Genomic DNA, 144179 nt, shown 5'->3' on the forward strand with positions numbered 1-144179 from the left:
ATCCGATGTCAGACGATACATCATCAGGTTCGAGTTAAGAGGTGGTGGACGTTGGGGACGAGTATGAGCGTGCCCCGACTATGGTGATAATGCCTGAGGGGAGCGTTCCGGTCAGCGTGCCGACTGCAGTTAGTGTTGCTGCTGCAGGGTCAAGTGGAGCTGGGCCGAGTGGCTCGGGTCGGTATGGTAGAAGTGGGGAAGACTCCGGAGGGGCTGGCAGTCCCTCTTCATCCGGTAGTAGCTCTGAGGAAGGGCCGAGCCAACAGGGCAGTGGGATTCTGACCAGAGATTATCCGCCCGTGCTGAGGGATAGTGACGTCTGGCGTATCCGTACACTGTATCATATCCTTGGTTCTGTCAAAGTCCGGACCCCGCGGTCATACGAGCGGGTTGATTGGGAGGCTGAAGGTTGGGTCTGCATGTACGAGAAATGGTTTCATGATGGGCTGAGGTTGCCTGTGCCTCGCCTCGTCTGGGAGGTGCTGAATCACTTCATTATCGCCCATTCCCAACTTATGCCGAACGCCTGGAGACTGTTGATGGCTTTGGAGGATCTGTGTGTTCGGCATCAAATTGTGTTTGGGTTGCACGAGCTACTGTACTCGTACTTCCTGAAGGAGAACGATAAGGAGAAGGGCTGATATCTGCTAAACTTGAGGCATGACCGGTCTCATCTGGTGACCGACCTGCGGTCTAGTGATAAAAACTAGAAGGACTGCTACTTTTTCTTGAAGGGTCAGGCCGTTTTTGGAGACAGGGTCACAGGCGAGATTCCGATCAGCTGGCGAGCTACTGGTGAGAACTTCATTGTTTCTTTTGTACTTTTGATTACTAAATCTTGATTATGTTTTTTGTTTGCAGAGCTCGATTTCAATCGCGCTGGGCAGAGCGGGGACGGCTTGGACGTAGCTACCCAGAGGGTGTTAGCCATCCCATTGGAGCAGAGGGATTGGCGAGTGGTGCTGGTAGAGTCTAATCTGAGGAGCAGTATTCTTTGGGCCGGAGTAGAGGCTATTCAGAGAGGTACTCCCTTCCCCTCGCTAAAGCAGACTTGGGATGTGCTCCTGAGTCGATACTGCAACCACATCATTTTTGGTGAGTTCGGGCTGAACCCACTAACCGTTGGAGAGTTTGCACTTGCAGAGTCCCTAATGAAGAAATTGACTGTCCCGAGCACGAGCGAATCCATCGCCAGGCGTCAAGAGAAGAGGAAGAGGGAGTTGTTGGTAAGGGCGGATGCGAGGGTTGAGAATGTATTGGCGACGCCACCCAGTCGACAGCCGTCGAGTCAGCAGCCTTCGGCGGGAGTCGGGTCGTCCCAGGCTACCGTTGTGGATGAGGAAGCCGGGACTATTACCATTACGCTTCCGGCTATTGCGTCGACTTACTCGGATGCGACCTCTATGAGTAAGCTGGCTGACTCTTTCTTGTTCCTAGCGGACGAGGCGCGTCTGAACCAGATGGGTGCGGTTGCTGCCGCTAACTGGGGTGTATCTCACGCCGTTCAGGTATGGCAGTACTTGTTTATTTTTCTTGTTTGATTCTGTTCTCATTACTCAGTTTTGTTGTGCAGGTACTCACTAGCAGTCTCCATCTAAGGAGGTCTGTCGTGGCACAGGAGAAGCGGATACAGGATGTATCCAAGGCCAACGCCGGTTTGCGGCAGAAGGAGGCAGCATCCCGGAAGGCTGAACAGGAGAGTCAGCAGCGTCTCGGGGATAGTGAGGCTGAGGTCGAGAGACTACGGCGCGAGTTAGCCGAGAGGACCACAGAGGTCAAGTCCCTCAGGGAGCAGTGCATCTCCATTGCTGATGACGCCATCATAAGGCCCGAGGCGAGCTCATGCTGGAGTTTAAAGAAGGGCGGACTTCTCATTGGGATCCAGATGAAGACATTCTGCTCATGCAAGAGTTGTTGGAAGAGGAAACTGGTTATCCGGTGGGACAGGGCGAGGAGCAGGCACCTGAGCTTAGTCAGCCGGGTGTTGGTGACGTGAGCGACCTGGTTCCGGGGCCGAGCACTAGTGGTGCTTGCGTGGCGACTGATTTGATGGAGGATGAGACTCGTGCCGAGGATGCTTAGTGTTCACACTTTTTTTTTTGTATTTTGGGGCCTGCGATGCTCTTTTGTCTGACGTCTGTGTCGTTTTTTGTATTCTGAACTTGGGCGTTTGGTGCCATATATATTACTTTTGATTGTTCGGGTTTCTCGTGTTGTCTCCTTGGATGAATGAACTGTTCTTTTGTTTCTCTTCCTTATTTTCGTGCGTGTTACCTCAGCGTGGCCTGATGGCTAAGGCATGTAGGCCTTATGTCAGGCTGAGTTGGTGCTTTGGTTAACGGTATAGGACTAGTTCGTTCGGTCGGGTTGACCGAGTGTGTAGTCCCCTAGATGAGTGGCAGTGCATCTTGAGTTCAGTTTTTGGGTTGGATGGGGCCGGTCCCAAGGTGCCAAGTCTTGGATCGGGCAGGGCCGATCTTAAGGTGTTCTCGAGAGTCGAGTAGGGTGGATTCGATCGTGAGTAATTCGTCGTCCAGGTCAACTTGAGGGTGTCCGTACGTATATCCGGCATGGCCGATTTGAAGGTGTCCGTACGCTCATCGGGCGTGGCCGATTTGAAGGTGTTCGTATGTTCATCAGGCGTGGCCGATTTGAAGGTGTTCGTATGTATATCGGGCGTAGCTGATTTGAAGGTGTTCGTATGTATATCGGGCAGGGCCGATTTGAAGGTGTCCGTGCATTCATCGGGCATGGCCGATTTGAAGGTGTTCGTATGTTCATCGGGCATGGTCGATTTGAAGGTGTACGTTCGTTCATCGGGCATGGCCGATTTGAAGGTGTTCGTATGTTCATCCGGCATGGCCGATTTGAAGGTGTAAGTAACTTGATTCGAAGATGATAATTACTGAATAATACTTCATTAAATATCTGGCCATGAGGCCGACTGTCTAAGAGGAGGTGGATAGGCCCACTCATCCTTTTTATTAACAATGAAAAGAAATGAGAAAAGAAAAACAAAATTCCCGTCAAGGACAGGGTTCACCTATGAGTAGTAACGTTTGAGGTGAACCGCATTCCAACTGTTGTTGATGTCTTTGCCCTCGGGGGTCTGGAGTTTGTAGGCGCCCTTCCCTGCTTCTTTGATTATCTTGTAGGGGCCTTCCCAGGTGGGTCCGAGTTTGCCAGAGTTAATCTCCTTGGTATTTTGGAAAACCTTACGAAGGACCCAATCACCTATCCTGAAAGTGCGGATCCTCACGCTACGGTTATAGTGTCGGGCGGCCTGTTGCTGGTAGACTGCGTTGTTGATGCTCGCTTGTTCCCGTAGCTCGTCCACAGTGTCTAGGTTCTGGCAAATGTTTTGGCTATTTGATTTCTCGTCCGCCCACTGGAGCCTGGTGGACGGAACTGATATTTCGGCTAGAATGACTGCTTCTGAACCATATGTCAGGGAGAAAGGTGTTTCACCAGTTGATGATCAAGCCGTGGTTCGGTATGACCAGAGGACTCCGGGTAGCTCGTCCGCCCATGCGCCCTTAGCTTTATGTAATCGCTTCTTCAGTGTCTACATGATTGTTTTGTTTGACGACTCGGCCTAGCCGTTAGACTGGGGGTTGCGGGGTGTTGAGAAGCTTAACTTTATTCCCCACATGTCACAGAAATCCGTGAAGCCTGAGCTAATGAACTGGGACCCATTATCGGTGACAATCTCCTTTGGTATTCTTAACCTATAGATCACGTTCTTCCAGATGAAAGCTTTGACTTCTCGGTCTCTGACTTGAGCGAAGGCTTCGGCTTCGATCCACTTGGTGAAGTAGTCTGTCACTGCCAACATGAAGACTCGTTGCCCCGGTGTAGTAGGTAGCTTTCCCACGATGTCCATTCCCCATTTCATGAATGGCCACGGTGTCAGGATGGAATGGAGTCGTTCTGGTGGGAGGTGCGAAACGTGAGCAAACCTCTGACAGCTGTCGCATCTCTTTGCGTAAGCGATTGAGTCGGTGCGGATAGTCTGCCAGTAGTAACCTACGGTGATCACCCGGTGAGCAAGACTACGCCCCCCTGCATGGTTGCCACATTTGCCTTCATGGAGTTCGGCTAGAACACTTTGGGCCTCTTCTAGGCTTATGCATTTGAGGTAGGGGCCTGAGAACGACTTTCTGAGGAGTTGCCCCTCATGTAGGGTGAATCTGGCAGCTTTTGCTTTCAATCGGCGTGCTTCGTTCTTGCCAGCCGGGAGCTCATCGTCTTCCAGGTACTTCACTATCGAGGTCATCCAACAGTCGGCTTGCTCAATGCCCATGGCTTCTATAGGAGACTTGTTAGGTGGCGGTTCTTTCCAGTTGGCTGGCCACTGCATGAATAGGAGGGGGATGGATGACTGAGAGGAACATGGGAGTGCTGAGCCAAGGTTGGCGAGGGCGTCGGCATGGTTGTTCTTAGCTCTGGGGATCTGTACTATCGAGAACTCTTCGAATTCGGCCTGCAACTCTTTGACCATGCTTAGATATGATGTCATTTTTGAGTCACGTGCTTGGTACGTACCTTGTAGTTGGTTGACCACGAGTTGGGAGTCCGACTTCACTTCTAGTCTCTTGGCGCCAATTTCTCTGGCCAAGGTAAGTCCAGCTAGGAGGGCTTCGTATTCGGCCTCGTTATTCATGCACTTGAACCCACAGCGGACTGCTCGCTGGATGATGTCTCCCTCTGGTGCGATCAGTACTATTCCGAGTCCGCTTCCATTGACATTACTCGATCCGTCTACTAGGAGAGTCCACTTTGAAGGTGGTGCGCCGTTCATGCATAGTAATTCTTTTTCGGCCTGGGCGGTTTCGCTTGGTGTGAAGTCGGCAATGAAATCTGCTAGTGCCTGGGACTTGACGGCGGTGCGTGGTTGGTATGATACGTCGTACTCGCTGAGTTCTACTGTCCATTGCATGAGTCGGCCTGATAGCTCTGGTTTGTGCAATATTTTCTTGAGCGGGAATGAGGTGATCACAACTATAGGATGGCACTGGAAATACGGTCTGAGCTTCCTGGATGCATGGATGAGGGCAAGGGCAAGCTTTTCCAGTTGGCTGTATCGAGTTTCTGCGTCGAGGAGCGACTTGCTAATGTAGTAGACCGGTGACTGCTTTGTTTCTTCTTCTCGAACTAGCACCGCTGATATGGCCGTCTCTGAGACCGCTAGGTAAGTGTAGAGCTTCTCCCCGTCCATGGGTTTGGACAGCAGCGGGGGGGTAGTCAAATACCTCTTCAGCTGTTGTAGGGCTTCTTCGCATGAGGGGGTCCAATCGAACTTGTTGGATTTTTTGAGGGCGTGGAAGAAGAGGTGGCACTTGTCAGCGGACCTGGAGATGAAGCGGCTCAGGGCGGCCACTCGTCCTGCAAGACGCTGGACATCTCTGACGCAAGTCGGGGATGGTATGCTGAGGACCGCTCTGATCTGGTCGGGGTTTGCTTCTATTCCTCGCTGAGTAACCATATAGCCTAAGAATTTACCTGATGAGACGCCGAATGAGCACTTTTCTGGGTTCAGTTTCATGTTGTACTTCCGGAGAATGGCGAATGCCTGGCTAAGGTGGTCGAGGTGTTGTTCGGCAATCAGGGATTTGACAAGCATGTCGTCGATGTAAACTTCCATGGTCTTCCCTAAGTGGTCAGAGAACATTTTGTTGACCAGACGTTGGTAGGTGGCTCCGGCGTTTTTCAGTCCAAACGACATTACTTTATAACAATAGGTTCCCCTCTCTGTGATAAAAGCTGTCTTCTCCTGGTCGTCCGCATGCATCAGAATCTGATTGTATCCCGAGAAGGCGTCCATGAAACTGAGGAGTTCGTGCCCTACGGTCGCGTCTACCATCATGTCGATATGTGGGAGGGGGAAAGAATCCTTGGGGCAGGCTTTGTTTAAGTCAGTGAAGTCGATGCAGACTCTCCACTTCCCGTTCTTTTTCTTTACAACTACAACGTTTGCCAGCCATTCGGGGTAGTGGACCTCTCTGATCATGCCGTTGTTTAGGAGCTTTTCAATCTCTTCATTGATGATCTTGTTTCGCTCAGGTGCGAATTTCCTCCTCTTCTGCTTGACTGGCGGGTGGTCTGGATCTGCCTTGAGCTGATGGACCATTGCGTCTGGATTGATTCCGGTCATGTCAGTATGGGACCAGGCGAAACAGTCTTTGTTCTGTTTTAGAAATTCTATCAGCTTCTCTCTTGTCTTGGGGTCGAGGCGGGAGCCTATGTGTGTCTTCCTCTCCGGGTCATTCGGATGTATTTGCACTTCATCCAACTCCTCAATGGTCGGTTGGTCAGGCTCTGTTCGAGGGATTGGACGAGACTGTAATTGCTATGAAGAGTTTCCCTTGCCTTTGAAGGCGTTTTTGTAGCAGTCCCTGGAAGCTTTAGGGTCACCCTTGATCTCCCGTACTCCCCACTTGGTCGAAAACCTGATTGTCTGATGGAAAGTAGGTGGGACTGCCCGCATGTCGTGGATCCAGGGGCGGCCTAAAATGGCGTTGTAGGGGGATGGGCAGTCGATCACCAGGAAGACTGTCTGTTTGTTTACTCCGCCGGCATAGATAGGAAGGGTGATCTCCCCGATAGTGTATTTCTGCTCCGAGCTGAATCCTACTAGCAGTGTCAGTTGCCTGTTGATATTTGCTTCTTCTAGCCCCATTGCTTTGACTGCTTCGAGGAATAGGATATTCGCTGATGAACCCCCATCTACGAACACTCTTTTCACTAGGATGTTGGCTATTTGCAGGGAGAGGACTAAAGCGTCGTGGTGAGGAGCGGCTAAGGTGATCGGTTCGTCATCCTCGAATTGAATTACCTGATGGGAGTATGTCCTCGAGACCAGGTGGACGGATTGGACTTCATGATGGTTAGTTCTAGCATGCCGTTTCGCTGATGAGTAGCTTACCCCACTGATTTCTGATCCTCCGGAGATTAGCGAGCAGAAACCCTTCGGTGTGGGTTCTCGCGGAGGGGGGGACTGTTGTTTGGAGCTTTTCTGGCTAATGGTGTTCTTTCCCTTGTCAGTGAGTAGATCACGGAGATCCCAAATGCCTGTTATCACTTCTCAAGGGTCGGCGGTCATATGGTCTCCTGGCTCTGCCCAGATTCCGTGCGGGGGGTTGGTATCGGTGTTCTACCGGTCTAGGCTCTGGCTTCCTGTCGTTCCGCCTTGGTTCGTATTTGGAATGGGTGGCTCGGTTCATCTCATCTTCCTCCCACCTTATCTGGATAACGGCTCGGGCCAAAGCGTCTTCCATGGTGGTGCAGCCCAGCTTTGTAAGCTCTTTGTATAGTTCTCCATCTGGGAGGAGGCCTTTTCTGAAAGCGTCCACAGCAGTCTCGGGGTTACAGGAAGGAATAGAGATCTTCTCTTTGTTGAATCTGCTAACATACTCTCTCAATGGTTCCCCCCTTCATTGGTATACTCGGTACAAGTCGGCCGACAACTTCTCTAGCTTCTTGCTACTGGCAAACTGTTCCACAAAGGTGTCAATAAGCTGAGCGAATGAATTGATGGATCCGTTCGGGAGGTTCGTGTACCATTGGAGCGCTGGGCCGGACAAACTAGAACCGAAACTTTTGCACATGCAGGCTTCTCTAAGTGGTTGGGGTATGGAAACAGTGAACATCCGCTGCTTGTACGAGGCTATGTGGTCGTCCGGGTCAGTGGTACCGTCATATGGTTTCATGTTGGGGATAGTGAATTTCTGGGTCATGTCAGCCAGGGCGATCTCGTCCGCAAAAGGTGAATCGGCGTAACAATTCGGTCTGCTCTTCTTGGTTGGGATTGGCATTCCTGGGATACGCCTCATTACCGCCTCAACGTCGGCCAGTCTCTTGGCCAATAATTGTTCCACAGGGGAAGGGGATACTATCGGGTCATCCCGTCTTATCGAGTCTGGTATGTCTCGTGGGGTCATCCCTCGGGGGGTAGACTGATATATTAGTCCGTCGTGCGCTCCTTGGTAGCATGTGTCTTCATTCATCCCTTCTGGTTGGATGACTCCCATTGTCACTGTTCTGTTGTTCTTCCCTACATGAACGGTCAGGGGAGTTGTCTGGTAGTCGTTCGGTCTTTCGGGATGGACGGGCTCAAGAGCTGGAGTTGGTTTGGTTTGGCCGTTCACCCCGCGAGGGTGAGCCAGGCAGGAGGGGGTTTGTGTTTGGGTTGACTGGAGGGGAAGTGGTATGGTGGAGATGGGTTGATCCTTCGGGTTCTCTATTGTTGGATCGTTTTGATCACGAGGCTGTTGTATCTTTATCTCCGTTAGTCAGAACAGAGTAGTCGAGCGCCAATGCGTTAAGCGGTCGCGGCCCTTTACCAGAATCCGAGGGTTGATGCTCTGGTGTGGAGAGGGGTTGCATGGATGGGATAATGGTGCGGAAACGATTGGGGGGTGCTTGGTCGGGCATAAACTCGAGTTCATAGAATCGACTTACTTTCTCTTTTAGCGACTGGTTCTCGAGCCTGATGGATGTGTTTTCGGCTTCCAGTGCGGCCACCTTGTCTAAGTTTTGTTGCATGAGAGCAATCAAAGCCTCCAGTCTGGTCTCGAGGCCTGAGTTAACGTCGTCTGGATTGTCAGCCATGGAATATTCCTCCACGTAGCAAGGTTCATCACGCCGAATGATTGCTAGAGGCCCCACGGTGGGTGCCAAACTGTAGAAGTAAAAATCTACCTGTACGGAAAGAGGGGTCTGATCCCGTGAGGTTGAGGCCACTAGCGATCTGTTGTACCTGCACACGTAGAGAAACACACGCGTGAAGCGAACGGGAAACACCAGGATGGTGTTTGCCGTAGGCACTCCGATGCTCAAGTCAGCAAGGCTGAGAGGCTAATATAGTGAGGCTAGGGAATGAGAGATTACCGGAAATCTAGTCGGGGACTGTGACTACGGCGAATAAGCAAGACTCTCAAGTAAAGAGCCTTGGGTGTGAAGGTGTAATGTCGATGTGCCTTGTGAGAGGACTGGCCTCTGCTTATATAGTGGTCGTCTGGTCTTCCAATCATGGTGGGAGCAGGAGTCCTAGTGTGACTGTGAAGCCAACCCTAGAAGAATCAGGGCCGTAATCAGCTGTCCTTATCAGTGTCTAAATAGGAAGTTAATTCCATTTAGGAGAATGACCCTTAAGTGGGAAAGTCGCCAGGAAAGAGGAAGATGACCTTGAATAGGGGATTGATCAAGAATGGGAAAATGTTGAAGGGGCTATGGGCTCTGGGCTCACTCATAGGCCTAGATATTAGACAGGGCTTAAGAGGCTCGCGCCCATGTAGTTCGGGCCGGTTATACTTCGTATCAGATAGGGCTAATCCGAATTGGGCCTCTGCAAGATTGGGCCTGGTCATTCTTCACAAGTGATCTTATTTCCCTATTTGGGCCGAAGACGATTTTTGACCCTAACATCAATTTAACAGTTCATGACGTCATGATATGTAATAGAGTGGTCTATGTACCAGTCCATTAATACAATTTACCTGCCATGATATGCCGCCCAATTAAGTGCAGTGTATCCATAACATCACGAAAATTGATATTTACAATTAATACAATTTATGTACAAAAAAAAAAAAAAAAAACGTTAACAAGTAATTTTAAGATATTATTATATATTAAAAAATGGGAAGATTAAACAAGAAGACAATTTAGCGATTGAAGAAAACCGCGCTAATGGAGGGAACCATAGAGTTTCTAAGGTGTTTATTGGGTTGAAAAACATTGGGCCAAGCCTTAAATTTTTTTATGAGGTCAAAAAACTGTAATAAAGTAGAGTTAAAATACGTTTAAAATGATTTTTATAGAAAAATTTACATGTATACCGTTTAATAAAATATTATCTTGAAAAGTGTATTCTGAACCCTAAGGGGTTAACCTAACGGTCAAGGATATTTGTTTTCTTTCTTGAATTTTTTTGTTCAAACCTTGATACTATATGCCATAATAACATTGTGACTTATCTAGATTAGTTCCGAAGATTAATTAAAATACGTGCAAGCTAAATAGTGTTTGTATTGCTTTTCCTCCAATAATTTCTCACGCATCACCGAAATGAAACAAAAAACTTTCTTGGTAGAAAAATGTCCCCCACATAATTCAACAATTGGGTTTCCTATCTAATTTGGAATGAATGGGGCTCTTAGCCAACAATCATATATAAAAATGTATGCACGTCAAGGCCCTTGGATTGTAAATTACAAAGAAATTAAAGACTATAATACTCTCTTAATTTGAGATTTTACTTTTGTTAATGTTGTTTCTTCTGGATTCGTTTCTCTAATACTACCGATATTTATATAAGAATAATACCACATATACAAACTAATTATTCAAATTCTTATATACTAAGCGACATAACATAATCTTTTGACTGAAATATCATTCATTTATTAACATTATTATATACACTCATCAAACACTTAGAGATCATAGAAATCTTTGCAAATTTTCTGACAGCTGAAAATAAAATTCAGTTTAGATTTAAACCCTTCATCCATAATCGAATTTCTTCAACAGCCATGGATGAACTCTACATTCAAATGAACAAACTGCTATATGAAGAAATCAAATAATAGACATGTCTTGAGCGTAGGCAAGAATTCTCTTGAGCTCCCTGTTATAGAGGCATAGTCGCTCCAGATTAACAACGTGACCTGCCTTCTCTATTGCCTTCAAAGGTTGCATTCTGTCCGACTTGTCGATGAATTAATTAATTAAATAAATTATATATCGTCATAAATTATTTGGTCGATGTTGATTCTTTTTCAGTAGAATAATTGTAGCGAAAAAACACAGGTAAATAAAGAAATAAATGTACATCAATTAAGATGAAGTGATACTCTTTCAAGTTCCAGGCAGTTTCCATATCGAAAATCAAATCATTTTCACCCCACAAGATATACACCTTCTGCAAAAATTAATAATTTTACATATTACATGAATGTTCATAATTAAACAATTAAGAGAACTTTATTAATTGATGAGTAATTAAGGACATACTAACCAAGACAATTGTCTAATTAGTATTTATGGCTAATGCATACTGAAGTAGTGCTACAATCGAGCCAAGTCGAACCAAACTAAGTATTGAAAAGCTCGTGCTCGTCTCAACTGGAATAGTCGAGTGTGCCGTCTACAAAAACTACACCATTATAACAAAATAATTACGTACCTGTTGGTAACGAGGGATAGTAAATTGCTCATCACCTATCACCAAAGCTTTTAGAAGTTCAGTTCCCATCATAGACCCACTTCATCGTCAGCATACCCACTTCAAATAAGTACATGTTATTAATATATTTTTTTAAGCAAAAAGCTAAAGAATTTAGGGATTCGCGGTAAAGCCGACTTCTACCTTAAAGCAAAATATGCGTCTACAGTAAACAATACTTTCGAAGTCAGAATTTAGCAGTCATGACATCACGAAAATTGATATTTATTTGGAGGCCAAACAATTTACGTATACTCAAGATTTATCAAAACCATAAGTTAATATCTAAAAAGGTTTGAAACGATAAATAGGTACCTTCTGTCATGTTCGGTTAGTAATTTTTATTTGATAATAGTGAAAAGACTAAAATGCCCTTAAAAGTTTGATATTTTAGTTTTTATAAATTTAAAAATTTCTAAAAAACCTCATAAGTTTGCTAATTTAACTAAACATCCCCATATATAAAAAGTTTGTTAAATGACAAAAATACCCCCACCACCGGCAGTGCCAGATTCCGGCCACCATCTCCAGAATCCGGCCTGAAAATTGCGTTACGACACAGACTCGTCGGATCTGTGTCGTAACATGTCGATCTGGCCTTTTCCAGCCAGATCCACCACGGATCTGGCCTGAAAAGGCCAGATCTACGGCTAGATCTAGCTGTCGAGGCTGCAAAACTCCATTGCAGTGTCGACGGCCAGATCTGGCCTTTTCCGGCTAGATCAGCCATGGATCTGGCCAGAAAATGCCAGATTGACGCGTTACGACACAGATCCGATGAGTCTGTGTGGCCGAAATCTGGCACTACAGGTGGCGGGGTAATTTTGTTATTTTACAAAATTTTTATATATTGGGGTACTTAGTTCAATTAGTAAACCTAGGGAGTTTTTTAGAAATTTTTAAATTTATAAAAAACTAAAATATCAAACTTTCAAGGGCATTCTAGTCTTTTCACTATTATCAAACGAAAATCACTAACAGAACATGATGGAAGATACCTATTTGTTGTTTCCAAACCTTTTAGGTACCAACTTATTGTTTCGATAAACCTTGGGTTTCTCCTATCTTTCGAATGAATGGGCCTCTGAGTGAATGGACTTTTTTGTTTAAGGCAACTTCTAGCTCATTTCCGAGATCCCAAATGCCTGTTATCACTTCTCAAGGGTCGGCGGTCATATGGTCTCCTGCTCTGCCCAGATTCCGTGCGGGGGGTTGGTATCGGTGTTCTACCGGTCTAGGCTCTGGCTTCCTGTCGTTCCGCCTTGGTTCTTATCTGGAATGGGCGGCTCGGTTCATCTCATCTTCCTCCCACCTATCTGGATAACGGCTCGGCCAAAGCGTCTTCCATGGGGTGCAGCCAGCTTTGTAAGCTCTTTGTATAGTTCTCCATCTGGGAGGAGGCCTTTTCTGAACGTCCACAGCAGTCTCGGGTTACAGGAAGGAATAGGATCTTCTCTTTGTTGAATCTGCTAACATACTCCTCAATGGTTCCCCCCTTCATTGTATACTCGGTACAAGTCGGCCGACAACTCTCTAGCTCTTGCTACTGGCAAACTGTTCCACAAGGTGTCAATAAGCTGAGCGAATGATTTTGGATCCGTTCGGGAGGTTCGTGTACCATTGGAGCGCTGGGCCGGACAAACTAGAACCGAAACTTTTGCACATGCAGGCTTCTCTAAGTGGTTGGGGTATGGAAACAGTGAACATCCGCTGCTTGTACGAGGCTATGTGTCGTCCGGGTCAGTGGTACCGTCTATGGTTTCATGTTGGGGATAGTGAATTTCTGGGACATGTCAGCCAGGGCGATCTCGTCCGCAAAAGGTGAATCGGCGTACAATTCGGTCTGCTCTTCTTGGTTGGGATTGCATTCCTGGGATACCCTCATTACCGCCTCAACGTCGGCCAGTCTCTTGGCCAATAATTGTTCCACAGGGGAAGGGGATACTATCGGGTCATCCCGTCTTATCGGTCTGGTATGTCTCGTGGGGTCATCCCTCGGGGGTAAACTGATATATTAGTCCGTCGTGCGCTCCTTGGTAGCATGTGTCTTCATTCATCCTTCTGGTTGGTGACTCCCATTGTCACTGTTCTGTTGTTCTTCCCTACATGAACGGTCAGGGAGTTGTTCGTGTCGTCTCGTCTTTCGGGATGGACGGGCTCAAGAGCTGGAGTTGGTTTGGTTTGGCCGTTCACCCCGCGAGGGTGAGCCAGGCAGGGGGGGTTTGTGTTTGGGTTGACTGGAGGGGAAGTGTATGGTGGAGATGGGTTGATCCTTCGGGTTCTCTATTGTTGGATCGTTTTGATCACGAGGCTGTTGTATCTTTATCTCCGTTAGTCAGAACAGAGTAGTCGAGCGCCAATGCGTTAACGGTCGCGGCCCTTTACAGAATCCAGGGTTGTTGCTCTGGTGTGGAGAGGGGTTGCATGATGGATAATGGTGCGGAAACGAGTGGGGGTGCTTGGTCGGGCATAAACTCGAGTTCTAGAATCGACTTACTTTCTCTTTTAGCGACTGGTTCTCGAGCCTGATGGATGTGTTTTCGGCTTCCAGCGGCCACCTGGTCTAAGTTTTGTTGCATGAGAGCAATAAAAGCCTCCAGTCTGGTCTCGAGGCCTGAGTTAACGTCGTCTGGATTGTCAGCCATGGAATATTCCTCCACGGACAAGTTCATCACGCCGAATGTTGCTGACCCCACGGTGGGTGCCAAACTGTAGAAGTAAAAATCTACCTGTACGGAAGAGGGGTCTGATCCCGTGAGGTTGAGGCCACTAGCGACTGTTGTACCTGCACCGTAGAGAAACACACGCGTGAACGAACGGGAAACACCAGGATGGTGTTTGCCGTAGGCACTCCAATGCTCAAGTCACAAGGCTGAGAGGCTAATATAGTGAGGCTAGGGAATGAGAGATTACCGAAATCTAGTCGGGCCGTGACTACGGCGAATAAGCAAGACTCTCAAGTAAAGAGCCTTGGTGTGAAGGTTAATTCGATGTGCCTTGTGAGAGGACTGGCCTCTGCTATATGTGTCGTCTGTCTTCCAATCATGGTGGAGCAGGAGTCCTAGTGTGACTGTGAAGCCAACCCTAAAGAATCAGGCCGTAATCAGCTGTCCTTATCAGTGTCTAAATAGGAGTTAATTCCATTTGGGAGATGACCCTTAAGTGGGAAAGTCGCCAGAAAGAGGAGATGACCTTGAATAGGGGATTGATCAAGAATGGGAAAATGTTAAGGGCTATGGGCTCTGGCCACTCATAGGCCTAGATTTAGACAGGGCTTAGAGGCTCGCCCCATGTATTTCGGGCCGGTTATACTTCGTATCAGATAGGGCTAATCCGAATTGGGCCTCTCAGATTGGGCCTGTCATCCTTCACAAGTGTCTTATTTCCCTATTTGGGCCGAAGACGATTTTTGACCCTACACATCAATTTAACAGTTCATGACGTCATGATAGTATAGAGTGTCTATGTACCTTCCTTTATACAATTTACCTGCCTATATGCCGCCCAATTAAGTGCAGTGTATCCATAACATCACGATTGATATTTACAATTAATACAATTTATGTACAAGAAAAAAAAAAAAAAACGTTAACAGTAATTTTAAGATATTATTTATTTAAAAAATGGGAAGATTAAACAGAAGACAATTTAGCGATTGAAGAAACCCGCGCTAATGGAGGGAACCATAGAGTTTCTAAGGTGTTTATTGGGTTGAAACATTGGGCCAAGCCTTAAATTTTTTATGAGGTCAAAACTGTAATAAGTAGAGTTAAAATACGTTTAATTGATTTTTATAGAAAATTTACATGTATAACCGTTTAATAAAATATTACTTGAAAGTGATTCTCATTGCTTTGACCGCTTCGAGGAAGAGGATATTTGCTGACGAACCCCCATCTACGAACACTCTTTTCACTAGGATGTTGGCTATTTGCAAGGAGAGGACTAAAGCGTCATGGTGAGGAGCGGCTAGGGTGATTGGTTCGTCATCCTCGAACTGAATTACCTGATGGGAGTATGACTTCGAGACCGGTTGGATGGACTGGACTTCATGATGGCTAGTTCTAGCATGTCGTTTTGCTGATGAGTAAATTATCCCACTGATTGCTGATCCTCCGGAGATTAGTGAGCAGAAACCCTTCGGTGTGGGTTCACGCGGAGGGGGCGACTGTTGTTTGGAGCTTTTCTGGCTAATGGTGTTCTTCCCCTTGTCAGTGAGTAGATCACGGAGGTGTCCTCTCTTTAGAAGTGCGGCAACCTCGAGCCGCAAGGCGATGCAGTCCGCGGTGTTATGCCCATGATCGTTGTGGAACTCGCACCACTTGGTTGTGTCTCTCCTTGCCTTGGGATTGAGCTTACCAGGCCACTTGACAGCGGATCCCATTCCTTTCATTATCTCTACGACCTGGGTTGGTTCGATGCTGAGACTGTATTCTGGTATTTTGAACTGGTTCGATCCCGAATGCCTGTTATTACTTCTCAAGGGTTGGCGGTCATATGGTCTCCTTGCTCTGCCCATATTCCGTGCGGGGGGTTGGTAGCGGTGCTCTGCCGGTCTAGGCTCTGGTTTCCTGTCGTTCCGCCTTGGTTCGTATCTGGAATGGGCGGCTCGGTTCATCTCATCTTCCTCCCACCTTATCTGGATAACGGCTCGGGCCAGAGCGTCTTCCATGGTGGTACAACCCAGCTTTGTAAGCTCCTTGTATAGTTCTCCATCTGGGAGGAGGCCTTTCCTGAAAGCGTCCACAGCGGTCTCGGGGTTACAGGAATGAATAGAGATCTTCTCTTTGTTGAATCCGCTAACGTACTCTCTCAATGGTTCCCCTCTCCGTTGGTATACTCGGTACAAGTCGGCCGACAACTTCTCTAGCTTCTTGCTGCTGGCGAACTGTTCCACAAAGGTGTCAGTAAGCTGAGCGAATGAATCGATGGATCCGTTCGGGAGATTCGTGTACCATTGGAGCGCCGGACCAGACAAACTAGAACCGAAACTTTTGCACATNGGGCGCCAAACTGTAGATGTAAAAATCTACCTGTACGGAAAAGGGGGTCTGATCCCGCGAGGTTGAGGCCACTAGCGATCTGCTGTACCTGCACACGTAGAGAAACACACGCGTGAAGCGAACGGGAAACACCACGGTGGGCGCCAAACTGTAGATGTAAAAATCTACCTGTACGGAAAGGGGGGTCTGATCCCGCGAGGTTGAGGCCACTAGCGATCTGCTGTACCTGCACACGTAGAGAAACACACGCGTGAAGCGAACGGGAAACACCACGGTGGGCGCCAAACTGTAGATGTAAAAATCTACCTGTACGGAAAGGGGGGTCTGATCCCGCGAGGTTGAGGCCACTAGCGATCTGCTGTACCTGCACACGTAGAGAAACACACGCGTGAAGCGAACGGGAAACACCAGGGTAGTGTTTGCCGTAGGCACTCCGACACTCAAGTCAGCAAGGCTGAGAGGCTAATATAGTGAGGGCTAGGGAATGAGAGATTACCGGAAGTCCAGTTGGGGACTGGGACTACGGCGAATAAGCGAGACTCAAGTGAATAGCCTCGGGTGAAGGTGTAGTCGATCCCCTTTGTCAGAGGGCTGGCCTCTACTTATATAGTGGTCGTCTGGTCTCCCAATCCTGGTGGGAGCAGGAGTCCTAGTGTGACTGTGATGCCAACCCTAGAAGAATCAGGGCCGTAATCAACTGTCGTTATCAGTGTCTAAATAGGAAGTTAATTCCATTTAGGAGAATGACTCCCAAGTAAGAAAGTCGCCAGGAAAGAGGAAGACGACCTTGAATAGGGGATTGATCAAGAATGGGAAAATGTTGAAGGGGCTATGGGCTCTGGGCTCACCCATAGGCCTAGCCACTGGACAGAGCCTATTAGGTTCGTGCCCATGTGGTTTGGGCCGGTTATGCTTCGTGAGAGATAGGGCTAATCCTGATTGGGCCTCTGCAAGATTGGACCTGGTCATTTTTCACCAGTGATCTTGTTTTCCTATTTGGGCCGAGGACGATTTTTGGCCCTAACAAAAACAAAAAGTTATTATGCCTGTTGGGTCATGCCAAATCTCTCCTGGATATGCAGAAACCGGTGAGTTTTAGTTCAATTTTTTTACTGAATTTTAATCTATTTAATTAGTGTTTTAATTACCTACTATAATTATCTAGTTATTAGATTGCTACCTGAAAGGTTTAGTTTGGTTACCTAACATGGAAGAAAAAAATTTGTTGCCATATATAGATACAATTGTCCTAGGGTTTGAATTGTATGATCTGAGTACTTGTTCTAACTTCTAATTTAATTTAGAGTAAACGATATTCCCACCCAAGGTTTGCCTTAATGACATTTTCTCACCCAAAAAGTTTTAAAATACCACTTTCCACCCAAAGTTAATATTCAGTTACTACCTAAAGCCGATTCCGACAAAGAAAATTCTCTCTGTAACCACCATTTGAACCTCCAATCTCCTCTCGACAAAAACCCTCTTACTTTGACACCTAATATCTGATAGATTGTCGGCCACTACAAGATTAAGGTTTCCTATTCTTAGTTAATTTTCGGCCGCAAATATTCAATCGATCACCACCATTCTATCCATCGGCCTCCACTCCACAAATTTTTTTTTACCTCAACTCCTGGTAACTTGCCGAACGCTGACTAAGAAAGTGAAGTGTATTTTGAAAATTAATGGAATATAAACGTTAGGTGAGAAAGTGGTATTTTGAAACTTTTTAGGTGGGAAAGTGTCGTTAAGGCAAACCTTGGGTGGGAAAAAGTCATTGACTCTTTCATTTAAATTAATAAGTAGTAACTTACCAGTAAATATGGTCTTTTAAGTTTTAATTAAAACCTTGTTTAATAACAATTAAGTTTTTCTTAATTTTTGCATTAATTAGTTCCGAATTTTAGTAAGTTTTGTTTTCCATTTAGCTTTAATAAATGTTATGCAATTTCTCCAATCTATGCTTTCAATTTTGATTCTTAAAATGGATTATATATTTGTATAATAAGTTTGGTGAATTAATGCAAAATATCTGTATATATCATTCATGAATCAGCATCTTATCTCCAAATTTGTCAAGCAATTTATTAATAAATTAATATATAACTTAAGTTGGTTGCCATCATATATAATTAAGTCAGAATTGATTCGGTACGTAACCTCCATATTAGAGACAAGAATATTCATTATTTGTCTGATTAAAGACAAGAATACTCCGAAATTATCTAATAGTCTGTTTGATTCTGCTTTAACTACTGGTCAATAAAAATTATTTAAAGCCATGAACGCTCTAATTAATCTCGTCATCTTTACGTTGGAAGGTGATGCTTTTCCATACGTTTTCAGTTTGATTTTACTGTTGTTTCTTCGAGTTGCAGGAAAAGAGGAATGGAGATATTTCTTGCAAACAAAATTGAATTACACCGCACATTATGAAAGAGAAGCCTATGTAACAGTTCTTCATTCCTCAGAAGGTTACGTTTGTGGGGCAATCGCTTTGGCGCAAAGCATAATCCAAAGCAACACTAAAAGAGACCTTGTTCTTCTTCATGATAAATCTTTAAGTGACAAATCTATACGTGGACTTCGAGCTGCCGGATGGAAGACGAAGCTAATTTCGCGTATTCGCAGCCCGTTTTCCGTAAAAGACTCATACAATGAATGGAATTACAGCAAGCTTCGCGTATGGCAACTCATTGAATATGAGAAAGTAATTTTTATCGACGCCGAATCTTCTTGTCTTAGCGTAACATCGATAAGTTCATTCTTTACCAGTCATTATCAGCCACTGAGGAAACGTAGGGTCGGTGTTCAATCACGGTACTAATGCGTGAGCGATGCCATCTTTGGCATGTTCGAAAGTTTAATGGTGAAGAGCTTCAAAGTGTTCCAATCATAAATGAGGGACGGTATCAGGTTTTCTCAATGAAACTTTTTCTACATGGTGGCATACAGATTGCCTTCGAAGATAATCATCTCAAGGTGTTATCTCTACTTCTAGATAATAAGGATGGAACAACATAACACATCGAATCCACGGAAAAATCATTTATGTCGATTCAGTTATGTGGGATGGAAGCCATGTTATGTTACAAGATATATTGTAACTGGGATAATGGGGATCAACCATATATTGCGAGTGAGTTCAGCTCACAAGAATGGTTGGGAAGAGTTTTGAGGCCATGAACGACAGAAGTTTGCAGAAATTCTGTGGGTTACAAGCACAGGAATTCGAGGATTAAAAGTGGAGAGAGGATGCTATGAGAATTCAAGTTTTGTGCATGGACATTGGAAATTAGAGTAAGAGATCACTGGAAATACCTATCTTGTTCTCAATAAGTGAAGCAACTACATAATTAAATTTCTATGGTGCTACGATGCTAATTTGAGTTAAAATTGAAGATTTAATTCGAGTAGAATCATTAACAAATAGTTCGTCCCATAATTGCTTTTTTTTTTTTAAATATTTTTATTTATTAATAGCTATATTATATATATTGATATGTCATATGCTTATAAAACTATATCGACCACGAACCAAAACCTCTTGGATTAGGATCTATTAAACTAGAGATTGTAGTTTAAACTATGGGAGAACGACTTATACATACCTAATTTGCCGAAACGATAGTTGGTACCCACAAAGTTTGAAACGACAAATGGGTACCTTCCGTTCTTTCTGTTAGTGATTTTCGTTTGATAATAGGTGAAAAGACTAAATGCCCTTGAAAGTTTTATTTTTAGTTTTTTATAAATTTAAAAATTTCTAAAAAACCCCCTAAGTTTGCTAATTTGACTAATGACCCAATATATAAAACTTTTTAAAATCCAAAAACACCCCGCCACCCACAGTGCCAGATTCCGGCCACCACCGCCTAAAATCCCCGGTAGTGCGCCCGGAATATTGTGTTACGACACAGAACGTCGGATCTGTGTCGTACAAACCTACGATCTGTCCTTTCCGGCCCGATCCAGCCACATCTGCCGAAAAGTCCCAATCAAGTCTGGCCTTTTCTGGGGCCTCGACGGCCAGATCTGTGCCTTTTTGGTTTCCGTCGCCAGATCTCCTTCCACGGATCTGGCCGGAAAATGCCAGATCGAGTGTTAGCTACCAGATCCGAATGGGTCTGTGTCGTAACACAATTTCGGCAGTTCCCGGTTCATGACGGCCGTTAGATCTGGCCTTTTTCGGCACGATCAGCACGGATATTGCCGGAAAATGAAGATCTTACGCAGTTTCGACACAGATCCGATGGGTTGCTGTGTCGTAACGCAATTTTTCCGGCCAGGTGTCCGGCGGCGGTGGCCGGAATTGGCACTGGGGTGGCGGGGGTGTTTTTGTTATTTTATAACTTTCTTATATAGTGGGGTATGTAGTCAAATTAGCAAACCTGGGGTTTTTTAGATATTTTTAAATTTATAAAAACTAAAATATCTTAAGGAAACAATAATTTAGCAAATTTTAGTCTTTTCACTATTATCAAATGAAAATCACTACAGAAATGACGGAAGGTATCTGTTTGTCTTTTCATCAACCTTTTAGGTACCAACTTGTTCGTTTCGACAAACCTTGGTATCATAAGTCGTTCGCCTCTAAACTATTAGGATAAACCTTGATTCTAATAGATACTTAAACCAGTAAAGATAGTATGGTAATTCAATTATATACGTAAGGACAAAACGAGAATTTACTCCAAATTCAATCTTCTTGTGTAGAAACTATTTGTTAATCAAAAATTAAAATAGATTAATAGTTATTAGTTTGAGGGGGGGGGGGGGGGGGGGGTGGCATGGGGGTATTTGTTACAATGTTGAAAATGATCAGGACTCCGATTTCGTTGTATTCTATGAATGCAGTGACTCAGGGCGAATTAATTTTCTCTCTCATCAAATTAATCCAGGAAGTGATAATTACAAGAATTGGTGCTTAATGATAAGGTATCTTGTTTTGGCAAGTGGCCACTTGTCATCACTTCATAGGTTTGGGTCCAACTCTCATTAGACAAATTTCTCGGGCTTGGGCTTGGGCTGTTAATGATCCAGTTATGATTATTTGACCCATTAGATGTGGATACTTGCCAGCCTTTCATGGCCCGTGGGCCTATTTTCCGTTTGTGAGGAATCTCGAGTCTAGGTTGTCTCAACTCTCAAGTCCAATTTCTTGCCATCTGAGCAAAACCCAAAATGACTTGATGATTTTATTAAAGGTTGATGTTAAATTGGGTCTTTATTTAATCCTTCAATTAGCATTTGTTAAATAGGTGTTTGGTACACAGTCTTTGAAAATTATTTAGTAAGCTCCGGTTAATTAATTTACACTTAGTCTTTTCTTGGTCGGTCAACTTGTGTTTTTTTAAATAGGAAATATGCGAATAAGCCAAAGAAGCAGGTGACAACTTGTGTGTATACTTTATAGGTCTGCTGGTTCACAAAGATCTCAATACCCATTCTTTCTTCTTTTTTTAATTTGCTTTTTCTTTTTTTTTTTTTTTTTCTTAAAATGAAAGAGGTTTCAAGTACAATCTAAATAAAAGCAGCCTGCAGGCTGATGCAGTAGGTATGATGTAATAAATGTTGAAATTAAATATTATCATCGGTGGTTTTCTATGTGAAAGAGATAAGGTTGATGGCCCCGCGTATCCATAAAATGTGGAAATAAGTTAATGTGATCCATTTCATGCTTATAGACCACACATATCAGTTATCAATATCATCTGCCTGCAGGTTGCTTTTATTTAGGGACATTTGTAAACTTATCAATAGCTATTGACTTCCAGATCTTTCTTTACATTTTCAGATAACTAAGAAAATTATCTTGAGGAGAAGGGCAAGAACCTTAACAAAAAATACTTTTTTAGGTTTGCTAATTTATTAACCACTCCAATATATAAAAATTTTATAAAATATCCTCATCTACAGTTGTCAGATTTCGACTACCACTGTCAAAATCTAGTGTTAGAGTGCACAACCGACATGATTTAATCATTTGTGTATCGATATGGCCTTTTTTATCATGGATCTAGTTGAAAAAAGTTAGATCTACGACTAGATATAACCGTCTTTGACGATCAGCTACGGCAAAAAATCTGACAGTTAACGACCAGATCTTTGACTGTATATCTGATCAAAAAATGATAGATTGATATACTATTAGTTAGATCTAATTGGTAATATACTATTATACTAGATTCTGATCACCTTCTGACAGTGGTAGCCAGAATTTAATAAATGTGGGTGAATGAGGTTTTTTTGTTAATTTTTAAATTTTTTTTTTTAAAGATGTTTAGTTAAACTAATAAAATTAAGAGATTTAAAAATAATTAAAGAAAATATAATCATTTAAGGATAATAAAATAAACAGATATTTTAAAAATAGAGTTGGAAATAGGATATAAAATATCGAAACAAACGGACTATATCTAAATCAGAGACTCTAATCATATATTCGTATTCTTTCTTTTTATCTTTTTGGTAAGACAAAAATAAATCCTAGGCTCCGTTTGGTTCACAATTTTGTGTTTTGGGGAAAAGTTTTTTGAAAAAAGTTAAAAAAAAAAGTTGAATTGGGCGGGTATTACGATGTAGAATTAACAAATTATAAAATATCCCCTATGTTTGTTTTTTACAAAACACCCTTTATAATAAAATATTAAAAGTTAACAAAAACACCCCCAATCTACCCTCAAATACGGACAGCCGACCACCACCGCCGGAGGATGGCCGGAGTCGTCGTAACAAAAACATTAAAAATATTTAGGGGTATTTAATTGAATTAATAAATTTAGGGGGTTTAAAAAATATTAAATAAAATTGAATAATATTACGAGTTTTTAGGTATTTCACTGTTTAACTTTTTTGAAAATACTAAAAATAATATTCCCAAAATCTAACCAAACGTAAGCCCTAATTATTCATGTTTGGTTTAAAAATGCGATAAAAATTAATGAAATGACTTCAATGGAATCATCTCAGCATAGAAATTAGAATTAATGGTCCAATCACTCATTAAAAACTGAAAAGCAACCCACGTGAAGTCTGAGTCTGAAACCTGAAGTAGCCAAGTACAATAATTAAGCGAAAGCAGAAAGCCTTGCAAAAGAAGCCACACATATATCACAAGCTTAACAGTAAAAAAGATTCTCTATATTGCTTATAAATTTTCATAGGAAAATAAAATCAGTTTAAAGAGAAATTAATTTAATTTCTCTTGAAATCTTTTCTTCTTAAATTAAAACTTTTAAACAGAAAAAAGAAAAGAAATAAAGTCAGCTTCCATTGTTCATTCTCTAACCAAGTTTAAACACGCGGATGCAAAGTGTATTAAGGGTGGGCCATGGCCCACTCTCAATTTTTAAAAAACAAAAATTAAATATATTATTCCATTTAATTTGACTTTGACCCACCCTTAATTTTTATTATCAAATATTAAAAAATTATGGCCTACTTTCAATTTTAGAACTAAAAATTTTTGTTTGACCCACCCTAATAAAGATTTTTGGATCCGCCCTGCAATAGGGGCAGATCCAAAGTGTATTAAGGGTGGGCCATAGCCTACTCTCAATTTTTTAAAAACAAAAATTAAATATATTATTTCATTTAGTTTGACTTTAGCTCACCCTTAATTTTTATTATCAAATATTAAAAAATTATGGCCCACTCTCAATTTTAGAACTAAAAATTTTTGTTTGGCCCACCCTAATAAAGATTTCTGGATCCGCCCTGCATGGAACATAATCTTAATTTGAATCCAAAATTTTGTTCTTTTTTATTGTGCATTTGACATTTTTCCTTTTGAGTTTTAATATTTATGGATTCAGATTATAAAATTAGAGCATATGCAATGTTTATATGAATTCTATCGCATAAACTTGGGTTTGGTTAATCTTTCAGAGCTTGATTTCTTTTAAAATTTTATAAATTATCAGAAATACAATTCAACTTATTAAAATAAGATGAATGATTATGTAATATAATTTCTTAAATTTAGAATTTATTTTACCATATTAGATCCAAAGTGGGGCAATAAATCAAAATTTGCTTTAATCATATTGTTATATTAATTTTTTTTTAACTATGTCTAATAGTCTATAAATTACATTGACTTGTTTAATCATATTGTTATGTTCATGATGTTGAGTTGTTGCACTATTACATATATTACCTAATGGAGTTTCTCTTCTAAGTAAATTGTCTAAACGTTCGAGAACATTTTAGGAGAATTATACGAAATCAATATTTTAAAAAAAGTTTAAAATAATTCTTATAACAGTATAGCACCATTCATGGAGAAATTAAATACTATCACTTGGTGCTTTTCTATGTGAAAGAGATTAAGGTGACGGCTCCACTTATCCATAAAGTTTGGAAATAAGTACATGTGATTCATACTTATCCCCACACTTTGGCTAATGGCTCCACTTAATTTGTCTTGAGGAGGTGTTTCGCTTGCTGTTTTCTGCAATAGAGATATGCGGCAAGGCAACTTTTTTTTAACAAACATTAGATCATCTCCATTCTCCAACCCATTACACAAATTTGGTACAAAATTGTATAAAATTGATACAAATTTTGATGCAAAACACAATTCTATCTCCAACCCACAACACCAAATATTACATCAAAAAGAATATTCTGTAGAATATTTTTTTCTTTTATTATAATAATCAACAATTAATCTATTTCACTCATTATTTTTGTATATATTAATTAAATATTAGGAATAATATTTTTATTAAATAATAATTATTTTGAAAATTATACTAATTTAATAAAATTAAACATTTATTTAATCAAATAAATATTACATTTAATATAGAAAAACATTACATCTAATATAAAATGATAAAAAAAAAAAAAAAACAACAACAACACAAAGGTAAAATTCCATATTGATAGTAATTTAATTTTCCGAATTAGTATGTTCTTCCCACATATGATCAATTAATGCATTTCAAAGAGCATGGTGAACCTCTGTATCTTTGATTTGTTTATATCGAGTTAGAAAATTTCAAAATCGGACATTCTCAAATTTGGTGTTAATTTTTATTTTAAGTTATTGTAGTTTAATATTTACATTGAATAAAGTTTTATTTTTATTTTTTCATCATTTTTTGAATTATATCATTATTATGAATTTATTATTATAAATAATAATCAAATTAAATTAAATACAAATAATCAAATTTGGAGTGATTTTTGGTATAAAATTTAATACTCAAATTAACTTAACAAAACTAAAAAATACAAAATTAAAAAAAAATTATTGTGTGCTACAGTATCACGTCATTTTGGTGTGGTGCAATACTGTAACGCCACACCAAAATGGCATGGCGCTTTGGCATAGGTTGGAGCACCAACCCACGCCATTTTGGTGTATTTTTACACCATTTTGGCGTAGGTCAGAGATGCCTTTAGACGGTGTCAGTGAACACGATCAATTATCAATATGATTATGTAATATTATAGATTGTTTGTGACGTAAGAAATATATAAGCCATGTGTTTCAACTTCCAAATGAAGGGGAGTGTAATAAAAATCTTTAAAAAAATTATTGATGGCATGTTGTTTTTCTTGTTTTGACCAATGGCTCCACTTATTGATTTGAGGAGGTGCACAGTGTACGTGTTTGGATTTTTCTTGCTAATTAGCCCCACTCTCACCAACATCACCATGTAAATGCTTCTACTTTAAAGACAAACAACGAAATTATTGAAAAGAAAAGAAGTTGCCTGGGTTGAGTAAGTGGTACAAATGATTACTAAGAAAAGAGGGTGACTACTGTTAAACATAATGAAACAAAACAAAAGATAACATAGGCGTTAGTTGGAATTCTCCCGCCCATTGTTTTGTCTTCCCGGCAAAAGAAACTACTATGCAAAGTAATGACTCTTTGAACACTAGAGCAGAGATCTGACGAATGAAATTGTTTAATTTTATGTTTCTTTGGGTAGAAATAAACGGTTTGGATAATTTCATTCGTCAAAATTGACCATTTGTAGCTCGAATGAAATTGTTTAATTTTATGTTTCTTTGTATAGAAATAAACGGTTTGGATAATTTCATTCGTCAAAATTGACCATTTGTAGCTCGAATGAAATTGTTTAATTTTATGTTTCTTTGGGTAGAAATGAATGACTGAGATAAGTAATCACATGGATTACCACTCGTAGTTATAAAAAGGAATTGCTCTAATAAAATCAGTAAGTATTAAAAATTCTAAAAAAATTCTGCCTCGTATTCTTTTCTTTTCCTCTCAATATATTCAATGTTTTCTTTGTGTTCGTAGTTGCTTGTCAAATCGTGTTAATATACGACGTCTTCTTGCTTATCAGCCCACACTTTCAATATCATCTAATGAAATATGTGTTTTATTTTGAAAATGAACAGAATTGAAGATGGAGTATCTATAATATAAATTGAACTTTTTCTAGAATAATGTTTTTAATTTAAAATTTTAGAAAGAAATTTCTGGAAAGATGAGGAAATGTGTTGTATGATGGTTTGTAATAATAAAACAATAAACCTCTTTGGTCTGACAAACCCTTTAACTATTACGATTAGCTATATTTAAGTGGTCTTGAATTCTAGTCGTATGAGAGGTATCTATCAATAATTTGTAAAATTATCTTAGTTCATTAGGTTTGTAGAATGTTTTATGTTCTTAAAAATTATACAGACTTTAATGTGAACTTAAATGCCTCAATTATTTAAAAATAATAATAATAAAATAAATATGTGTCAATATGATTTTTTTTTTTTATATAATACCTTCAAAAATAAAGATTCACACACACACACACACACACACATACACACACACACACACACACACATATATATATATATACACAAATTGCAAATCTCCCATTGAAGCAAACCTTTACGTTAACAAGTTAAAAATAAAAAGAATAATTAAAAAAAACCTAAGGGTGTGTTTGGTTGGAGATAATGTTGAAATACTGAGATAATATCATCTTATATTACTTGATTATCATATTTGGTTATCAAGTAATATAAGATTCTAGTAATCTTAAAAAACTAATAGTAGTTACCAGTGGTAATATTAGAGATAATTTTATTACCTTCATTTTCTTAGGTATTGTAAGATTACATGGTAATTTTATTTTTGTTACAATTTTACCCATTATTAATAAAATTTTTGTATAATAATGCCTTTGTTTTAAAATCAATTAACATTAATCTATCATTACAATTTTGCCTTTGTCTAATTAAGTTTTTAGACAAATATGTCCTTATATTTAAAACAAATTGCAGACCACCACCGCTACCTAGCCACCACCATTGGCAGCTGGCCAATGACCATATCGGCAGCTCTCGATAATTTCTAGTGACTTTCTACGATTCCTAGTGGCAGAAGGCAGTGATCAATGGTGGTGACTGGCGACCGGTAGTGGTTTGGTGGGGGTGATTTTGTTATAAATTAAAATTTTATATAAATTATAGTATTTTAGATAAATATGAAATGTTGGGGGTTTAAAAAAAGCTATTGAAAAATTAATAATAAAAATAATATCATATTAATATTTAAAGATGACAGCAATTTAGTAATTTAAATAACATAATTATTAATTTATTTCTCATAATCAAACATATTAATGTAACATACCCACCAATTTATTCCAACTAACCAAACATATTTCCTTGAACATTTTGGTAATTTAATTTTCTATTAATATAATATTTTTAATAATCTAATATTTTCTAACCAAATCGTACTCTAAAAGTTTTTAACCTTAGGATATATGTTGAATGAGAGGGCTTTGTTTGTTTTGTTTTTTTTTTTTTTTTTTTTTTTTAACTAATATGTAAAAGGCTTCCGTTTTTTTGACTGTGGAGGTGTTTCACTGTTTCTTGACTTGAGGTCATTCTTCATGTATAAGTATCATAGCCCTCTTTTCTTATTTCAGCTTAAGTTCCCTTACAACTTTCTTTCCAAACTTTCATTTTCGGGTATTGCATCCCAACCTCAGGTACCCAAAGAGGTAACTCTTTCAACCTGGTTTTTTTTTTTTTTTTTTCCTTTTTTTCCTCCCTCTCTGGTTGGGTTTTATTTTCACATTATTTTCAGATAATTTCTCTTTCTGTCTCTTTTTTGAGTGTATATGACTTGTCGGTAGGGATGTCGAATAATGAAGTGAGGATTGACGTCGTACCTGAGATTGAGTTACATGCCAAGAACGATGAGCTTGTGACATCTCCTCCGCAAGAGCAGGCTGGTACGATTCAATAGTACCTTACAAACACATGTTATAGTATTTTATACTTATAAATAATCCATTGTTTGAGCATTATCTAATTCATTTCATTAAACTTTTAAAATAATTGCTTTGGTAATTTGATTTGTTTCTTTAGTTATTTATTATAAGCACAGAAGAAATATCACAAAATGTTAATTAATGAAAAAGTGAGGGAAGCAGCAACTGCAGGAAATGGTTCTACTCAAGCAAAAGATAACAATGGGAAGTCATCTCCTCCTCAAGAACTGGCTAGTAAGTTTTGATATCACCTTGATATTATTTTATTTTATACTTTTACAGATGCATTGTTTTGAGCAGCTTTTCATTTCNAGTGAAGAGTCTCGGGTGTGAGGGTGTAATGTCGATGTCCCTTGTGAGAGGGCTGGCCTCTGTTTATATAGTGGTCGTCTGGTCTCCCAATCTTGGTAGAAGTAGGAGTCCTAGTACGACTCTGATGCAAACCCTAGAAGAATTAGGGTTGTGGTAAGCTGTCTTACCAGTTTCTTTATAGGAAGGTGATTCTGATTAGAAGAGTAACTCCGAGTAGGAAAGTGATCAGGAATAGGAAAGTGACCTTGAATGGGAGATTGATCAGGAGTAGGAAAGTATTCTGAGGGGGTTGTAGGCTCTGGATTTGTCCACGGAACTAGGACATGGGCCAGGTTTGAGAAGCTTGTGCCCACGTGGTTTGGGCCGGCTATACCTCATGTCGAAATAGGACTAATCTAGCTTGGGCCTCTGTAGCACTGGGCCTGGTCTTTCTTCACTAGTGGTCCTGTTTCCCTATTTGGGCCAAGGACGATTTTTTGCCCTAACATTATATTAATGGAAATATAAATTACTTTAAAGATTACTAGAATGTTTAGGGAAATGTGTTTAGTTAGATTGGAATAAATTGGTGGGTATGTTATATTGATATGTTTGGTTAGGAGGAATAAATTAGTAAGAATGTTATATAGATTAATAAGTTGCTCTCATTTTTAAATATTAATATAATATTATATTATTTTTTTAATAATTTCTTTTAACCCCCTACCTTTGAGATTTTGCTAAAACACCCCAGCCATATAAAACTTTAATTTGTAACAAAATCACCCCCACCCACCCCAAGCCACTGCCCGTCGCCGGCAGTTGTCGTAATGGTGCATGACCGACTAGCTTTGACTGGTCGTGCGCTGATCTAGCCGTGACCATGGATCTGACTGTTTCCAGCCATGAATCTAGCTGTTTTCGACCAGATCTATTGATCTGGCCAAGATAGGCCAGAATAGATCTGGCTAGATCTACAGCCATCAATCTAGCCGAAAACGGCCAAATCGACGTACAGCTGGCCAGATCTAGTCGGTCATGCACCGTTTTGACCACTGCCGACAGCCGATGGTGGTTGGCCAGCGGCTGACGGTGGTGGCTGATAAGCGGCAGTGGTCCTGGGTGGCCTGCAATTTGTTTTAAATATAAGGGCAAAATTGTAATGGCAGGTTCATGTAAATTAATTTCAAAATAAGGGTATTATTGTCCAAAAATTTTAATTGTAAAGGGTAAAATTGTAACAAAATTAATATTATCACGTAATCATAAAATACCTAAGAAAAATGAGGTATTCAGATTACCACCTATATAACAAACAATAATTACTATTGGTTTTGTAAGATTACGAGAATTTTGTATTACTTGACAACCAAACGTGGTAATCTAAGTAATATAAGATGATATTACCTCAGTAATAAAAGATTATCCCAGACCAAACGCACCCTTAATATATAAGATTATCCCAAACTAAACGCATCCTTAATATATAGGATAACATCCACATGAGCCCACTCTCTTAGCTAGCGGAATATGGTATCTACAACTTCCATGAGAAATTGAGAATTGAAAACTATATGTACTTTCCATTAAGCATATCTCTTGGCAACAGATAAATGTAGAAATAATTATTTTTCCTCTTTTTCTTGTGTAGATTTCATTTTTTTTTTAATCAAGAAAACAAAGATAAAAAACTCAAACAAAATATATATATATTTTTTTTTTTAAATTGGGCCTGTTTGATAGGTTTTTCGAAAAAAATGTTCTTTTGAAAAACTATCTAAATAGGATAAGGTAGGATTACATAGAATAAGATATGATTCTGACAATGTGTTTGGTATAATATTTGAAAATTATATCAGAGTTGAATAAAATGCTGAATAATTGTTTGGTACATTTTTTGAAAGCATTTTTTGAAAATATTTAGATTGTTTTTTAACCTCCTACATTTGTTAATTTAGCTAACATCCGTCCAAAACAAAACTTTAAAAATTAACAAAAACACCCCCCCAAAAATGAAGCCGTGAATGACGATCAAAATCTGGCCATCGTCAATGGCAATCTGGACGTCAACGATGGCCAATCTTGACGGCCAAAGATCTGGCCAGAAACGGCAAGATCGGCGTACGACCAACCAGATCCGGCAAGTTGTGCATCGTTGCGGCACCGGCGTTGGCCAGCGGTGGTTGCTGGCATTCGGGAGTGGCTTGGGTGGGTGGAGGTGTTTTTGTTAATTTATAAACTTTTTATTGTGAAATGTAATTGTTTTTAGTTGAATATAGTTGGAAAAATGTTAGAATTGGATAATAAAAAACAAGTTCCACCCACTTTTCATTTTCAATAGAAAAAATCTTATTTGAATAATGATCCTAATAAGTAAACAAACACATATGTTATTTTTTAATCCACATAGGATAACAGAAAAATGATTTCAAAGAGTGAAACAAACACGAAGATTACTTTTTCATGATTATTGTTCTTCCCGATTGAATACATTGCTCATTCATCCATTAGCGATTTCATGCTTGTAATCTATCTTTCATTTTAATTATAAGCTTGGGCTTGTCATGCCTTAATTCTCGTGCTATGGTTCATCTCATTGCTTGATTGAATAAAATGCATTATTGAAAGGGGAATCTCAATAAAGTTTTAAATACGTGGTACCCGAATTTTCTTAGGGGCAAAATAATACTCCCTCCGTTTTTTTTAAGTGACGTTTTAGGTGTGGGCACAGGTTTTAATAAAAAAAAATTTCTCTCTCCCACCAACTTTTTTTCCAGATTTTGCAGGTGGGGGAGACTTTGAAAGTGGGAAACTCTCCCGCTTATTTAAATAACATTTTTAACAATTTTGTCTTATTGCATTTGTTTCTCCCACCAACTTCATCTGTTTCTTTTCTTTCATGCTGCTCCAGTTCTTTAATTTTTTCGTCCCTCACTCGTTTCTATTCTTTTTGATTTTGTTCGGTCAATCACCATGGCCGAACAATGTAATAGTAGAGGTGTACTTGGGGAAATTGATTTAAATGTTCTTCCAACATTAGAAGCTACGGATGAAGTTAATGACATAACCGAGAAAGTTAATACACATGTGAGTCGAAAAAACCTTACAAATGAACAAAGACAAGCAATTTTTGAATCTCTATTGAAGCGAAGTGTTAATGGACAATTGAAGAAAAACACTACATCTGAGGTGGCTCAATTATTTTCAATTAGTATGTGTACAGTCCAATGCATTTGGCAACGGGGAAAAGAAAATGAAGTTTTGGATTCTAACACTAATGTATCTAGCAGAAAGGCACTCAATTGTGGGCGCAAGCGTCTTGAAATTGACGTCAGTCAATTTTGAAATATTCCATTGCGAAGAAGGATGTCACTGAGGTCTTTATCTGCTGTCACAAATTTTTCAGTGACAACATTGTTTAGGCGATTAAAAGAGGGCTCCATACGTCGTCATTCAAATGCTATAAAACCTTTATTAAATGTGGAAAACATGAAAGCTAGAATACGCTTTTGTTTATCGATGATTGAACATGGCAACAACCCCAGTTGTTTGAGGTTTGTAACCATGGAAAATATTATTCATGTTGATGAGAAGTGGTTCTACATGACAAAGCAGTCAGAGAAGTATTATCTCCTGCCTGACGAAGACGAGCCTTTACGCACATGTAAGAGTAAGACTTTTATTACTAAATTCATGTTTCTGGCTGTAGTGACACGCCCAAGGTTTGATGAATCAGGGAATGAATTATTTTCTGGAAAAATCGGGATATTTCCTTTCATAAATAAAGAACCTACAAGGAGGAGTAGTAAAAATCATTCTGCTGGAACCATGGAGACTAAAACAATCAATTCTATCAATAAGGAAATTTATCGATCTTACATAGTTGAGAAACTCTTGCCGGCTATCCGGGATAAGTGGCCAAGAATTGATGCAAGAAGTCCAATAGTTATCCAATAGGACAATGCGAAACCTCATATTGGTTTGGATGATGAGTATTTTCAAAGTAATGCTACTAAGGATGGTTTCGACATACGTTTGATCTATTAACCACTGAATTCTCCAGATATGAATGTTCTAGACCTTGGTTTTTTTAATGCGATACAGGGACTACAATACCAACAGGCACCCAACTTTATAGATGTGCTCATAGAGGCTGTTCAGAAGTCATTTGATGAATACTTGCCAACAAAATTGAATCATACGTTTTTAACTTTACAGTCATGTGTGATTTCAATTTTGAAAGCTAGAGGTTAGAACAAATATAAGGTTCCGCACATGAAAAAACATAGTTTGGAGAGACAAAATTGCCTTCCTAGGCAGTTAGATGTTGACCCCGCGTTAATTGGAGAAGCAATTGCTCAATGTCAATAAGTGTTACAATTGACCTATCTAGTATTGAAGACTATTTTTGTTTTGTCCATGATGTTCATATGGGTTCTGATAAGATATTGTCTTTTAGGAGTAGTTTGTGTTTCATTTTGATTTTTGTTTTTTTTTTTTGCTGTAAAGAAATTCTACTCCAACATACAAGAAAAGAACTTGTTCTATTTTATGATATAAGCTTTTATTATGGTAATATATAACAAGGTGCCAAAGCTGTACACTACACTTTCTTGTGTCACTCTGCCTACCAAAAGATGCACATATAGAAAATCAGCTTTACCTTAAACTGAGACCGATGATATTTAGATAATGAAGTAAACAACCATATACAAATCTAATCTTTTCTGCAGGTCCTATGATGAACAACCTGCCAAGAAGAAACCTAAGAAGAGAAAATCAATGGAGTAGGGACTAGAAGGTGGGAATGATGGTGATTTAATGCCCAAATCAGAAAATACAGGGAGAGGATGATGGTTTTGGATGAATTTTAAAATTTATATCTTGAAATTGAAATCTGACATACTTTATATATTTCAAAATGTTTCAGGTCTTTTGAGTAGATTGTATAAATCTAATGTGGAATCTTCCCTTTGAATGATCGATTTTATTTTTGGCATGACCTATTGCATCATCATATGGCATTACAGTCTGAAGTTCTTAATAAAAGTTGTTCAAGTTTATAACATTGGAAAATAGTTTCTTTTCTACTAGGCGTTAGGTATTAAAAAAAAAAACATTTTATTTATCTTTATGCATTAATCTCAATCTAGAATTACTTATTTCACAATCATATTATTGTATGGTATGTTGGCATTTCTGTAAACTGTCAAATGTTCAGTTTCAGTCTTATGCACAATCCCTAGTACAATGGGACGTGATTGGCTGCTTTGAGTGCACTTAGACATTGATCTGTTGATTTGTTTTTAAATTTTGGAGTCTAAAATGCAGAGCTATTTAGGAATTATCTGAAGCAGATAAGAGAGGAAACAAGTGGGAGACTGTAGAGTGTTACATATAGACCCAATGGCACTCCAAATAAATGGTGGTTGGCATTTGCTAAGAGGAAATTCATGAACATCATTGTTCCTTGAATATATTGTTGTATATCCAATCAACTGGTATCTGCCTGACGAATTCTTCTTATGGTAAGCTGTAAAAATTCTGTTGCAGATCATTTGTAATGATAAGCTGTGAAAAATCTTTTTGTTTGTTTGTGGGTGCATTGAAACTTCTAGATCAAATATGCATTTCTATATTATTCAAATACATTGAATGAATTTGCTGAACCTTCATAATGGATAAGTAAAGAGGGATAAAAGCCAATGAATTTTCATTATATAGTCTATACATGGACAAAAAAAAGGCCGGCAATAAAAAAAGCAAGCCATCTAGGCACAAATCAAACTACACAGTCTGTACATAAAGGTTTGCAGCCAAAAAGTGTCAAAACTCCAGCCACCTTAAGGAAATCCAACAAAAGTTTCAATCCCCAACTAGCAGAAAAACCAAGACTCACCACAGCAAAACTCCTGCAAAACACACACCCTTGGGTCAGCCACATGCCCTTTTTAACACCAAAGGCCACGCAGCATAGGCTAAAACAAAACATAGGCAAAAGTCGCAAAAATTGAGCCAAAACCGAAATAAAAAGTAGAAACCGACTGAGAAAAACTGAAACACCCAACAATCACTCTCACTAAGGAGTACAAGGCTCGATTATCTCCTAGCGGCCATGCGAGCCATAACATCAGCGAACATATCCACACTAACAGGCACTTTATAGACTTCTATATATGTAAAGGAATCAAGCAAATCACCCAATACACATTTTTGTTCATCATTCCTATTAAGGCTGTCAATTAGTTCTTGAGAGTAGGACAAACATTGGACTTCTTTAACGCCATTTTCACGAGCAACACACAGTCCATGATATAAGGCAAGATATTTTGCATGTAGTGTGTTAGAAGCTGACACATACTGTTCTAGTAAAGTCAAATTTCCACAGCGTGTATCATGCATTACAATGCCCACTACTGATTTTTCTTGGTTATTCCAAACTCCAGAAATTTCAATTTTGACAATCTATCTTGATGCACCTTCTACATTGTTTTTTACAACATGTATTGTATAAGAGAAAATATTGTAACTAATTAACTGAATTGATAAAAGCAAAAAAAAGTGTATTGACATCAATCAAAGAAAAAATCAAATAAAACCTCCACTATTGATATCCACCATTCCAGATTGATTTGCAATGCTTGTACTGCCTTCAGTGTCAATTAATTTGGCCTCATTGTTGATGCTATGATTCTCTTCAAAACCTAATCATTCATAAATTAAAGAGTCAAATGAGTCATGCAACAATGTACCATTATCACTTTTAAGAATAAATTACCGTAAGAAAACACAAAAAAGCCACTTACATGATAAAGGCACCCATATCCTCATTTGTTCTAATTCTTCATTCGAAACTTTACGACTCATAATCTCCACTACGTTTACAGCCTAATTATTTACAAAACCTCAATTTGCGGAACACAATAATGCAACACACATCACAAATTTGACAATAATGCAACACATCACAAATTGATTTTGACAATGATTTTGATAAGAAAAAAAACATCACAAATTTCTAAACTCAAATCTACTATGCAACTGCCACAAATGCCCATTTTCTCCATTTCTCCATGGACACCACTCAACCAGACTAGTCCACTCTCCTCGCACTTCTACTCAACGCCATCACTAAACGCCTTGCCACACGCATAGACATCCTCTCTTTCCCGCCGTCTGTAACTCATTCAAGACTTTCCTTTCCCATCATCGGTATCGTCCACTTCCTCTCAACTCCCTCAGAAAACTTCAGCTTTTGTTAACACCCGTGTGGACTGGAAGGAAACCCCAAAAGTTCACGAGTTCAAGGCTGATCTTCTAGGGCTCAAGAAGAGAAGTGAAGGTGGAAATTGAAGACGACAGGGTGCTTCAAATAAGTGGAGAGAGGAACATAAAAGGAAGACAAGAAAGAGAGAAAGATGGAAGCAGAGACAGATTAGAGAAAGAAGAAGTGGCGATGAAAATAAGGAAAGAGGAGAAAGGGAAGAGATAAGTTAAGATAAAAGATTAAAGAGAGACAGAAGCAAAAGTAGAGAAATGACAAGATGAAATGGAAAGAGAGGGGCTGATAAAAAGTGGAGAAGGCATGATGAAAGGTGCAGAAAAGACAAGGCAGAACGACTTTAATTTTGAAAATTTTAAAAACTCTTAAACGTCACTTAAAAAAAAAAAACGAGGAGTAATTCCCTATTTGATGTTACTTGCTCACCAAGTAAAAGGAAATAGAATTACAATTAAATAGAGAACTCAAAGGCTAAGGAAATAGAATTACAATTAAGAAGGGAATGTGGAGGAAAAAGATCTTGCATTCTCCTAAAACTCCAAAATCTTTCTATCTTGCAACGACAAGAACCACCTCTCTAAAACTTTATTCTATTTCACTATATAAAAAGGGGCAAGGAATGATAATCTCAACATTCATAGGGAAAAGGTTCATACTTAGCATTCCAATGAAGCCTCTATCCCTGTTCTAACCCTGCGATCTTGCATGAAGCCTTTGCTGTTTTCTTCCAGGGACAAAGATTGGCGCTGCTGTCAACAAGCGTTTTAGAAGTCAAGAGTCAACGAATTAAGGGCAAGATCGTAAAGGCACTGTGTTCCAAAGGGCAAGATTGTAACTTCCAGTTTGGTGCAAAATATTAGCCCCTCCCTGAAGAAATTCCTCATAATCAACTCAAGCTGAAGGGTAAAGGCCTACAAACAAGGTAACAAGCATTCTCACAAGCTTAGGTTTTGAAGCTTTAGTTTATGATTGATAATTTTAATCTTAAAAATAAAATTTAAAATTCTGAACATAATTTAGAATAAAACAAAAAAAAAAAGGTAAAGTTTTAAGAAAGAAATAGCTTTCTAATATTTTGGGTCTTCTAAAAGATCAAATGACCATTTTGGTAATTGACTTTTTTTTTTAAAATATATATTTTTTTAAGAGTGATGCTATCGGCACCCCACTAATGGACTACAGAAGTCCCATTTCTTGAGACACCCCATTTCAAAGTTTAAAATTACATTTCTTTTCTTATGGAACTCCACAATTTCATAAATGCTCTTCAATTCATTTTTTTTTTTTTTTTTATTTTAAATAGTTAACATTTCATTCCCTTCACCTAGGCTATATATTCCCACTATTGTTCTTGTTCTTCATAAATAAAATTTTAGACATTTAAATTGAAAGTTCTTAAAAATTAAATCTAAAAAAAAAAATTCTACAAGTAATCCCAAGAATATATTATAGTTTAACACAACTAAAAAAAAAATGTAGATTAAATAGCTACCATACTATAAAAAAAAAAAAAAAAAAAAAAAAAAAAAAAAAAATTATATGTGAAACAATTAAAAACTTACAATTTTGTATTGCACGTAACTTGTATGCCCTATTGCGAATCTTCTTCCTCCATTAAATTATCTTTTTATTCTTTATAGCATTAAAAAAAAAAAAATTAGAGTTTATGAGATAATAGTGGGGTGTTAAAAGTATTTGTAAAAAAATAGGAAGTTAAAGTTAATTTTAATTATTTAATATGTGATTAAATTTGTCATTTTAAATATATACAATCAATATATTTAAAGTATTTTAGTATTATATATATATATAACCCAAAAAATGGCTTAACGACATTTCCCACCTCAGACTTCTAAAATATCACTTTACTACCCACCATTAGCAATTTTCGTTGTGAGGAAGGACAGGATGGTCAAAAGTCAATTATAAGTGAGGATAGGATTGTATTTTGGCTTCAACAATCACACCTAAAACATCAAGTGTCTTTAGCAGTTTCTCAATCTTTTTCTGACCGCTCTCTTCATCAGAAATCATCCCGCCATTCGACTCACCGTTGTGCCCTCATCAAAACCCCCAAGTTTCCCGACCCGATTGCTTCCCAAACACTGCCTATTGAAGCCTCCTTTCCTAGGGTTTTGTTGCAATTTCCTAGCCTTTTTTTGGCCACCCTCGACAAATGGTGAGTGAGCAGTTTTTGTAGTAGAGACATTGGTGAGTCTTTTGGCGGTAGTAGATTGAATTTTGGTGGTCAGAGCTAGCTAGAATTGGATTTGAAAGTGGTGATTAAGAGAAGAAAAAAATGCAAAACCGGTGAAAAAGAGTCGGTGTGAGTTTTGTAAAGGAGGTTGTGAGGAGTTGTAGGTAGTCTCGGAAGTGATTTTGGACACCAGAATCGGCTTAAAAAAGACAAAAACCGTCTGCTGCGATGTTGCTAACGTGCGCCGCCTCTTGCTAACATGCGCCTCTCTCTCTTCAAGCCAGATTTCGGGCGATTTCGACAGCCAAAATCGCACCTATCACCACCCACAGACTCACCGATCCTTCTCCTACAAAACCCCCTAGTTTCCAAACCTCGATTGCTTTCCTAACACCATTGATTTCCGGTGCCGAAATTTGGTTGAGGTGTGTTGTGATCATCAACAATTGAGGGTTAATCTTTAATGGGGTTATTTTTGTACTCACAATGAATTTAATGGAAATTTTTGGAAATTTTTAAAAGAATATATTTTTTAAGTGGTAAAATGGTATTTTAAAAACTGTGTCATTAAACCAATAACCTTACAAGCTTTGGTCTGATGTCAAGTTTAGTGTCGGGACTATTGACTTTATTTTGTTAGCTGATTGGTGTAGAGTTTGTATCTAGTCAATAAAGGGTATCAGTAGTTTGTTAAGCTGCTTGCTATTACGCCAAGCTTTTGGACAGTACGTATAGCAGCAGATACTTATAAACAAAGTCGATGTTTCTAGAAGTTTATAAACTTTTTTTTTTGTATCAGAGCCAGGAAGAAATTTCCTGGCAATTCTCCGTTACCAAACACGAACATTTTCTCGGAAAATCTTCAAAATTCTGTGCAACAACAAGATGAAGTTCTTAGATTAACATCGCAAGCTCTTACTGCTTCAGGTTACATCGTTCTCTTCTCTTACTGCTTCCAGTTTGGCTCCAATTACACTAAAACTTGCTCAGAAAAACTATACCTACTGGTGTCCACAAGTAATTTCTGCTGTCCGCGCATTTGATCTTGAGCAGTTTCTTACCGCGTCTAAACCCACGTGAATTTGTTTCAATAACTACTAGTAATGGTTCTGTTGTTACCAGACTGAATCCAGCATTTGCTGCTTGGTGTAGAATGGATCAATTGTTATTGAATTGGCTGATTTCTTCTATGTCTGAACCTATGATATCTGGATTACTTTGGAAAAACTAAACATCAATCAAGCCAAGTCACAAGTAATGCATCTAAGGCATCTTCTTCAAACCACTACTAAAGGATCACTATCTGTTCAAGAATATGTCCAAAAGATGAAGGATTTTGTAGACATGTTGTCTGCTTCAAGCACTGAGATCTCAGATTCAGAGCTTATTTTGCATATTTTAGGTGGTTTGGGGCCCGAATTTTATGTCGTCGTTAATTTGACCTTTTTGGCTTCTCGTTGTGAATCGTTTACCTTAGAAGAGGCTCAACTCCAAGCGTATGAGAATTGATAGGCTGGACAACAGTCTCTTTACTCTTCTGATATACGTGGCAGCTTAGCTCTTTATGCCGCCAGAAAGCTTCCTCCTTCTCCTCAGTTTACCCAATCTGCTTCTCAATTTTCTTCACGAGGAGGTCGCCGTCGTGGCAGATTTGGTGGTGGCGGTTTGTCAACTCTACAGCAAACCTGGTCATGTTGTTCTGCATTGCTATCATAGATTCGACATCTGTTTTCAGGGCCCTACGGCAGTCACTCAAGCAGATACTCATCAATCGTTAAGTTTTTCATTTTACTGAACGGTTGAAGTTTTCTGGAAGTTCATAAATTTCTTTAGGGACAACCGGACAAGTCTATTTGGGCTTTTTATTTTTTAACATATAATAGCTCAAATTTAGTTTAAATTTTAATAATTTACAAAAGCTAACAAAAAAAAAAAAAAAAAAGATTGTGAATACAATAAAAGTCTTATAAAACTTATTAATTCATATAAAAAAGATACATAAATTAAAAATTATGACACCTTTTTTTACGTAGGAAACAAAAAAAACATAAACCAAAGTTTTGAACTCTATCCAATCTTCATCTTCAACTCTTACTTGATCTTCAAAAGATCTCCTATTGACAGCAAATTACACAAAAGAACTGATATTAGTATAACAAATACACTTATAAATAAAATATGGTAAATGGTAACCAAATATAGGAATGAGAAGCAAGTCGAGCAGTTCGCGAGCCACGCGAGCTCGGCTCGTAAAAAACTCGAACTCAATTCAAAGTCAATCGAGTTGAGCTCGAATGGCTCATTTAAGGGGTCAAGCCGAGTTCAATCTAGATGAAGCTTGGCTTGATAGGCTCGCGAGCCTTATCGCGCTCGGAGGGCCAAATTACAAGTTTTGTAACTTTTTTAATTCCAAGTTTTTACAATGACAAACAACTCCCTTCTCACAATAAAATCAAAGTTCGTGCTTGAGTACCCACCCATACCCGCGAGCTCGAGCTCGAGCTTAAGTATTCAAGCTCGAACGAGCTTGGCTCGAACTCAAACTCAACAATGTTCGTCACTAACCGAGCTCGAGTATCCAGATACTTGGCTCAGCTCGTATACCCTAACCAAATATAACTAAAAAGAAAAATTAAAATTTAAGTATTTAGAATGTTTAGAAATTATGTAAGAAAGAGGAGAGAAAGAAGTAATAAAGAAAATAAATTTTTAGAATGTTAGAGAGAACCGTTGTTTTTTGCGACATAGTGAAATGTGTGTCCCTTTACTTTCTTTCGGAAAAAAATATGGGAAAAATCTCGTATATATTTCAAAATAATAAAGGTTGGCTTACAACTCAACTTTATAAACTTTCTCTCACAACCTTGACATGATAATTCACAATTGGTTAGTTTGCAATTGAGTAACAAGACTCATAGTGAGCAAGCGAGACTCATTTTTGAACTAATCAATTGCTAGCTACCATGTCAAGATTGTGAGAGAAAATTTATGAGATTAAATTGTAAGTATAGTATTATATTATACATTTCAAAATTCTTTAGCTAAGTGAAATTTCAAACTTGTGTTACTATACGCACAAATTAATTGAGTTAGGTGCAAAATTTTTCCTTATCATCCCAAAAGCTTAATTTTCTTGTAATTATTGTATATTTATTTTTATTTTAAAATAAAAATATATTTTAAATGATAAAATTTATTATGTTAAATAATTTTTTTTTTATCAGTACACTTTCCTTATATGATCAATATTATATTATTTTTGTATCTACGCTTAAAAAAGGTTCTTTTGACCCTCTCGAAAAGAATTCCTGGTTTCCCAAGCCTCAAATTGGGACCTTGGCCTTGGACATGAGGGACATCCGACAGTATACATGCTCGCTCTAATTTGAGCCATTCAAAGCTATTACTCCACAGTTGACTTGTGAAATTCTCGTTTTACCCTTGTAACATAAACTTAATTACTTTAAAAGGGATTGATTTACCACTTCAACATTGTTCGGAAAAAAAGTGACACTTGATTTTATTCTTATTCCCTTTTGATTTCAGATATTGATCTTTAGTATAAATCAAGTGTTGCGAATTTCTCTACCAATTCTAATTTATTCTTGTCTTGCTTTTCCTTTTTTCTCTTTAATTATCATGTAATTTGTTCTTACAGTTATTCTTTAACATAAAATAAAATGTTTTATCACAGAGGACAAGTGTAAAATAGATTTCACTATGACTTCTAAAATAACTAAAAAAACACTTTTAATTTCTTTCCTATAGTTTTTTAATCATATGGTTGTAATTCGAAATCATTAGTTAAATAATGGAAGGTTGAATAATTTGACTTCAATTTCACTTATCCAATCAAATAGTGCCCAACTATGGGTAGTATAATAGGACACAATAAATGCAATACAATTTTATATAAAACTCATAGCAACAAATTAATAAAAATAAGCTCCTGATTTTAGCAAATATGTAGTATAATATAAAATGATACCAAGCATCTTATATAATTATGATTTAAGATCAAAATCCTGATCTGAGATTACTTGGGTTTTTAAGTATCTCAAGACATTTATCTTTTTTTATTTATTTGTGGTTTAGAGTTTTTTGTCTGAGATATTCATATTTTGTAACTGCCAATTTTATATAAAACTCGCAACAAAAAGTTAATAAAAATATCTATTTTTATTTGATTTTATATTGTATGAGCTAAAAATCGTCTTAAGCCTTATTAGACCCAAACAGACAACTTCTACTATGTAAGCCCAAGGCTGTGACCCAATTCTGGTTAGGCCTACAACATAATTCGTGTCATGGGCCAAACCCACGGCTTGAAACCAACCTTTCTCCAAGTTGGACATCACCATTAGCCCACCTAGAGATAGGCCCATTGGTCCTCTAAAGGGACAAAATCCCACTAAATCCCTATTACACTAGCTTCCTATTTGGGTTTTATCCTAATTCACTTAAGATCTTGTATCTTATGTGAGTTAGGACTCTTGATTCTATTAAGGTAAGTAAATCAAAGTCTTTCCTATTTAGTAGTACTTTGTCATTACAGATTCAAAGTCTTACTAGGATTCGAAAATCTTATTACCACTATATAAGGAGGGGTCCTGCCTCTCATTAAGCATTCAATCTCAATACCACATATTTGCTCCTAAGAGTTATACACCTACGCCATAGTAGTGTCGCAGTGCTTACGACAGACACTACACTAGTGTTTTACATAAGCTATGCGCTTGTGTTTTTTGTGTGCAGGCTCAGCAGATTGTGACACAAATTCTCAAGGATACAATCTTGCATATTAACATCAAATCCCAAAAGGAAGACATGGTATCAACAGAATTCGTGACACAAATACTTGAAATGTGTCCATCACTACTACTGCAAGTCAATGCGAAAACTGAAGAGGAAGAGATAGATTTAGAGAGTGGGCTAAAACCTGAGTGGGAGACGCTGCAGATGACCAATTATGAGAATAACACTGCATTACATGAGGCTGTGCGACATAAACGCTTCCATGTGGTAAAAATATTAACAGAGAAAGGAGACCCTGATTTTCATTATTCGGCTCATAATTTGGGGGAAACTCCACTCTATCTTGCTGCCGCCAGAGGATATAAGGATGACAGTATGGTGATACAAATATTAGAAAGATGCACGTCAGCAGCCCATGAAGGACCCAATGGAAAGACGGCTCTGCATGCGGCAGCCATCGCCTGTAGTTCAAGTAAGTTGATTTAAGTAGAAAATTTTCAAATTTTTATCCCAATAATTATTATTTTAATTAAAATTAAAAAGATTATTAAATAAGACATAAAAGCTAACTGGTACAGTGTAGTTAATTTATTGTTTTGTTGATTTAGGTACAGTAGAAAAGATAATAGAGAAAAAGAAGAGCTTGATAAAAGTCACCGATCAACATGGATGGACTCCACTTCATTATGCTGCATATTATGGTAACGATGTGGTAGAGTTGTTATTAAAAGGTGATAGATCTACTGCCTACATTGGTGACAAAGATCGGAGGATGACACCACTTCATATGGCAGCTGGCCGAGGGAATCTAAAAGCAATGAAAACAATTATTTCCAATTGTCCAGAATGTTACGAATTGGAGGATAATAGAGGTTGGAATGTTCTTCACTTTGCCATGCTGGGTTTAGATGAAGAGGATTTGAAACATCTTCTGAGAGAGAGTTCATTAATAAGGAGTCTTACAAATAAGAAAGATGCAAAAGGTAACACTCCGTTTCATATCTTGGCTGCTACCCATCCTAATTATTATATCGATTATTCCTGGGGCGACATGGAGGCTGTCAACAACCAAAATGTCAGTGTGTTAGACATAATAATTTACGGCTACTCTGAGCTGGAGGTAAGTTTAATTTAGTATTCATAAATTGGTTTATCTCAAAAACAGGAACAGACTAAACTTTTCGCATAAACATATTACAAGTATATATGATTCTAACGTAACGTATGATAATCAATGTATTACAGAAAGAAATTCAAGAATTGTCCAAAGATGTTGGCAAAGGAAATCAATATCCGAAAGGTGTAATCCGCCTAAGGAAAGGAACAAAAATTGAGGATCGCCAAAAGGAATATTTATCTGCAGAAGACGAAAAGGAAACAAGAGCATCACATTTGGTAGTGGCTACACTCATAGCAACCGTAACCTTTGCTGCGGCTTTCACCTTTCCTGGTGGTTATAATAGTGAAAAAGGACCAAACCAAGGCACCGCAATTTTATATAGAAATCCTGCTTTTCAAGCGTTTATAATAACCGATACAATCGCCATGACCCTCTCCCTTTCTGCTGTTTTTATCCATCTTTTTTTGTCCACTAAAAAAATCCAAAAGTCGGAGGACCTGTCCATTCAATTGTTGGGTATTGCCTTGATTCTCACCATGTTTTCCATGGGAGCAATGGTAATTGCATTTATTGCAGGCACATATGCAGTGTTAGAACCTTCTTCAGGCCTGGCCGTTACCACTTGTTTCATTGGCTTCATCTTCTTCCTTCTAGTGTTTTGCGTACTAAGATTAATCCTCAAAAGTGAATAAGATGAATGATATGGTCAAGGGAAAGACTCTAAAATCCTCTTCTCTTTGTATTATTAGCATTGGCTTATTGTTATATTAATATATTGAAAGAAAATTTGATAATATTTATAAATATTTTGTGAATGAGATGTAGTGTATAACTGTTAAATGCCTTCCTATACTTTTTGTTCTTTCTTCAATTTATAAAAAAAAAAAAGGTAGTAGTTATTGTTTGCCTCAACTCAACATCTCATACATCAAACATAAAATATTGTATTAATTCCAAGGAATAATTCACCTTTTTCTTTTTATTTTTCTCTTTTTGGGAAAACAAAAATGAAGGAAAGCCATAGAAACTAATCAACAAAGGTGAAAACCATATCAACCATTAAAGCAGGCCTCCATAAACAATTCCTCTAAATTGTTCAATGTCTGCCTAAACATTACAACTTTGTGCTATTAATACCTATCTAACAACTCTACTCTTTACTATAGCCATAATATTACCTCTACACTGATGCATGCTATTCACTGGGTATCTTTTGTTGGCAAGAGCACAATCACATTGCAGCAATAAAACAGCCCGCCTGCAGTTTTGCAATTCCCTAAAATCATACAAACTTTGCACCTTTACATAATATAACATGCTAGCAGGGTCTTCCACTGTTAGAAGGGGCTGCCAACTGGTTGCTTAAACCATCTGGGTAGCCAACTGTCCGCTTTTGAGATTTGAGAGATTCCTTATTGGTGCTCCATGATGACTTGTTCATACTACTTTCTGGTTCTGCCTGTTGCTGCTTTGGTTGCTCTCTTGACGCTGGGTAGGCCAGTTTCTCAAGCCTCTCTTGTTTATGCAAATCTGTATTTGAACCTTTCGCCTTACAACTCGATGTTCTCATAGCAATAGCATGGTGATGATGATCAGTAGTTAAGCTACTGTGGGTATTAGTCTCAGCAATCGTTTTCTCATAAAACGCTTGTGGTTGAGCCATTGAGCTAACTTCTCCCCGAATAATGCCGTCGGTACTTGGCCCAGGCAACTTCTTATTCTTCAGTTTTTCTTGAGCCTGAACATAATACGTTCAAATACTAATATTTATAGATGACCAATTTCTTTCATTTCCATAAATGAATGTACTTGGAAACAGTTAATAGAATCATAATAATATTTTTTTTTGATAGGAAACATTAGTATATTTAAGTATAGAAAAAAGATACAAAGTTGGACGAAATGTCCACTGTAGGAGAGTTAGATTTTTACCTAAAAAAAAAAAAAAATTTCTTAATATTGTGTATAAGAAAACCAAAAATAGTGAAAATACAGCATCCCAAAAACCAGAAAAACATACCACATAACTCAAAACCCTATCCAGTTATGATAATACGTTCAAATACTGATGTATAGATGACCAATTTCCTTCATTTCCATAAATGATTGCACTTGGATTCATAACAATATAAACTGCCGATATCTAATGAGCAAATAAATAGCTTTAGCAGTTGTATTTAATTACTAGCTGGATTCCATGTTGCCAATACCAAGCATTAGTTAAAAATATACATGCTGCAGATCATTACCGTCAGAATCTATTTTATTATTACATATCCCAAGATGTATTTTTAGAACAAATGGTGTTATAAGTGAGATGAGTTGTTGGGTTGTAAACCCTTGTAAACTGAAATAAAAATTAGAAATCTGAGAATCATATCTAGTTAATTAATGAATAAGAAGGGGAAGACCCCCACCTTTTTTCTTTTGGGATGAGCTACCGGCAGAATTCAGAGCAAGAAAATAGTAAATAGGGGGAAAAAGGGACAAATAAGAAAACTCGTACTAACTCAGAAATTGGGAAGTTTAAGAACAATGAACCAATTATATTTTCTTTCTGAAGAAACAGTAGAGGATTGAAAGATTAAGAATATTAAGTTTAGAAGAAAATCGAATTGGATTTATAGGAATTTATTTATGAAAATGTGTCCACACCTTCTCATCACCATGTGATGCCCTTCGACGGTCCTTTGCCCTAAAGATTGCTTTCTTTATCCCGAGACTGTCCATGACTCCAATTGGCCATAACTCTGCAAGCTGAATCATATACATAAACAGAGATATAATGGCTCATCAGACCCCCATAAGTTTGAAATATAATCCTCTGAATTGTGAAACAAATTCCTATGTTCATGAAGAAAGAGCGAGAACAATTGTTACAAAAACTGGGATAGAAAGTAACACATCAAATTGAAGACAGAACCAGAATGAGAGTGAAGCAATTTCCTGCTCATCAATCCACATTATTTGTTCAAAACTACCACTAGGACATTTAGAAAATACAGTTTAAGATGAAATGGAATGGCAAAACATGATCTGTTGCAATTCCACAGATATTTAAATTAACTCGCTACATTAAAACAATTCACAAATCCTGTATATTCAAAGGTTCAACTTATGGATGAGAAGAAAATTTATTTAGAAGTCACATTCGTAAACTGTGCAAACGTAGGACAGACAGGATACATCAACTTAGACTGTTAGGAACTGTTGAAAATTCTTTTTGGTACTTGTTTTTGAGAATAAAAGCAAAAATTGAATTCTCTATTCCAGGCCACCAGAATGGTTCCTGTAACATTTTCATAAAACAGTATTCAGTAAATGAAAAAAGTAAAAAATATCTATCGAAATGTTTAGAAAAATGACAAAACTATTTATCTAATACAAATATTATAATATATTAGCATTCTTAGAAATGTTTAAATCAAATAATAATTAATTAATAAATACTTCAAACAACTCTAAAGAGCTTTCTAATTTTTTATAATCAATCTAGAGAAATAGTGAAAATAGCTCAAAATGCTTCTACAATTTCCTATACGAAAGTAAGAAATGGTTTCTTTCTTTTCGAAAAACATTTCTAAATGCAATTCTAAGCATGTTTTTCCTGAATCTTGAATTTAGAGAACACCAAATCGTTTTACAAAAATGACAATGAATGCATCCTTAACTGTTGACATCTAGCACGGTACTTATTGCAAATTGTAAAACATTCTCCACAATCTCTTCATGTGGTCTCCTTTCATATTCCCAAAGTAACATCTAAAATCATGCAAGCTACTTGGTTGAGATGGTACTGACATGCCTGCACAAGTTCTATCTTTCCCAAATTTGAGGCTTAACATATTATATTAGATTATAATGCGGAACCTTATTCTTTCACCATTTAGCACCATACAAAAGTAATCAACTTTGCAGAAAAAAAATGTGCAGGTAGTTCATACTGGGAAAAGAGAAGATGAAAATAGAAAAACAAATATAATACCTCAGTATATAACTTTCTAATTTGTGGACCTTTGTCTTCATCCATCCCCTAGACATTAATCAGCTATATCAGTAACATGTAAAATTACTAATGCAATATAACATACAACTATTGGGCATGGTACAAATGAACACCTGGATGTATAGGTCATAAAGATCACACATTTTGTCCTCCAGTGCACTATTCATACTAAATTTTTCTCTGTGGATTCTTTTTTCCTCTGAACCAAATGCTTCTTGAAAATTATCAGCTGCTCCATCACTTTGTTTAAATGCCTGATGAAGGTTATATACATTTGCATAAGGTACAATAGAATCAAAGTTGCTATCAGATTTTGTCACAAGATTCAGTAGCAGCCCAAGAATATCTTTCTCAACTTTGAAAGCATTACATAGAATTGAGCCTAAGAATCTTCTTTGTAACATTGGAAAACATTACATGAAATTAATAGAGGAAAACATCACATCGAAATGACTTTCCATCAAATTATCATTGGTAAGCGTTAAAAAATTGCATTATTTGCAAGCATTAAAAAATTGCATTATTTGCAAGCGTTAAAAAATTGCATTATTTGCAATCTAATTTTTACAAATTCTCACTTCTTGAGAGGAGTGTTTACTTTTATTAAAACAAGTGTAGCGAAGTAGCAAATTTGAACTACTTTTAACAATGGCCAGATAAAAATTTTAAGCAGTTGGATAATTATCAAACTTGACTGTCTGGCTATATACAAATTTTATATTCAATAATATAAAGCATGAGAAACTAAACTAAAACCAAAATTTAGAGTACATAAAAAAAAAATGTGGAATTTCAACAAAGTGGAATTTGAGGAAACCTGTAGTTTGATCATCTCAGTGACCTCCAATTTGATTTGTTGAAATCTATCAGCTTTCTCACGCTTGGCTGACAGACCAAGTAGAACCATCTCTCTCAAGTTTCTCTGCAGCCAACCATTATATATAGAAAGAATTAAAAGAAAAAAGGGACACAGAGAGGGAGAGAGATATTTGTTTAACATGTATAATAAGCAAAAGACTGATAAAATCAACAAGGATATTCCATAAAAAAATCACTAATTGAGTGGTCCCACTAAATTTTCAGAAAAACATGAAATAAAAATTATAGACTCTGCAAAGGAATTATCATCCATTACTATATTGTTTAAAGTTGGTCCCAATTAAAAGAGACTACTTTTAGCAAGGGATAGATTGACATGGAAAAATGGTTGAAGCATTGGTCTTTGATAAATTTGAAAATGAATTTCTCGTAGTTTACTTTCTTTTTGAAAAAATAAGCACCTTCAGCGTTCTAAGCTGCACTAGATGCCCGAGAATACTCATAAGTCGATCAACTAACTCATTGGATATTTTCCCTTGGCTTGACTGCTGAAATTACAATAGAAAATAATCAAAATAACTCAAGTGGAGCTGAAAGCTTAAGCAGTGACTGAAATAGTGTACAACAACAAAAAGAAATAATAAGAAAAAGGTTCATCTAACCGCCAGTCTAGCAACTTTAGCAAGCTTTTGCTTCACTTCACGGGGCAATCTTCTTTTGATAGCTATGGATGAAGTGTCAGCTTCCTGAACTTCTACATTAGGTGGTCTTGCTGTCGAAAACAATCCACATTATATAGCATAAACACACTTATTTATGTTAAACTTCTACATTTATGATTAAGCAAGACTTTATATTTACTAGGAAAATGGCCCATATTTATCATTAGGCAAGAATTTATATTGCCCAAGGAAAATGACCGACTCACATTCTGCAACTACTTTCTCCAACTCCCTGATGGCCCTTTCAAGGGATGAACCTTTTGGCCTCAAACTCGAGACATCCTTTAAATAGGAGGCCATTTTCTGAGAAATGGGATACGAATTAAAACAAACATATGTTAGCACAGATTTCATTCCCAAAGAATTCCATGTCCAAAGCAATACACACAAAATGAAACAGTAAAAATACCTAAACATTAATCACTACATATCAGCAAAAAGGGTTTTACTAGTGTACACGTGTACAGGTGCGCGTGCGCATGGATGTGTGCGTGTGTGCGTGTGTGCGTGAGAGAGAGAGAGAGCACATCATTAACCAATCATTATCAACTTGGGCATGTCTCTTTCCAAGTGCTTATTAAAGAGAAACTACTTTGTTTGAAAAATGGGTGATTATATTTACACCCTGAGAGATAATTTATGGTTTTTCTAAAAAAAAAGAAAAGAAAGAAAAAGACTATAAGGTGGTTTTAGTGACTTTTCAACAAAAAGTTTCCTAGTAAGGAAGTTTTTTAATAGTTTTGAAAACAGCGTATTTCATTAAAATTAGAACCTCTCTCAAGGGGTTTCATGATAATTACCATCGGAAAATAGGCTGAGACCTCCTGGGGAGGTTTTTGATCAATTTATAAACTTCAAGGAGGTCCTTGATGACTTATAGTAGATGTTTACCATGATTTTTGAAACTTCAAGGGAGGCTTCTACCTATTTCCATACCAGTAGGTCCCTTGTAATTAGGTCTAGTCTCAAGGAAGGTCCATGAACTTTTTTCTAGACACTGGATCAGGAAGAGCGAAATTTTGATGCATAATCAAAGTTGATATTACCCCAGATAACTTAAATACAATTTTAATTTTCAAGATACTACATTAGATGAGCATGATTTTACAACCAAAGAATGAGGATACCATATTAATTGGGTTGGTGGTTTCCAATCTCGGGAACAAAATGTGATAAAAAGTGGAAGGCATGATTTAATGTTAGGATAAACATATATGCATCAGAAACATTATGAAAGTTGAACCTACAGTGTTTCCTATAGAAATAACACAGCTCAAACAAAAAGCAATTTACCAGATTCTCTGATATAAATATAGCACTATTTTGCACAAACAAATGAAAAAAACCAAAATCACCCAAGTCTGCTGAACTAGGAGAGATAGTAGGAGAGATAGCACAAGGCAATACCCATAAGATGACTCACCCACTAACACTTAATACAATAAAAAGGAAATCGAGATAGAGTCAAACTCTAGAGATATAATCTGAGATTTTCAGGAAATGCCAGTACGTACCATTGGCTCGGTAGGAGAAGCAGGAATATTAAGGTCAGGCAATCCATTAATTCCATTCTTCTCCCTCTGCCAAACATTTGTCGAGAATTCAAATTCACTGGTGTCAGTCAATATTCTGTTCACCTGAGGCTCTAGTTTTTTAGAAGCATTTTTATCTTCATATCTCAAATCGATAGCACCAGAGAGTTTATTCTCATCCTTTAATTTGTTCCCCAAACTCCTGCAATGGGCAATTCCAATCCTCTGCTTTTCAGTATCTTTTGAATTTAGATTAAGTACAGAAGCATCTTTATTTGGGATTCCTGCATAGAAAGAATACTCAGATTTAATGCTAGAATCAGCAAGCTTCTTTCTGGAGAATACTGTTGGAGAATTTGATGGATTCTGTGATTTTCTATCATGATAATGGTCACTGCTAGCAGCAAAATTCTGGGAGAGACTGGAAGGTTGTTTCCCCAACAGTAATTTCTTTGCAGCAACTTTCGGCCTTGCATGACCTAATTTTGCATGCTTATTTGGTACATGATCATCAGTCTTCTCTCCTAAAGCTTTTGGAATATATTTCTTCCGCTTTTTCAGTTGGCCTTCAGTAGAATCAGTGGGTTCATTTCTGGCAATTCAATAGAAAATAAGAGTCAAGCATAGGCTGAAGATAAATATAAAAGTATTAATTGGGGATCAATGGAAACAAAAGAAAGGACGAAACCGCTCATTTTATTAGCATGCAAAAACCAATTAACAAAATAGAAGTTATGGTCCACGACAGTAATGATAAACCAACAAATCCATATAGCATAAATGCTTCTACAAGAATTATATCAATGCTCAAAATCAATGCTCTGGAGATGCATGTATTTGCACATAATTTTCTGAAACATATCCAGCATTCAGACATATTAAAATATGTCAAATGTACGTTAATTTGTACCAGGAAAGTAATGTTAGATAGCAAAAGAAGTGTTCACAAGATATATTTCAACTAATATATATTTAGAATTCTAGTGTTGTGATTACTTGACATTCAGTTGCAACTGTAAAAATTGGCTTTGAAAAAATATAACAGTTTCTCCCTGCCATTTGGTATTCTACCTTCACTAGAACTGTTGTATCCTTGTCACATGCCTCCATAGATATAAATTCTCCCATTATCAACAGAAAGACATTAATGAGCCCTGGCTAGTACAATATCTACACGCTTGGCCAAGATTACAGAAGGGGTAAATCCTAACTAGATATTTTGTTCTTGGAAAAACTTTCATGTGATATTTAATTTGGATGATAAACCCTTTTACTTTCCCGTCTAGCAAACCATGATTTGGTGTTATTAATATTTATCAGTAGTTCTTTTTAACAAAATTACGCTATAGTGATGAAAATGTTAGGAACACAATAAAAAATATTCTTCCCTCATAATCAATTGGATTTTTAGGATAATTAGGGAATTTCAGCACAATTAGGGAATTTTGTAAACTGAAATTTGCGCCACAACATATATTCACCATTGCTCCAACTTACCAATGCAATTGTGCTTCTTTAAGCAAACATGTGTCAATTTGCATTGTTGTTTAGAACCAGTCATGCTTAGCATTACGTGACCTCTAAAGTTAAAGTGATATAGGAATGAACCATTTTCTGAGGCCTAGATTTTGTAGCTTACTGGCTGACATAGAAACTTGTAATTTATAAAACCTAGCAGACAAAGTTCATATCCTTTCTGCATCCTGTATCCACTTTTAATTTATAACTTGTCATATCCTTACTCATACTCCTACTCATCCCCTTTAACTGGAAAACCAATGCAACATAGTCAATGCTGAAGAAAAAAATCTTAATCTCCCTATGTAACTTCCCCAGCAAACTTCCTCTTCCTAAATCTTCTTTGGTTGAAATCTTAGTTAAGGCATCTTGAAGTCATATTTACAAGTCCCTCCTAAATCTTAACCACAATGCCAACCAAACAACTGCAAAAGCACATACATTTACTGTATACCTAAGACACTCTTGTCATCCCCATCACCAAACACTGAAAAGCAAATAATCCCTTCTATCAATTGGCAGTGCATCCAAAAACTCTAATCCCCTATCCATGTACAGACATAATAAACCCACTTTAACTTTTTCAGAAACATGCAACAAAATTAAGACTCTATCTAGTGCATGACCCTCTTCTGTGGTCCCATAAGAATTGGAGAGGAGTGATTCAGCAAAACCGATCAAATAAATTATTGTAACTTCATTTCCTATGAGAAATTCAGTACAGTCTATATAATTTAACCAGGAAATAATTACTTTATTTACAATATAGAAACAGTATGTAAAAGGCATTGCCCATCATGACCAGTTAAATAAACACTTAAAGCTCGGTTATCGGCCAATATAAAATATGGTAATCTAAAATCATAAATTCACATTTGTTTAACATATTTGGACACTAACTGAAAGTTTATGAACACAGCATGAGATAGACCTATACCATAATAAAGACATCTCAGGAAATATTATTTTCCGGTATTCCAACCACAAAAAGATATGAAGAGCATACAAAGACTATTACAAAATCAAAAACCAAGAACAGTAGAAAGCTTGCTAACAAGACATATAACACAAACACACAAATATATAAGGAATAGACAAACCACCACCGAAAAAAAAAAAAAAAAGGAGGAAAAGAAACCTTACAGCTGTTTTGATTTCCCCTTATTATCAGTAAAATCGTTGTGCTTAGTGGCTGCCTTCTCATCTTGGAAATATTCATCCTGCATAGAAAGAGACAAATTATTACTATAATTTGTCCACATCATAAGAATACATATTTGTGCTGCAATCAAATGTACTGTTACACAGACAAAATCAACCCTTACAAGACATCTGAAAAAAGGAGACTTTTTGAATCATAATACTTGTTCCACTAAATAAGGAAACCTTTTTATCATAATACAAAGAACTTCTAAAAAGGTCACCCAAAATATAACACTCTGTATGAAAACAAACAAAAAGGGGATAAAGATGAATACATAATAATTTTTTTGAAGCTCTTCCTCTACCATACGTCTCAACAAGTTATTCGATAAATTGGACAAATGAATGATTATAATTTTCTCAATAAAGATATTGATTATAACAGCAATAATTATGCATCTAAGTTTCCTATCAAAAAATAATAGTGATAATAACAATAACAATAACAATAATTACAGCAATGAAAAATTAATTTTGTTACTATGTTTGTGATAGTAATTATGATACCGACCAGATGACCATCATCTATCTATATTCCTATCAGAGGCATCGTCTTCTTCTGATATTTCACTTTGCTTACAATTAAAATCATAGTCATCAATGCGCCACAAACAACTCAAACATTATATAATCTCCAAAGTAGTCCTGATTATTTGATTTTGGGCCATCCAAAACTATAAACTCCATTCACTTTAAAAGTCAAGAAAAATGCTATAGCTGTAAAAAAAATTTATCAGGTTACCTAAATCCTCACATTTATGTGTTGTCTCGATGATAAGCTAATCATGAAGATCAAAAAATAAAAGAATGACTAAAAAGCCACAAATAAAATTCCCTATAATCTAGGCAGCAAGCTATTTCTTTCATCAAAGTATTGCGAACAAACCCAAAATCTATTGTATAAGTTTCAAGTGTATCAGCAAACACTGCACTTAAAGTTGATGCAAATGATAAAATTAATGTCTAACAATTAGGATTTCATGTTCTTGGTAGGGTGATAAAGCTGAAGTCTTGTGGATGACGCAGCTCTGGCAACTCTTTGCATGTTTAAGGAAGAATGGAATATAAAGATCTTGGATAATTCAGGAATACATATCAATGTTTTCGGGGATAGAATTCAGTTGTTAGGCTCTCTTTGGGCCTCCATTTCTAGAGACCTTAGAATACATCCTTTATGTTCACCCATCTAAATTAGTAGAGCACATTGGCTAGATCCGTTTCTTCTTGGGCATTTCCTGAGAGAATACAAAACAGCATCTACAAGAATCTATAGAATAGCATGTCCATCACGCAAATCTGGGTATCACAAAAGCTCCACTCAATAAAATTAAACCATAACAACATCCAATTACTGTAAACAACCACAAATGTTAGAAGTGCCACAATGTTCATAATTTCTCAAAATAAAATAAATGACAAAATTCCAAGAAGCACAAAGCAAAACCCAGTTCAATTAACAAAACCCTTATCAATGCACGGCTTACAATTTAATAGAAATATCAAACAAACTACAATCCTCAAAAATCCCAGTTCAAAACTACAAGCAAACAACAAATTACACAAAAGGGTAATCATAAAGAGCCTCACCAGAGCGACCTGAACCTTCTGAGTCTCTTGAGTCAAAGGAGGTTCAGCTTTGTGAGCATCCTTAATCAGCCTCTTCCATGAAACAATTGTGGTCTCACCGGGCCTCAGCTCAATGGTAAACCTCTGCCGAGTCGAAACCGGACAAGAATCGAACTTCGAAGTAGAAGAAGAACTGTTATCAACCTCCATGAATTAATTAATTACAATGACAAAAGAGGGGTTCAGCCATAAGGCAAAAAGCTGTGATCTTTGGGGCTTAAAGGGAGAAAGGGAAAAAGGGTATTGCGAAGAAGGACGGGGTGTTGAAAATGGTGAGAGAATTAAAGGAAAGAAGAACAAATAGGGGTGTAATTGTAAAAATTGAAAGGCATTCAAGGGTTTGTAGATTAGATTTAGATAGATTTTGAGTTCGCTTCAAAATTCGTGAGGGACATGTCATCAATAGTTGAATTTGACACTTCGCTAACCCGTAATTTATTTTTATTTTTCTTCCACATATAATGGATTTTAAAAGCAAGTAATATATACAATTTTATAAAAAATTTAAAAAATTGCATAAAATTATTTAATTTTTAAAAAATTATATTAAATAACTTTTTTTTGGTGAGCAGTGAAAATCCACCATTTATAAAAGTTCGTCAAAAAATTGCCCATTTATAAAAGTTGTTCAAAAAATAATTCTGTTTCAAAACTTCAACAGATTCTACCAAATTACTTCTTGAAACAAAAAAAAAAAAAAAAAAAAAAAAAAAAAAAAAAAAAACTATATCCGGCAAAAACCTATCAGTTTCTATCGGTTCACCAATATAGATGTTTAACATTAACGGGATGTTATCAGTCATTTTGGAGAAAATTTAACTGCCTGGCCATCCCAAGCTTCGAATTAAGAAAATGGTCTTGAAACTGTTTTTCATTTTTTTTTTAATTTAGAGAAGATGACGTGGCATACACGTAAAATGGGTTAAAATGAAAATATTAAAACATATGTGGGCCGAATCAGAAATAATAAAAGTTTTTAAAATTTGAAATTTCTCAAAACAAGCCCCACTAACTATTCACCTCGGTTAATCGAAATTCATTAGGGCAAAAAGCGATTTCTTGAACCAAAGGGAGACAGTGCGATTTCCGATCGAACCCGCAAATTTTCACACCATATTCAATCGTAAACTCAATTTCTTAAACCCTAAATGGAATATAGTCGCGATTTTCGGCGATAAGTCACGATTTTCGATCAATTTCTTGAACCCTAAAATCGATTTCTTGAACCCTAAACAGAATCTGCGCAATTTTCGGCAATACAGCCCACATTTCTGATCCAAACTACAAATTTTCACACCAAATTCAATCCAAAACCATGGCTGACACTCACAATGACAAGGAAAACCCAACGCCACTTTGAATCCTAGATTCTAGTGGTGCAAGCAGTTCAATGGCTACTTCGGTGGATCATCCGATCAGTGAAGGTGGTCGACAGGCAGAGGAGACATCGGCGGCACAAGAACAGAGGGAAGAATCGGCAAACGGTTCTGAAGACGAGGAGTCAGGCGAGAATTCAGGCCAAGAAGAGGATTCCGGTAAGAATTCAGGGCATGAGGAGGAGTCTGGCGAGAACTCAGGCCAGGAGGAGTCTTCCAAGGATTCAGGCGACGAGGAGGAGGCCGGCGAGAATGAGCAGGCTGCCGAAGAAAGGGTACGTTATGAACTGTCGCTTAAGCGATCATTTGTATCGCTTAAGTGATTAACCTCTATTACTCCATCTGCCTAGATCTAAAATCGCTTAAGCGATCCTTTATATCGCTTAAGCAATTGATTAAGTTGACTCTTGGTCGCTTAAGCAATTTCAGATGGCTTAAGCAATCTTTTCGAGGCAGAATCATAGATATAAGATCGCTTAAGCGATCGTTTGTGTCGCTTAAGAGATTCTTTCAGTTTACTCTTGGTCGCTTAAGCAATTTCAAATCGCTTAAGCGATCTGAAATCGCTTAAGCGACCACAGTGGTAATTTTTTGTTGCTGATATTTTGTTTATTAGCTCTTTTGGTTTATTTTTGTTGCTGACATTTTGTTTATATCCATTGTGTAGATTGTGCGGACCGTAAACTATACAGACTACGAGTTGGACCTTATAAGCGATAAGGTGCCCTACTTCCCTGCAAGGTGACGGTCAGGTCAAGTTGGGAAGTTTTTGACAGAATACATGACATTTTAGATAGAATTATGCATGATAAAAGAGATTTTAGTCGCACTTATTTCGGTCGATTTTTAGGACTTGGAAATCATTGGAAAAAGGCATTTTAGGGGTAGGGAGTGCATTACATGTTGCTGCACTCAGTAAGATGCAATAAAAAAATAAGAAATGTGGTTTGTGGTGGGAGCCACTACGTTTTGGCATGATGGAATATGCCCTGGTGACGGACTTAGGATGTGGGGAAGTGCCAGATAAGAAGGCAAAGGCAGTAAAGAATAGTCAGGGAGCCAAACAGTTTTATAATGAGGTTTTGCAGGGGGATAAGTCTATTACAGCATAGGTATTAGAGAATAGGCTAGAAACAATTGAATTTACTGATACACTTTACATTCGATCTTATTGGCTGGTGACTCAACAAAAGCTGTTGAGAAAGATTGGTTGTTGTTTGCAAGCAACTTGAAGTTCTTTAATTCTTATCCATGGGGACTGAAATCATATGAGCGAACCATCAACAGCCTAAAAAAAGTAGACATGGCGTTAAAGCAGTCCCAATGGGAGGGGAAGGATAAACCAAGCACGTACAATTTGTTTGGCTTCCCATGGGCAATGCAGCTAAATATTAATAGATTTTTGTTATATTTTTTGTAACATATGTGTTTGAATTATGATATGGACTGTTTTTTTTTTTTTTACATGTAGGCTTGGATGACGAGTCATCCCTTCTTCGCTAAGGGGGGGGGGGGGGGGGGGACAGTTTGGATGTGCAACAGCAATTTCCTAGGATGTTGCAGTGGCATGTCCAGAGGTACACCCATTCGAATTACGAGCAAATAGACGTTGATATTCAGCGCGCTGGGGTAAGATTAAAGACTAAGCTTTTGAATATGTAGTTGCTTTAAAATATCGCTTCATCTGATTGATTTTCTTCTTATACAGGGAGTCGTCCATCCCTTTCTCACCGCTACTGGGCTGAAGCAGAAGAGACTATGTCAAATCTTTCAAAGCACTGGAGGATGCAACGATGAATGGATAGACCACCTGATGCGGGACCTAAAAGGGGTCACGCATGTGATGGCATTGCGGGGCCACTGCTTCACAACATGGTTGATACCGAGAGGATGAAGCTTCAATCGGCCTAAGGTCCGAGGAGAGGAGAAGAAAGGGAGAAGAAGTTCGTATGCCTCAGCAACCGTATACAAGTACCGCTTTGCCGAGCATCGACATCGGGAGAATGAGGTTGCTAACCTATTACAACAGTCTTTATGCAAGGTTTGACAAGATGGAAGAGTGCATGAAAATGGTGGAGGAGAAATGGATAAGCTGGAGAGAAAGTTGGTATAGTGGAGGAGGATTCGGTACATGGAGGAGGAAGTTGGTGGAGATTAAAGGTGGTTGAAGTCAAACTGGCTTGAAAAGAGAGAGCCGGAATAGCAGTTTGTGAAATCGCCTCACATGGTAGTGACACAGGTAAAGAAGAAGAAAATATAAACAAATGGAGGAAGAACCAGAAATAGAGGAGGTTGGTGGAGGAAGTGGGTGGTGATAATGGAGGAGGGGCGAGGTGGGAGGCGAAGGAAGTGGGGATGTAAAAATGGAGGAAGCGAGAGGAGGTGGGCAAGGGAAATTGTACTCAAATGTCGATTTGTATAGGCCAATAGAGGAAAAGAAAAAACTCTTCTATGCCTATTACAATGGATCAGGAAGTAATGGCCATATAAAGTGTAAGACATGGGATTATCCCTGGGAATGGTTTTGGAAGTTGTTGACGATGGGTACGTGGCTTGAGAACTCGGTGAGTTATTTTTGCTTAATTTTCCTTATTTTTGCCTATGTTTTCCATACTTATCTTGTTGTTTTTATTTGATATAGCACATCGATGAGATATTAGCACTAATGAGGCTACGACAGACTACTGATGGTGATCTATTGTATCCCGACTGTGTCATCACTGATATGGCGTTTGGCCAAAGGCTTGTTTCGGTATATCCCACTTTAATTAAAAATGTTATTGCTAGTGGTGCAACAAAAGGACCGAAGCGAAAAAGATTGGCCCCAGTACAGTTGGACTGCATCCCTGATGATTTTCATTTTAATGACAGAATTATGCAGTATATACGGGGGGATCAGCCCAAATATGGCCACAGTTGGGCTTTTGTTAAAAGAGTGTACTGCATCATCCTCGTCAAAGAGATACATTGGATAGCAGTCGTTGCGTATCTCGAGGAGGGGTTGCTGAAGATCCTTGACTGCAACCCCACTATTTGTCGAGACAACCAATTGGAGATCGAGTTGGAGCCACTGTCCACGTTTTTCCCGCGGCTGTTGCGTGACAGCGGGATGTTTGGGCACTTGGGTGATCAAGTACTAACCGGAAAGTGGCCAATTAAACGCTTTATTGGCCCAATAAATGAGTCAAGGTAACTTTTGTATAAAACTAACTTATATAATATAATTGTTCTATAAGTTTATTCTAATATTAATGTCTTCTTCCTATTGTAGTACTGAATGTGGGGCATATGCCCTAAAATTTATTGAGTTCGTTGAATGACGAAACAATGAGAGATTGTCAGGAGGGCTGGGCTGTTAACTGCTTCCATGGGCAGATGGATCCGTTTTGAGTGAGCAGAACCCAATAAAAAGGTATGAAAGTTGGACTTTGAATTTTGTAGTTTATGTGATGTTGATGTTGATGTTGATACTTGGGTTGTGGTGCTGATGCTGCAGGTGTCATGCTTATATGGAGCTTTACCGAAAGACACGGACTGAGTGAACTTCTCACCTACCCACACTGTAACTTATTTACGTGTTTTTTTTTTTTTTTTATTTACAAAAGTTGACATGTCTGCAGGTTCCTGGCAAACAATGAGAGGAAACTTCTCAAACAAAGGCTGGTTGGAAGAGGAGAGGAGGCATCTGCAATAAAGGCTGCTGGGAAGGCATGGTACAAAACAATGACCTCAGAGAGGTTGCTGGCAAACAGAATTCGAAAACTTCTCAAAGGCTGGTTGGCAGAAGGAGGCATCTGCAATAAAGGGATTGTGCAAAGGTGTTAGTGACATTAAACTCTTGGCATCAAAAAGTAAATTAAAGGCAGTGTATAGGAAATTCTTGTGCTGTGGCTCTTCTTGCAGCAGTGTATAGGAAATTTTTGTAAAGAATTGGATCTGACATTTGGGAGATAATTTTTTTTGTCCATATAAGATATCTCATTAGCAGGTTGAATTTACTATGTATGGTGTGATCATTTGCTTCACCCAAGTCGGATAATGGTTTTTTAGCGTTTTATTTCATTTTGTGTATCACTACAACGTGTGATGTACTGGTGTGATTATTTGATTCACCACAGTTGGGGTTAATGGTTAGCTTGTCCATATATTTCGATATTTGCCGCATCCCAAGCCTATTTTTTATTTTCTATTTCGATTACATTGATGTCTCTTATATTTTGATTTGTGATGAATTTGATTGATACAAATTCTTTTCGAATTTGGGAGGGAAATAAGTGATGTACAAATGTTTCCCAAATGACCAAGACTTTTCCAAATATGATCGCTTAAGCGATCTCAAATCGCTTAAGCGACCAAGAGTCTATTACGAAGCATCGCTTAAGTGATACATCGGATCGCTTAGGCGATTAGTTCATTGTGCCTTGACAAAGATTGCTTAAGCGATCCTAAATCGCTTAAGCGACCCTAAATCGCTTAAGCGACAGAGACTCGTTTAGGAAGCATCGCTTAAGTGATTATAGATCTGGGCATATATTCATTCTGCCTAGGACAAGATCGCTTAAGCGATCATAGATCTGGGCAGATTCATTCTGCCTTGGCCAAGATCGCTTAAGCGATTTGATATCGCTTAAGCGATGAAGAGTGTTTTACGAAAATCGCTTAAACGATACAAATGGATAGCTTAAGCGATTTTCGATCTGGGCATTTGCCACGAGCTAGATCGCTTAAGCAATTACCGATTGCTTAAGCGACTAGGAGTAAAAGCAAAGAATCGCTTAAACGATACATAAGATCGCTTAAGCAATCATAGATCTGGGCAGATTCATTCTGCCTTGGCCAAGATCACTTAAGCGATGAAGAGTGTTTTATGAAAATCGCTTAAGCGATACAAATGGATAGCTTAAGCGATTTTCGATCTGGGCATCTACAGCGAGCTAGATCGCTTAAGCGATTTCCAATCGCTTAAGCGACCAGGAGTAAAAGCAAAGAATCGCTTAAGCAATACAGACGGATCTCTTAACCGACTGTGTAAATATAGAGGATCGCTTAAGTGTTCCTATGTATTCGGATCCTATGTATTCGGATATTATTTATTGTATTTCAGAGCATCGGTTTAGCGATTAACGCTATGCTAAACATATAGGGTTTACAATTCGTTCAGTGGACTATGACCGTTATTATATTTATATTAAACATATAGTTCTTTTACGTCAGTATGAAACATATAAAGTGTTGAATGTTTATGTCTATGCTAAACATATAGGGTTTACAATTCGTTCAGTGGACTATGACCGTTATTATATTTATATTAAACATATAGTTCTTTTACAAATGTATGAAACATATAAGGTGTAGAATGTTTACGTCTATGCTAAATATATAGGGTTTACGATTCGTTCAGTGGACTATGACCGTTATTATATTTATATTAAACATATAGTTCTTTTACAAATGTATGAAATATATAAGGTGTTGAATGTTTACGTCTATGCTAAACATATAAGGTTTACGATTCTTCTTTGTTCAGAACATAAAGGGTGTGTTTGGTTGAATATTCCTATAAATATTATAAATTCTATTCCCATAATATTTCTTTGTTTAATTATTTAGGAAATATTAGTATTTTTTTTAATAAATTTTAGACCTATCAGCTGAATTAATTTCATTAATACCGCCTAAAAAAGTTTAAAAAGTAACAAAAACACCCCCACCCACCCAACTTCCCGGATTCCGGCACCATCGACAGCTACAAACAATCGACAATGGTCGGTAATTCATAGATGTGACATTTTTCGGCCAGATCCACTGTGGATCTGGCCGAAAAGGGCCATATCGGACCGTCATCGACTTTCAAAAGAAATGGTTGACGTTGACAGTCAATGACGGCCAAATCTTGGGCATCGTTGACCGAAAACGATAGCCATATATTTGGCCATTGCAGACGGCTAGAAGTTGCCTTTTCCGTCTGTCGACGGCCAGATCTGGCCGTGATCTGGCCTTTTCCGGCCACATCTGTGGTCGATCTAGCCGAAAAAGGCCATATCGAAGCCCTATCAGCCTGATCTGACCACTATGCGTCGTAACGCCCTTTCCCGGTAGGATTTCGGGGGTGGTGGCCGGAATCTAGGAAATTGGGTTGGTGGGGGTGTATTTGTTAAATTTTTAAATCTTTCGTTGGTTGATTAAGCGATTATACTAAAAGGAACTTTGTTTACACAAGGTCGCTTAAGTGATCGTAGATATCGCCTAAGCGATTCTTTTCTTTTTCACTTGGTCGATTACGCGATCGCGGATCGCTTAACCGATCATGTGATTGGCAGAATCAAATCTGTCCAGGTGCATGATCACTTAAGCGATCCGAGATATCGCTTAAGCAATTCTTGTCTTTTTTTCTTAGTCGATTAAGCGATCGTGCACGTGAGCAGAATCATCTGCCCAGGTGCACGATCGCTTAAGTGATCCGTGATATCGCTTAAGTGATCCTGTTTGAAAAATCCTTTGTCGCTTAAGCGATATACTTAGTCGCTTAAGCGATCATGGACAATATATACTTTTCCTACTTTTTTCCTGAATTTTGACAAACTAAAATTACCAACACGTATTAATTCCATACTTTCTTCTCAATTTGACAACCTAATTTCAAACTAAAATCACCAACAAATATTTAGGCCATGTAACAAGAAATATAAAGAGAAAATGTAAATGCCTGGCCATCCCAAGCTTCGAATTAAGAAAATGGTCTTGAAACTGTTTTCATTTTTTTTTTAATTTAGAGAAGATGACGTGGCATACACGTAAAGGGTTAAAATGAAAATATTAAAACATATGTGGGGCCGAATCAGAAATAATAAAAGTTTTTAAAATTTGAATTCTCAAAACAAGCCCCACTAACTATTCACCTCGGTTAATCGAAATTCATAGGGCAAAAAGCGATTTCTTGAACCAAAGGGAGACAGTGCGATTTCGATCGAACCCGCAAATTTTCACACCATATTCAATCGTAAACTCAATTTTAAACCCTAAATGGAATATAGTCGCGATTTTCGGCGATAAGTCACGATTTTCGATCAATTTCTTGAACCCTAAAATCGATTTCTTGAACCCTAAACAATCTGCGCAATTTTCGGCAATACAGCCCACATTTCTGATCCAAAATACAAATTTTCACACCAAATTCAATCCAAAACCATGGCTGACACTCCAATGACAAGGAAACCCAACGCCACTTTGAATCCTAGATTCTAGTGGTGCAAGCAGTTCAATGGCTACTCGGTGGATCATCCGATCAGTGAAGGTGGTGACAGGCAGAGGAGACATCGGCGGCACAGAACAGAAGGAGAGAATCGGCAAACGGTTCTGAAGAGGAAGTCAGGCGAGAATTCAGGCCAAGAAGAGGATTCGGTAAGAATTCAGGGCATGAGGAGGATCTGGCGAGAACTCAGGCCAGGAGGAGTCTTCCAAGGATTCAGGCGACGAGGAGGAGGCGGCGAGAATGAGCAGGCTGCGAAGAAAGGGTACGTTAGAACTGTCGCTTAAGCGATCATTTGTATCGCTTAAGTGATTAACCTCTATTACTCCATCTGCCTAGTATAAAATCGCTTAAGCGATCCTTTATATCGCTTAAGCAATTGATTAAGTTGACTCTTGGTCGCTTAAGCAATTTCAGATGGCTTAAGCAATCTTTTCGAGGCAGAATCATAGATATAAGATCGCTTAAGCGACGTTTGTGTCGCTTAAGAGATTCTTTCAGTTTACTCTTGGTCGCTTAAGCAATTTCAAATCGCAAGCGATCTGAATCGATCGCTTAAGCGACCACAGTGGTAATTTTTTGTTGCTGATATTTTGTTTAGCTCTTTTGGTTTATTTTGTTGCTGACATTTTGTTATACCATTGTGGAGATTGTGCGGACCGTAAACTATACAGACTACGAGTGGACCATAAGCGATAAGGTGCCCTACTTCCCTGCAAGGTGACGGTCAGGTCAAGTTGGGAAGTTTTTGACAGAATACATGACATTTTAGATAGAATTATGCATGATAAAAGAGATTTTAGTCGCACTTATTTCGGTCAGTTTAGGACTTGGAACATTGGAAAAAGGCATTTTAGGGGTAGGGAGTGCATTACATGTTGCTGCACTCAGTAAGATGAATAAAAAAATAAGAAATGTGGTTTGTGGTGGGAGCCACTAGTTTTGGCATGATGGAAATGCCTGGGACGGACTTAGGATGTGGGGAAGTGGCCAAAGAAGGAAGGCAGTAAAGAATAGTCAGGGAGCCAAACAGTTTTATAATGAGGTTTGCAGGGGATAAGTCTATTACAGCATAGGTATTAGAGAATAGGCTAGAAACAATGAATTTACTGATACACTTTACATTCGATCTTATTGGCTGGTGACTCAAAAAAAGCTGTTGAGAAAGATTGTGTTGTTTGCAAGCAACTTGAAGTTCTTTAATTTTTATCCATGGGGACTGAATCATATGAGCGAACCATCAACAGCCTAAAAAAAGTAGACATGGCGTTAAAGCAGTCCCAATGGAGGGGAAGGAAACCAAGCACGTACAATTTGGTGGCTTCCCATGGGCAATCAGTAAATATTAATAGATTTTTGTTATATTTTTGTAACATATGTGTTTGAATTATGATATGGACTGTTTTTTTTTTTTTTAAAATGTAGGCTTGGATGTACGAGGTCATCCCGTCTTCGCTAAGGGGGGGGGGGGGGGGGGGGGGGAACAGTTTGGATGTGCAACAGCAATTTCCTAGGATGTGCAGTGGATGTCAGAGGTACACCCATTCGAATTACGAGCAAATAGACGTTGATATTCAAGCGGCTGGGGTAAGATTAAAGGACAGCTTTTGAATATGTGTTGCTTTAAAATATCGCTTCAATCTGATTGATTTTCTTTCTTATTACAGGGAGTCGTCCATCCCTTTCTCACCGCTACTGGGGCTGAAGCAGAAAGGCTATGTCAAATCTTTCAAAGCACTGGAGGATGCAAGCGATGAATGGATAGACCACCTGATGCGGGACCTAAAAGGGTCACGCATGTGATGGCAGTTGCGGGGCCACTGCTTCACAACATGGTTGATACCGAGGAGGATGAAGCTTCAATCGGCCTAAGGTCCGAGGAGGGGAGAAGAAGAGGGAGGAAGAAGTTGTATGCCTCAGCAACCGGTATAACAAGTACCGCTTTGCCGAGACATCGACATGGGAGAATGAGGTTGCTAACCTATTACAACAGTCGTTTATGCAAGGTTGACAAGATGGAAGAGTGCATGAAATGGTGGAGGAGAAAGTGGATAAGCTGGGAGAGAAAGTTGGTATAGTGGAGGAGGAGTCGGTACAATGGAGGAGGAAGTTGGTGGAGAATTAAAGGTGGTTGAAGTGCAAACTGGCTTGAAAAGAGAGAGCCGGAATAGCAAGTTTGTGAAATCGCCTCACATGGTAGTGACACAGGTAAAGAAGAAGAAATTAAGAAAACAATGGAGGAAGAACCAGAAATAGAGGAGGTTGTGGAGGAAGTGGGGTGGTGAAATGGAGGAGGGCGAGGTGGGAGGCGAAGGAAGTGGGATGTAAAAATGGAGGAAGCGAGAGGAGGTGGGCAAGGGAAATTGTACTCAAAGTCGATTGTATAGGCCAATAGAGGAAAAGAAAAAACTCTTCTATGCCTATTACAATGGATCAGGAAGTAATGGCCATATAAAGTGTAAGACATGGGATTATCCCTGGGAATGGTTTTGGAAGTTGACGATGGGTACGTGGCTTGAAGAAGGTGAGTTATTTTTGCTTAATTTTCCTTATTTTGCCTATGTTTTCCATACTTCTTGTGTTTTTATTTGATATAGCACATCGATGAGATATTAGCACTAATGAGGCGCTAGACAGACTACTGATGTGATCTATGTATCCGACGTGTGTCATCACTGATATGGCGTTTGGCCAAAGGCTTGTTTCGGTATATCCCAATTTAATTAAAAATGTTATTGCTTGTGGTGAACAAAAGGACCGAAGCGAAAAAAAATTGGCCCCAGTACAGTTGGACTGCATCCCTGATGATTTTCATTTTAATGACGAATTATGCAGTATATACGGGGGGATAGCCCAAAATGGCCACAGTTGGGCTTTGTTAAAAGAGTGTACTGCATCATCCTCGTCAAAGAGATACAGGATAGCAGTCGTTGCGTATCTCGAGGAGGGGTTGCTGAAGATCCTTGACTGCAACCCCACTATTTGTCGAGACAACACAATTGGAGATCGAGTTGGAGCCACTGTCCACGTTTTTCCGCGGCTGTGCTGTGACAGCGGGATGTTTGGGCACTTGGGTGATCAAGTACTAACCGGAAAGTGGCCAATTAAACGCTTTATTGGCCCAATAATAAGAGTCAAGGTAACTTTTGTATAAAACTAACTTATATAATATAATGTTCTATAAGTTATTCTAATATTAATGTCTTCTTCCATTGTAGTACTGAATGTGGGGATATGCCCTAAAATTATTGAGTTGTTGAATGACGAAACAATGAGAGATTGTCAGGAGGGCTGGGCTGTTAACTGCTTCCATGGGAGATGGATCCGTTTTGAGTGAGCAGAACCCAATAAAAGGTATGAAAGTTGGATTGATTTTGTAGTTTAGTGATGGTGTGTTGATGTGATACTTGGGTTGTGGTGCTGATGCTGCAGGTGTCATGCTATATGGAGCTTACCGAAAGACACGGACTGAGTGAAATCTCACCTACCCACACTGTAACTTATTTACGTGTTTTTTTTTTTTTTTTATTTACAAAAGTGACATGTCTGCAGGTTCCTGGCAAACAATGAGAGGAAACTTCTCAAACAAAGGCTGGTTGGAAGAGGAGAGGAGGCATCTGCAATAAAGGTGCTGGGAAGGCATGGTACAAAACAATGACTCAGAGAGTTTCTGGCAAACAGAATCGAAAACTTCTCAAAGGCTGGTTGGCAGAAGGAGGCATCTGCAATAAAGGGATGTGCAAAGGTGTTAGTGACATTAAACTCTGGCATCAAAAAGAAATAAGAAGAGTGTATAGGAAATTCTTGTGTGTGGCTCTTCTTGCGCAGTGAGGAAATTTTTGTAAAGAATTGGATCTGACATTGTGGAGATAATTTTTTTGTCCATATAAGATATCTCATTAGCAGGTTGAATTTACTATGTATGGTGTGATCATTTGCTTCACCCAAGTCGGATAATGGTTTTTTAGCGTTTTATTTCATTTTGTGTATCACTACAACGTGTGATGTACGTGGTGATTATTTGATTCACCACAGTTGGGGTTAATGGTTAGCTTGTCCATATATTTCGATATTTGCCGCATCCCAAGCCTATTTTTATTTTCTATTTCGCAACATCCAATTACTGTAAACAACCACAAATGTTAGAAGTGCCACAATGTTCATAATTTCTCAAAATAAAATAAATGACAAAATTCCAAGAAGCACAAAGCAAAACCCAGTTCAATTAACAAAACCCTTATCAATGCACGGCTTACAATTTAATAGAAATATCAAACAAACTACAATCCTCAAAAATCCCAGTTCAAAACTACAAGCAGACAACAAATTACACAAAAGGGTATTCATAAAGAGCCTCACCAGAGCGACCTGAACCTTCTGAGTCTCTTGAGTCAAAGGAGGTTCAGCTTTGTGAGCATCCTTAATCAGCCTCTTCCATGAAACAATTGTGGTCTCACCGGGCCTCAGCTCAATGGTAAACCTCTGCCGAGTCGAAACCGGACAAGAATCGAACTTCGAAGTAGAAGAAGAACTGTTATCAACCTCCATGAATTAATTAATTACAATGACAAAAGAGGGGTTCAGCCATAAGCCAAAAAGCTGTGATCTTTGGGGTTTAAAGGGAGAAAGGGAAAAAGGGTATTGAGAAGAAGGACGGGATGGTGAAATGGTGAGAGAATTGAAGGAAAGAAGAACAAATAGGGGTGTAATTGTAAAAATTGAAAGGCATTCAAGGGTTTGTAGATTAGATTTAGATAGATTTTGAGTTCGCTTCAAAATTCGTGAGGGACATGTCATCAATAGTTGAATTTGACACTTCGCTAACCCGTAATTTATTTTTATTTTTCTTCCACATATAATGGATTTTAAAAGCAAGTAATATATACAATTTTATAAAAAATTTAAAAAATTGCATAAAATTATTTAATTTTTAAAAAATTATATTAAATAACTTTTTTTTGGTGAGCAGTGAAAATCCACCATTTATAAAAGTTCGTCAAAAAATTGCCCATTTATAAAAGTTGTTCAAAAAATAATTCTGTTTCAAAACTTCAACATGATTATACCAAATTACCTCTTGAAACAAAAAAAAAAAACTATATCGACAAAAACCTACCAGTTTCTATCGGTTCACCAATATAGATGTTTAACATTAACGGGATGTTATCAGTCATTTTGGGTTTTTAAGTTAACAAGATATTTTCATTTAATAAGTGGAGTAAACAACTTTTTCACACTCAAATAATAGCTTAATGACACTTTCTCACTCACGGACTTTTAAAATACCACTTATTACCTAAATTTATATTCCATTTCTGATTTTGACATCGTTACGACCCTACACCACCAACATTCTCTTTCTTGACCATCACTCACCAAAACCCCTCAAAACCTACTCCTACCCACCCCGCCAATCGCTAGCCGTCGAGCGATTAGGGTTGTATAGCCGCCCCTCCCAAGTCAAATTCTGATCAATCTCAACAACTAAAATCTAACCTCCCACCACTAAAAGATTCACCGGTCTCCCCTCTTCAAAAGCCCCAACAGCCTGGACTTAGTTTGCTCTCTGTTCGCCGTCGAAATCTAACTTTGGGTAGTAAAATGGTATTTAAAAAGTCCGTGGGTGGAAAAATGTCATTTAGCCATTATTTGGGTGGGAAAAAGTCATTAACTCTTAATAAGTGTTTTGAAATTTTGGAATAGAGCTATTCTTTGACATATTTTCATATTAATTTTCAATTGAGTCCCAAAAAAGGGTTATTTAATATAATTTTTTTAAGAATTTGGATTAGCATAATTGTTATTCTTATCAAAAAAGGAAAAAGAGGAATCATTTTAACTTTGGGCATCTAAAAATGAAAAAGATGAATGAATTTATTAACCTTCAAAAGGAAAAAGTAAAATGTAAGGAGAGTATTAACTTTAGATAGTGTGAGTTTTTTCAAAATGAGTACAATTTTAAGGATGAAAATTTGATTTGTATCATATACGAAAATCTTCTTGACTCAGTAAGACATTGTGTTCTTATTTTGACTCTCTGAGCATTGCTACCAATGACTCTTGATTAAATGTAGACTTAGATGACAAAGAAAATCTAAATGGATTTTTAAAAAAATATATATCAGAGAGAGAAAAAGTCAGATTGGATGAAAAACATTGAAGAATTCAAGAAAATTTAGTTTGTAAAAGCATAAGTCTTGGTTAGAAAAGTCATTTACTTGTGAAAGCTCTAAATAATTTATTTTGAGTTTTTAAGATTTGGTTCAAATGTCACTTTTCAAACTCTAGGGGTTAAATTAATTTTCCAAGTTTTATATATTTTCAGTTTAACCCATCCGGTGAACCGATGGAGATTGCGCACCAGGATTTTATTTTCAATTTTGGGCTAAACTAACATATTTTAAAGTTGGTGGGTTGACAATTTCTACCAAGGTTTAAATCTTTGCATTTTAACCCATTTGATCGACTAGATTATCTTTTGGATTTGGACAGAAGCAGTTCTAAAACTGCTTTATCAATCTAGTCAACTGGATTTCAAATCCAATCAACCAAATTTGGTTAAGCGGTTGTAATGGCTAGTGTTACATCATAATTTGATCGACCAAATTGCAAAACGGTCATCGAATTCTTCGATTTTCAAGTGCAATTTTTGGCGTAACGACTATAGTTTTTAACTTTTCTATGTAAACTCATTTAATCCCATTCCAAAACAACTCTGTACACTCTAAAATTTCATTTCTTTCAAAGCAAAAGCAACCAAATAATCTTTTAGAGATTTCACTTGCAAATTTCATAGTCTAACTCTAACATAAAGTCTTGCTACACATTAACTTGCTTTCTTGTAGATTGGTTTGAATTGAGTGAAAAGACTTGTATAGCTACTCTGTGAGAGAGTTATTCTTCAATCCATTTTCAAGTTGTAAAAGAATGAAGTTCACTCTTGAGTTTCTAAGCATTTATGGTGAGATAAAGTGACTCCTAGAGAGTGTCAAGTTCCAATAACACCTTGTAAGCTATTTGTAAATTGAAAGACTGTTTGACAACCAATAAATTGTGGACTACTTAAAGCTATTCCACCTTGTAAGTTCACCCTCTTCTTAAGCATTTTCTTCATTCAATTTTTTCTACTAAAATGAGATATTCATATTTCATAAAATTTGAATTTTACACATAAATCATCTAATATAATATAAGTACCCAAATTTGGTAGGTAATTTATTAAGCATATTACGTGGAATACTTAAAGAAGTTATTTTTATATTATATTTTTCTAAAGTAATCAGAGAATCTTATGTTAATTGGAAGATCATATTAAAAAGGATGAAATGATATTATATGGCATTAAGGATATAATTATTCCTTGATTTGATCTAAATCTCTTAAAGAAATGATATCCCTCACTTGTCTATTATATTGAATTCTTAACTTGCCCTACTTCCTTTCTTGAAAAGAAGACATTTGAATAAAACTTTGTCTTTATAGACAAATTAATGTGACATTTTAATTGATATTTTATTTGGTTAACATTTTATTTTATACTAAGTTACCTTGTATGAAATTTTTTCTCCATAATAATGAACACCTTTTTTGAGTAATGATACTACCGATTTATGATATTGATTTTAGGCCTGAACCTTGAAGCGTGGTTTTTATGACTTTATTTCTATTTTAAAAAATATATCCATTGATAAATCATATATAAGACTTTTACGACCAACATCTCTTGTTATAAATATTGATAACATGCTCTTATTTTAATAATAATAATAATAATGAAATAATACATCCCAAAACGTCGAAGTAATCATTATAAGTGTTGACTCAAAAAGTATACATGTTTGATATACCCCAAAAATGTCAAGCAAATAAAACTAAAGATGGGAAAATGGACAAAGCATGAATGAAGATGTTATTGTAAGGTGCATAGCCTTATATTTTAAAGCTTAGAAATGATTTGTCATTGTTGAAAGCTCGCACATAAAATATAGGTTTCGTTAATGTTTTAATTGGCATCGATAAACCCAAAGTTTTGCTTCTCTCATAAGCTCTTTTTTAGCATATTAATATATCCAAACATCTTCACATTGGATTTTATAAATATTACTTATAATTTCTTATATTAGAACCTTTTTTTTTTGTAAATTTAAAACTAAAATGCCCTTACACAATTCACTAACCCAACAGTTATCTTCACAAAAGCTCTAGTTTCATATGATTACACCCAAACCCAATAATCTCCAATTCCATGAACTTTACCTAACATATATCCTTAGCAACCTAGGGGACGTCAATACACTTCTGCAAAACATCAGGGGCGATGACGTAATAATTTCAATACTTATGTCACTAGGGACTTAGTAATACAAAATTAAAACCTTTGGGGACCTTTTAATTGTTTAACCGGTCAATAAAAATCTCCAGGACCCGCTGGCGCACACGCCCTCTCGCTGGCGATCGACTCTTTGTGGACTCTTGATGATCAAAACGACCAAAGAATAAGAACGATATGATATGAGGGAGCTCTGTAATCTAGGGTTTCCTCCACAAGTATTATCGTTTTGTTAATATTTTATTTTGCAGAAAATTCAATAAAAAAACATGGGAAATATATTTGTGAAGAAGCCTAAGATCACCGATGTGGATCGAGCCATTCTCTCCCTCAAAACCCAGCGACGCAAGCTTGCTCAATACCAACAACAGGTCTCTTTTTTTAATGCCCAGTTGCTAATTTCACGTAATTACTCTTCTAAGTATTGTAAATTATGAAATCAAAGCATCGGAGATTGGCCATCTAGTTGGATTATTCACGTTTTTTAAAGAAATTTTATCATAGTGTGTTTATAATTATATAATTTAATCAAATCTGTTTTGAGTTAAAAAGTAAATATTTAGGGAGATTATTTGGTGATCAGAAGAGACGAAATATCCGTTTTGTTTGTGTCAATGTTAATGATGAGAAGTACGAAATTGTTATCCCTTTCCTGGAAAATAGATATATAAATGGAAAAAACTAGCTATCTTGGCTTAGGGTTTATGAATTTCGCGCGTTTAGTGATGTGTAGTGCGAGGCTGTTGCAAAGGGGTTAGAGGAATTTTATAAAGCAATAGAGCTTGATATGGTTGTTTTTGACGGCAAGAATTGAAAGAAAATTGTATTTTTTTTTTAGCTGTGTGTTTGTGTTTGGCTTACCTTCATAGAGTCCAGTGATCCTCTCTCTTGTTTGGCTTGTTTAATTTATACTTATTGCGTTTAGTTTTTGCTGTATGTTCTTCACATGTTTCAGTCCCACACATTCAATTTTAGGCTGGAAAGTTTTGCAAAATTTTATTTTTCCCATTATACTTTACCTTTTAAATTTTCAGTCACTGAAAGCAATTTTGAAACTAGTGATTCTTAAATTTCAAAGAATTGACGAATGTGTTTTTTTTTTTTTTTTTCTTTTTTTCTTTTTAATATTTGATTTCTGGAACCTTTTCAAAGATAACAACTTTCTTGGGCTTATAATTGAATCTGTATCCTCTTTAAAGGAAGCTTCTTGAAGAAACGTCCATGTAGTGACTCAATTTTGTATTTCTTTTACTGGTATTTCCTTTCTGTTGAACTCTTTCCAGCTTGATACTGTCATTGAAGCAGAAAAACAAGCTGCTAGAGACTTGATTCGTCAAAAGAGAAAGGATAGGGCATTGTTAGCATTGAAGAAGAAGAAAACGCAAGAAGAATTGCTGAAGCAAGTTGATGCCTGGCTCATTAATGTCGAACAACAAGTAATTGTTCTTTATCCAAGCTGAAGTTTATTTCCCTTTTATGTTCGTTTGATATTGTTTTGATTAAAGTGAAGAATCGGAATGAGATTCACTCATCCATTTGATGGCCTCTACTTTGGTGTTGAATTGTTAGCTTTGTTGAGCTAGATTATTTTTTCATTTTTCCTTTTACTTTTTTTAAGATAAAAGATATAAATGCTTATGTTTTGTTCAGTTGGCAGATATTGAACTAGCAAGCAAGCAGAAAGCTGTATTTGACAGTTTGAAGGCAGGTACCAATGCTATTAAGGCTATACAAAGTGAGATAAACATGGACGATGTTCAGAAGTTAATGGATGATACCGAAGAAGCTAAGGCTTATCAAGATGTAAGCCTGACTGTCACTTTTATTTTCTTTATGTTTCTTTTGAGATAATTTTTATTTTATTTTGCTTCATCTCTCTGTATATTTCAGTTTCAAATCCAATATATATGTATAAATATGTATCTGCCCTTAAAAGTCCTTCAGAAATGAGTGTTTTTTTCCTTATAAATGGTCTGGTTTGCTTATGTTAAAAGATATGACTACCATCTTTGCATTAATTAGGGATTCCCCCCACCCTCTCTCTCCCCTGTGTGTGTAGGAGAAAGGGAGAAGAGGATAGAGAAAGAGAGTTGTCTAATACAATCCTCTATCAGTACCATCTAAGATGATGTGTTTTCGCTGTCTATAAGCTACTTATCATATTATCAGATGGTTGCTTGTGGCCAAACTTATTTTACAAGCTTGAGCAGTCAAACCTAAGTAATACACTAGAAAACTATTATGAGTGTTAAAAGTAATACAGTTTTGTATGTCATAGTTGTGTGCTGTGTATCACAAGAAAACTATTGTCAGTGTCGTGGCTTGTGTGTGGTTTACTTTTTTGGTACTGGATGGAGCAGTTTGCAAATTTACTGTGCATGTGACCAGCATAAAACCTCAGAAGATTTAGGAATTTGCTTACTTTTCTATAACAACAACAATGGTTTTTACTATTGTTTTTGCTTTTTCCTTTATTGTTTTATTAATTTCTGAAGTCTAAGTATCATATCTGTTGTGATCCTATAGGAAATTAATGCGATATTGGGTGAGAAATTGTCAGCGGAAGATGAAGAGGATATTTTGGCCGAATTTGAGAACTTGGAAACTCAGGTATGTGTATATATTTTGTTTGAACAACTGGCTTCAATCTTCATGTATTCTCCTGCATATTCTTCCTTCAAGTTAATTGCCGATATTTCTGTACACAATTATATCAAACTTTGTCATAACTAATATTATAGTATATACTCAAACTACTTGCTATTTATTTGTGAGTCCCTTTCTTGTTCGCATTCTTCTGTGATTTCTTTTTCTATAATCTTCTTGTAGAGGAGAGGCTACTGATACACAGAATATGGTTTTTCTTTATCTTATTGGGGCTTACCAAATTGTATTATTTTCAGGACAAAAATAAGCTCAACTGTTCCTTTGTATCCCATCTTTCTCCATGATCCAAGTGAATTTTTATTTTAGATGCTTCAATGAAGCAGGCATGGAACTTTGAATTTTATGTAAAATAAACAGGAAGATTTTATTTCAGATAATAATTAGTTTAGAATGGGTCACACTAAATTGGTCTTGCTTGGTTAATTTCTTCTTGTACAGTTTTAAGCATGGTGTTTCCACTAAAGCATAACTTTTGTTTTCTTTTGACATTTTTGACTAAAATTTGCATTTTTATCTTACATTTTTGGAAGTTTACATATTTCTTAGCATTTAGCCCTTCATATATATCCTTTTAATTATACCTATATTGAACTTCTTCTTTCAGATGACCGTTGAAGATATGCCAGAAGTACCTACTAAAGGACTATCTGAAGAACAAGAGCATCTGGATCTGCCTGATGTGCCAACGAAAGCTCCAGTTGCTTCCAATGTGGTTGCGGACGATGCTGAAATAGCTTCAGCTGAAGTGTCCACGAAGAAGAAAGGTATGTCTGTCTCTCTCTTGCTTCCGCATTTGCTGTCCACACACACACACTCACACTGACAAACACTAAGGCTTTACCGACTTCCAATGCCTGGTATTGTTCATATGCAGTATTAACAGAACCACTGCCCGCGTAGTTGAATGAACTTCCAAACGAACTTCTAAACGAAATTGCAACATAGAGTCTTGTGAAGCTGCTAAGCATTTTTGATACACCATTTGTTGGTGGCCTTTGTCAATGCATGTACTAATTCATTTGGTTTGTTTTTGTGTACATTTTGGTTTGGTTTAGCTTTCACAATTATTCTCCAAATAAGATTTGTACAAATCTGTATAATATTTTAATTTATATTGAGGCGTTACACAGCCTTTATATTCACACTTCTTTTTTCTTTTGTTATGTTTTTGGATATTGAAAGAGGGCAAACAAACGATAGAATATTGGAAGCTTTGGGAGAAACAAATCTAATGTTGAGACCTGTTGAGTGTTGATAGCTGATACAAGGCTACCTTCTAACATGACAACAGTAACGAAACCAAAACACCCTCATAATTATAATTTGTTAAATAAAATATTTTAGACATAATGATGTCAAAAATTATCACAAACAACCCTAACACTTTTGTTCCTTTCAAACGGCAACTAACATGATATGCCCACAGAATAGTCAAGGGCCAAATTGTTTTTAAGTATGCAAATACTGTTTCCTTTCTTCACGTTTGATTTCCATTATACAACATTTTATACATCCATATTGATTCATTGATCAATATATATGAATCACAAATCAACGTGCAGTTCTTCACCATCAAAGCTGAAGCTCTTCAAGTTTGATGAGCACAATGATTCGCTGCCAAAAAATCTTGACACAATGAGCCGTGCAATGTTCTCAGCTGCAACAGCACTTGTCTCCATGGTGCTAGCAGCATTCTCAAAAGCATTAACATAGTACAAATGTTGACCATCCAAAATGAACGGTGCAAATACCTCAGGAGCTGTGTAATGTGGGTAGGCACCCCAGTCTATGCGAATTGTCTCCCTCCTTGCACTAACATTGTCAAAATTAACAAAGAATCAAAATAGAATCGTCAATGGGTTTTTGCACCAGTTTGATTGACTTTAAGGGCTTTTCCATCAGGCACTGGCTGAAGGCAACTAAGGAGTGAAGCAGGATTGGCTAGTATACAGTTCAATTGTTAAACAACCAAGTTAATTTACAAACAAAGCCAACCAAAATATAACCAGGAAAGAAAAACATCTATCACCAGCTTATTTAATTTAGCATTTTGCAATATATATATATATATATATATATACACTGACCCCCCTACAAAAGGGCAACATCAACATTGATAAGATCAACCATTTTAACCAAGTGTTCTTATTGTCTACCTCATTTTGCATCTCTGTTAATTCCCTAAGATAATGGACAGAATGTTGATAAGGTATCAACAAGTGACTGCTACTCCTGCTCAAATTACTAATTAGCATTACTAATTAGCTACCATGATAAATAAACTATGTTAAGTAACAAAATAATACTTCAATGTGGCATTATGATACTCTTTTTTCCGAATCAAATGAATGACAATTACTGGCTACTAACTACTGACTAGTTGAAAATATTACCTGAAGATGTCATCTAACAATGAATCTGCCATTGGTTTACGAGAGAATATCTTGTAACTGATGTCTTTTTCACCATGTCGCTTCAGAATTGAAATGCTCGTCAATGGAAGGTCAGGATCCTCTATTGTGCCCACCAGATCTGGAATTTTTGAAACATCATCCAGGCCAAAATATACCTTGCGAAGTGCGAACAGCAAATAGAAAGTAATTAATTTCCAGAAAAAGGAAAAAAGATAAATTAAGAAAAGACAATAAAATTGGGGGTCTGAGTTTGAAACAGAACACTGAGCAAATTTTTTGTAGTTAAATCATATAAGAACATGCATTTAAAGGTAACTTACAGGATTCAAAATGCCTCTCACAAAAGTGGCATGTGTGTGCTGTAGTTTCCTCTCCGGGATTAAAATTGGAGGGCTGAAACGTAGATTCAACTCATCCAGTGGTGTGGCGACCGCAGTTACCTCACAAGTGTAACTGTTTCCTTTAGTGGAGTTAAGCTCATAGTAACCTCCAAGGTACGAGATAGATTCTATTTCTTCATGGAGGTGCAGTGCAACATCTGAACGGTTAATTAGCCCAGCTGCCATCTGCCAGTTTCCCCCTTCAACAGCCCATAATCCTCCGCCAGATCCTGCCAAGGAAACAGCACCAGCAAGTCCACTGATGTCGATACTTTGACCATAATTGATTCGTGTGATGACCTACATATGGCAATGGAATTTTAGTTGTGACAGATTTGTAAACGATCAACTGTTGCACCAAGTCTCATACACATTCAAATGCAAATATTACAAAGATTCAACCACTGTCAACACTGCTCTTAGAGTTTCTGCTTTCTAGACATGCATGCACAGTATTATATATAGACTAGAGGTTAACAACCCAAGAGATTCAACTAACTGAATAAGCTAATACCAATGATTAGATAGTTATAAAGACACAAAATAAGAATGCATGATGACTGGATGTAATTCTTTGATTCAAATACAATAATGGGCTACATGGCGGGGTTCTCCTTTACCATAATCAACAAAGCTATAATTCCAATTACCCTGTTATTTCCCATACACAATTGACTGAGGGAAAAAAGATGGCTAAATTTTTTTAAAAGCAGTTACAAGTTGAATTTTCTTCCTTACGTTGTTACACACAACTGCCTGTCCTTGGTTGCTTCATTAAACTACATATAAAAGGAGTTAACTTTTAATTCTATGTCCAACTTCAACATCCAATTCCTCCCTCAAATCTTCTCCCCCTAAGTTGCAAACGGTATACAAATAAGGCACTAATTTCAGCAAAAATCAATTATTCTTCGTCTGAATTTGAACCTTCATACTCTCAACTATAATTCTACTATTTTTTAGAGGTCCTTTAAGATCTCCCACACCACATTTGCATCAACTTTCAACTTGAGATTAATGGCTCGTTTTTTAGAAGAGAAAAGATTTAATTAACAAAGGATTTCTTTCACAGTCCTAGAAGTATTCTTGTTTTGTAAATATTTTTTTCAGGAAGTTTTATTCTAGAAATTGGTTTCCTTGTAGCTATCCTTATAGGTTTTTTATCACGGGAAGATTTATTCTAGAAAATAATACAGATTGTATAAGTAATGTTCTTACTAAGAGAAACAAATCCTTGCACCTACAAAGAGTAATACTATATATACAACATTATATGGCAAAATATGATTGATTGATTTTAAATTAAAATTAAACTTTCACCCAATCATCTTTTGCCACATAATATTGTATGAGAAATGTTGTATAAGAATGTTGTATGTCTAGTATTATTCCACCTACAAATAGGAGTCACAAGAAGAGTGTGTGAAAACCTCACCTCAAGAATTGTGGTGTAAACCTCACTATTGTGAGATTGGGTATGTTTACATACTAAGAAGAGAGTGTATGTTCCACATAAAAAATAAGTGTAATATTCACAAATAGAGGGGAATACAAGAGTGCATAAATCTTACATTTAGAAAGGGTGTGACAATGTGCTAGATTGTCTAGAGTGGCAATATATTATGTTGTCTAGATATGTATAGACACAAGATGTGATACACAAAGGGGTGCGCTCCTACAAAAGAAGTGTGAGAAACCACAAGGCGTTGTTATCCAAGACACGGAACGTAGTGAAAGAGAAAGAGAGCTAAAGAGTACAGGAATAGCTCAAAAAAATAAGCACAGTTTCTCTCACACAATTGAATTTGAATGTGTGAATTGCCAAATCTTGTAACAGAATTCAGAGCTTGGATTCAGGGTTATATTTGACTAACTTGAGCTATACACAGACTTATATAATTGAACTATTTACCTTAATGAATGAATTTCTTTATGGAGCTAAAGACCTTCTTTTGCCCAACCACTCTCAATGAAGGCGGAGCTGAACTTTCTTTTGCCCATCAACTAAATTTGGTGGGTGTATTTCTATGATAAGAAGTGCCATAAACAAATCCATTTTCAAACACAACAATTTTACTAAATTCATTTATGATTAACACCAATCTATTTCAAACAAATGCAACACAATTATACCAAAATAGAAAACCAAGAATCCTTTTCATTTCTGAAGCTAGACTTTCTTTTGCCCATCAAGTAAATTTTGTGTGGGATTCTGTGATGATTGGAGAAACTACTTTTCCAACACAACAACTTAAACTAAATTCATTCATAATCAACACCAATCCAATTCAAACAAATTGAACACAATAACCAAAATGGAAAACCAAGAAACCTTACAGTGACAAGCTCCTGAGTCAACAACCGAGTCAACCCAACATCACCCACTTCCTCCCTCAAACTTCTAGTAGTCAAATTATACAAACCAGCCCACTTCAGCATCTCATCCACACTCTCAAAAACCGGCCTCCTTTCCAAACTTTCATAATATTTCAAAAACCTGCCCACAGCACTATCCACAAAACTCTGCATCTTCAACAACGACCACCCATATCTCATAAATATATAAACAGAATTTGCAAAAGACACAATCTTTTGCACAAACGGGACCTTGGAGTCAACACTCAACGTCTTGAACACAAATTGCTCGCCGTCCCAAATCCCGAAAGAGTTGGATTCGTCGGAAGAGGATGGCTGTTTGATCTTTAAATTCAGAAGCTTTGTGAAATTTACAGCGTGGTAGTTCTTCGGGTGGAGGATTGAGGCGCCGGCTTCGAATGTGTGGTTGGAGATAGTGACGGTGCCCATCCGGCCTCCGACGACGCCGTTTCGCTCGAAGATGTGGATGTGAGGGGGGTGGGGAGTGGTGGGCGGAGAGTAACGGCGGAGGAAATGGGCGAGGGAGGAGCCGGCCATGCCGGCGCCGATGATGCATATGGTGGGTTGGGTTTGCAGAGAGAGTTGAGGTGTGAAGAGAAGAAGTAGAGTCAGAAGAGAGAGAATTTTTGTTTTCGAAAACATGCCGTACCGGTTGGTGCTATTGTTTCTGTTGAGTTTTGTTTTCTGCAACACTGGAATGTGTAAGTGGCAATAGATTCATAGAAGGGCATTTTTGGAATTTTTTCAAAATGCATTTCGTTGAATGTTATTTTATATATTTTATGTTTTTATTTTCTGATTTTTAAAAATATTAAAAATGATTGAAAAATAAATTTTCATTCACCGTACAAATCTGAAATCAGTGTTTAAAAGTGTGAAAATGAAAACGCGCTCATTATATTTTTCTATTTTTTGAATTAAAAATGAAAAATTTGTAACTGAACGCTTGGTACACAAATTACAAGACAAACTGAAAATTTTAAAAACAAATTCACAAAAGTTTAATATTATTTTCTTAGTTATTTAGTTTCCTTCATAGGATTATATTTCTTTATTTAGGGTTAATAAGTGTTGATTTTATTCGATAGTGTCTAATTTATTAGAATGAAAATTTTGATATACATTTTAATTTTAGATCTAAAAATATTTAAATATTCTAAGTAACTCATTTTCAAATATTAAAGTCTAAAGATATTACAAAACATATAACACCCTCTTGATATAGAAATCTACACCAACCAGCGAGATCCGATCGGCTTTGTTGGGATTGGAACTGATGTGTATGTGATTACAGGTAATCAACGATAAATGAATGACAATGCTGGAAAGTAAATAACAAAGAGAGCTTTTAAAGTGGTTCAGTGAAGTTAACTACTTACGTCCACTGTGTTTTGTGCATATGTTGTGAGAGCTTACAATGTAGTTGTAATCCAGAATTCGTATACCCCCACCCCCGCTTTATCGTTTTAGGGGGTTTATATACAAGATTTACATAAAGGAAATAACAAAATTAAAGGGATTACAAATGATTTGAATCACAATTCCAATATCCTTGCGATTGAGTGCTATGATCGCGCAACGATAACTGTTGATCCAATCATTCCCATAATATCCGGGATCTGAAGTAATTTAGGGATTGATTGATTAATTCCTAGGATTGTCTACGACTAGCTTGTGCTGAGTCGAGCTATGGCTCGACGAGCTTATGCTGGGTCGATCAATAATAGTTGCCGAGATCATTATGGGCCGAGCTATATCTTGGCGTTGGCCCAAGTTTGGTGGAAAAACCACACACAACATCTGCCCCCTAGTGTTCGATGCTTGTTTCGGGCTTCGAAGACTATCGCTCAGTCTGATGCCAAGCTTGGCTTCAATAGTGAGTCTCTGAGTGCATGCTCGATCGGGCTTCCACGACCAACCTTACGTCTGGTCGACGTTCTTCACACTTGGACATTATTACTTGTGCCACCTGTCAAAACTCAGAATATAAAAAGTCAGGGTATAAATGTAATTTTTGTGTGGTCATGTCGTATTATATGCAGCAGCCTTTGTCAGTTATGTTTCGCCGCGCATGAGCGATAACAGCTGTTCACGCGCAAAGTCAAGGCATCGTGCGATGACAGTTATCATTTTTGATGGTTCGTCGCACCTCGTGGATGGTCGACACGTGGCCACGTCCAAGGGTTGAGATCGCTCAACGAATGAAGGGCTAGGATCAGTTGTGTGTCAATGGTTGAGATTGAACTTCGCCCTTTCGTCTTCCATGCAAAAATCACTATAAAAGGTGGCGAATATTCAAAACAGCCACTCTGAAAGTTCCTCCACTTTCTTGCTTTTCTTTGCCGTTGCTCTTACATCGTCGCGGTGGTCTTTCTTACAAGTTCTCAGCGCTCTTCTTTATTCCGATAAGACTTTTTTGTTTTCCTTACTCATTTTTCCGACTTTTGTGCTAAAGGGTGGTTGCTGTAGTGGCCACATTGGATGTTTTAAGATTTTAGTAGGGTTTTGGGGTGTATTTCTGGCGATCTCGGGTTTTAAAGGGGTTTAATCGCGGTGGTCGCCGGTGTCTTGGGTAGGTCGTGTTACTTTGTTGTGTTGCGCGAGCTATTTTGGGTGCTTGAGATGGAAGCAAATGTGGAATGGTCGCCGAGTTGTTCAAGCTCTCTAACACATGTTTGCTTCTTTTTTCAAGTACCCAGAGTCGAGTTACAACCATGTCCTCGTCTAGTAGTCAAACAATAGATCGAATGTTCGATTCACCGGTTGGCTCGGTAGCACTAGAGAATGTGTCCCTTAGGATATCCAAAGAGTTTGTCGCCAGAAGCTCAGACCCCGACGCTGCGGGCTTGTCCAACCATGTTTCGATCCAATTGGCTCATTCCCCGCCATCTCCTGCTCATAGACTACAAAAAGAGCCACAATCCTTGATGACCCTCAGGGATCTTGAATGAATCAGGGTGACCTATGCGCTGCAGCTCAACCTGATGGCCCTAGGAGAACACTCTCGGAAGAACCCTCCAACTGAATGGGTGGCAATTTTTGAGACTCTCCTCAGGTGCAGGGTATCCATTCTCCCGCACCCTTTCATCGATAAAGTGTTGAGGCAATTCGACATCGCTCCTCTCCAACTGACGGCCAATTCTTACTTGATCATTACCGGGGTATACATCGCGTACATGATCGCTGAGCTAAGCGAGCCATCCATCAAAGAGTTTGTCCACTTGTACAGGCTCAAAAAGGGTCAAGAACAGACGTATTACCTTTCCAAGGTGAGGAAAGTATGTTTCAATAGGCTGGTTGATGTCCCAAAGAAGGTCCCACATTGGGACTCCCAATTCTTCTTTTATGAAGCCGGGACAAGTGGTGTCTTCGCTCCGGAAGCGAGTAAGACTTTGGTCGCTCGAGTATGCGAAGACAAGTTTCGAGATTTTCTTCATTATCTAACCAAATTACTTTCTATTATAGTTAACGTCGGGCAGAACTATCTCCCAGCGACGAGCTTGCAAAGGCTAAAGTGTTTCAGCGATCTTCCTGAAAATTCATGCAATGTCCACAAGCTTTTTACGGTTCCTCACCTAAAGGCATATGACTTTATAGGGACAAGGCCAAATTTTTAGCGCTTTTTGAAAAAAGGTATGTTGTTGCTTGCTCGCGTTTGATTTCCTGCGCAAATTATCGCTAACTCGTTTCCCTTTTTCCTTGCAGAAATATGGGCCGAAAAACCCAAAAGCCTTAAGAAGAAAACGACGGCCTCATAGGCTACCCAGAAGGGGCCGGCTACTCCGGTGATAAAATAGCTCGCAAATGTTGTTGGCACGAAGCGCACCAGAGGCGAGCTTGTGGAGGGCCCAAGCGCAAAGAAATTTGCGACCGCCTCTAAAGCGGTTGGTGAGAATAGCACCACCAGGCCCCTTGAGGGGCCAGCGAAGAAGACATCCAAGCCAACTATAGGCTTGGGAAAAGGTAAAGCACACGAGCAGCACGATGGCTAGGGGAAGACGAAGGTGATTGAGCCTTTGGGGGGCTCGAGCAAAGAGCAAAGAGGTCGCCACGCATGCTAACGGCCTTCAGAAAAGCGCAGTCAAGAAGAAGCCTGCCCCTGCGGGTGCGACAACTGCTCCAGGGGGGAGTAGACCTGGCTCGTCCAAGCCAAAGGATGGGGGACGGGTGAAGTGACCGAGGCTGAAGTCGACACTCTGATCGACCAACTCCCTGACCATATCAGTGTTGTGCAATGGCCGAGATTGTGTCACCCTGCAAACATTTGCGGCCGTTAGGGACTTGGCTCTCTCCCAGATATTAGCCTTAACCTGCAGCTATGTGGCTAAGGTACTGGTAGCTTGCTTCCTTTTTTCTTTTTCTTTTTTTAATGCTATTTTTGTTTCTTGCTCGCTTTTCACCTTTTCGTTTTTAGGTTGCCATGGCGAGCCGACTCTTGTACGAAGAATGTGGCCAAACCTTGGAGGGAACTCACAAGGGATAGATGCCGGCGGAGACAGTAAAGAAGGATGCCTTGGCGAGGGCCAAGGTTGCAGAGAAGGAGAGGGAGGCTAGGCAAGCCGAGCTTGAGCACCTTAAGGAGGAAGTTTACAGCCTTTGTGGTCAAGGAAAGGGAGTTCCTTGACAAACTTAAGGCAAGCGAGGTTACTCGGAGTAAGGATGAAGCTAAGGCAGCAGAGGCCGACTAGAGTTTGGCTCAACAGCGAGGAGCCAACAACAAGCTAAACTTTAAGCTTTCCTTAGCCTAGAAAGCAGCAGCAAGCTGGGAGGCCAAATTCAAGCAGGCTTTCCTCGACCTTACCCAGGAAACGGTAGGTTAACAAATTCCCAAAGCTAAGGTTGAGCAACTCAGGCTTAGAATTGAGGAGCTGAACGAAGCCATCACTACCCGATCCTAGGAGACGTCGATCTTCCTTGTGCAGAAATTATGGGAGGCTCATCCGTGGATCGACTTTTCTTTCCTTTTGCAAGCTTATCAGAAAGAGGTCGAAAGGATGAAGGTCGAGGCTTAAGGGATGACCTACGTGTACTCGGATGACTTCAGAAATGTCGACGAGGGCCAGAAAGAGGTCAAGGAGGCTGGACCCAAGTTAGAGGTCGAAGACCCAATTTCTCTGACCACATTCCTCCTGAGCGAGGTTCCCGAACACGAGGTTGAAGACAGACGCCCTGCTCTCACATCAACCTGAAGAATCTTAGTCTTTTTTTGTTTGTTTGTTTGTTTTTTTTTTTTTTTTTTTTTTATATTGCCTGAATGTAATTAAACTTTTAGTTAATGAAAGAACATTTTTCAACATTTCTCTTTCGAGCAATGATTGTTTCATTTCTGCAGAGTCATTTAATTCATCCTAATCGGACTTTAGAACCCGAATTTTGCTCCAAGTCATACGTAGTTCGCTTCTTTAGGAGCTTTTCAGATTTTTTGCAAAAAAATATTTATGCGACGTTTGGCATCGATTTCGGACTTGTCGTCCTTTTAGGGCTTTCGACACCGGCTTAAGGCCGATTTTTTCTAACATGCTTTTTCTTGGAATTTACCAAGTTTAACTTCGTCGACCTGGGATTTTCAATCCTGATTTATGTGAGGAAATCTGATGCGACAATAAACTTCAATTTTGGACTTTATTGTCCCTTTCGAGGTCTTTGGTTGCCGGCTTAGAGCCGATTTCCTTCGACGTGTTTTTTCATTGATCTTAAAACTTAAGTTTAACTTCGTCGATTTAGGATGTTTTACCCTCAAAAAGTTGGATTTTGGCGTGGCTTTTTCGAGCTAAGATGCCTTTCCTGGACTCTTGATTCCGAGTTTTCTTTTGAAATTCCATTGTTTCGGTCGCGATTTGTTGATCAGTAGTTAATTGTCGACGAACTAAAAAATGTAAATTATGAACAAAGCAAGTACTAAATAATATCTCTCTTGCCGTAAATAGCCGTACAACAAATGTAGTTCATAGAAATAAATAGAACCCGAGCTGCTTATTGGTAATACCTTTGTAAGTGTTCGACGTTCTAAGCTCGCATTATTGCTTCGCTGTTAAGGCATTCTAGGTGGAAAGATCCTGGTGCGAGCTTTTCAGAGATCTTGAAGGGACCTTCCCACCTAGGTCACAATGCCCCCAAGTTTGGGTTTTGGGTACCCTGCATGACCTTCCTGAGAACCAGATCGCCCACTTCAAAGTCTCTATTTTTTACTTTGGTAATGAAATATCACTTGGCCTACTGTTGATAAGAGGCAAGCCTTAACTGAGATTTGGCCCGATGTTCTTCGATCAAGTCTAAACTTAAGCGGAGTAGATCTTCGTTGGCTTCTTCTTCAAAGATTTCTCTTCGGAACGAACTGATTCCTACTTCGACTGGGATCATTGCTTCACATCCATAAGACAAAGAAAACGGGGTCTCACCCGTCGAGCTTCTAGTAGTCGTTCTATAAGACCATAGTGCTTCCGGCAGCTCGTCAACCCACCTCCCTTTAAGGTTGTTGAGCTTTTTCTTTATGGTGTGCTTGATTACTTTGCTCACAACCTCTACTTGTCCATTGGCTTGAGGTCAATAGACGGCTGTGAAACTCTTTTTGATGCCGAGCTACTAGTAGAAGGTCTTGAAATCTTCCCTGTCAAACTGCTTCCCATTATCAGCTATTATCGTGTGGGGAATTCCAAACCAACAAATGATGCTCTTATAGACAAAATCTTTCTGCCTATTTGACATTATCGTCGCCAATGGCTCGGCTTCCGCCCACTTGGTAAAGTAATCTACGACAACAACCACGAACTTAACACCCCCTTTTCCCTAAGACAAGGGGCTAATAAAGTCGATGCCCCAGATTACGAATGGCCAAGGGCTTGTCAGAGTGGTCAATTCTTGTGAGGGAGCTCATAGAATGTCTGCAAATCTCTGGCATCTGTCACATTTGCGGACGTAGTCTGCCACATCATCATAAATCGTTGGCCAATAGTGTCATTGGCGGAGCACCTTGTAAGCTAGAGATCTGCCTCTTGCGTGGTTTTCGCAAATGCCCTCATGTATCTCTCTTAGAACATAATTTGCATCTTTGTGGTCAATACATCGTAGTAATGGTACATTGAATCCTCGCTTGTACAGTCTATCGTTGACGAGCGTGTACTGAGCTACTTTTGTGCAGAGTGTTTTAGGTTCGGTTCTGTCCTCTGGCAGTTTGTCGTCCTTCAAGTAGGTGATGACTACATTCATCCAGCTATACCTTTGAGTTGTGGCCAACATTGGATCTTGTGAAACGGAGATGCTTGGTTTCGGGAGGAATTTAATCGGGATTGAATTGACCTTCTTATTGTTCATTACAGAGGATAGGCAAGCTAGTGCATCTGCCTGCGAGTTTCTCTCCCTTGGGATCTAGTGGATGGTAAAGGATCTAAATTTTCTGAGCTCAGTCTCCACTTTTTGGAGCTAGGATGCCATCATGTCTTCCTTTGCCTAGTATTCCCCGGTAACTTGATGGATCATGAGCTATGAGTCACTATAGATCTTGATGGACACTACCCCTATTTCCCTGGCAAGATGAAGACCTGCGAGCAATGTCTCATATTTAGCTTCGTTATTGGAGGCATTAAACCCGAATCTTACTGCGACTCTAATTGGATCTCCCTTCGGACTCTCGAGCAAGAGGCCCGCTTCTGCTCCCTACTCATTCGAGGAGCCATCTATATACAGAGTCCATAGCCATAAGTCGTTACCCTTTGGTTTATGTTGCTCGGTCTTTCTCGAGGTATTTACCTTTGGCGGGCTTGACTCGGCGTCTAGTTGATAAGAGAACTCAGATATAAAATCTGTCACGGCTTGGCCTTTGATCGATGTCCTTAAGATGTACTTGATGTCGTGCTAACTCATCTCCATTGTCCACTAGATCAGTCTACTCGATGCCTCGAGCTTTTACATTATTTTCTTCAAAGGGAAGTTCGTCAGCACATGGATGAAGTGTACCTGCAAATGGGGTTGTAGCTTCTTGGTGGCAACAACAATGGCGTAGGCGAGCTTTTCCATCTTTGAGTACCTTGTCTCTGTGTCGAGTAGTCTCTTGCTTACATAGTATATGGGCATTGTATTCCTCCCTCTTCGTGTACCAATGCCGCCCTGACAACGAATTTAGATACCAACAAATACAGTGCAACTCGCCCTGGGTGGGCTTTGACAATAGGGGGCTGTCCGAGGTGTTTCTTCAGCTCTTGGAAGGCTCTTTCACACTCCTCTGTCTACTTGAAACCTTTCTTCCCCTTCAAGGTCTCAAAAAATGGTAAACACCTGTTCATGGCTTGGGAAACGAACCTGCTAAGCGCGACCATACGTCCAATCAAACTCTATACCTGTTTAATGCCAGTCAGGCTTTTCATGTCGAGCAAGGCCTGAATCTTCTTCGGGTTAGCTTCTATACCCTGTTGGCTTACGATGAAGCCTAGGAATTTCCTGGAGCTCACTCGGAAAGCACATTTCAATTGATTGAGCTTTATTTGATACTTTCTAAGGATGTCGAACATTTCCCCCAAGTGCTCAATATGACTTTTGATGACCTTTGATTTAACGAGCATATCGTCGATGTATACTTCCACAGAATGGCCAATTTAATTAGTGAACATCTTGTTCACCAAGCACTTGTAGGTCGCACTAGTGTTCTTGAGGCTAAATGACATAACCCTGTAACAATAAATTCCACGGTCAGTAATAAAAGAAGTATGTTGTTCGTCGGGCTAGTACATCAGGATCTGGTTATATCCCGAGTACGTGTCCACAAAGCTAAGTAATGCGTTTCTCGCCATTGCATCTATAAGCTGGTTGATCCATGGTAGCAGAAAGTTGTCTTTCGGACAGGCTTTGTTTAGGTCCATGAAGTCAACACAAGTCTGCCACTTGTCATTCGGCTTCTTGACTAGGACTGGGTTGGTGAGCCAGTTTGAGTACCTAACTTCCCTGATGAAGTTGATTTCTAGGAGTTTGTCAACTTCATCTTTGAGTGCTTGAGAGCGTTTTGCATCCATGTCCCTTCTTTTCTATCTTATGGGCGAGCTTGTGGGTCGAGATTTAACCTGTGGCATATCACCTCGAGGCTGATCCCAACCATATTAGTGTGCACCCACGCGAATACATCGAGGTTCTTCTTCAAGAACTCGAACTAGATTATCGACCATCACTCTACTCAAGCTATTGTCGATCTTCAGTATGCGAGTTGGATCCTCCTTGCTAACATATACTCCTTTCAGCTCCTCAGTTGGTCCAGCAGTGGACTCCTCTTTATGGTTGTGAGGATCTATGGTGTCTTCTAGCGGACTAGGGTTTGGATTGGATTCTGCGATGATCATGGTCTTTGGGTGCGGCCAATTCTGTATGGCATTTATAGCCCAATTATAACATTCTTGTGATTCTTTGGTGCAACTCCTGATTGTCGCGACTCCCTCGGGAGTCGAAAATCTCATTGCTTGATAACGCACCAACATGACCATGCTTAAATCATCCAGGATTGGCCTTCCAAGGATGACATTATACATGGTCGGGCAGTTCACCACCAGGAATTCGACCATTATAGTTCTGACCTTCAGTTTGGTCCTCAGAGTTATAGGAAGGTTGATAATACCTTTGGGAACCAGGCTGTCCTCGATGAACCCATGCAGCGGCGAACGACATGCTCGCAAATTCCTTTCTGTGAATCTCATTCCTTAGAAGGCTCCTAAGAAAATAATGTTTGTTGCGCTCCCGTTGTCGACCATAACCCTTAATACTCTTGCATTGTCAATCCTGGCTGCGATTACAATTGCGTCATGATTATGACGAGGAGATGTTTCGCCCTCGTCGACTATGAACCCTACTACCTCGCTTTCCTGTTTGGGCGGCTTCTGTTCACAACTCATTATTCGAGGGACCGAGTTCGTTTTGGCTTCTCAAGCATATTGCTCGTGGGCTCTCCTCAATCTTCCTACTATATTCGATCCTTCGTAAATCATATTCATGAAGTCCTCGTTAGGGTTTGGCAGAACCTGTTGAGCCGGGGTCTATGTTTAGCCTGGGACCTGGTTACTTTGCTCGCCAGGATTCTCTCGAGCTGGTTCTACCTTAACAAATTCTTTTAAATGATCTCTTCTTATCAGGTCCTCAATGGCGTCCTTTAGAGCTCGACAATCATTCATATTATGCTTGACATCCCTATGATACTGGTAATATTTTTGCCAATCTTTTCTTCCTAAAGCCCCCCTTATTCAATCCGGAGCGGGCAACCTCTTTGCCTCTCGGAATACCTCATAGATGTGGGTGATATCTTGAGTAAGGGTGGTGAACTCTGCATACCATGGGAAAGATTGCTTGTGTCCACGGTTATCTACCCTCTGTTTCTTTAGGAATCTATTGCAATCTCTGTCGCTGCGGTCTTGGCCCCCACGCTTATCTGAGGGGCAATCTTGTCTTTTGTCTAGGGCCCCCCACGCCGAGCTCTTGGCTAGTGTCGCTAACGAGCTTTCTACCTATTGGTATTTTATGGCCATCTGGTAGAATTTGGCCAGGCTCGCATGGTCTTTGCTCTGGAGCTCTTTCCATAGCTTCGTGTTAGGTCTGATCCTTGCGATCGAGAGAGTCTGAATGGATTCTTCAGGGGCATTAACAACCTTTGTCTGCTTGTTTTGGAACCTCGTTAAATACGAGGTTAGCGATTCATCTCATTCTTTGCGAATGTTGCTCAAGTAGCTAAGTAGCATTGCAAACTGTCTCCTTGCCTGGAATTGTTATAGATATAGCGTGGAGAATTGTCGACTAATGTGACTGCAAAACATCGGCATTTTGCTAAGTCACTGACCTGGTGGAGCTCCATCAGGTCACTAAAGTTGTCGAGGTGATCTCTAGGGTCTCCTCTCCTGTAGAACTTGCTTTTTGGTGCCTTGAATCCTTGTGGGAGCGGGGCTTGGCAAACTTCCTTTGTAAAGGGGGAACTTACTATTTCTTCTGCCAAGTTGTTCTGGCGAGCTTTTAGATTGTCGAGCATCCTTTGAATGTGATCCAAGTCTTCATTTTGGTTCCCCTGGTTGGCTCTGTTAAGTTGTACCTCAAACAAATGGGTTTGCAAATCTGTTGCTTATGAAGCTCCTTTGATGAGCGCATTGATACGCGAGGTCGAGTCATGATGGCTAGGTTGGTAGGTGTTATCATTCTCGTCGATGCATTGCTCGTGACATCAGTCATAACTAAAACGTCGGTCATTGGTAGATTGACGCACATGGCTCGCTTCACGACCCTACAAAGATCGATCTTGTCTTGGGCGTGGGTTTAAACCAGCATGCTGGCGCTGGGGATACCACCGAGCTTTTTGGTGGTGTCTATCGCCTTTGCTTTCCCTCAATGACTGCTTCACCGATTGCCTCCCAATGTTTGTTTTCCCAGGGACTCTCGCTCATGCGTGAAGAGCTGCTTGCGAGGTTGGCGGTGTTGATCGCCCCCTAGCAGCGACGAAACAGACTGTCGGCCTGTAGAATTCATACCTGTTGGGGTAACGTTGGTGAAACGTGGTTGGTCGGGGTTCTAGGCGACTGGTTGTTGGTTCTTCAGCTCAGCCACGTTCTGTTGCACTGCCTATGCAACCATTGTTCTGATAATCTCCATCAGCTAGCTGTTCTCAAGATTTGATGTCCTTGCCCCTTGATTGTTTGCGGTGTGCTGAGCTGGCGGCACTGGTGGTGGGCGTCCAGTGTTCTTTTGGTGCACCTCCTAGTGGTCGATTTCCATGTTCTCATGATTTTTGGTGGTAGCTCTTGATCTGGTGAACACCATTTTGGCCTTGTGACAAGTAAATCGCGGTGAACGTTTATCGGGATACTAAAATACTAATAAACCTACCTTCAAAATTCTAATAAAATAAAAACAAAAAAGTACACTAAGAGTTGAGACGATACTAAAATACCAATAAACTTACCTCCAAAATTCTAATAAAATTATTAATCACAAAAAATCTTATCTCCAAACTCAAAACATTAAATATTCCAATCTTTTCAAAAAGCTACTCCAAGAAACTTTTATTCATTAACATTTAACGTGCACTGTAATAAAATGTCAACTCGGTAAGTAAAAGTCAAATATGATATAAGTTTTTTATAACATTTAATGTGCACTGTAATAAAATATTAACAGAAATTCGGATACCAAAATAGTTACTAGACCTCAGAGATGATGCTAGAAGATTATTATGGAGTTTAGGCATGTGAGAAATTATGATAGCTGACCTATATGGAAACCAATCAACATAATGATAGATCGAATTTATTGTTAAGGCCCTACTCTTATCTCACACACACTTACACCCACACATCTTCTAACATCATTTAAAAGGGCCAGTGAAAATAAAAACACATTAAGAACATAAATGAAGACAATATATGAGATTGTTTGCTATTCTTACCATTATCAAAATATTACGACACCCTTAAGGTTGAAGGAAGGTTTAAAAGTACGAAGGAAACATGAAAGAAATATGCGAGAGAGAAATATGAAGAGAGAAATGTAAGAGATTTTACACAAGAGAACAATGTAAGAGCAAGAGCAAGAGAAATATACAAGAGATTTTTTATTTTTTATTTTTTTTGTACATTTATTAACCTTGCCTACAATATTTGACTCTTATATCGTATACGGGAGATATTGCACTTGAGTTGGCAAACTGCCATTTAGTCCATGTCTATTTTATAGATAAACATAAAGAACATAAATATTTATTTTAAGAAACACAGAACTTTAATCATCTGACAAGTTTGTACCGTGCCACGATTCTTCATCTTGGAAATCGAGACAGCCCATTGCTTGAATCCAATTAGCAAGATTTGTCAAGAAGATGAACCTAAATGAATATCCGGAGAAATGTCTATAGACTGAGATGGCTACCCTGCAGAGGTACTTGGTGCATGCATGTACTGTTGTCGTCTGGATTTATGAAAATAGTAATCACGAGACTGCTAAAGCTCTTCTTCTTACACAATATCTGGCTGAGAATTTGGGTACCGCCATTTTGGAGAGTTTGAAGTGTCATTTAATTCAGCAGTAATGGAACTCATGCAATTTTGTTTAGCCTGGAGTAATTTCTCAGCGTGCGCTGGAGGAAAGCATTCCCATGGGGCATCATCATGAAAAGATGGTCATATCTCATCTGGAATCATCTGATTTTTCTAAAAAAAGATCTTCTAAATTGACCTAATCTCAACAGGATGGTCAAACATATTATGCATGCGATCGTATGGATAAGACCGATGAAATGTGACTTGATGTTGTGAAAAATATAGGCTATTGGATCTGATGGAGTGATGTCTATGAAAAAACATGATAGACCATGCCATTTGGGTGGACAGATGACCTTTGTATTGAGCAAGTTGATAAGCAAGCACAGACTTCCATTTTTCCAAGGTTTTGAACCATTTCAGAATAGTCATCAAACAGTGTAACTTAGAGGTCAAGGATGATTGATATTGGGAAATCATTTTCAACATATAATGAACCGGGAATTGAATTGCAACGTGGTACTGGTGTAACATATACCAAAAGAACCATAATAATTATTCTGGAAATATGATATCTGGACCCGAAGGTAAACAAAGGATTTTTGAAAATGGGTAATCTGGATGGACACCTAACATATCATACATGGACTGTCCACATTTTCAATGCATTGGATCTGATAAGAGAACATAAAGGTGGTGGCATTTTCATCAATGGTACAAGTTCGAACAAGGTCATCGAATTCAAGAGGTGTATTTGGCATATGGTTTGGTAAAGAAGAGGATGAACAAGAATCGGTCTGGGTTATTGGTTGATACATGAAACATGGAAGTGGTTTGGACCTAGGGCTCATGAAACAAACTTGTTTAGTTTTAGGTCTGGATAAATAATCTGCAATGGTATTGGTGTGACCTTTGATATGCTAGACGATGAAAGAATACTTATGTAATATCCCACTTGAGGTACGTGTTTAAGATTTGCTGTATTAGTTAAAAGTTTATTGTTTCAACTTTAATTGAGTTTGTATGTTGAGTTGGTTGATTAGTTGCTTTGGAATTGGTGGAGTTTTGGTGAAGTTGAAAATCCAATCTTCGCCGGGGCGAAGAATAAGCTTCGCCGCGGCGAGGAGGAGGAGTCGCACCACGGGTAGGTTCTGCCCTATTTCGCCGAGGCGACGAAAAATGCTTCACCACGGCGACGAGCCTAAGACAAAGATTCTTGAGTTTTCTAGAGAATTCTTCTTTTGGGACACAATGACCATTCTACCCCTAATTAGTAGGAAAAGTGGGGAGTAAAATGAAAGGAAATTTGTAGAGATTGTGTTTGGATGGGGGTGTATTGGTAAAGAATCAAGGATATAGATGGAATTTCCAAGGAAGAGCAAGGGCAAAATGGAAAGAATGCTTATATTATGCACAAAAAAGGGTTAAGTGTAGAGAAACCCTTTATTTCTTCATTCCACCTCTTCTCCATTTGCCTATTTTCTCTCAATTTCTCCATCCAATCTTCCAAGATTTCTAAGGGATTTAAGAGGGGTTTTGTGTAAAGATTTCATCTAAAGCTTTCTAAGGTAAGAATTCATGCTTTAGATGTGAATTTCTTAAAATATAGTGAAGTCTTTTAGGTTGTTGCTGTCCTTGTGGTTGTTTTGAGTTGTAGAGAGGAGACAAGACCACAAAGGGAAGGAAAAGTGCTAAAGGAGTCATCTTTGCACAAGGTAAGTAAATCCAACCAACTTGGTTTTAAAACAGCTTTTTGTGTAGAGATGTATGCATGATCAGTATGTAGTAATGAATGAGAAAATTGAGTTGAGATGAGTAGCTATTTTTGTAGTTGTTGGATATTCCATGTATAGAAGTGTTTTAATGTGTATTGAGAATGGAATTTGAGATAGTTTGAGAGATGTTGTGTAACCTTTTTGGAAGTGCCTTCCTTGACAGGGTTTATGAGTAATGGGGGATTTTTTCCCCATTTTGGATGGCTAGAGAATGAAGTTTAGTAGTAATTTTAGTAGAGTGTTTATATGCACAATTTGTTTGAGGAAATGCCTAAGTGAAATCTGCCTTGTCACTGCCGTAACTTTCTAAGTGATTTTTGGGTATCTTACGGTTTGAACTGGGCTGAGATTAAACAGAGAAGTTGTAGCCCTGTTTCTAAGCTTTGAAACGAGACAGAATCGTAGCCAATCAGAGGTGTATAATGAAAGTTTGGTCTTTTTAGTGTGACCTGTACAGAATAACGGTTTTGAGGAAATCTTGTAGTTGGCTTTTTATTAGTGCATTAGTGAGCATGAGCTAGTTCTACACAATTGTTATGCACTTAAGCAGTAAGATGTAGCTTGAGATATAGTAGAGAATGTGAGTATAAGCTACTTTAAGAGTTAAGAGATAGAATAGGTTGTGCGATGGGGAACCCGTGAGTAAGGGTAGAGTATTCCCCATGTACGCCGCATTGAGAAAGCGGCATGAGTATCAGATAGAGAAGTGGTGTAGCCCGTGAGATGCATGCGGATGAGGGCTATACCCGAGTACCCGAGAGAGAGATTATAGACTCACATGGCCAAGGGTTCCGAATCCATGCATACCGAGTCCGATCGGCTAGATGAGTAGAGGTCCGTAGAGTGGGAGCGAGTCCGGCCGTGCCCCCGGTAAGATGGTCGTGATTTTGAAGAGTTAGAAAAAGTTCTAAGGGAAAGAGAAGAGAAAAACAGAGAAGTACCCAAAGAGAATTGAATAAGGAGTTGTAAGGAAGAATTAGAGAGAAGTTACGGGATAGCATGAGTAGAGGATTTACTTACTGAGCATTATTTTAGTGCTCACCCGTTGTTTTCCTATGTTTTGCAGGACCTAGGTGAGGACACTGTTGGATGGACGTCGGCGTTTGAGAAGGAGTGGTTACACTGTCCCTTATGTTTTTGACTTTTGTATATGTTTACATTTTGTGTAAAAATGTGTATGTTTGTAAAGGTATGTATTAGTTTAATAAAGAAAAATTTGGGCCCATTTTCTTTATGTTATTTTATATGTATTTCATTATAAGTTTTTGAGGAGTAGTGGCTATCAACTTACTAAACCATCTACCCATCGAAGTAATTGTTGATGTGGGACCTTTTTCTTGTTGAACTCGATCATTTGATCAAAGGACTTCATTTCTTTTTCAACAAAGAAATGATGTCCAACATGATGGAATTCAAAACTTTTAATAGCATTTGTTGCTGCTAATACTCCTTGAAAGTAGAATGAAATGCTATTGATGCGAGTTACTCCATTCTGGTATCCACGCAAATGTCGTACTCTGTCATCATCTTCTTCAAAAAGCACTGCACCCTAATGAGTGTCACTAGCATCCGTCTGAAGAACGTTTCATAGAAGAGGGAATCTCAATGGTGTGTATGGAAGGATTTGTGTTTAAGACTCTTAACTACTTGGTTTGCTTGTCAGACCATGAAGGAGGATTCTTCTTAAGCATCTGGGAAAATGGAGAAGTGAGTTGAGAAAGTTGGGAATGAAACTGCGCATGTATTGGCAATTCCCATTGTTGCATTTCTGATGTGTGTTTCCTACAACATGCAATGTAGCAAGTATACTAGTCGCACAAGTAATAGAGTGTGAGTGAGTATCGTTCCCACGAGGATTATTGCTAAGCACAAGTTTTCTACCATTCTCAAGTTGAAGCAATCGAATTCTTTTGGATTTAAGGGAGCAATTTAACTATAACTAAAACAAAATTTACTAAATTAAAGTTAAATTATGAAAGCAAGATTTAAAATGGGATAAAATCAATTCAAACAATGGTAGGTTTTGACTTCATTCGGACTCTATGGGTTAAACTTAAAGAATTAAACTAAATTCATATTCACATGCATTGATTGTAATACGAACTCTCTAAGTGTCCAACTTACCTTCTCAGGCTATGTTGTCCTACTCTTCCCTATTAACCTTCCACACCCAACAAAATGAAAGTTAATAAATCTAAGCTCATTAAGCACAAGAATCCTAGATTGATTTCATCGGTTCTTGATCTATCTCTAGCATCCAATATACATGGTGATTACCCAGAAGCTTAACATGATTATCTCTCAATCTCATCATGTTCATCACATACAAACAATAAATACAGAATAATCACACAATCAAAGCAAAATCATATGAAATTAATAATCATCAACTCTCTAACCCATTAGAATCCGAACTACATCAAAATCCTAACCCAAAATAGGTTAGTTTATGGCTAAACCAATAAAACAATTAAAAGAACAAAAAACTCAGTTCAACATCATGGAAACAAGAGAAAAGGAAAGAATCTCCCCAATTGATGAATCCACTGGTTTCACCCGAATCTTCCACTTTGTTTAATCCAAATCATTCAAAAATGAATCTAAGAAAATGTAAAACTACTCTCTATCTCTCCACAAGCCCTAAACAAAAGATTAAGTCTTTTTTTTATACCTCGCCCAAAATCTTAAAACTTAGCCTAAAAACGAAACTGTGCGTTTTACAAAAACTGGAGAATGCAGACTTCGCCGCGGCGAAGAAGAAATCTCGCTGCCGCACAAAGGAGCTGAAACTGTGCATGTCTGGCCCTTTCGCAGCGGCGAAGAATAACCTTCGCCGCGGCGAAGCTTCTGAGAATTCTAAAATTACAGAATTGCCCTCTGCTTGCTTTGAGTCCAAAAACTCTAAATCTGCCTTTATTTGCTCAAATTTCCATTTTAACTTGAAACACGAAATGTAAGGAATTAAGCGCAATTCAGGCAAAATAACTAAGAAGTATCTGAAATCCGCCTAAGCTTAATAAACTAGTATAATCCTCGGATTATCAAATACCCCCAAACTAAGGACATGCTCGTCCCCAAGCATCAAGTACAAAACAAGATAAAAGAAAACACAAATGTTCAAAAACACAAAACAGCAAATGACAAAAATTAAATAAGAGAAACAAAAGACTCGACTCACAAAACAACTACCTAGAATTTATACCAATCTCAAAAGTTGTTGCAAAATTATTAATAGAGAATGTTTAACACTCCAAGAAGTTATAAGTTGCATCGACTTTCTTTCTCAATTGGTCCCCCGAGTAGGTAATCCTAATCAATCCACCTTCCGACTTCCCGATTATTTTATACAGGAATGTAAAGTTTATCAAATGGTGGCAGACTCCATAAGCCTAAATATCGAACTACTCTCCACTAATGAGGACTAGACAAAGATAAGAATCAAAGGTCTTATAAGCTTGTAACGCTAGGCTCGGGAAGTGGGTTCCAAGAAAAAGTAGAAATACAAAGTAAAAGAACTTAGTTTTCCTCATGCAAACCTCAAATCAAATCGAACTCCACTTCTTCTCAACCACCAATCAACGTGTCCACTAATTTACAACCCTCAAACTTGTATCTTTCTATTTTCTGATACCATAAATTCACGGCCGAGAAGTGCGTCTAAGGTGTACTTAATTTGTTAAACCAGAGGTCGCCAAGTACTGCTAGGCAGTTTTTAAGGCGGTTACTGGTTTCCAGCCGAGATACCCTTAAACTTGGCAAAAGAATTTTTTTTTTTTTTTTTTAACAACATCAAAACAAATCAATTGAATTGAGGTGAACTACCTCTTTTATTTTTATTGTCATTCTCACAACCCCCAAACTATTCTTTTAGTTTATTCGTACAACTCTTCCCGTTCTTTGTGTTTGCATTAGGATCTAATTCTCCTAAGGGTACGACAGAGTGTTTAGGGCATAAGGATCGCACAATTTTTGGTTAGCCAAGAAAAATAAAGCAATAATGATTCATACGGCTCAAACGGGTGACTAGGGACAATTTCATTTATGGGTTGGCTAGAAAATCTCAAACGTTCCAAAAAGAATGCCTAAATCATCTCCTCAACCATGTATAATCCTAGAATTTCGCCTCAAGCACTTCTCTACTAGGTTCTAGAGTCCACCAACATTATCAAACTTTACCTAAGTACATAAAATGAAAATCATGGTTGAACCACTCAACAAACCTCAATCAAAATTCAGTCAATAAACCTAAACTTGAAGCAATGCTTAACATTTCTCAACAATAAAAACGCAACAATCCAATTCGCATCATTGATTTATACAATTCATCATCGGCAAAAACAATCAAACCAAAGTAAAATAAACAAAATAAAAAATTTTCTAATTTTCCTACCCCAAAACAAAAGATGACATTGTCCCCAATGTCCTATTACGCATAAATTAGGAATAGAAAAACAAAAATAACAAAGGTATGAGATAGTTCCCTAATTAATCTGTGAAGTGTCGCTCCACAGTGCACACCCGATCTGTGACCCTTTCATCACAAAACATCTGTCAAAACAATAGAAACTGTGGTGTCCACTATGTTAGAAAAATCCACTGACTAATATGAAAGTATTACAACCTAATCTCGTCCTTGCACAAACTACAATTGAAAAGAAAAATGAAACAACGAAAACAACTACAACAATCCAAAACAAAAATATAAACTGAGTTTAATGTTTGAAATGAAAAACAAAATCAACTACAAACAAATAAAAATAAAGAAAAACATAACAGGTGTTCCGGTGCTCATTCTTCGCCTCCCTTGTCTTCCTCTTCTGACTTGGAGCCCATGCACTCATCTGAATCCCAGTCAGTCCATTGGAATCCTTAAGTGTCAACGTTGAGCTTGTTGAAGCTACTCTTCTGCATATCATACATCATCTGGGTCTGCTCAGCCAACCACTCCTGACGTTTTTCCATATGTTTCATCATACCCATCATCTACTGTATCATCTCCTTCTGTGTAGCTGTGGAGCTAGAGGATGTGACAGGGCCTTGTGTGGTTCTCTACCGTTTTGTTCCTGCTCTTGGTTCCTCAGCTTCCGGACGTTCAAGATGCTTCTGAAAATAATCTGAATCGAGGATATGGGCAACATGAATACGTTGCTCATCACCTTCCACCTTGGCTCCAGCTCTAATGCACAAGGCTGTAATGAGATGTGGGAAAGAATAAGTTGATCGCCCTAGTTTGGCGATATGATGAATGTTGTTAAAAATAATTTGTCCCACATTTATACTCTTTCCTGTGCCAATAGCATAAAGCAATAATGCATTTTCGTAAGTTACCGTGCTATAGTGCGTTTCCAGCATCAACCTTACACTAACAAAATATTGCCACAGTCGAGCTATCAGTGTTAAAGAAGTTCCCTTAATGGTCTTCTTTTGTTTCTTCGACACTAACCAAGTTGCATCCGGTTTTGCAATGATCGGAATAATGATACTATCTTGAAACTGTGACCCCCTAAACCTTCCGTACTCATCTGGATCAATCCAAGGCAGGTTGTAAAACTCATTGATCATATCTTTTGTAAACGGCACATCAATCCCTCTCACAAATGTAGTACCCTCGTCACAATCCAGGAGGTTGGCATAGAACTCCCTTACTAGCGGCTCTACAACCAACTGTGCAGGAGCTCTCATAAACAGTTCCCATTGTCTCCCTCGACTCCAATTCAAAGCCTGACTCGCGGTCAATCCGCGCTCAAGAATAAAGCCCTTATCTCTTCTTTGGATAGCCCCTTTATATCGTTTCTAGGCCTCTTCATTCACAAAGCGGCTGTCCACTTTCTTTCCTTTTCCCTTGCCTTTGTATGGAACCTTAACTTTGGGTGCCATTTTCTATAATTCAACTCATAGCGCAACCCAAAAATTCAAGCCTAGGTTCCCACAACAACCAATTCAAACCTGAAAAAGAAAATTGAAAACACTTCCAAAAATTCGCAATCAGACCCCCAAACTACGATTTCTCCAAATTCAACAACACACTCCAAAACTCAACACCCACACTCCTCAATATCACAACATGCACAATCAACCCTTCTTCAACAAAATCGAACTCACAATCACCCAAAAATTCGCAACTCAACCAATAATCAATTTTTCAGATCTACAACTTAAAACTTGAAATTATACGAAAATGAGTTTAGGGAACTTGAGATCTTACCAATACGAAGGATTATTTGCCACCAATTTACCCAGAATCAGCCCAGATTGGAAAGCCCCAAATTTCTTGAATCTGAGATTTTCGTGAAATTTTCGAAAAATTTGTTGTTGAAATGAGTTGTTTTGGTATTTATGAGGGTTAAGGAGTGAGAACTTTGGTTGGGACAACACTTGGAAGGCAAAGGATTGAAATTGGAAAATTTTTCTCTTAAAAGGATATGAAAAGTCGCGTGAAAAATGAGAACTCAAAGTGAGTATTTATAGAAAGCAGTCTTCGCCGCAGTGAAGTTCTTTGTTCATAAAACCCTAATTTGAAACCCAGGTTTTGCCGCGGCAAAAAAAAATACTTCGCCTGGGTGAAAAATTACAGTGGCTAATCGAACTCTCTAAAGTGTCCAACTTACCTTCTCAGGCTATGTTGTCCTACTCTTCCCTATTAACTTTCCGCACCCAACAAAATGAAAGTTAATAAATCTAAGCTCATTAAGCACAGGAATCCTAGATTGATTTCATCGGTTCTTGAATCTATCTCTAGCATCCAATAATACAATTGTGATTACCCAAGAAGCTTAACATGAATTATCTCTCAATCTCATCATGTTCATCACATACAAACAATAAATACAGAATAATCACACAATCAAAGCAAAATCATATGAAATTAATAATCATCAACTCTCTAACCCATTAGAATCCGAACTACATCAAAGCCCTAACCCAAAATAGGTTAGTTCATGGCTAAATCAATAAAACAATTAAAAGAAACGAAAAACTCCAAGTTCAACATCATGGAAACAAGAGAAAAGGGAAAGAATCTCCCTAATTGATGAATCCACTGGTTTCACCTCGAATCTTCCACTTTGTTTAATCCAAAATCATTCAAAAATGAATATAAGAAAATGTAAAACTACTCTCTATCTCTCCATGAACGCCCTGAACAAAAAGATTAAGTCTTTCTTTTATACCTCGCCCAAAATCTTAAAACTTAGCCTAAAAACGAAACTGTGCGTTTTACAAAAACTGAAGAACGTAGACTTCGCCGCGGCGAAGAAGAAATCTCTCCGTGGCGACAAAGGAGCTGAATCTGGTGAGTGTCTGGCCCATTTCGCCGCGGCGAAGCTTCTTGAAGAATTCTAAAATTACAGAATTGCCCTCCGCTTGCTTCTGAGTCCAAAAACTCTAAATCTGCCTTTATTTGCTCAAAATTTCCATTTTAACCTGAAACACGAAATGTAAGGAATTAAGTAGCAATTCAGGCAAAAATAACTAAGAAGTATATGAAATCCGGCCTAAAAGCTTAAATAAACTAGTATAATCCTCGGATTATCAATTTCTTTTCGATTCGTGAGAACATCTGGGAAATTCTATAATTCATTAGCAATATGAGGTTGGAGGTCATACTTGCCATTAGCAATGACCATACCAAGAAAATCAATCTTTGTCTTACCCAACTGCATTTTCTTCTTAGAGAGCATAATACCATAAGAATGTATGATATCAACAAATTTGCAAAGAAGATAAACATGAGATTCTTTATCTTTTGAGAAGGGGAGAATATCATCGATATAAATGAGACATGTATGAAGAAGAAGAGCATTGATCTTCGTCATGGCTTTCTAAAATAAGGAAGGACCTACCTTAAGACCAAAAGGCATGACTATCCATTGGTAATGTTGGTTAGGAATGCAGAAAGCAGTCTTACGACGATCATCAAGATGAATTCCAAGTTGCCAAAATCCAGCTTTGTGATCAAATTTGGAAAACATCTTTGCATTATGTAGATTTACAAAGAGGATTTTTCTGGAAGGCAAAGGAAATTTGTCATCATGGTGAAAAAAAAATTCAAAGGTTGATAATTGATAACAAGTTTGTGTTTTCCTCTGGCTTGTTCAACACGTTTGCTGACATAAAAAGCTTAACATGCCCATTGGGAATCTATGGGTTCAATCAATCCTTGAGATAAAAGCTAAGTACATTCTTGTTGGGCTAGGTTGAGATGTTCTGGTGACATGCCAGAATGACTAGCTTTAGTGGGATTGATATCTTTGCTCTTGATGAATGGAAGATAAATAAAAAATCAGAATTCTTCCATAATGGATGGGAACATTTAGTAAGAAAATTTGCATGAGAATCTGCACAAGAGCGAGAAATAAGCTGGGCTTTGATTTGCTCAATTAGATTGCCTTTAATCTGTAATAAGTTAGGCTGAGTGGTCTAGGATTAGAAAAACATCTTGTACTGAATACCATCAGTGAGGATTCTAAGTTTATTGAGTTTGGAATAAACATCAAAACCTAGAACCATATATTTGCCAGGTAAATCGGAACCAAGAACTTTGTGAAAAGTAAAACATCTTGGAAAAATTTGGATTTTAATGGGTTTGATGATCAAATGAGTAGTGAAAGTGTCACTATTAGCAGTGTAAAAAACTTCTTGATAAGGTTTCCATTAGCAGGATGGAAGGATATTAAGGTTGATAATAGTGTGAGTAGCATCAGTATCAAAAAATGCTATGACAGAAATGGGATTGGAATATTTAGTAGGGAAGATCTGGACTTTTGCTATAGGTATGTGACATGAGAAGGCTAATGATGGAAGGGATTATGGTATTTGTTAGATATGGTAAAAATAGTGACCATCATCCAAATCAAAGAATTCAATATCAATGACTGTAAACTGAATAACTGTATCTGAAGTAGGTTCTTCATCCGTGGAAAACCAACTTTTGACATCATCATCAGAAAGTCTATATCAGTGAGCTGAGAAAGCTGCTGCATAATTTTGGCTGACTGTTTGGGCTTGTTTGGACAATTTTTAGCAAAATGGCCAGGGTGGTTGCATAAGTAGCATCGATTAGATCGTTTGCCTCGGCGTTTCTTTTTTCGAAGAAATTTACGGTACTTAAAACGTCGAAATTTGCATCTGGCAGGAGCATGAGGTTGTGAATACTTGATGCGTCTGAAATGAAACTTCTTCTTGGTAGGATAAAAACATGTGCGGTCTGATTTACACTTGATCTGTAAGTCTGGTATCTGACAAACCTTTGTTAGTTGTTTAGAGCACTTCAGATAATCATCAAAAAATTGTTTTTGAGAACATAGCTTTTCTAGAGCAAGAATGACAAACTGATAAATTTCTCCAAGAGAAGTGGAACCAAGTTGTTTGCTTTGAGATTGCATGAGCTTGGTTGCTTCATGACTTAAGAATTTTGGAATAGAAGCTAAAAAGGCTTGCTTCATGATAGGATCATCCATAACCCTAAGTACATGATATCGTTTTACCATTTCTTTATAATGTCTATCAAGGTCTTTCTTTCTGAGAGGACAACATCGCATCTTAAAATATTATTCTCTAACCTGGTCCTCATAAAGGTGAGGTAATCCACAAAACTCATTATAGAGGAGATACAGAGCTTGATTAATATCTGGCATATGGATGAATAAAGTTTGTCTGTACTCTTGAAGACTAATCCACAAATCACGAAGAATTTCACCAAATCTAGCTGCAAACTGCGTAAGAACAATAGAGATTTGGGCATTAGGTTTAAGCATCTCAGCTTGTAACCGGGCCTGAAATTCATACATCTGATTCCATTTGTGTGGAGGAAGATCATCAACAGTAAAAGTGTGGAGCTTCGCTGAAGCTGTATAAGAGTCATGCTCAGCCGTAGTATGACGAGATTGTCGATACATAGGTGGAAAGTCTAGAATGGAATCATCACCTTCAGGCATTTCATCATCAACTTAAAAAACAACAGGTGGTCTTGAAGATTCGGGTTGATGGGTCATTAATTGGGGATAAAATTGAAAGATTGATCAGAAGTATCACTTTCAGAATCAAAGCTACTATCAATCGATTCATTAGCAGAAAGCATATCAGCTTTTGATTCTACTTGGAGGGAAGATGGAGAATCCTAAGAAATACCAGAGGCTATAAGACGTTGTCTTTCTGCCATGTCTCTAAAAAAAGAACTCATATAATTGGAAGAAAGAAGATTTTCTGAAGAGACAGGATTAACAGAAGTTTGGCGATCTTCCATCATGATCATTTGCATTAGACCCTTATCCTTAGATAAAGGACGATGAGGCTTTGGAGATGGAGGATATGAATGACTCAAAGAGAAAGAGTCAGGTATATTATCAGATGGTTTCCACGCTGACTCGTGTTTTAGCAAAATATTTTTCTCGCCTCTTTTGTTCGCGTTCCAACTTAATCTTTTCATCATGTTCTTTGCGGAGTTTGGCATATAACTGTTCAATGTTCCCAAAAGCCTGAACTGCACCAGAAGACATCTAAGGAGAGACAAAAGGTTGACTAATCTTTGGGAAAGGTGAAAATGAGGGTTGTCGCTAGACTAATGAAGAATCAAAAGGATTGGGCACCAAAGACATTTTAGGAAAAGTTTGTGGTTGTCTAAGTTTTTGCTTAAGATATTCCTGTTGAAGTGATGTCATTTGAGTTTTGAGCGACTTCAATTCTGCTTCCTTCTGGAGAAATTGATCTGAATGGCTATGAGAGGTGCTGGCAATGAACATCAATTCCTGATGGAGCTGATCAATCTGTTTTTGTAAACGAGAAATCAACATAGTTAGGTTCTGGGACTGAGATTCCACCTGATGAGTTACTAGCCAACTGATGAGTTACTAGATCCAATTTTTGTTCTATTCTGGTAATGGTTTTATTTTCGGCTAAAGCATTTTCATTCTGCTAATTAAGAACTGTTTCAGCTTGGGAGAGTTTTGATGTGGAGCCATCAAGCTGTATGGCTTTGGAAGGAACCACTTTTGGTTGTTGAGTCACAGTTTCCTTAAGGGAAGGAAAATCTGTGTCATAATTAAAATTTTGTCCTGTCTTTTGGGGGTCAGGTGATTGAATCATAATGATGGATTGGATAGGAGAAGTATGGACAAGGGGTGAATGGGTTGTTATGTTTTCTTTTGCAATCCACCAAAGAGCCTGTTGGTTTTTGGATCGTTTATGTAGCGGAAATATAAAAAAAAATTATCACAAAAAACCAATGATCCAATTACGAATCTACATCATTTTAATACAAGAAAAATATTTAAATCAAGTTAAATGTCATACCAACGTTTGGAGGCTCCTCTGATTGATATGATTTGCTCCCACTCCAAGTTAGGAATCAACTCTCGATATCCACACAAAGACGGGACAAACGTCGTTGAGGAATTATTAGGCTAGGTAATTTCCTCAACTATGGAATAAAAATCTACATAATTTTTCTTTGAGAGAAAAATTCTTCTCTCACCAATGGAGGCTCATGTTTTTAGAGATAGAGAGGAGGCTAGGGTTTCTTTTTAATTGTTGCAATAGCTTATTTCATTCAACTTAATGAATTAATTTTAGTTGCACTTAAATAGTGCACACTAAAACCCTATTCCAAATTGAAATAGCCATCTATTCCACTTGGATATTGAAATAGATTACCCTTACAACCAAACATGGCATTTTTCAATTCAAATTTAAAAACCAAATTTGAATTCACATTATCAATATTAATATTTATTATTAATATTGATAATGTGAATTCAAATTTGGTTTTTAAATTTAATTTATAAATATTTAGTTTATATATATATCCAATATTAATATTTATTATTAATATTGATAATGTGAATTCAAATTTGGTTTTTAAATTTAATTTATAAATATTTAGTTTATATATATATAAACTAAATATTTAAATATATAATCTCATTAATTTAATTTCCACATGAAATTAAATTTAGGCAACAACCTCAGTAAATTTAATTACCCTACGAGATTACCAAAATGCCCTTTCATCATAAATGATGAAAATACCCTTCTCACGAATTTTATTCTTAATATGTCTTCTATGTGTGCAACCCAAAGGCTCCTCATCATATCGGCAGTTAATTGTATCACGATTGACAATCAATCAATCGTCCCACTAGACATAGACCAAGATTGGCCTCTAGCCAGACATCATGGTCATTTGATAGATTCGGATTCAGAGAAACTGCTATCTATCAACGATATGGTTACCGTGCAATCCAATCCTTTCATCATCTATTATCTCATCAAGGCTGAGAAGTAATGTCAACCTTGGATATCCTTGATATCTCGATATTCGATTATTGAACCAACGACTAGAATAGATTGGATTGAGCTAAACCTCAATCTCATTATGGCCACAGATTTAATGTCGTTGACATCTACCGAATTACTCAGTGAGATAATTTCTCCCATACTCGGGAGTGATGAATACTCTGTCAATCCACCATAGTCTCGATCTACTTTTCAATGCAACCAACCACTACCGTTCTGAGAGTCCTGAATAGAACTATGTTGGGCTAGTGTCAAACTACACCAATCGATGCACAAGGCGCTCTGGTGATCTTAAATCTAAGGATCACATGCACCACCATTCGTTGGAGGATTTGTTCCATAGATACTAGGGTAACTATCTATGTGGAATCCTCTAGTGGGTTGGTCTGATGAACTTGCCTACAGCAAGCACCCATGTGTTGCATCAAGTTGTCACCAAACAACCTTGACAAGTGAGATCTATCACTACCTTTCGATAGGGTCGTCCAACACTATGATAGCTTTACCGTATTATCTATGCCCTAGGTCAAAATAATATTGGGGCTATGGATGTTTCTAGAATGGCCACATATGTGCTCATAGGGTTCTCACTATCGAGATTTCAAACACTTGATACCCTCGTCACGGTTCTACCACCCTAAGAACATATATCATTTTGTTGTACGAATATAATCAGATCATATGATATAGATAAATGCCTTTATTGATAATAAAACATGATTACAAAGAGTCAATTTACAAAATAGGATTGGCTCTAGGGCACCTACTCTAACAGAGCCTGTTGATAACAAGGTAAAAGTAAGGTGATTTAGCTGGATAGTTTTAAGGGTGATCTGGGTTTAGGTTCTAGAGGAATGTCCCATGAAGGTTTAATGGATGGTGATTCTTTGCAGGCTAGTGGAGAATATTTGACATAATAGTCAAATTTGCCAGATGGCTGACTAAGAGGGCCAACTTTAGGATCATGGTCTTCAAATCTGGAATGAAGATCTTTCTGACTGCATTGAGCTGTCTATCTTTTTTGTTTGGAATGATTTCGTCTGAAAAGATAATGCTCATCAATTTCCCAAATAGGATCATCAAGGCAGTCTGAGCATTGACAGTCGTGATTTTGGAGTAGGTGCCCTAGAGCCAATCCATTATTGTGGAATTGACTCTTTGTAATAATGTTTATTAATCAATAAAAGACATTATTTACTATGTGTGTGAACCATAGTTGTATGTATTGATATATGTCCTTAGAATGGTAGAATTGTGACGAGGATATCAAGTGTTTCAAATCTTGATGGTGAGAACCCTATGAGCATATATGATGGCCATTCTAGAAACGTCTGTAGCCCCAGTATTATTCTGACCAAGGGCACAGATAATATGGTAAGGCTATCATAGTGTTGAACGACCCTGTCGAAAGGCAGTGACATGTCTCACTTGTTAAGATTGTTTGCTGATAACCTGGTGCAACACATGGGTTCTTGCTGTAGGCAAGTTCACTGGACTGACCCACCAGAGGATTCCATATCGATGGCAACCCAGTGTCTATGGAACAAATCCTCCAACGAATGGTGGTGCATGTGATCCTTAGACTTGAGATCATTGGAGGGCCTTGTACACCGATCAGTGTAGTTTGACACCAACCCAATACAATTCTATTCAAAGTTGTCAATACGATAGTGATTGGCTGCATCAAGGAGTGTATCAAGACTATAGTGGATCGACAGAGGATTCATCACTCCCAGGTACAGGAGAAGTTATCTCACGGTGCAATTCAGTTAATGACAATGACAATAAATCTGTGATCATAGTGGGATTAAGTTGTTGCTTAATCCAATTCATTATTCCAGTCATTGGTCTAGATTGAATACAAATATATCGAGGGTAAACTACGGTTGACACTATTTCTATGCTCCAGTCTCGATGAGATAACAGATGATGCAAGGATTTGATTGTACGGTAACCATAACGTTGACAGGTAGCTGCTTCGCTAAATTCAAGTCTATCTGGTGGCTATGATGCCTTGCTAGGGGTCAATCTTGGTCTGTGTATAGTGAGATGATTAATTGGTGTTAATTGCGATACTACACACTATCGATATGATGAAGACCTACGGGTCACACACATAGAAGATAATTTAAGAATTAGTTTATGCAAGGGGCATTTTCATCTTTTAGTGTGAAAATGTATTTTGGTAATTTCATAGTACAATTAAATTTGCTAAGGTTGTTGCCTATATTTAATTTGATATTAAAATTAAATAAGTGAGATTATATTTAAATATATGTACACATATATTTAAATGGATTATTATTAATAATTAAATATTAATGTATTTCTATAAATACATTAATTGAGTTTAATTGAAAATAATAATTATTATAATTAAAATATCATGATTGGGAGTGTTTGGATATAGGGGCTGTTTGGGTTGAAGCCCAAGCCTATTCCTTAATGGAATAGAGTTTTATGAGCACTATATAAGTGCAAGGTTTTGTGATTTTCATAAGACAAGTGAAGAGAATTTTTCATTCAATCACTTTTCATTGAAAGAAAAGAAAACAACCATTTTCTCTCTATCTCACGCCACCTTTCTTCATTGAATCAATGTTTCTTTGATTCTTGATTTGGTTCTTGAAGCTAAAAAGGATCCAGTAAATCCCTTTTTAGCTCTTCGGGTTATCTTTGTGTGGATTACAGCTAGTTCGATCCTACTCTTAGATTGGTAGCGAACCCAGTCAAAGACAAGTTTGAAGGAGCCTCCAAACGTGCGTATGAACTCTAAACTTTACTCTGATTGTTCATATTACTGTAGATTTTGATTTAACATATAAACTGTATAATTTGTGCCCTTGATCTTGGCTTTAATGGGAATGATCTGTGCTCTAAAATTTTTGTTTCTACTACCATGAGTTAGATCATTTCCTAACAAAGATCAAACAGAGTATGACCAGTGACTGAATCAAATTGATGATAGACAGGAGCACCAGATTGTTGAAATGAATGAATGGAAAGTGCAGGTTCTCATACTGCTGTAGCTGGTGAGACTGGAGTGATCATGAATCGAGTCTGTTGAAGACTCAAAGGTGGACCACTGGGAGTAGTTAGAGACTTAAATCTGATAGTTGTTGTTCCGTCACTGTTATCATGCATGGTAGAGTCTATAGAAACTATTGGAGTTTCTTTTTTATTAAGAGACTTATAACTTGTTACCCAAGAGTCTGGTAATAGTTTAATCAAATCATCTTTGGAGATCTGCCTAGGAATATTGATGCAATGAGGAGTATTCTGAGAGTCAATAGTAAGAAGCAACGCATCAGTAGTTGTAGGAATAGCGAGATCAAGAGCATGGTCTTGGATTCGCCAAATCATCTAGTAATGTAAAGTAGTTGCAATACTTCCTGGTTCAAATCTGCACCGACAATCTGTAGTTGAACTTTAAGAGCTTTGGAGCAATGGACATTAGAGAGAGACATATTGAAATTAGGAAACAGTGTCATAATGAATGTTCTAGCATTCAAAGTTGTATGTGCCGTTCCTATTCAAGCATGTTGATATTGGACAAATCTGGTGTCCAACAAAGTGATTCGAACAGAGACTGGGAATCTTTTTTTGTCATGGTATGATAGAGCAAGTCTGATAGCACCAAAGTGTACATGAGAGTAAGAGTATCCTTCATGGATCCATTGGGCAATGGATTCTTGAGGAATTTCCAGAGTAATATATTGTTCTTGAGTTGTGGCTAGAATTTGACACTTATCAAAAGTACTAGTCTACACATACTCTTTTACTGGCTTTCTAGAAAGTTTAACAAGAGTTTTAAAGGTTTTAGACAAAGAAGAAGAAGACTTAGAAAATGTTGTATAAGGATTTACAATATGAGGGATAGTATCTTGGATTTTTTGGTTTTCTAGGATATTTCATACAAACTATCTACTTTAGAAGAAGATCTAAATAAACTAGTATTTATTGAAGCAATAAATGTGGATAAAGCTAAAGAAGATTTCATAAGTATGAGTTCAACCTCTTGGATGTGTAATACAACCTCAAATAGCAAGAATAGCTCAAGACCCATAACAAATTAAAAACATAAAATATAACTAGGACTTAAAGGAGCCAATATCCGAGGGGGGTAATCATCCATACACACATAAATTAGAACCAATAAATGACTTAAAGAAGGCAATAACCAAGGGAGGTAGTCCTCCGCACACACTAGACCTCAGATTAATTTTATATAAATTCATTTTAACTTCAAAACCTGAACAGATTAATCACATCATTTAACGAAACATTTTCTTTTAAAGCCCATATCACGTAATGTCGCCTATAATCCTGATGACCGGGTCAGATAATATCAAACAAATATGCAATTTGTAACCCGATGACGTGGCCATAATTTCAGGTTAATTGTGTATAGCATAATAGAATAAATTTAGTTGGACCAAAATAATCATGTTAGAGTTCAAAGTTCAGAAACTACGGAAAAAAATATTCATTTTCATATATTATTTCATAAGTCATAACTATAATTATAAAACATTTTCTTGGCTTTGTAAAATAAATATTAATTTACAAAAAAAGAAAAACATTTTCTTTAAAACGTTTTTAATAAAACATTTCAATTTTAAAAAAGCTTAAAATAAATATTGCTCAAGTAAAGAGATTTTTCATATAAAAACATAATAATTTTATTTGTTTTCTAAAAATTGTAAAACAAAACAAAACAAATTATTTTCATATTACAATTCATCATTTGCAACACACAAAATCGTAATTCATATTATAAGCATCAAAATACCTACATCATCAACGATTTTTAATTAATTACCTTAAGCAATAGCGAAACCAACTTGTATTAGAAACGTACACGTCCAAATTCTCACACGCAACTACTCGACCCTATACAATAATGAATAAATCTAAATCATACATATGAAATATTTCTAATATCCAACTCTCTTGTATTAATCAACATTCTAATTCCCATACATTTTATGGAAAAAGCTGAAAACTTCGCAAAAGGTTTCGCATAAGTAATCCTACACCCACAGGTTTCAGAAAGTCATGAAAACACCCATATTTTTAACTGACGTTAAGAAACTATTTGGACTCCCTAAGGTTTTCCATAATTACATGAGGATGATAAAAATGCCTAAATAGACACTTTCCCCCTTGAAGACAAAAATAATTTTATAAATTTCATATTCTTTTATTTTTAAAACATAATTCAAATTTTGATAAAAAAAACAAATTAAAGAAACCATAAAAATTAAAAAAAATATGAAAATACTAAAAAGCTAACAAAAAAACTACATGAAATTTTTATTTTTAAGTATTAATGGTTCTCAATATCAAATGTCAAGTTCACTAATACACCCTTTATCATGAAATATCAATTGCTTGTTGAACCTTGTATTGCTTGAAAATAGTATACTCCAAATTCATGGGTCCAAGAGTTTGATAAAACATTCTTGAGGAAAAAATTGTTAAATTTCATGTTCTTATTTGTTATTAATTTAAATTTTTAAGTTTTTGAACAAAAACCGTAATTTAAGTTTTAAATTTGAAGATTTAAAAAATATGTATATAATTTATATATATATAAAAGGAAATAGCCAGGGGTCTTTAATCTTTAATTTTTAAATTTTTTAGCTTTTTAATATTTTTACTATTTTTTCATTTTTCATTTTTACGGTTTCTTTAATTTTTTTTATAAAAAATATAAAATTATTTTTGTCTTCAAAAGGTAAAATGAGCATTATATATTGTCAAGGGGGAAGTTATATTTAAGCATCTTTATCACCCACCAGTGGTTATGGCAAACCTCAAGGGGTTAAATGTGTCTTCTGCCTTTCTGAAACATGTGAGTGTATTAGCTACTTATGTGAAACCTCATAAGTGAGTATTAAGTTCCCCTTTAATAAATGTTGATACAAAAATCTGCACCAACCAGAGAATTCCGATTGACCCTATCATAATCGGATGGATGTGAGCATGATTAAAGATAATCATCAATGAAGGTATAAAGATGCAATAAAGTAAAAAGTAATGAAAGTTTTTAAAGTGGTTCGACGAGGTAAACTCTGAAGCCTACGTCTACTGTTTTGTATTTTCGATAAGAGCTTACAATGTAAATTCTATGAAAATTTTGTAACCCCTTTTTCATAATTTGAGGGGGTTTATATACAAGATTTGTAAAAAGGAAATAGCGAAAACAAAAGGATTACAATTGATCTGAAATGTAATTCTAATATTCTCGCGATTGGGCACTGGGATTGCGCAGAAATTGCTGTTGATCTAATCTTTTTTGCAATAACTGAGATCTGAGATAATCCGGGAATGGATTGAATGATTGCTCGGATTATTCGCGACTATCTTCTGCTGGGTCGAGCTACAGCTCAACGAGCTTATGCTGGGTCGATCAAACATCGTTGTCGAGCTGGTTCTGGGTCGAGCATATCCTCACGATAGCCCAAGTTTGGCGAAAAAATCACATACAACAATAAAAGTTATAAACTATTTTAAAATGAATTTCCTTTCTAGTTCTTCAGTTCTGACCAGATTCTGTCAAAACTACGTAGTAAGTTCATTGTGCGAGAATTCTATAAGAATTTTTATACTCATTAAAAAATCACGAAAATTTTATGAGTTGTTCATGACATATTTCCAAATAGACATGAATTTTTCCAAAATTTTTAATACACTTTAAGATGACTAAAATAATTCCCGAAATGCAATAGTTTTGTGAAACTTGAAAAAACCAGGATTTTAAAACCATAATGAAAATTCAATATAAAATAGAATATTTAACAAAATTTTACGAAATAAAATTCTGCATATTCTCTCATGTGTTAAGAACGCCACACAAAAGTAATTTATTTATTTTATCCAAAAAAATATTAATAAATAAATCCAAAACCTAACATTGTCAGTAACAAAGCAAAATTCCAAGTTTATTGAAACTAAGTAAAACTAGATTTATCAAATTATATTCTAATTACAAAATAATATAATATAGTATTAAAAATTAAGAAATGTTAACTGGAAATTAGATGAAGCTTAAAGGTTTTTTTTTATAATGTATGGAAAAAAAAATGCAAATTTAGTTGCAATTATAAATTTATAGAAGAATTTGGATAAAGGAAATCAAAAGGCACTTGAATACTTATCCTTAAAAACAAATGAAATGTGAAGAGGTCTAAAAAGTATTACATTATAAACCACTACTAGATAATCGAGTCGAGTGATCAATTAAAACTCTTAGATATATTATTCGAGAGGTCTTGAGTTTGATTCATCTCAACTCCTAATAAAAGTGGCTACTAGAATAAATCCTAATAAAAATATGAGTCAAAATTTAAGATTATATATTAAATTTTCATCATTTTTAAGACCATGAACCAAATGCAAGCATTTATTATTTTCGTTGGATATTATTTAAAAAGAGAACCCCCATCATTTTATATTACTGCGGGTACACCCCAATTGAATCATAGTCCAATCAATTGGGCAATTACCCATTTGAATAATTGAATTATGGTACAATCAATCCTTAATCAATGTTGTTGTTCTTGGTGAATCGGGCTAGTGAATTTTAACAAATCCAACTCCGATACCAAACTCGAAGAATCAAAAAGGCCTATCTATCAGTAAGATGACGGCTTCGACCTCTCGAGTTTAAGGGCACAGAAATTTGATTTCTTTAACATCTTTAGATGTAAAAATTATATCATATGCAGACACAGAAGGGACATTATAAAGCAAATAGATATGGGGAGACAGCAGTTTGGTTTTCATATTCTTCAATCCAAATGCATAAGAGACTTCAATAAGATCTCTTATTTTCTTTCCACTAATAAAACACCACACTGGCGTTTATAATTATAACACGGATGCTTATACCTAATATTTATTTCCATAAGAATCTAAAGCTCATGGAAAATCTTGTACAAATACAATGAAATTTACCTCAACTGTATGTATTCTATGAAAAAGAAATCTTCTGTCATGTGCAGGGCAATTGATCTATGAACCATCAGCAGCAGCAGCAGCTAGAAGGCCGAGCTTTATGTAAGGCTATCACATGGCAGTGCAGCAATAATCAAAGCTTTGCTTTGCATTGTAATTTACTGATCATAGATGTCTACATATGGTTTTGCCTGCAAAGAGAAACATGGACCTCAACTAAGAAGTTCATACATTAAACAATTTAAAGAAAGAGATTAAAGAAGCAACGTCTCGCTCACAACAGCACTGTGAAGTTAATCAGAAAGTAATAAACAGTGCATTCAAGTTATCTAAAACCTGACTCAGACTCAAAGGGCTAACTAAGCTATAATAATTATAAATTTCAAAATTAAGTCTGAAAATCCATTTGTTTTATCCATTGAAGTACCTTGGAAGAAGGATAGCAAGGTCATCCGATGAGGGATGTATTATGAGGTCCCTGTGCTGTCACTGAAGGTATTGCATAGAGTCAAATGAAATATATGAAGCTGCAAGTCATTTTCCTAAAAAGCATGCCCTACTAGGGTTGTAGTAACCAGTCTTATGTATATTAGAGGCCTATGAATTTGTTCCAAAGAAAAGATCTCTTACTTCCACTAGGACTTCGATCCCTATATCTCCTTGCTTCCACATAAAAAGATGTAACCAAGCTATCCCTCATCATGTAAAATATCTTGTTTCCCCATCGCTAACAGCTAAAAGTCTTACCTAATCCACCACACATATAAGAGAAATAATAATTATTAAAAAAATTAAATATTGAAAAACATATGCCTATCTCAAAATCAACAAGAAGAAACCGCTTCACTCAACTTGTGAAATCACTACTCACTACACTAAGGGGGGAAAAACATATTTCAAAATAGACAACACGATCTGACCAATTATAGAACCAACGGATGGTCAACTTGTATAACAATGATGAACAAATCAGAAGAAAACATACAGGCCAGTGTGGTTAATCACTTTCATCCACAAAAATCACTTAGGAGTGAAATTGGCCTAAAGATCGTAAGAAGAAAAAGATACAGAAAAAGGTTAACTGCAAAAGGACTAAGAATTAGGTTGGGCTTTGAAGTTAGAGAACACATATAGAGCAACTATGAAGTTGATCCTTGGCAGGTTTAACTCAAATACCATGAATAGTAAATATCTCTCCAGGGGAATAAATAGCCAATATCCAGTTTTTGTATAAATTAAACAGTCTTTCACCATTCTTTTCAGCTTATTGCACAAACAAAAAATTAAAAAATCCAACCACTTCTGATTATCCTTGTCTGCATATTGTTATCTTTCTCTCACTGGCCTGAACATGTCATAGGTCTTTCCAGTTGAAAATTTGTGTGGTATTAGTTTGGTAATACAGTGGTGATAAGAGTAACCATCCAAAAAAAGGGTTTATGTTGATATAAACAACAACGCCGCTCCACTATCATGAACCGCTCTGAAGACATGGCTGAGGGATTCAGGGTTGAACGTCATAAAAATTATGCCTCCTTCAGTGAAACCAATTGACTTTTAGTTAAGATGGCAAAACGTGGTCCTAACAAGTGGTATCAGAATAAAAAATCATAGATTCAATTGAGGGAGTGTCAATCTTAGGGAAGGGATTGTTGGCAGCGATGCAAAGATATTGTTTATTCATGTGACAGCTCATAGAAATGCTCAAAGGGTTCAACATCAATTTTCATAAAAGGCTTTACAACACTTGGTGAAAATTTACTGGTTCTCAGCCTAGATGGAAAATCCTTATTGTAGCAGTTTAAGGGTATGAAACACGGTAACATAAAATGAAAATTTAAATATAATTTTAAGATGTTTAAGTAAGACAGATAAAGCAAGAGCATAGAATAAAAGACACGCATCAATAACTGAAAAACTTCAAAAGGAAAAGACAGACATTTGGGGGGGCTCAAGGCAAACCTTGGGGAAGACAAAAATGTAGATGTATTTGAGAAGCCAGCAAAAACATTTGAGTAGGACTTGGTCAAATAAGAGAAGTTCGCAATTGGAGGTAGAGCAGGAACTCTTTCACCTTTCTTCAAAAGTTCCGGCAAGTTAAGCCTCTGCAAGGTCAAGACAGCTCTAGATTCTTTCCAAATGAAGGCGAGTATGCCATTTTGAGTTACAAAGAGGGAACCAGGCTTTGAGCCAGGATATCTAAAACCATACCCATTAGCTATACCTTCTCCGCTGAAAGCATGCTTGACATTGACTGGAAGGGAATCTGCATCATTATCCCAAGGAAATGGATCCAGTGAGGGCTCATCTACATTCACTATAAACATTGCTGACCCATTTGGATGCAGAACATAGTGGGTGCCTTCCAAAATTTTGGTCGCAATGAGAATCCTTTGCCCGCGAGACTCCTCATAAGATAGCAAAAGAAAGAACAGAGCTTTTCCAGGCTTGTCTTCAGTAGGCCTCCCAGGTGGCCAACCAAAAGTTCCTCCCCATAGACCAGCATACTCTTCGTCTTCCCTTGGTGCCTGCATGGGCAACTTGTAAAGGGCAAACCGACTGTCATGCATGTTCGGCCATGCTCGATATGAAGATAACCTTATAGTGGAGGCATGTAATATTAGTCCTATTGTATCTCCCAACTTCAGAAATTCATGAAGTTGCGCATGCCTATTCTCACTTCCTGAAGAACTATTCTTTGAAATTGCACGACTGCCATTTATTGAACTAGACTTCCCTAAAATCTGTCTAATGCTATCCTTAAAATACCCTCCAATAGTTTTCGTCTTGTTGCTATGTGTGTGTCCATGATCCCCATTGAGCGAACCATGTAAACCACTTGGACGATCAAGACTCTTTCTGATCTCACTCAATTCTATCTGAGTAGGATCTGAAGGAAGTTCAGGACCTGCCCTCCAATTGATGTTGTCTCCTCCAAGCTTGTACATGCGCAGAAGCAGTTTTCTTCGTTCCAACAATACAGCCAAATCATTTCCAAAATTCTCCATATCATCCCTAAAATGAGGAAATAGCGGCCCACCTGCTGCATCAGGGACCTTCAGACGAACTTGGCCTGTTACAACCTCAAGCAACTTTCTTCTATCACTAAAAGCCAACTTGCTGAAAGGTACCACAGCCTCACTCTGTCCTAATCCCCTCTGTGACCTCGACAAGTTACTATTTGACCTACAAACCTTCTGCGATACCTCCTTCTCTGAACAATGAGCAAAGCTCTTACTTTGCAACAATTTACACCTTTGATTCTGTTGCTTAGGCTGAACCTCAAGCAACAATACATTACAGCTCTGGTCAATACCCTTCACCGAACCAGGATAAAAATAATCACAACCCTTCTCCTTTCCATGAAGAAAAAACGTTGTAGCACCATTGAAATCACCGACAATTTCAAACACCGGCGCCCACAAAATGGGGCCATCCTTAATGCCTAATGGACCAAGCTCTTGAGGTATTATCCGGCAGCCAACAACAGAAACAAAACCAGGCATAACATACACCACATTGCCAAGCTCAGGGTTCTGATGAACCCAAATTCCAATCAATGGCTTAACACTAATGAGAAAGCGGCAAAGCGCCTTATACGAAGACACCCCCTTTCTCCATTCAACAAGGTCTCCATTACTAAGAATTCCCACCACATCACACTGTGTAAGCCAAATCTTTTCAGAAGCCACAAGTGCACATAAACTCTTACAACATAAACTAAGATTACATATATCTCTTGGTGGCAAAGACCTTGATATAATTGCAAATATATCATCAGGCAAAGCCACAAGCAAACTAGAACCACAAGATTCAGGCAACATAACAATAAACTATATACAAAACTCCACAATCAACAATCAAACAACACAATTAAACAAAAAAAAAAATGCTTACTTCAAAAGGGTTTAAAACAAGAACCCACCAAGGAAACGAATCAGATTCTCCGATTTGAGACAAAATTGGAGTGGGTATGTGTGAAAATATCTGAAAACCTAGGATGAGTTTGAGAGAAAAGGTGAAGTCAAGCAAAGAATCAAAGTCCACACCCAACAGTGGAAACAGTGAGTTTGAATGGCAAAGGAATAATGAGAGAGCATTGGAATTTTCAAAAAGAAAATAATGATGATTAAGATTGATAAAGGTCGAGGTTGAGTTGAGTTTGGTTTGGTTTGGCAGCCAATATTGAAGAGAGAGAGCTTAAAGGAGAAGCCAAACCTCAAAAGTCCAAAACAACTTCTGCCATTATCATTATCTTTTAACTCATTATTTGATTCCCTCTACTTCATGTGTTACATGCTAGGTGGGCCATCTCTTGTTGCATGATTGCATGTACATTATTGTAATTTCACGCTAATTATATTATTTTTATTCTTTTATTTAGAAAAGAATGACTTGTATACTTAATTTAAAATTTTATCACAAGATTCTTTTTCATGTTTATTTTCAAGATATGATTTTTTAACGAGAGAATTCCGATAATTACCCTTACAATTTAGCTATTTTTCAAAATATATAAATTTTAAATAGTTTTAATCTTGAATTATCAAAATATATATGATAAAACAAAATTTTCTAAAGGAACATGAAACATATATAACATTTCAAAATCTAATTAAATTCAAAATTGTTTAAAATCAGTCAATTTTTTTACTTCTGGTAATATATGCAAGGGTTGGAATACTATAATTTAGTTTTTTTATTTATTTATTTAATTTTTTGACATTCATTATGAGTTGTTGATCCAACAATGATGACATAAGGGTTTAAGGTATTTAATATTAACTCAACATTTTTCATCACCCTTAGATCAATAAAGATGAACAATTTCCTCAAATACTACAGAAAATCTTAAATAATTTTATTGATTTATGATTTTTAGTGAGGAATTTATGAATTTACGAATCTATTTCTATTCTTATCCAAAATAAGTTTGATTGATTGAGGATGATTTGTCTCATTATTGGAATATACAATTAAAGCATATGATAAACTTCTAATTTTCTAATATGCATACGAAGCATCTTGCTGACCGTAAACTATAGGAATATAAAATGATTTAATTAACATTAAAAAATGTTAATGAAATTTAAATTACATTTATGGGAAAGAGACGGTTATATATATATATATATATATTTTTTTTTTTTTTTTTCTTAAAATCAACTTCATATTTTATCAAAATTGAGGCCCCATTACATTGTTGCTGACCAGTGACTTTAATGGGCCTGCACAAAATGCCAAGAGTAGAATTTTTCCTTAAAAACTAAATATATGAAAAGACTGTTCTAACGGTGGTTGAAGACGGTTTTTTAATGTTTTTTTTTTTTTTACAAATTTTACTTTCAACATCTCTAATAGTACTCTTTATTTTAAAGAATATCTCCATTGAGTTTTAAATATAAAGAATAAAATTTTTATTCAAATCTAATACACTCTTTAAATTTTAGGAGAAATAATATGTTTTTTTAAGAAGAAAACCTAATAAGAGAGATAAATCATAAATAAAATGTATATAAACTTGTAATTTATTATTTAAAATTAGGACAGAAAGTAAAATTTAACTCTATAAATATGGAGAGTCAAACTCACTCTTTAATTTATATTTAAATAATAAAAGTCTGTTGGACTCTTATTTTCATAGATAAACTCTTTATTATAAAGAGTTTGGATCACATAAAGAGTCATTTGAAGATGTTCTTATAAGTTTACAATAGAAAAACGACATTTTCCCACCCAAGGCTTGACAAAACTATACTTTTTCACCCGTCAAATTTCAAAACAATACTTTTCCACCCATAGTTACGTTATGTTATGAACATCCGTTTCAAATAAGAGTAGGATGGTCCATTTACATAAAACCGCAAAAATAAAAATTTAAAAATTGAAATCTGATCCGCGTAGCTTTTCACTTTCTCTTTTGTTTTCCTTTCCTTACTTGCTCTTTCTATTTTTTTGTTTCTTATCTTTTCTTCGCCATTATCTCTCCCTTGTACGCTGAAGGCTACGACACCAGCGTAACTTGCAACTGCCAGCTGGGCTAGCGGCGTCGCAACCTTCAGCCACGCGACTTCTCTCTTCTTCAATGCCTCTTCTTCATGCCATAGTTCATCCCCGATACTCTAATGATCGACCTTTGAACTGTGACAAGTCTGTATATTTTGTATGAAATTTGAAGGACTCATAATATAGCAATGCATCAAATCCATGGCTTGGCCAGCATTATTTTTCTCCCCTACACATCATGTGGGTCGTTGCCGAGACAAGAACAATTTCATTTTTCTTTTTCATGGGTTTCAGTAATGGGTTTTATGGGTTTGATTTTTTTTTTCTTCTCTTCTGCTTATTATGACTATGATTGTTTAGTTGAGATGCAAGATGAATTTGATTGTGCAGTTGAGATGGAAGATGAATTTTGAATGTGGTGTTAAGATGGGGGATGAATTTCAATTGTGTTTGAATTAATGGGAAATGATTTTTTCTAGCGAATCTGGATGAATTTGGGTTAGAGTTTGAATTAATGGGAGTTGATAGTTTCTGCAAATCTTGGTTGAATGAAAGACTGCAGTAGTCATTCACTTGGATAGTTCATGTGCGTCCCCTTAAGCATCCGTAAAAGAGCTGCAATTCCAGTTTTACCAAACTTCTCCTTCATCTCTTTAAGATGCAATTTTTTGTACAATCTTTTTCGCAAAATTTTTGCGAAATCTGTTTTGGAAGACTTCTGTAAATTTTGTTGCAATAAAGATTAAGTTTAATTTTTTTTATTAATTTGATACTAATTTTTTATTAATTGAAGTTGTTTTAATAATGGCTGGCTTATGGATTAATTTAAAGTTAATGATGAATAATGAAGATTATTTTGAATATGTATTATTTAGATAATTATTAATAAAGGTAAAATAGTCATCGACATCGATGTCCATCTGTTCATCATTGTTGTCAACAATGTCATTATTCAAATCTTCAACAGCATCAGTTGTTGTCTCCGCACCAGCTCCGTTGGCAAGGTTGGTACCTTTGCATTTGCTACCCTTTAAGGCTGAAGGAATCTCCTGATTTTCTTCATGTACTGAATGACTGGTCCCACCTACATCTGCACATCAATAAATTATGAGCTACGTTAATAAGTATTATTCCCAACCATACAACAAATTGACTCCATAACTATCCAATCGTAATACCTTTGACATTGCTATCAGTACAAACTTTGTGGCTCTCTTGACATTGTTCACGAACTTTTGCGCTTTCCATCGTCATAACTAGGCAACGTGGTGGTCCTCCCATCGTTCCTGCACACTAACCCACAAAACAAAGCACATCAAAGAGGAAAAGAAAACAAAAATTATAGAACTGACACTTTATAAATGCTAGTATACATTGATCGTACTTTCCTGGTGAACTAAATGTTAGTTTCCATAAGTAAATCAAAATGCCACATTCACCATACTAAGACAACAAACATTAAACGCACAGACATGCAGACATCCTTTTATACATCACTACCAAAGTTAAGAGTTTTTTACATTCCATAGTAGTGAGTTTTACCTTCCTGTACTAACTGCAAACATACAACATTACCATTTAATTACTAGACAGATATGGTTTTCACAAAAACATAACAAAAGACATCATCCTGTATGCAATTAGAATATAGGCAAAATACAAAAAGGGGAATACAACCACTGTGTCAGCGTACTAATAACCTTGTGCACATTACAAGACTTCACTAGAAATCAAACATTGGTTGGTACTCATTACTTGCTCCAAGCTGCATCTTCACAAAATCTCTCTGCATGTGCATTGGTAACCCAAACAAGATATCTATCTTGTGAGGTTCCTAGCAAATCTCCATGGTGGCTGCCAGTATCTCAGTGATTGTGAATCCATCCAATCGAGAAATGATCGAATACACCTGCCCTTTACGGTCTTTCTCTTAGGTCTCCTTCTTGAAGTAGTCAGCAATACCCTTCAGCTCAGCTCAGGTCCTAGCCAAGGCAATCTAAAACCTACCCAATGTGGCATGCCAGTCTATTGCTTTTCCAGCCTTTTTTTTCCTCCTCTTACTACTGACCGCAACTCTGCTTTGACTAGCAGCGGCTGCCTGACAAGTAGAATCAACCACATCATCCTTTGGCGGGGCACTAGTGTGCCCGTCGACATCGAGATCTACATCGACATCGACATCGATGTCCATCTGTTCATCATTGTTGTTAGCAATGTCATTATTCAAATCTTCAACAACATCAGCTGCTATCTCCGCACCAGCTCCGTTGGCCCTGTCTTTGCCGTAGATGCCGATAAAGAAATCATAGTGCACCCACGGTTTGTGTCGCACTGCTCTTGCAAAATGATGACTCTACAAAAAAGTTAATCATCATAAGATATATTACATTTGTATGAGTACATATAAATGTGAAGTCCAGAAAATAAATGTACACAAATAAACCAACACAAGCATACTTACCTGGACCCAGTTATCGAAGACATCCTTGGTACATGTAATGCATTTCTCCTCATCATTCCACCCGAAGCCGCTACCTTTCTCAAATATCTCGTTGATTGCATTATATTGCCTCCTTAACATCTTGACCCTTGAGTCGATATGCGGTTGTGCTTTCAGACTACAATGAGGAAGCTTTTCCTGTATCATCTTTTCGACCTCAGCTAAGTAACCGCATTTGAACCCCTACTCAGTTATCTAAAATGGCTGCTCTTTCAGCTCTAGCAGACACTCCACCAACACAGCGTCCTCTTTTTTTGTCCACTGCCACTTACTTTCCTTAGCCTTTGCCTTTCCCTTTCTGCCCTTTTTCGTAGGCAAAAGGTTGTCATGCATGCTAATGCTCCTGTCGGACTCATGGGATCAAGATGTTGACCTCTCCATATTGCTGAAACAAAGAAGAAAAAAAAGGCAGATTAGTGATATTGGGAAAAAAAAATCAGGTTACAACTTCGTTTATATATAGTGTTCGAGCTATTGATATATGCGATATTCATAATTTTAAGTAAATCAACAAGAATAATACATGAGCAGGATCACTTAACATTCAACCATCCACATTACGACAAATGTAAGTCAAAGTACAAGTCCACAAACAAAGCATATGTGTTTGGGTTCATTCATTCATGACAAATCAGAAAAGATAGAAATTTAAAAAGTCACAACACTACACATAAACTAAACACAAGCACAATCATTCATTCCACGCAGCCATCCAAGTATTGAACATTTCAGCCACCAAATTGTCTCTAAATGCAGTCCACGCAGCACTAGGCTCAACGTGCCTGATCAATTCTCCATCGTCATCTTGTTGCCCTTCATCGTTCACCTCTTCTTGTAGCTCCGCTTCAACCGGGTCAATGGGCAACTTAGACCTTATGAAATTCTGCAAAAGACAATAGGCAGTAATGATTCTACATTGAGTTTTGACGGCATAGTAAGATGTGTCCTTCAATATTCCCCATTGTGCTTTTAGGATGCCGAAATATCGCTCAATACAATTTCTTGCTTGAGAGTGTTTCATGTTGAAAAATTCTTGCGGTGATGCCGGTTGGTGACCTTGTCGCCATTCACTCAAATGATATCTTAGGTCTTCGATAAGGGGCCAAAAACCCTTCTCCGTTAGTGTATCCAACATCACATAAATAATTGCCCTAAAATAAACAATTTCAAGTCAATAACAATTACTAAGTGCACTATTATGGCATACCCTAACATTAAAAATACAATTTATTTTGTTATATTACTTTGGGGGACCTTTAATCCATTTCTCCTGGTAAAGGCATCCCTAAGAACTCTACCATCTGCATCGGAACCTTCCCACCCAGGGAGGACATATATAAACTGCATGTCAGGTGTGCATACACCAAGGACATTAGTTGTGATTTCATTTTTCCTTGACCGGTACCTAGGTATATCGTCAGCGGGCATGTGAACCTTTATGTATGTTCCATCTAAGGCTCCTAAATAGTTCTAACACAGAACATCAAAAATATTTTAGAGAAATCACTAAGTCTGATTTTAATAAGCTACTGAACTACATGTGCATCCTAAACTTAGTGATTATATTGTACCTTGAACCATTTCCACCGGTCATCGATTGAGTTCTTAGGAATGGCCTCTGGTTTTTAAACAGCAGGGTATGCAACCTTAACACAGCGTTCAAGACTAAGTGAAAATTGCGGCTTACCATCTCAGTGAATCTACGCATTTGACGTTTCATAACTCTGGTCTTTTGGTTATGGGCAAGGATGTGAAGAAAGGTCCCAACTAATTCTTCTACAGATATGAATGACGGGTTGATTTTAAGTTGCCATGTATAGTAAGTAAATTACATAATTTGTGAAATAGAGCCTTATTCATCCTATAGCTCTCAAAACATAACTCATCACTTTGGAAAATCATGGTGTGTAAATTGAACAACCTAACCTTAGACTTAGAAGCAGACTCACTAGCATATGATATAGAAACCCTACGTCGACCCCGTATATTAAGTGCATTAGCCAACCCAAGAAGGACGAGCATGGTGTACATGGTTTCCAACATGTCCAAATGGAAGACTAAAAGGGCAACTAAGTGCATCTTCTGCCTAACTGTTAAACGAGCCATAGCTATTTCACATAATTCATTGATCAAAGCATAATAAAGTCAATCAAGCATGTACAAGTCCTTAAACCCATAACAAGCAATTGTATATGGAAGAAATCAAATTGAATATCAAACCCTAAACAACATAAACATCAGAATTTAATAATCTCACCGCCAAACAAAAATTTACCTCAAACACTCATACAATTCTCAATGTCCCACACATAAAATTTCTCATCCATCACACAAACCAACATAAACATCACAAAAATTTCACATCAATCCCTCAAAACTGTCTTCTTTAGCAATTCAACTGGTATTATATTATTGAGGCATGGCATTATTAAACTCACCTTTGTATTGTTTTCTTATGTATATGTTTCAATAGTCAGTGTTGTTCATATCTATTTATGAAACTTAGCTTTGTCTGTACAGAAGGGTCATCTGGGTCATAGGGATAAAATTCAGCGTGATAGGCCTACTGTTGTTTCCGAGCTTTCAAAGTAAGTTGCTGCTTTCTTAACTTAGTGAGTTTTGTTTGTAGAGCTTTAATCCAGTAAAGTTGAGAAACCTCTTTAATTCTACGCCTTTGTTAAGCATGGGCTGGGTTGTTCCTATCTTTAAGTCAACTTTTTGATTAATGATTACAATTTGTGTCCCCACTGATCATAGAATGGAGAAATAATTGACATCTTTCTTGCATGGGAGTGTAACATCTGAGCTAGTAGCTTCCTCTTAGCTTTATGGTTTTGGGAAAGACAACTTTGATTTATTCAAGATAGAGCCAACAATAATGATTTTTCTATTTTTAACTTGTTGTATCGTAAAATTGGCAATTTTTTGTTAATTGTTAATCAATACAATTTTTAAGTTAGCAAATGTTTGAATATTCTAGGGCTAACATCTGATCCTTATTATCGTTTGTGCTAAAGGTACAAAATTACGAAGGCTGGAGCAGGGAGGAACCATACTGTGGTGGTTACTAAAGATGGTCATTCCCTAGCCTTTGGTTGGAATAAACATGGGCAACTGGGTTCAGGTTCAACAAGAAATTGTGAGTACAGATTTGTGAAGTTCGTTGTGTACAATGTTTCATCACAAACATATTTTTAACTAAGGAGTGCATTACCTTTTGTTACCACATCATTGGGTTGCACTTCAAATGTGAATGTGAATAGATTTATAATCTTTATATTGATTTATTTGTTTGCAGAAATTGAGGCATCTCATGTTCGTTGTCTTGTGTCTGAAGTGAAAAGTACTGCACGTGAGGCCAACTTTACTGTATGGTTATCATCAGTTGAAGGAGCATCTATATTGTATGGTTGTATATTTGTTTTCATTGAGTTTCTTAATTTGTTAGCTGATAATATTCAGGCTTTTTGGCTTTCAATATTTAGCTTAGGTACTTGATGGGAAGTCGGAAGAGGTTGGAAGGTATCTTTCTTTCTAGTTTCACAAAGGTTGATGACACCAAAATCTATTTTCAGATTACGACGTTAACATCGAAAACCCTAAGCTTAACCAATAACAATAATAAGTTATTCAAAATTTAAAACATAGCCATGAGCACATGCCAAATACCCATAAATTTATACCGACTAAAAACATCATTTCTAATAATAACAATAATAACTTATTCCAGTTTGGAAACATGGCCACACTCACATGCCGAATACCCATAAATTTGTACCAACTAACACCATCATCTCACCATACTAAACCCACCCCAACCGTGCAGCCAAAAATCTATGTAGATGCCCCCAAAAACAGTCCAAAGAAAAGCAATATCACCCCAATCACAAGTAACCCAAACATGCCAAAGCTCTAACCACAATGTTAGTCAAATAATTACCGAACGCACACAAAATTCCAACAATAAATCAATTTCAGCATTTCAATTACCTTGCCAAGTCCATTGACCATATATACATAGTATATCAACCACCATTACATGCACAGATCGACAAAAAAATGCAAACATAAACACATGAAATTCCAACCACCATTGCAACCATAACAGTAACCCGAAATGCAGTCCATACACACAATTTCAGCCTAAACACACATAAAAAGAGCACACCTAGCCAAACATAAAATACAAAAAACAAAGCAACCCTAAATGCAACGCAACAAATCACGACATTAAACCACCAACCTACTGCCATTTCGAATTATTTTCATGTCATTTCAACATCAAATATGTTATTCCACGACAATATTACCCCCTGTAAAGCGACATAGACCAACCCTCTCAATTTAATAATCTTCCTACAGCATAAGGAAGCAAGGAACTTACCGAAAACCGCGATTGGAGTGTTGTTGGGAGCAAACAGATGGGGACGAAGAGCAGAGGTTGCTGCGGCGTAGATGCTGGACCAACGACAGAGGCAAAATGGAGAAGTTAGGGTTTAAAATTGCAATCCAAACAAATCACGTTGTAACCATAACAGTAACAAAAAATGCAGTTCATACACAAAATTTTAGCCATTTCAGCCCTAACACACATAAAAAAGAACACACCTAGCCAAACCTTTAATAGAAAAAACAAAGGAACCCTAACTCAAACGTAACAAATCACGACATTAAACCCTAAACCCTACTGCCATTTCAAACTATTTTCATGTAATTACAGCATCAAATTGGCTATTCCACGGCAATATTACCCTCTCTAAAGTGAAACAAACCAACCCTGTCAATTTAATAATCTTCCTACACCATAAGGAGGTGACGAACTTACCGATAACCGTGATTGGAGTGCTGTCGGGAGCAAACAGAGGGCAACAAAACCCGACATTGCTGCAACGGAGATGGTGGACCAACGACAGAGGCAAAATGGACAAGTTAGGGTTTAGGGTTGCAATCCAACCAAATCACGCAACATACAAAGGAAAGAGGGCAAAGGACTTACCGAAAATAGCGATCGGACTGACGAACTGGTGAACGAGATCGACGAGAAGAAGACTCCAGCGACAACGAACAAGTTTTAGCACAGAGAAGGAAATCATGCCTGTTTATGCGATTTTGATTTTTTTTCTTTTATACTATAGTTTTAATGAAGTTCAAGGGCATATTGGTCACAATATGCAAATATCTGAGGATAATATGGGTACACCAATCTTCGTGGCATTTCTAAAAAAAATGATAAAAAGCAGGGCAATTTCGTCTGGAAAATAAAAAAACTGAGGACAAATACGTCTATTTGTGCAAATTGGCTATTTTGTAATTATTAATAAACCAAATGATATTTTCGTCCACATAATCCATTGTTTAGGGGCAAGATTGGACATAAATTATGATTACCAAAGTAATGTTTTAATAACAGCCCCCCTCAAGTAATATTATTCTCGACAATTTACCCCCCTTGACACTGTTTGTCATCTTATTTTTCGGGAATGTTTTTGTACAAAAATGTCAAACATGGTTATCTACTCAATTAAACAAATATTACCCACATTAAAAAATTTCAACCTGATCCAAACGGGCCCTATAAAGTAAATTGATCCAACCGTTTAAAATCTATATGATTAAAATTGTATAATTCATGATAGAGCACAAAATGATGAAACTGGTTCATATATTTCATGTTAATTGGTAATTAAAAGTTGTCTATGATTATATAAATTAATCAAATCATGAGATAAATGTTTTTTTTTTTTACATAATTATGTCAAAACTTTAAAGCACAACTTAATTACATGAAAAGAAAAGAAAAGTAAAAAAAAAAAAAGGTGAAGATGGTCCGAATTATTGAAGTAATTATGACCATAATTATGTATTGGCGAACAACTCAAAATGAAAGTTGTACCTCCAATAAAGTAAAATTAGTTAAGGGAATATTGTATTATTGGAAATGTTACATTAATGGAAAGATAAATTACATTGAAGATTATTAGGAACGTTTAGAAAAATGTGTTTGGTTAGGTTGGAATAAATTGTTGGGTATGTTATATTAATATGTTTGATTGGGATGAATAAATTGGTAGGTATGTTACATAGATTACTAAATTACCCTTTTTTTTAAATATTAAATATTAATATAATATTATTTTTTTAATCATTTCATTTAACCCCTTATATTTGAGATTTTGCCAAAACACTTCAACCACACTCAACCACATTAAATTTTAATTTCTAACAAAATCACCCCCACCCACCCTAAGCCACTATTGGCCACCACCGTCGGTCGCCAAAACGGCACATGACCGACCATATCTAGACGACCGTGCATTGATCTAGCCGAAAACGCCAGATCAATAGTCATTAATGGGCAGCCTTGTGACCATTAACAACCATGGATCTGACCGTTAATGGCCAGATCTATTCCGACATCATGCGGCATGGATCTAGTCGTTAACGGCCAGATCTAACTATTTCCAGCCAGATCTGCGCACGGCTGGCTAGATTAAACCGGTCGTACATCGTTCTGGCGACGTTAGCCAGCAGTGATCTTAGGTGGCCTGCAATTTGTTTTAAATATAAGGACATTACTGTCTAAAAACTTAATTAATTAGGGGTAAAATTGTAATGACAGGTTCATGTAAATTAATTTCAAAATAAGGGTATTATTGTCCAAACATTTTAATAGTTAAGGATAAAATTGTAACAAAATTAAGATTACCAAGTAATCTTAAAATACCTAAGAAAATGAAGGTATTCAGATTACCACCCTATATAATCAACAGTAATTACTATTGGTTTTTGAAGATTACCAAAATCTTATATTGCTTGACAACCAAAAGTGGTAATATAAGTAATATAAGATGACATTACTTCAGTAATAAACACCTCCTTAGGGTTAAGACAACTCCAAATTCTAAAATGGTTAATGACAATTTCCCACCCAAAGGCATAAGTAAGTTTTCCCACACGAAACGTTTCAAAAAAACAATTTCCCACCTATCGTTAAAATTCAAATGTTAGTTTTAATGGTAAAAGGACATTTTCCTCAGTTTGCACAATTTTTATTATCAGATTAATATTGCTTACACCCCTAAATTACAAACACATAAATTACCTTAACCAACTTGAAAATTACCATTAAACCCTTAAGTTTTAAATCATTTGCTAATTTTTTCATATTTCAAATATATTAAAAATTATTTATTTATATTATTAATATAATATTTACAATACTAATTTTCAAATAAAAAACTAATATAATTTTAATTATATAAATATTGTAATGATAAAAAGGGAAAAAACTAGTCCACCACCCCATAGTATTTTCCTTAGTGGGGTAAATGTAGGAAGCAGAATGGGTCGTTGAGTAAGCCCATAAGCATCCCTCGTTGACTTGTTGACTTATATTTCTTTCCTAAGATAATAAATAACATCATCAACACCTTGAAAATTGAAAATTATAAAAAGTTGACTCTTCCAACATCATTTCTCCTACTTCACCTATAAAAGAAATTTCAAAAATATATATAAAGAATTTTATGTTTTTAGAATTCATAAATAAATCTAGTAATTAATTCATTTTCAAGAAGATTAAAAAAAAAAAAATTTAAAAATACAAATGACCTAAAATATACATAGATTTACATTTTCAATAGATTTGCATTACAGTGTATGTAAACTTTTTCCTTTAAATCATATCACATTTTTTTAAACAATTTATTACAATAATTTAACGTTAAATAAAAAAATTCAAAAAAAAATTCTCATTAGCCAAAAAGGTCTAGATTCTAAAAGAAGCGTTGACGTTCGCACATAATAATTCATATATAGAATAAATCTCAAGTTAGAACGTCTTGAAATTAATTTTTCAGGATCATATATATATATATATATATATACCATTAGATTTGAATCATATCAGTCAATTAAGATAAATACAACAGTAATTAAATATGGTGTTGATGATATTAATATCAATACATCTTTACTAGAGAAGATATATATCATGAAATATGTTTCCATGTCATTTGACTACTTTGCTCCAACACGTAGCGCATAAAATTGACTTGGATTCAAATGTATCATTTCACTAAATCTTAATCTTTGAATTTGCATGAGAAGAGTCTTTTCAATAAAACAATATATATTTGAATTGTCTATTTCTTTGCATCTTTTCTGGCTATTATTCTTTTACGATAACACCCTTTAGACAAATTAATTAGAAATTAAATTATCTGAAATAAATTTAGATTGCTGTAATTACATTGTTGTTAACCTAAATATATTAAGATTAATTTAAAATTCTCTAACATTCTCTTATAAGCTTATGGCTTTGAATGGATTTGTTAGTGTTGTTGTATTTAATGTATTTGTTTCAGTGAATTTATTCCCATTTAATCACAAGTATAAAGGCTTACTTGTTTTCACCTCTTAAGACTTAGAAAAAGTGAATATTTTAGATTTAGTTATTTATTGGCTGTTTGGTTTTGTCACTTAAGATTGAGAATTAGTGATATTCATCTTAATGGAAAAAAACTAAAATTTTGGCTTTTAACTTAACACTAACGACTTATTTGTATGTCTTAAATGACTTCTCGAAAAATGTCCCTATTCTTATTTTAAATTCTAACCATACCCTTTAAAACTTTAAGCTCTATTAACTTATTTTATTCGCGTTCTTATTTTACTTCTATGATAGCAAACATAATGGATAAACAAAACTAATGAATCAAGTTATTAGTTTGTAAAATTAAAATATTTTCATTATATTTTATCAAATACATGATTTGTAATATAAACTATAAATATATATCAGACATAATATTGGTAAGGTTGTTTATGTAAAAATAATAATTTTTAGATATTTAAAATTTATAAAAACAAATACTTAATGCTAACAATAAAAAAATTATGAACAAACAAATCATATTATTTAATTCAATCTTATTCAATAATCAATACTGAACATTTATTAGACAAGTTACCAAACGCCACCTAAGACTATGACTCAATGGAAATTTCGTGGAAAATAAAGACAAAATTGTACAATGACAGTAATTAATGCCTTCCATAACTCCAAAGGGTTGGCCTAACGGCCAAGTAAGTTTGCTTTCTTCTTTGAATTTCAGGGTGAAAACCGTGGGACTACCTACCACAATAACATTTGGTTTACTTGGTCCTTTAGGCTTATAGGGTATTTAATAAACCTCGAAGAATAGTTGAGGTGCGCGCAAGCTAACCTGAACACCCCGATTACCTAAAAAAAAAAATGCCTTCCATATAAGATTTCTCTCTTGTCCTATGTGTCTTCATCTTGTATCTTTCGTTGGAAAATTTCCTAATTATGGGCTAACATGAATTATGTTTTGATTTAATCAAACCGGGTAAACACATAGTCCAATGAGATATTTTGATGGGCTTAGTGATCATTTATTTTGAAAGTCTTATACACTTCATATTTAATTGATCTAGGCTATGACTACTAGTGTGGGCTACAAGGTTTATTAGGCCCTTGATGGGGGCCCAATAGACTGATATATAAATTGGCAAGTCACCTTTCCAAACGGACGATTGATTATTCCCATTAAATTATCAGTTATAATTGTGTGTTCTTGGAAAGGAAGACAGACCTCTTGATCGACAATCGATCTCTTTGAAGAATCAGAAATAATAGAAAAATCAGGTTTGTCTTATTCTTAATTTAATATCAGTATTTTATAAACAAGTATGTGGGTTATTGAGATTTGAGTGCATTGATATTATATTGATTTTGTAATTCAACCTTTATGATTTAATGCATTGATTTATATTTTGATTTGGTGATTAATTCTTACATGTGGTATCAGAGCCACACATATTAGTTTATAAGATTTGAATTTTGAGGTTATAATTGGGATAAAAATCAAAATTGATTTTAGAGTTCATATTAAAAATTAAGATTCTTGAATAAATAAGGAACCCAAATTGGGGCTTTTATGTTTTGAACCCATATATGGTTTTTTCCGGCATCAGAAAGACCTTTTCCTGCCATTGGAGGGTGGATAGACTGATTTTTTGCTAATGGAGTCGAAAAATACAGATCTGGAATTTTCCAGATCATAGGGGTGAAATTGTTATTTTTCAAACCTTTAGGGGCTACATTTTTTTACAAAAAGTTTAGGGTCTATTATGATATTTATAGAATTAGGGTTAGCCAACCCGTCTAAGTCAAACTGGGTCAGCCCAACCGGGTGAGACAGGGTCAAACCGACCCGAAAAGTCAAAACGGGTCACGTAACCCGACCTGGTCCGCACGAGTCAAACCAACCCGATCAACAAGGGTCAACTTGGGATGATCAAACAAGGATCAACTCGACCTGGTCAACAAGGGCCAACCTAACCTGGTCAACAAGGGTTAGCTTGTCCAATCAGTTCGGGTCAACCTGAACTTGCCAAAACCTGGTCAACCCGAACCTGCCAAAACTGGGTCAACCCAACCCGGTCAAAGCCAGACCATTGACTTGGCGCATGTGGGGCGCGTGAAAGCACGTGGTGGTGCGTGTCTCTGTGTGGTGGCGTGTGAAAAAGCGTGGGTGTGGTTTTCTAGCGTGTGGAAGTGTTTCTCAGCGCGTGGAAGTGATATTCTGGTGCATGAAAATGTGTGAGAGTGTGTATGGGCGGGTGGAAGTGCGTGAACAGTGTTCCTGGCACGTTAATGCGTATAAGACTCTTTTTAGGCACATGATCGTGTTTTCCGGTGCGTGAAGGTGATCTTCTAGCACATGGTAGCGCGTGCGAGCATGTATGGGGGCATGTCGACACGTGATATGATGTTGCTGACCAATGTTTTAAAAACAGACCCGAGGCAAAACTCAGCAAGCTGATCGGGTCCTAGGTCGACCAGTTGAATCAGGTCAACCGGTAGGTTCAATCGGTGACGTCATCATGCTAATGCCAGCATGATGATGTCAGTAACGTTACTGTTCACAAAATGCAGAATTCCAAAATTCTCATATCAGGATCCAAATAACTCCCAATAAAAAGTCAGTAGCAAGACATAGCCTCACTCGAATGACCAAGCCAAAGTATAGAGAACAAACTTAACATAAACACACCAGCAAACTTATCATAAACACACAAAAAGGAAGAGATTACCAGCACCTGAATGACAAAGCCAAAGCATAGAGAACAAAGGAAATGGTAACCCGCCAGATAATTGCAATATGTCAAAAGAAATGGCAAAGTGAATAAAAGTAAACAAGGAGTAAAAAGAACAAATGGGAGGATATGGCGATAGTTACTTGGCGAAGATGAGCTGCCGTTGACTGTTAGAGAGATGGAGCTCGACCGTGAACTGTGAAGAGATGAGATCGAGCAAATGTGAGGAAGAGGCGGTAGTTCCTGGGCAAAACGAAGAGGAGATAAATGGTGTAGCTTTGAGATCGACGATGAATATAGTAGATTGGCGGTGAAAAGTGAAGAGAGGATAGAGGAGATCGCAAAATGGGAGGAGAGTCTCGGTACCCCAACTGGCAATGAACAAAGCAGTTCACGCCTTCACGATGAAGAGACAAAATCGACTGTAAAGGGAGACTCCAATGGAAGATTTTCAAACCAAAAGTGAGGGAAATGGCATAAAAATGGAGGGGAAATCGTTAATATTTGGGTTTAAGGGGTATAGAGTTTATTTTATAATAATTTATATAAGACTCGATTTTTTTGAAATAACGGTTGGACCAGTGGATTGCTATAGTGCACTGGTCCAACTGCGGGTGCAAGTGGGTCGTTATAAATTGCCAATTATTAGCCTCACCCGGCCCGGCTCATTGGTCGGGTCTCAATTCAACCAGTTAGACAGGCCAGGCCAGGCCGAGTTTTAAAACATTGTTTTTGACGCATGAGAGCACGTGTGACTATTTTTCAACGTGTGTGGTTGCACGTGAGCCTATTCTGGTACATTGAAGATGAAATTACCTTTAAATCACATTTCCCTCTATTGTTGTTAAAGTTATACTCCATCTAGGTGCAACAATTATATAGAATATAATTTATAAGGAGTGATTGTTCTTTTGGTTGGAACAACTGTCAAATTAAGATTGTCAGAGATAATAGGGTATTATATCTCATGAAATCTTAATTAAGGCAATTAAAATACAATAGCATTGAAATTGAGATTGTCCGAGATAATTGGGTATCATATCTCACGAAATCTTTATCATGAAAATTAAAATTCCAAAAAAAAAAAAAAAAAAGTTATTGAATTAAGATTATTAGATATAATTAAGTGTGTATCTAAGGAATCTTAATATTAAAGACTATATTATTTAGTATCATTAGAACAATTTTGTGAGTTGTGAGAATGTTTAATCGCCAAAGCGATGCATTCATTGAAGCTTGCAAGATTTTTCTTTAGATGAATGATACATTATTTTTAGTTTATGGCAACATTATCCAATATCATGAGAATAATTTTGAGTTGTCATAATGTTAATTCGCCAAAGCCTAGCATTCATTGAAACTTGTAAAATTATTTATTGGGAAAATGACACATTCTTCAATTTTAATGCACATAATTTCCTGCCAAAGTAGGTTATTATTTGTATTAAAATTAAAGGTTGCATAAGGTTGAATTTTGGGAAATGCACTAGTCCTGAAAAATACAATACACATTTAAGTGGATGATTTTTTAATTGACATGCATTTTCCTCTTAAGTGGAGAATGAACTATGACCTTGAAAGTTTTATCTGCCCAAAAAGGGCGATAGTCTTTTGAATGTCATATGTTCTCATTAGTTATTTTTGATAACCTTAGGTGTAGGGTCCTAATAGGATGTCATTTTCTCTGCCAAAGTGGAGTTAATGATGATGCATCAGGAATCCTATAAGATGTAGCTTATCAAGTTTTAAAGCTACTTTGAATATTTATTGCCTATAGTTTTATACTTGGGATACTAATAGCATGTCATTTTCTTTGCCCAAAGGGGAGTTAATGGTGATGCACCTAGTGTCCTTATGTAAAATAGCTTATGAAGTTTAAAGCTATTTTAATTCATTATTGTCTATGATCCTTAGATATTAATAGCATGTCATTTTCTCTGCCCACAGGGGAGTTAATGGTGATGCACTGAGAATCCCTATGATAAACAGCTTATAAAGTTTTTTAAAGCTATTTTAATTATTTGTTGATTGTAATATTGAATTGTTGCACCATTTTTTTTAAGTGGTGGAATCAAGATATTTAGTCAGCCCTAAGAATGTTCCATAAGTCATGTTATTGATAATGAAATTTCATAATTCCCATGTTTTATAATTTATTATATTATTATTTTATATATGCATGAATAGTTGTATATTTGTGGGAATATGATTAAAGTGAATTTATGTGCATGTTGTTAAGTACATGAATTTCATGCTTGAAGGATTTATGGATGAGATAGACGGTAACTGCCAAAGCAGTCTATTTATTGATACTCATTAATTTCTCTGTCATTAATTTGAGAAATTTATTTCTTATCTGTATTCTATCAAAAAGGGGGTTCTTATGTATTTTATATAGTGGAAACTTGGATAAATCAATAGTAGTGTACCGCCAAGGTAATTTTTCATCCCAAAGGAGTTGAATTATCCGAAAGTTGGGCGTTATTGTTGATTGTTTTATTTATGAGATTTAGTTGTTTGTTGCATTCCACACATAAGTTAAGTGTGCAATATTTCAATTTAAGACTCTGTGAGAATAATACCCATGGTGATATATTATTAATATAGTATTGATATTCCTTTTGAGTTATTTCTTGTTCATCTTACCATATGAGTCTCCTCATGCAGTTGATTAGTTAAAGATAATCTTTAACACTTAAATAGACAAATGAGATTCAATAAATTGATCTTTATATTTGTCTTCAAGGGAAAGAGAATTTGTTCTTGATAAAAGTGTGAATGTCCTTATTAGCTTTGTCTTATTTAGATTTCTTAGAGACTCAATCTGCTTGTAAGGAGAATCAGGGTAATATGTTGAAATTGAGATCCCTGGATAAAAAGGTTTACCTTTTTGTATGAAGGAAGGATACAAGAAAATTATTTTTCTAAGAAAATTATTTTTCTAAGAATATTATTTTTTGTAGTGCTTAACTTGTTTAAATCTTTCTTTGATGCACTACATTTAGTTGAATTCTTTTCCTTGGCTACCTCTCTAATTTGCTTAAGAAAATGTGAATGTTAAGATAATGATTTTCTTCATGCTTGTTTTAGCAATTTTGAAACCATGTTTTAATGATGTTAAAAATTGTCAAGATTAAAAATTTTCTGCATATAAAAGTTTTCTTTTTCTAATAATTTTTTTTTTTAAATTTATTCTTGACAATCCCTTTATCTCCTTTAAGGGGAAGGTTTTTGCTATATATTTTTTTTTTTTATATATCATGATTCATATATGAGTCTTGAAAAGTTTCAAAGTATTTGTTTAAAGCTTTAATTGAAAGTTTTAAAGGTTATAAAGAAATTTTGAGGTAATAAGTATTGCAATGAAATGAAACTATTATTTATATATAGTTGTTATGTCTCATACACCTAAGTAGATTGAGATAGCTGAGAGACAAGGCCGCACTAGTAAAGGTATGGTGAAATATTGATGACTAGAAAAATTTGTCTATATTTTTTTTTTGAAAATTGTCTTTTCTCACATTGTCTAGAAACTCCTATTAAGCATATACTAGTTTTTCTTTTAATCCTTGAGTTATTTGGAAACTCGAGTTTAGTTCATTAGCTTTCTTGAAAACATTAAGCTTTATAGGTTTATTTCCTTGTATCATGGCATAAAGATTATTAAAGCTGTTAAAGTTTGATAAGGTTGATATAGTTAAATATCTCATATGGAAGCTTTTAAATTCTCTTTAAAATTATTGTTATTAGAGGTTAAGAGGAATGATATGGATTCTATGAAACGTAATTGTTTGTGATAGCTTGTGTTTTCCCTTAATAAAGTTGTACTCAATTGTTGTACATGAGTGTATAAAGCTAAAGGGATTAAAAGGCATATTAAAATGCTTTAAGGCTAAATTATTAGCTATGAGCTCCACATAAGGGTATATATGTTTCATAGAAATGTCATTTCTCTTATGGTTTCTAATGGCCTTTTGTAGAGATTTTTGTATCACTAATTTTTTGACCTTAAACTCCATATTTATGCTTATATATCTTCTAAGGTCAATGGCAGGTTTTCTAACTATAGATCATTAATGTTTGTTTTTTTAGACTATTTGTTTTATGCTCACATTGGGTATTTCTAATCTCGAGAGGCAATTAGAAATGGTGAGCTGACTGAGTCAGATGTCTTAATTTTTTTTTTTAAAATAAGTTTTAGTATATGTCTTAAATGGTTTATGGGGGCTGTCTCGCATAAATTCTTGAAGTATTACATATATTTTATGTCCTCATTAGTATGGTCAAGAACTATGATTACGGTTGAATGCATGCTACAGTGGCTGTTATGGCCGACTCATTAACCAAAGTGTTAAACTTGTTAATTTCTATGTACATGTGATAACATGCATTTTGAGTTTTTGATGCACTTGGCTAGTGGGAGTTTTCTTCAGTCTATTACATGACATCATTTGTATTTCTAATAACTGGATATCATATCTATATTTGTGGATCCATGACATTATGAAAAATGATATGATATTGCTATTATATAATTTCACATGCATGCGAAAGATATTTTACACTGTGACAAGCTGAACTAAAGTTTGTTGACCTTATTGTTTATATGAGTTGTTTGCTTGTTTTCCTGTATGGAAGTATTTTGTTGTCACTTTGAATGCATATGGTTTTGTTTTCATGATAAGTGATTGTTATAGTTTAATATTAACATTTGAGGATTGATGTAGAATACATCAGTACTGATTTTATATTGGCTAATCCCCTAACTCGAGGACCAAGAGCTATGGTTTTAAACGTCATGTATAAAACATGGGCGTTTTAGGGTCTTTTGATAGTTTGGGTTAGTGAGAGTGTGACATATTTTTTGTTGACTTATGCCATTTTATTTTGATCATGATCATTGGTTCTTATATATCTGCATACATATACATATGCACATATGAATGATGAAATACAACATTGTGTTTCAAGAATAAGGTTGCTCTTGAGAATGACAGTTGTATATGGTTAGTGAAATACAACATTGTGTCTCAAGAATAAGGTTTTCCTTGAGAATGATAGTTTGTATAAGTATGTTTCATATTTGTATCTCGAGATTATTGGTTGAAACATATTAACTTCATTTGAAGCAGAGTAGTTTCATTGGAAGCCAAGTAGCTTCATTGGAAGCTGAGTAGCTTCGTTGTAAGTTGTGGATTTCTCTAACTTTTCCCATAAGCATAAAGATTCTAGAGAGATCATAAAGAGGATTGACGGGGAGTAGCACATGTTTTGTTTTGATCACTTGTTGAGTTCTATCCCCGCCACACTACCAGATTACTAATCCATGTGATTTGGTTATTAATAATTGTAATCATGGATTGATCTTATGTCGATTTAAGATGTAAAAATTGTCTTGGTTCATTATTGATAATCATATTAACATGATTGTTGGTCGAAGTGTTATCTTTAGAGTATTTGTTTTCTTAAAATAGTGGCCACTTTAAAATAAAATGTTTGTTTACCCAGGAGTCAAAAATTGTTTTCTTTTATTAAAACAAACTAAAAATAATTCACGTTGCCCAAGTGGGAGAATGTTGGAAAATTTCCTAATTATGGGCAAACATGAATTATGTTTTGATTTAATTCAACCGGGTAAACACATAGTCCAATGAGATATTTTGATGGGCTTAGTGATCATTTATTTTGAAAGCCTTATACACTTCATACTTAATTGATCTGGGTTATGTCTACTAGTGTGGATTACAGGGTTTATTAGACCCTTGATGGGAGGGCTCAATAGATTGATATATAAATTGGTAAGTCCCCTTTTCAAACGGATCATTGATTATTCACATTAAATTATTAGTCATATTTACACATTCTTGGAAATGAAGACAGACCTCTTGATCGACAATCAATCTCTTTCAAGAATCAGAAATAATAGAAATAAAGAATTAGAAATCAGGTTTGTCTTATTCCTAATTTAATATCAGTATTTTATAAACTAGTATGTGGGTTATTGAAATCTGAGTGCATTGATATTATATTGATTTTGTAATTCAACCTTTATGATTTAATGCATTGATTTATATTTTGATTTGGTGATTAATTCTTACATCTTTAACTTTAAGTGGTTGCTTTTTGCCCTTTTTTTTTCTCCCTTTTCTTTGAGTTGGACCATTTTATTTGTTGGCTTGGGCCATTCATTGATTTTGGGTCTAACCTTTATTTTATGGAAAGTGATTTTTTGCCTCCATTATATTTATCCGTATCCCCCACTTTTAAATATTTATTTATTGTTTTGACAAGTTAACTTTAATGTTGTTTATATTTTTGTTTTAATCTTTAACATATATTTCTTCCATAAACCCTAACTCTAAATTTGCATAATCATTGAAATATTTTGTTTTATTTCAAATATTTATTTGCTTGATAAAAATATATTACTAAACTACAGAGAAAGTAAGAAAAAAAATATAAGTTTCAAATTTAAAATTGGGAAAATAGGGGTAAACGAAAAACCTAATTAAGCTTAGAGAGATATTTTTGGTATTAAATGAGGTTTAAAAAGTTTTTTTTTTTTTAATTACAGAAGAGGTGTATTTAGTGATGGGGGGTGAAGATCAGTAAACCAAAGTTTAGCCATCGGTAATCTAGTATAAAAGAAATTAACCAAAGTTAAAATTAGGAAAGAAGGAAAAAAAAAAAAAAGGCAAGTAAAAGAGTTTCGGGAAAATGAAAAGTTAAAAGTGAATATTAGTAAAGAAGAAAAAAAAAAAAGTAAGAACTAATTTAGTACCGTATAAGATATTATTTTACATTATATATAATTTAGTACCTTAGAATTAGGTTTTATAATATCACGATTAACATGAGTGTTGAATAGGTAAAACAATAATATCACTAAAAGCTATTTGATGTGTTACAGATCATAAACTAAGAGTACTTGGCATTTGCTGGAGCATTTTCTAAGACAATTTCATTGAATTGTTCATTCACTTTTGCAAAAGCCTTCATCAATTTAATAAAATTTAGATATTAAAATTTAAGACAACATATCATCAAATATGTTTGTACTAATGTAAATATTAATCAATATCAACAAATTTAGATATTAAAATTGATCAAATCACATTAAAAAGGAAAAATTCCAAATCATAATGGTAAACAAAACCCTACTCTTGAATTGATATTGAAAAATAAACAATCTCCTTAGGATCCAAGCTAATTGTCTTTTGGAAATTGGAGAACAAGTTAATAAAAGCACAATTAAAGATAATATTTATATGGTATATTTTGTTCTAGAGAAAGAGGGAATAAAAAGGAAAAGAAAGCTAATTGTCTTTTGGAAATTGGAGAACAAGTTAATAAAAGCACAATTAAAGATAATATTTATATGGTATATTTTGTTCTAGAGAAAGAGGGAATAAAAAGGAAAAGAAAATGTTTATAGCAAGATGAAGATCTAATTTGGTATTCGAAGAGGAGGATCTAACATGGTTTCATAAGTTCGAGTCTCCACAATTGCTAATAGGGGTGACCATTAGAGCTCTTATCAAGCTGATAGTTCTAGGATCCTGGGAGATTAGTTAAGGTATGTGTAAGCTAGCCTAGGCATCCTCGGTCATCAAAAAAAAAAAAAAAAGCTGAAAAAGGTGGGCAAACCTAAAGAAAGTAGAGCTGGGCAATGCCCAATTCCAACCGGGCTCGAGACTAGGCCCAATGGGACTACTCTCAAATTGGGACTAGTCCTAGGCCCATGAGAAATATCAGGGCTTAGATTGGTCCCTAGGATCCCAATCCTAGGCACATAGGATCAGTCTTATGGGTCTGGAAAATTACCAATACCCCCTAATTTTATATATATTTAGGGGCTAAATCGAAAATTATGTAGAGAGCTTACGTAATTTTTTATGGGGTGATTTGTAAATTTTTAATAAATTAGTAAATAAATATAAATGAATGGTTAATTGGTTATAAATGTAGGGTCTTTTTAATTTAAACTTTAAAGAGATAATTGAATTTTAACATAAATATAATATTCACACAATCACACTTCACAAATAAATAATTAAATAAATTTTTTATTATTAAATTAATTTATATCATCAATGTTTACATTGTCCAAATCTGTGTTTCTAAAGAGGTCGAGTAGTTCGGGATCTTCAGGGTGCTGCTGTAGTCTTCTGTTTGCATGAGTCTAAGCCCGTAAACATGTTATGACTTCAACCATCTCATTGGTTAAAGAGCATATTCTGTCTTCAACAATGCGGCCACTAATTGAGAATGTTGATTCAGATGCAATTGTCGAAACTGACACAGATAAAATGTCATGTGTCATTTGGGCTACAATGGGGAATCGACTTTGATTTTGGTTCCACCATTAAAGCATATCCATCTCACGTTTCTCCTTCTTAGTAATGTAAGGCATGTCCATTTGTATGTACCGATACAGCTCATTTGATCCATGTCTGTACGAGCTGGAGCTGCTACTTCCACCAACATCGCTATTGAGTTCCATATACGTCCACATGTTTGATCCTTGTTGATAAATGTCTTCATCAGGGTCCTGCTGATCGTCTCTACTAGGCATTCCATTGTACATAGTCTATAAAGGAAAAAAGGCTTTCCAATTTTCTGTTAAAGTCTATCAAATAAGAACTATAGTCATGACCTAAATGGGCCCTATCTCAGTAACCATACATTTAAATACGTTTAATTTAAACCTAGGATAAACAAAAGACCTAATCCATATAAGAATGGAATATCTAACCAATATTTCCAGTATTTTGTTTCCATTTGTGAAACAATGTCGCTTAAATCTTCATCATATATATGTTTAGCAAAAGTTTTAGAAATTTGAAGTAAAATATCTAACACTACATTAGTAGTAGGATAATAAATACCACTTAATGTATTAGTGGAATCGTAAAAAACTTTAAGAAATGAATGAAAAACATTGCAAACTGTCCAATCATCATCATTGACGACTTCGTCCACTTTTTTTGGTTGACAAACTTTGTAATTTGTTTTGCAGTTGGCATAACTCTTTGCAACATCAAGTACATGGAGTTCCAACGGACAGACATGTCCATACACAACTTCTTTGGTCGAATCGGCTGCTCCTTTTGGCGATAATTTTTTACGTACTCAGTCCCTCATGTATTGCTACCGGCGATGAATCTA

The 144179-nt window shown here is 36.9% G+C and overlaps 9 protein-coding genes and 1 long non-coding RNA gene across 14 annotated transcripts; 5 read left to right on the forward strand and 5 right to left on the reverse strand.

The window, feature by feature from the left end:
- Positions 1-3157: 3157 nt before the first annotated feature.
- LOC116118121 lies at positions 3158-6154 on the reverse strand (the record flags this gene model as incomplete). Its single annotated transcript, XM_031404088.1, is given in 1 exon segment — positions 3158-6154. A coding segment is annotated over 1 exon segment (2997 nt), but the record flags the coding sequence as incomplete, so codon positions are not given.
- An 8902-nt stretch (positions 6155-15056) lies between these two features.
- On the reverse strand, positions 15057-16229 carry LOC116118122. The gene has a single exon (XM_031404089.1). It carries the CDS (start codon positions 16227-16229, stop codon positions 15057-15059), a length of 1173 nt encoding a protein of 390 aa, XP_031259949.1.
- A 1037-nt stretch (positions 16230-17266) lies between these two features.
- LOC116118123 (putative UDP-glucuronate:xylan alpha-glucuronosyltransferase 4) lies at positions 17267-19057 on the forward strand. Its single transcript, XM_031404090.1, has 2 exons — positions 17267-17318; positions 18609-19057. Exons 1-2 carry the CDS (start codon positions 17273-17275, stop codon positions 19055-19057), a joined length of 495 nt encoding a protein of 164 aa, XP_031259950.1. The 5' UTR covers positions 17267-17272.
- Positions 19058-28163: 9106 nt separating this feature from the next.
- On the forward strand, positions 28164-28806 carry LOC116118102. The gene is made up of 3 exons (XR_004126095.1): positions 28164-28232; positions 28368-28466; positions 28668-28806. It is a non-coding gene; the product is annotated as an uncharacterized LOC116118102 (long non-coding RNA).
- A 3356-nt stretch (positions 28807-32162) lies between these two features.
- LOC116118124 lies at positions 32163-32753 on the forward strand. Its single transcript, XM_031404092.1, has one exon. The coding sequence runs from the start codon at positions 32163-32165 to the stop codon at positions 32751-32753; it is 591 nt and encodes a 196-aa protein (XP_031259952.1).
- A 6779-nt stretch (positions 32754-39532) lies between these two features.
- On the forward strand, positions 39533-44901 carry LOC116118125 (protein ACCELERATED CELL DEATH 6-like). The gene is made up of 5 exons (XM_031404093.1): positions 39533-39771; positions 42764-42782; positions 43031-43502; positions 43639-44150; positions 44276-44901. Exons 1-5 carry the CDS (start codon positions 39533-39535, stop codon positions 44840-44842), a joined length of 1809 nt encoding a protein of 602 aa, XP_031259953.1. The 3' UTR covers positions 44843-44901.
- Positions 44902-45178: 277 nt separating this feature from the next.
- On the reverse strand, positions 45179-55763 carry LOC116118141 (ubinuclein-1-like). Of its 2 annotated transcripts, none has more exons than XM_031404117.1 (11): positions 55538-55763; positions 53891-53967; positions 51212-51821; positions 49904-50000; positions 49638-49747; positions 49437-49520; positions 48974-49078; positions 48270-48410; positions 48136-48183; positions 46806-46907; positions 45179-45888 (listed from the first exon to the last, which is right to left on the reverse strand). In XM_031404117.1, the coding sequence occupies exons 1-11, from the start codon at positions 55724-55726 to the stop codon at positions 45469-45471; spliced, it is 1983 nt and encodes a 660-aa protein (XP_031259977.1). In that variant the 5' UTR covers positions 55727-55763; the 3' UTR covers positions 45179-45468. The 2 variants fall into 2 exon arrangements, with proteins under 2 accessions (XP_031259977.1, XP_031259976.1); XM_031404116.1 differs by having other exon boundaries at positions 49437-49523.
- Positions 55764-72622: 16859 nt separating this feature from the next.
- LOC116118135 (vacuolar protein sorting-associated protein 20 homolog 1-like) lies at positions 72623-76339 on the forward strand. Its single transcript, XM_031404103.1, has 6 exons — positions 72623-72901; positions 73814-73966; positions 74181-74333; positions 75057-75140; positions 75802-75961; positions 76072-76339. The coding sequence occupies exons 1-6, from the start codon at positions 72800-72802 to the stop codon at positions 76095-76097; spliced, it is 678 nt and encodes a 225-aa protein (XP_031259963.1). The 5' UTR covers positions 72623-72799; the 3' UTR covers positions 76098-76339.
- Positions 76340-76493: 154 nt separating this feature from the next.
- LOC116118145 (farnesylcysteine lyase) lies at positions 76494-81047 on the reverse strand. Of its 2 annotated transcripts, XM_031404120.1 has the most exons (5): positions 80329-81047; positions 77932-78291; positions 77591-77766; positions 76949-77009; positions 76494-76811 (listed from the first exon to the last, which is right to left on the reverse strand). In XM_031404120.1, the coding sequence occupies exons 1-5, from the start codon at positions 81007-81009 to the stop codon at positions 76770-76772; spliced, it is 1320 nt and encodes a 439-aa protein (XP_031259980.1). In that variant the 5' UTR covers positions 81010-81047; the 3' UTR covers positions 76494-76769. The 2 variants fall into 2 exon arrangements, with proteins under 2 accessions (XP_031259980.1, XP_031259979.1); XM_031404119.1 differs by having other exon boundaries at positions 76494-77009.
- Positions 81048-115234: 34187 nt separating this feature from the next.
- On the reverse strand, positions 115235-119272 carry LOC116118133 (F-box protein At5g39450-like). 3 transcript variants are annotated; one of them, XR_004126097.1, is made up of 4 exons: positions 117344-119272; positions 116012-116128; positions 115809-115870; positions 115235-115572 (listed from the first exon to the last, which is right to left on the reverse strand). XR_004126097.1 is itself a non-coding variant. In XM_031404101.1 (2 exons), exons 1-2 carry the CDS (start codon positions 119203-119205, stop codon positions 115557-115559), a joined length of 1878 nt encoding a protein of 625 aa, XP_031259961.1. In that variant the 5' UTR covers positions 119206-119272; the 3' UTR covers positions 115235-115556. The 3 variants fall into 3 exon arrangements, 1 of the variants encoding a protein (XP_031259961.1); XR_004126096.1 differs by having other exon boundaries at positions 115809-116128; XM_031404101.1 differs by lacking the exons at positions 115809-115870; positions 116012-116128.
- Between the last annotated feature and the right edge of the window lie 24907 nt (positions 119273-144179).

This window comes from Pistacia vera, unplaced genomic scaffold, assembly GCF_008641045.1.
Source record: "Pistacia vera cultivar Batoury unplaced genomic scaffold, PisVer_v2 Contig838, whole genome shotgun sequence".
Taxonomy (NCBI): Eukaryota; Viridiplantae; Streptophyta; class Magnoliopsida; order Sapindales; family Anacardiaceae; genus Pistacia; species Pistacia vera.

Excerpts from the sequence above, each read along its gene's own strand:
- LOC116118122 (XM_031404089.1), bottom strand. The coding sequence starts at position 16,229 with ATGTGCAAAAGTTTCGGTTCTAGTTTGTCTGGTCCGGCGCTCCAATGG.
- LOC116118123 (XM_031404090.1), top strand. The coding sequence starts at position 17,273 with ATGCCTGTTGGGTCATGCCAAATCTCTCCTGGATATGCAGAAACCG. Across the intron at positions 17,319-18,608 it reads TCCTGGATATGCAGAAACCG|GAAAAGAGGAATGGAGATAT; the intron begins GTGAGTTTTAGT and ends TTCGAGTTGCAG.
- LOC116118124 (XM_031404092.1), top strand. The coding sequence starts at position 32,163 with ATGTCACTGAGGTCTTTATCTGCTGTCACAAATTTTTCAGTGACAACA.
- LOC116118125 (XM_031404093.1), top strand. The coding sequence starts at position 39,533 with ATGCATCTAAGGCATCTTCTTCAAACCACTACTAAAGGATCACTATCT. Across the intron at positions 43,503-43,638 it reads AGCCATCGCCTGTAGTTCAA|GTACAGTAGAAAAGATAATA; the intron begins GTAAGTTGATTT and ends TTGTTGATTTAG. Across the intron at positions 44,151-44,275 it reads ACGGCTACTCTGAGCTGGAG|AAAGAAATTCAAGAATTGTC; the intron begins GTAAGTTTAATT and ends AATGTATTACAG.
- LOC116118141 (XM_031404116.1), bottom strand. The coding sequence starts at position 55,726 with ATGGAGGTTGATAACAGTTCTTCTTCTACTTCGAAGTTCGATTCTTGT. Across the intron at positions 53,968-55,537 it reads AGAAGGTTCAGGTCGCTCTG|GATGAATATTTCCAAGATGA; the intron begins GTGAGGCTCTTT and ends CTTTCTATGCAG. Across the intron at positions 48,184-48,269 it reads TTTATGACCTATACATCCAG|GGGATGGATGAAGACAAAGG; the intron begins GTGTTCATTTGT and ends ATTAATGTCTAG.
- LOC116118135 (XM_031404103.1), top strand. The coding sequence starts at position 72,800 with ATGGGAAATATATTTGTGAAGAAGCCTAAGATCACCGATGTGGATCGA. Across the intron at positions 73,967-74,180 it reads TCATTAATGTCGAACAACAA|TTGGCAGATATTGAACTAGC; the intron begins GTAATTGTTCTT and ends TGTTTTGTTCAG. Across the intron at positions 75,141-75,801 it reads TTGAGAACTTGGAAACTCAG|ATGACCGTTGAAGATATGCC; the intron begins GTATGTGTATAT and ends TTCTTCTTTCAG.
- LOC116118145 (XM_031404119.1), bottom strand. The coding sequence starts at position 81,009 with ATGTTTTCGAAAACAAAAATTCTCTCTCTTCTGACTCTACTTCTTCTC. Across the intron at positions 77,767-77,931 it reads TGAGAGGCATTTTGAATCCT|GTATATTTTGGCCTGGATGA; the intron begins GTAAGTTACCTT and ends GCACTTCGCAAG. Across the intron at positions 77,010-77,590 it reads TTGTTAGATGACATCTTCAG|TGCAAGGAGGGAGACAATTC; the intron begins GTAATATTTTCA and ends TGACAATGTTAG.
- LOC116118133 (XM_031404101.1), bottom strand. The coding sequence starts at position 119,205 with ATGTTGCCTGAATCTTGTGGTTCTAGTTTGCTTGTGGCTTTGCCTGAT.